Source organism: Artibeus jamaicensis, unplaced genomic scaffold, assembly GCF_021234435.1.
Source record: "Artibeus jamaicensis isolate MK-2021 breed Jamaican fruit bat unplaced genomic scaffold, CSHL_Jam_final contig_233, whole genome shotgun sequence".
Classification (NCBI taxonomy): Eukaryota; Metazoa; Chordata; class Mammalia; order Chiroptera; family Phyllostomidae; genus Artibeus; species Artibeus jamaicensis.
In genome coordinates, this window is record NW_026521486.1 from 49,753,460 (window position 1) to 49,881,662 (window position 128,203).

The window sequence follows — 128,203 nt, forward strand, 5'->3', positions numbered from 1 at the left end:
AGCGGAGGGGTTAATAGTTGTTCACTGGCTTCAATAACTGGAGCCACTTACCTGCACCCTCTCCCTACACTGTTTGGAACGTCAAGGGGGCCTCTCACACAGAGGCAAGGAATAATGCGTCCTCCGGCTAGGGACTGAAGGAGATTGCCCTTACCTTCAGTCTGGCTTTGTCCTCAACTCTGCAGGTCCTTAAATTTGATTTTACTAGCTCACCCTGAAACAAGCTCAAGACAAACTACTCCAAAACAATGAATAATGAGAGATCGATCTGTATTCCAGAAATTGGGTGCCCACCTTTGCTTAGAAGCCCTTCTGGAAGCCTTCCAGGCCTCGCAGGTGTGCGCTAGTAGAGCCCAAGGTCCCAGCCAGTCCCTCGCAGCCCTACTCTGCTCTGTTAGCACAAGGACCAGAGCAGCTCAAGCGCCCCCTGGGCCGGCCCAGGGCGGGACACTCCGCATACGTCTGTCCCGCAAGCGCTCACCACCTAGAACGCCTTTGGGAGGCCCAGCTCCTCCGGGCCACCCCCTGCGCCTCCCCCACCCGCACCTGCTTTCCCTCCACCCCCACCCCGACCCCCGACCCCCGACCCCCGGCCCCTGACCCCCGGCAGCACGGAGCCAGCCCCATGGCCTGGCCCCCCGGCCTGGGCCGGCAGGGTGGGCGGCGCGCGTGGCAGGGCGGCCGCCATCTTGCCCCACAGGAACCTCACCATGGCGCCCGGGCTCCTGAGCGCGGCGCTGCTGTTCGTGGGGGGCGCTGTCCTGTACACAGAGCAGCCCTCGTTCTCAGAAAGGGAGCCCTCACGGGCGCAGGCTGCAGATGCCGGGTGGCTGGAGGCCAGGCGTGGGGGGCTCAGGCCGCAGCGGGGGCACTCCGTGCAGGAGCAGAAGAGGCCGGACGCAAAGGGCAGTATCCGTTCATTCCTTTCCTCGGACCACAGCCTCCCCTGCCTGTCCCCCGCTTCTAGATGTCTGATGCTGAGTCCCTCCTTTTCCGTTGTTCCAACTGCCTTTAAAAATTTACAGACCTAAGCAGTCCAGTTATAACGATGGCAGTAGCAGTACCAACAGTAAAAATGCCACACATTTGTGTAGTGCATCTAAATATGCGCCTCAAGACCCGCTGGGGCCTGTAATTCCCATTTTACAAACTAATAGTTCACTGGACTTCAGAGTTGAACTAGGGCTATGGGAGACCTTTTTCTACTGCAGTGGAGAAAAATTAACCCAGCAAGTTAAATGGCGAGTATTGAAACTTGTAGCTCTTGATTCACCAGTTCCAGGTTCTTAAATTGCCATTTCACATGGGAAAGAACATAAAACCCGGCCAGAGAAACATTTCATTTTTATACTTCTGGGGAATAGTTTTAAAATTAATGAATTACACTGATGTATTTCTATTTGCAAGCAAGCAATGAAGGCATGTTTATCTTAACTCTCTTTTTTCCTCTCTCAAAATAGCGGCGTGCCGTAAGTATCCGTTTTTAAAATAGGAATTTAAAAGACTATATTAATGTATTAACATTAGGAAGTAATACACATTATCAGATGTTCCGTCTAAATAACATATGTTTTGTTTTTAGATTGCGGAAGGGCACCACTTGCGGATATGTTGAAAGGGTCTCGGATTATCGGGGGCACGGACGCGCAGGTTGGCGCGTGGCCGTGGGTAGTCAGCCTGCAGATTCAGTCGGGGAGAATCCTTACTCATGTGTGTGGGGGGAGCCTAGTGAAAGACGGTTGGGTCCTCACGGCTGCCCACTGCACCAGGGACACTAGGTTTGTATTCAGAACCCGACTACTGTATTCTCTCAAGGCGTATTTTAAAGTGCTGGCGAAACATCTGTCTTTCGTCATGTTCGTTGTGCTGTATGTTTGTAAGGGCCCATTATGCCTTATATGTGCTACACTTAATATCTTTTTAAAATGAATCCTTTTAAGTCAGAGGTCAACAAACACTTTCTGTGAAGACATTTTATGTAAATATCCTAGGCCTCGTGGACCGTGTGGTCTCTGCCACAAGCGGTCAGCGCTGCGACTATGGAACCAAAGTGGTCACAGACAATACATAATTAAATGAGTGTGCTGTGATCCAATAAAACTTTATTTATGAACACTGAAATTTGAACAAAATACTATTTTGTCACAAAATACCATTTACAAGTGCAAAACAACATTCTTTATTAGCTGTGTGAGGCACAGCGCTAATAGTGGGAGGCAGGCCAGATTTGCCTGTGGCTTGAAGTTTGTTGGACTTGGCTTTAAATGATGAAACTTTCTTATAGCTTTTAGAGTTATTGTATTGTAACCATGTCTTTGTCTTTCTCGCCATTAGATCATGAGTTATTTGAAGACAAGGACTATATGTTTTATTTTGTATTCCTGACACTAATATAGGACTTGGCCTACTTTATAGGAGACAATAAATGTTGATTGAAGTACAGATGACATTGATCTTGGGGTAACAGGACTTACCGCAGTTAGACTAGAACTTCACGACCCTCCTAACCGTTTAATATGAAGCGCTAACATAAATCCTCTGGAAACCACGGTACCTATCGTACAGTCTCCCTTCAGTCTTTAATTTTTAAGACAACAGCTGTCTTAGAGAAGAATGAAAAATCTAAGAGGAACTCACAACTTCAAAATTCAGTTGAGGGCAACTGGCCTGATTGCGTAGGTTTTGATAGGTTTACTCTATTTTTAAAACATTGATTTCAGTTCAATTGGTCTTTGGGGAGCAGAGATTAGAAAAATAAGCAGATACTAAAGTATAAATCAAGGGTACAGAAAGAGGTGTAGAAAAAAGTTTCATAGTTAGGAATCAATTCTTTCAGGTGTGGGTGTTTTACAATTGTTTTCTAACATGCTGTCTTTAAAAACTGCTTTTCTCCAGCTTTCAAACCTTAAACCAAGGGGGAAAGGCCTGCTTGGTATGGTTTGAAAATTCCTGGAAAAGCTCTTCTTGCTTAGAGTCCTCACGTTGTGCCGCATGGCAGCGAGGTCTGTATCCTAGTCCTCTGACACTGTGTGGCCCAGTGACTTTAAGATTCCAAAACTTATTAGATGTAGGACCTTGGTCAAATGATACAGCTTTGTTATATTGTCAGAGAATCCTAGAGTTCAAAGGGCCATTTTAATATAGAGTTTTTTCCTCTGTCCTATAAAGAAATCCTTCTTACAATACTAAAGTAAAGGGTTCTCCAGTCTGACATAATCACCACCTCGCCCCTGCTCAGTGTGGCTCAGTTGGTTGGAGCGTCATCCAGTAGCCAAAAGGTTGTGGGTTCAACTCCTGGCCAGAGCACGTGTTTGGGTTGCAGGTTCAGTCTCCCGTCCAGGCACATATGATCCCCAGTACAGGTGCACCAGAGCCAGGGGGCGCAACCGATCGATGCTTTTCTCTCAAATTGATGTTTCTCTCTCTCCCTTCCTCTCTCTAAAAGCAATGAAAAATTGTCCTCGGGTGAGGATAAAAAAAAATGATTGCTTCAATGTACTGAGCCGGGCATTTTCTCATACGTAATTTCCACTAATCTTTACAGCCACTCTTTGCTTGTAGGGAGACCCAGAGACTAAATGCCTTGCTCATGGTTCCAGGGCTGGAAAGCAACAAAATCAGGGATCAAATCTGGGTGTGTCACAGTGAAAACCCACCCACATCACCACAACCACACAGTTGCTCTCTGCCTGACACACTCCTGTGCCGAGGGACAGTGGGAGGCTCTCATTTCAATCCCCGACAGCTGCAATTCCTAGAAAGCTTTTCCTTATGTTGGACTAGTGGTTTTCTGTCTTCTGAAACCTCATTCCTCCTCCAAGCATCTGAAGATAACATTCATATTCCACTTAATATGTCCAAAGACTCAATCTTGATGTTTTTACCCCTTTACTCAACAAACATTTACTGAATATAATAGGAACTGGGCCAGGTTCTAAGAAAGTAGACATTACTGAGCACAGCCCTGCTTTTCCAGTTTCTTCCCATCTCAGAGGACTAATGACACCCCCTTCTGTTCCTCATTTCCCTTATTTCCTGAACCCCATGCCACTAATTACCCCTTATTCCCTCTTAGAACAACCACTTACCAAAGACCTGCTTTGACATTAGATACTGTCTAAGGACATTACATATGATTCGGTATTTAAAATCCCTTGCACTGATCCTCTGAGATAGCCATTAATATCTCCACTTTATACTTAAGGAATCCAGAAATCAGAGAGTTGGTACCTTGTCCAAGATCACGCTGCTGTTAAGTGGCAGCCCATGGATTTAAACCCAGGTCTCAGAAACTGTACTGTTTCATTGTATCTCATTGTCTCTGAAGTATTTTTCAATTTCTTCCTGTTTATTCCTACAGCCTTCAGACATGCTTGGGTCACCTCACTGTTATTTATAAACAAACAACAAAACGCACCTGTTTCTGTCCTTCCCTTCACTCTTAGACTCCTCGAAAGAGAGGTGCCCTTCTGCTTCATCTGCGCTGACTCATAAAATCCCAACTGCAGTCTGGTTCTGTGTCTAAAACACAGTCTGCCTTAACATCCGCCTCCATGCCAAACCCAACGACCTGCTCAGTCCCCCCCCCACTCCCATTTGGTCTCTGACACTCAACAGAGTTAATTGCTGCTCTCACAACTATCTTTCCTCTCAGTCCCTAAGACACCACTATACCTTTCTTTCCTTTTCTCCACTTCCTTAGTAAGTCTTTCTCATCCTTTAAACAGCAATACTATTTTCTAGAGTCCCACCTTCTGTCCCCTGGCCTTACGAGAGATCTCATCCACTTCCGTTTCTGCCATCACCAGGCACGGCAGTTCCCAGGTCTCCCCAGCTGAGTCGTACTTCCGGCTGCCCACCACATGTCTACATCTGAGTCGCACTCTCGGCAGGTCCAAAAATTTAAGAATTTTTAAGTTTTCATTTTTTTAATTTATTGGGGAGACATTAATAAACCTACATAGGTTTCAAGTGCACGCTTCTACGGTACATGCTCTGTGTATAGCATCGAGTGCCCTCCGCCCAAAGTCAAACACCTGCCTGTCGCCACATGTTAGCATCTGACCCCCACCCTTTCCTGCCCACCCACCCCCTTCCCTCCGGTAACTGCCACGGTGGTCTGTGTCTGCGTTTTTGTTTCATTTTTCTTGTTTGTTCATTAGTTGCCAAAAATGAATTTTTAAATCTTTTAATCCTGTTCCTCCTCTCTCTCTCAGCTAACAGCATTACCCACAGCCCCACGGTCCAGAGTTAGCCGACTCTCTCTGTGCAGTGGTGCGAATTTGTTTCTTCTGTCCTCTGTACTGCCCACGGATTAGAAGTGGGTCGGAATGTCAGTCTCCTTTTCCGTGGTTCATCACTTGCACTGCTTCCACTCACCCCACTGCTGTAACTGCCCTAACTGTGTCTCCTTACGGTTTCGTTTTGCATTTCTCTAATCACTAGTGATTTAAACATCCTTCTACGTGCTTAATGTCCATTTGTAAATCATCTTTGGAGAAATGTCTTTTCAAGTCCTTTGCTCATTATTTAATTGGGCTGTTTGGTTTTTTTGTTGTTGTTGTTAGGTTGTAGGAGTGTTTTATATATTCTGGCCATTAATCCCTTATCGCATATATGTTTTCCAGATAGTTTCTCTTATTCTGTGGGTTGTTTTGTCACACTCTTGATAGTGTCCTTTGATGCACAAAAGTTTTAAATGTTTTTAAAAATTGATGTATAAATAACACACAATATTCTGTTACTTTCAGTTGTATATCATAGCAATTGATATTTGTATACATTAAAAAATGATCCCCAAAATAAATCTAGTTACCATCTATCACCAAAGTTATCACAATATCATTACTGTATTTCTTGTCTTGTACAGTATATCCCCATGATTTATTTTATAACTAGAAGTTTGTACTTCTTACTTTTTTTTTTATCCTCATCTGAGGACATTTTTTCATTGCTTTTAGAGAGAGGGGAAGGAAGAGAAACATTGATGTGAGAGAAAAGCATCAGTTGTTGCGTCCTGTGCGCATCGGGATCTGGGATCGAACCCACAACCTAGGTATGTGCCCTGACTGGGAATTGAACTCATGACCTTTTAGCATGGGACAATGCTCCAACCAACTGAGCCACACTGGCCAGGGCAAAATTTGAACCTCTTAATCCTCGTCACCTATCCTTCCCACACTCCCAACCCTCCCCACTTTGGTAACCACCAGTTTGTTTCCTGTATCTGTAAGTCTGTTTCTGTTTCGTTTTGTTTATAAGTTTTTAATTTTTTGTTTCTGTGATTTTAGTGTCATATCCAAGAAATCACTGCCAGATTCAACATCATAAAGGTTTTCTCCTGTTTTCTTCTAAGAGTTTTTATCATTTTACTCTTATATTTAGGCCATTATCTATTTTGAGTTCATTTTTGCATGTGGTATAAAGTAAGGGTCCAACTTCATCCTTTTGAACGTAGATATCCAGTTTTCTTGGCACAATTTATTGAAAGCCTGCCCATTCCTCCACTGAACTGTCTTAACACTCTTGTGGAAAATCAGTTGACCACATGTGCAAAGATGCATTTCTGGGCTCTCTGTTCTGTTCCTTTGGGGTTTATACCTGACCTGTGTCAGCACCACACTGTTCAGATTACTATAGCTTTGCGCTGAGTTTTGAAGCCAGGAAATGTGTGTCCTCCAACTTCGTTCTTCTTTTTCAAGATTATTTTGGCTACTAGGGGGTCTCTTGATATTCTAGATAAATTTTAGGGTAGGTTTTTCTACTTCTGCAAAGAACGGCACTGGGATTTTTCCTAGGGATGACACTGAGTCTGTACAGAGTGCTTTGGGTAGCACAGTCATCCTAACAACAGCAAGTCTTTTGAACCATGAATGTGAGGTGTCTCTGCTTGTATTAATGCAGTCTTTAGTCCCTTTCAGCAATATTTTGTAGTTTCCAGTGTATACGATCTTTTTTTAATCTTACGGTCTGAATATAAATTGAAGTAAATAATATAAATTAAGCTTGGAAAAGAAAAGAAACATCATTATTTCAAAGTAGCTTAAAGCAGAGTCAAACACAACGCAGCCTCTCTAGGCTTCCGAAGCGCACTGCCGGGCACACATCTGTCTGTGCTGTCCACAGCGCACCTGGGTGACTGTGATTCTCTGGCTCCTGCCGGTGCTGAGCGTGATCATCACACATGCACACTTGCATGCACATGCGCACACACACACATGGCCCATCTGAAGGATGGAGAGGAATTCCGTCATTTGTAAACAACTATGTAAGAAATAAAAGTGCTTCCTTCCCAACCCAATGGCAGGTGTAACAACTATAAAATGTTTGAGTTTTAATGGTTGATTTTTGACTCAATATCTTTAATTGTTGATTTTGACTTACAGAATATCTTTTGGCTTGATTTTTGGGTCCTTTTTCCCTTTTTGCCTGTTTTTAGGGTTTTTTTGAGACTGTCAAGATCCATTATATATATTTTTTAACTGACTTTAGAGAGAGTGAGAGAAAGGGAGGAAGGAAGAGAGGGGAAGAAGGAGAAGGGGAGAGGGGGAGAGGGGAGAGGGGGAGAGAGATTTGCTGTTCCACTTATTTGTGCATTCATTGGTTGGTACTTGTGCCCTGACCAGGGATCAAACCCACAAACCCGGTGCACTCGGACAGCACTCTAACCAACTGAGCTACCTGGCCAGGGCTCCCATTAGTTGCTTCTTGTTTTTATCTTTAGTGTCATGTTTTATGAATCCTTTCTCATGTTGATGTTATGTGTGTACCTATATTTTCTGATTTCATTTTTATAATTTTCACACTTAATTAAATATCCAAATGTTTCATTCCAAAATTTCAAAACTTTACCCAAGTAAAAGGAATAGTTTAGTGAACCCCCATATGCCAGTCACCCAGTTTCAAGTTATCAACTCATGCCTGATGCTTCATCCTCATCCTCACCAGCTCCCCCTCCAATTATTTTGAAGCAAATCTCAGACATACCACAATGTACCTCTAAAAGTAAGGACGTTTTATCTAAAATATTTGTGCTTATATATTTAATCCATTTTGAGTTTATTTTAGTGTTGAGTGTTTTTCAAATATTTATTTAACTTCTTGAACTAGTTAGTTAGGTAGTTATCCCAGTACCACTTACTGAGTAATTCATGCCATCCATGTCCATTGGTAAGAAACTCGGTCATATAAATTCTCTGATTCTGTTGTCGGAATTTTTGTTCCACAGATCTTTTTCTCTTTCCCTACATCTTGATATTTAGGTTTTCATTTGATGTGACTTTATGTCATGTAAAAGTCAGATTAAAGTTTTTGTTATTAATTAACACAAGAAAAAAAGTAGTGGGAGATTAAGAATATTTACTTAAATAAAAATATTTATTATAAAAACATTTATTTTCTTTTAGAGATCCTTTACTGTGGAGAGTTGTGCTTGGAACTAACAATATAGCTGGGCGTCATCCACACACCAAGATTTTAAAAGTTAAAGCAATCATCATCCATCCAAACTTCGATGTGCAAACTTACATAAATGATATTGCACTCTTTCATTTAAAAAAAGAAGTGAGGTATAATAACTATATTCAGCCTATCTGTCTACCTTTTGATGTCTTCCAAAACCTGGATCAAAACACAAAGTGTTTTATAAGTGGCTGGGGAAGAACACAAGAAGAAGGTAATTATAGTGTGAATTTTATTGATACAATTTTTTTCTGGTTAGTGGAGAGGGTGAATCCTTTTATACATTTCTTTATCTCTTTGTAGTATGAGTTTGGACAGTAGACCTTTATAAGCCAGTGAAAACAAAGTCTTTTTTTTACTTTTTTAAAAATTGAACTTACTGAGATGACATTGGTTAATAAAATTGTGTGGGTTTCAGGTATACAGTTCTACAATACATCATCTGTATATTGTACTGTGTGTTCACCACCCAAGTCAAGTCTCCTTCCATCACCATTTATCCTCTTTTACCTCCTACCTCTCCCCACTTCCTTACCTCTGGCAATCACCACACTGTTGTCTGTGTCCATGAGTCTTTTTTTTTCTGTGCTTAATCCCTTCAACATTCTCACACAGCCCCCAACTCCTTCCCCTCTGACAGCTATCTGTCTATTTTCTGTGTTCATGAGTCTGTCTCCACTTTGTTAGTTGATTTTTTTATTAGATTCCACATGAGTGAAATCATATTGTACTTGTCTTTCTCTGACTGACTTATTTCACTTAGAATAATGCTCTTCAGGTACATCTATGCTGTTGCAAAAGGTAAGATTTCCTTCTTTTTTATAGCTGAGTAGTATTCCATTGTGTAAATGTACCACAGCTTTTTTATCCACTTATTTACTAATGGGCACTTGTGCTGCTTCCAAATCTTGGCTATCGTAAATAATGCTCCGCTGAACATAGGGGTGCTTTCAAATTAGTGTTTTCAGGTTCTTCGGATATATTCCCAGAAGTGGAACTGCTAGGTCATAAGGCAGTGCCATTTTTAATTTTTTGAGGCAACTCCATATTACACTCCACAGTGGCTGTACCAGTCTACATTCCCACCAACAGTGCACAAGGGTTCTTTTTTCTCATATACTTGTCAACACCTGTTGGTGGTTGATTTATTAATGATAGCCATTCTGACAGGTGTGAAGTAATATCTCATTGTGGTTTTATTTTGTATTGCTCTGATGATTAGTGACAATGAACACCCTTTCATATGTCTTATTGGCCATCTGTATGTCCTCTCTGGAAAAGTATGTATTCAGGTCTTTTGCCCATTTCTTAATTGGACTGTTTGGTTTTTTGGTATTGAGTTTTGTAAGTTCCTTATACACTGTAGATATTAAGATCTTATCACATATTTTGGTGAATGTGTTCTCCCATTTCTGTAGGTTGTCTTTTCATTTTGTTGATGGTTTCCTTTGCTGTGCAAAACTTTTTAGTTTGATGTAGTCCATTTGGGGTTTTTTTGTTTCCTTTGCCCAAGGCAATGTATCAGAAAAAGTTCTGCTACAAGAAATGTTCAAGATTTTACTGCCTGTGTTTTATCTAGGATTTTTATGGTTTCAATTCTGATATTTAAGTATTTAATCCATTTTTAGTTTATTCTTGGGTATAGTATAATAGGTGGTCTAGTTTCAATTTTTTGCACATATCTGTCAAATTTTCCCAACATCATTTATTGAATAGACTGTCTTTACCCCATTGTATGTTCTTGCCTCCTCTGTCAAATATTAATTTACTAAAAAGGCATGGGCTTATTTTGGGGCCCTCTGTTTCATTGAGCTTGTCTGTATATTTTTCGTCCTTGTGGGAGAGAGAAACTTATCTTCCAAAGCAGAAACGGAGAACTTTCTGTGGTTGTACATGCCCAAATACCTGAACCTTTCTACATTCTCAGAGAGAATGATGGACCTAAGTGTTTCTGTCATTGCTGAGACTCACAGGTGACAGAGCCACCCATGTGACAGAATTGCTTATCTTAACTTGTAAGATTCTGGGCTTAAGGAATCAAGTAGGCGTCCTTTTCAATTTAATGCCCTACTTAGTATCAAACAGTTTGATTGCCATGCATTTTCTTTAACACAAAGGGGCACTAATTGTTGATTGGCTGAACTAATGGGAGAAATTTTTTAAAATGTAGAAAACAGTCTCTGACTTTGGTAATAACAACAGCTATTATTTGGGAGCATCAACCGCATCTCAGGCTCTGTTCTAAACAGATATTAGCCAAAGAATATATGCCCACATGTACATAGGCCATGGACACAGACAGCAACGCGGGATGGAAGGTGGGGTGAAGGGGGACAGAAGGGAAGAAGGTGGGGGACCTCTGTAATAGTGTCAGCAGTAGTAAATAAATAAATAGCTTTATTGTTCTTATCCTCTCAATATTCCTATTAGGGAATTAATATTATTATCCCCTTTTAATAGATCAAGAACTGTGGATCTTAAAGGTTGAGAAGCTGGGACTCACATCCAGGTGTTTTTGATTCTAAAGCTGGAATATTTAAGTACGGCATTAGGTACAAACTGCTCTTGAGGTACTGAACGCCTAGTCAGCAGTATATGAGATCAAGTACTGAGGCTTTTTCCTGACCCTCACAGAAACCAGCCATTTCAATATTAGTGGGTTATTTAGACAGGACAGAGATAAATGTATGAAAGAGTATGTATTATCGGTTCTTTCCCTCTGTTAATATTGTACTTTCCTTGGAAAGTAGAGAAAACAACATGGTATAGGGAAAAGAGCACTGGCTTTAGAATCACAAACCTAAGTCTGAATCTCAGCCCTGCTATGTACTAACCGAATGGCCACTGGCAATCACTGAATCTTTAACAATGAAAAATGATGGGAGCAATTACTGTTTATCCTGGACAAGCATTTTAATGCATTTCTTTTTTAAAGATTTTATTTATTATTTTTATTATTAGAAAGGAAGAGAAGGAGAAAGAGAGGGAGAAAAACATCAGTGTGTGGTTGCCTCTTGTGCACCCCTTACTGGGGGCCTGGTTTGCTATCTAGGCTTGTGCCCTGACTGGGAATCAAACCGGCGACCCTTTGGTTTGCAGGCCAGCACTCAATCCACTGAGCCATACCAGCCAGTGATGCATTTCCCATTTAACACCCATAACAATACTGTGAGAAATACAATAACATGGATGAATAAACTGAGGTTTAACAAGGTTAACATGGGGGGCACAGACATCTAGGAGCCCACAGGTCCCAAGGCACTGTGGCTGTGCACGTGGCTCAGCTGTGGTTGTGCAGTTGTAGGTCAGACCCCAAACCGAGGACCCATCTGGAAGCAGCTCCCCCACGCAGCCCAGTCAAGAACCATACAGACTTTTGATGAGTGTTTAGTACCTTGTTGGAAGGAAAAACTGGCATTGTCATTGAAAATGATCAATTAGTCAAAATCATGATATGTTAACTGCCGACTTTTCTGTAACCAACTATAATCAAACAGATAAAATCCCTGTATTGACAATACGAGATAGTTCTAAGTATGGTCACCTTGTTAATGAGGATAAATGAAGAATGACCTTTCCCAAACTTTGAAGATAGGATAGAGTTACTTTTGGACTGTTTGAAAGTAAATTCAGAGTGGAGTATGCTCCTTTGGTGTCATGCGCTTCTTATTTAGATGTCTCTGGGAAAACCTCTTTAAATCAAGCCCTAATGCAAGTTGGAGGACTTAACCATAAACAATTGGACAGAAGAATGTACTCACCTTGTCATTGTATCAGTTAAAGCTACCATTAAAACATTAACCTGTGGATATCCAGTTGTAAAGGCAGAATATTTTACTGAATTTCTTAACACACTCTGTCCAAGAAACAGCTTCCACAAATTGGAAGTTTTACCCACCTATGGATGAACCAGCTATTGGAAGTAAAAATGCTGATATGTCAGGGTGACAGGAAAGAAAACATCTTCAAAAGGAAAACATCTGTATTTCTGAATGCCAAGCCCCATAAAAAATTAAGTGGTTGGTTTTGAAGGAGGAAATGCAAGGTTGATAACAGAAGAAAAAGATGATGATAGTTTCTTATCAGCTCCTGAAAATTATGTTGATGTAGGAATAACCAATGCATAGACTTTAATTTCTGACTCTCAGAGAAAACTGATGCACTCAATTATGGATATGCTCCAAAGGCAGGATCTCAGACCTATTTCAAAAGCAGATGTCGGATTGGCAGTTTTTTTCACATAGAAAGAGTTACTGTGATCGTCAGGGCCAGCCCCATGTAGGACGATAAATCTAGCACCAAACCTTTCCATGGTCATCAGTCAGAGAAGCTCATACCAAGTGCCCCAGTGAGCACTACAGCATGTGGCCAATACAGTCCAAGCAAGCAGACACATGTGTGAGTTTGAGTGAAAGACCAAAAGAAATAAAAATCTCAGAACGGAATATTAAGAATGCCTTCACTGGAAACATCCATTGTGAAGGAAATGCCCAAATTAAGCTCTGAATATAATACTATAATATCAAATATTCTGATTAGGATGAAAATTCCAAACTATCAGCTTTCGCCAGCTAAGCTCCCAGGAATAAGTAGGGGTACATAGAGATCAAGCCTCTCAGCAGCTGCAAACTCCATCAGAAACCTGTTTCCTCTGGGACACATGCATATAGTCTATGCAAGGCATTCAACTCAGCAAGTATTCCAATGGCCTGAATTTGTTAAATAAAATGCACAAAACTAAAAAAAAAAAAAAGTTAATATAATAAACTGCCCAAAGTTACACAGCACACTCAGTAAAGAGTCAAAATTCAGGACATCTGCCAAGATGGAGGCATAGGTAGAAACACTGTACCTTCTCGCACAACCAAGTTTAAAGACAACAAAGTTTTAGTAACAAAAATGTAGCCAAAACACAGAAAATTGACCTATACGGAAATACGACACAACGAACCAGTTCAGCCAGACCGGTAAGAGGGGCGGAGCCAGCAGTAGAGCGGGTTCAGGTGGGAAAGATCCTCCGACCCAGGTGCAGGCAGCAGTTGGTGGATCCTAGCGTGGGGCAGCAACAGGTGCACCCAGTGAGTGCGCAAGGCGGCAGGCTGACCGCGGTCAAACATTCACGCACAGATAAACCAGCAAAGGATTGAGCAGTGAGACAGACCTAGCAGGCCCCAGCGGCGGGAAGCAGCAGAGGGGACCACTGTTGCCCCTCTTTGACCCCGCCCCCACATACAGTGTCACAACTCAGTGACCTGGGTGGCCCTGCCCTGGTGAACACCTAAGGCTCCACTCCTCATACGTAACATGCAGGAACAGAGCAAAACATTATGGCTCAAGAAGAACTCAAAGCCCCAGAGCCCATAACTCTAAGCGACCAAGAAATAGCCAAACTTTCAGATGCACAGTTCAAAACACTGGTGATCAGAATGCTCACAGAACTGGTTAATTATAGTCACAAATTAGAGGAACAAATGAAGGCTAAACTAATTGAAATGAAGGGAAATGCACAGGAAACCAACAGTGATGGAAACAAATCTGGGACTAAAATCAATGTAGTGAACCAGAAGGAAGAAAAAAATGGCCAAACAGAAAAGGATGAAGAAACAAGAATTCAAAAAAAGGAGGAGAGGCTTAGGAACCTCCAGGACACCTTTAAACGCTCCAACATCCAAATTATAGGGGTGCCAGAAGGGGAAGAGGAAGAGCCACGAGTGGAAAGCTTATTTGAACAAATAATAAAGGAGAACTTCCCCATTCTGGCAAAGGAAATAGACTTCCAGGAAATCCAGGAAGCTCAGAGAGTCCCAAAGAACTTGGGCCCAAGGAGGAACACACCAAGGCATAATTACAATAGCCAAGATTAAAATGAAGGAGAGAATCCTAGAAGCAGCAAGAGCTAAGGGGAGTGTCACCTACAAAGGAGTTCCCATCAGACTGTCAGCAGATTTCTCAAAAGAGACCTTACAGGCAAGAAGGGGCTGGAAAGAAGTATTCCAAGTCATGAAATCCAAAGACCTACAACCAAGATTGATCTATCCAGCAAAGCTTTTCATTTAGAATGGAAGGACAGATAAAGTGCTTCTCAGATAAGATCAAGTTCAAGGAATTCATCATCACCAAGCCCTTATTATATGAAATGTTAAAGGGACTTATCTAAGAAAAAGAAGATAAAAAAGATGAACAGTGAAAGGAAAGCAACTCACAGTTATTAACAACCACACCTAAAACAAAAGCAAACTAAGAGGATAGCTAGATCAGGAGCAGAACCATAGAAATGAAGATCACATGGAGGGTTAGCAACAAGGGAGTGGGAGGAGGAGAAGGGGAGAAGGTACAGAGAATATGTAGCATAGACGGTAGGTAGCAAATGGGGGGAGGGCAAGAATAGTATGGGAAATATAGAATCTAAAGAACTTGAGACACGTGATCATAAACTAAAGGGGGGAATGGTGGGGGAGGTGTGTGCAGGGTGGAGGGGAATGAAGGGGGGAACAGAACAACTGTAATGGCATAATCAATATATATATATATATATATATATTTTTTTAAAGGTTAATATAATAAACTGCCCAAGTTACACAGAACAGTCAGTAAAGAGTCAAAATTCAAGCCCAGGTCAGCCTGCCTCAGAACTTGTTTCTACTTTATATCACCTCTCAGTGCCACACATTTTCATGATCTGTAAGGTGAGAGTCATGACGCCCACCAGAGAGTTGTTTGGAGGGTTAAGCTGACTCTCCAGCAACACAGTGGATTCCTTCTACACACTAACCTTCCCACTAAAAATTATTTAAAGGGTAAAATACATAGTCCAAGGACAGAGTGTGAAGATAAACTCAGATAACCACAGATGGCATTCATCTTGAGGATTTTTACCAAACCGATAAAGTTGAGTATTCATTTCTTGGATTTATGGGCCTGGAGAGGGCCGAAGAACAAAGCCCACTGAAGTGAGTGTGGAGACTCGCATAAAGCTGGAGCTACTGCTGCATTCTGAGTCATGATCCAGCATATAGTTCATAAATAAATAGTTCACTTCAAATATGACAGAGGTATGTTCAAAGCAAATGGACAGGAAAAGCATTAATCAACATTAATCAAAAGAAGGCAGAATGAACTTCTGGTCATGTAAAGGAACTAGAAAAAGAAGAGCAGCCCTTACCAGTGTGGCTCAGTTGGCTGGAGCATCATCTTGTAGACTGAAAGGTCATGGGTTTGATTCCCAGTCAGGGCACATACACAGGTTGCAGGTTCAACCTGGTTGGGGTGTATAGGAGAGGGCAACCAACTGATGTCTCTCTGTCACATCATTTCTTTCTCTCAACAATGAAAAGAATGTCCTCAGGTAAGCATAAGAAAAATAAATAAAAAAGAACAAAGAAAGCCCAAAATGAGTAGAAGGAAATAATAAAAAGCAGAATGGAAATAAAAGAATCTAAAAAAAAATAGAAAACCAATGAAACCAAAAGCAAACTCCTTAAAAAAATAAACAAAAATGATAAAACTTTAACCAGACTTATGAGAGAGAGACCAAATGAATAAATACAGAAATGAAAGAGGAGTGACAGCTGATACCACAGAAATGCAATTATAAGGAAATACTGTGAACAATTAAATGCCAACAATTTGGACAACCTGGGAGAAATAGACAAATTCCTAGAAGCATATAGCCTTCAAAGACTGAATCAGAAAGAAACAGAAAATCTGAACAGACCAATAGCTACTACCAAAATCAAGTCGGTGATCACAAACCCTCAACCATCAAAAGTTCTGGACCATCTGGTTTCACAGGTGAATTTTACCATTCAAAGAAGGATTAACACCTGTCCTTCTCAAACTATTCCAAAAACTGAAGCAGAAGGAAGGCCCCCAAGCTTATTTTATGAAGCCAGCATTACCCTGATTCCAAATAGACCCAGATAATTACAAAAAAAGGGGGGAATTATAGGTCAGTATGACTGATGAACATAGATGCAAAAATCCTCAACAAAATATTAGCAAATCAACTTCAGCAATGCATTAAAAACATCATACATCATGATCAGGGGGGCTTATTCCTGGGATACAAGGTTGATTTAGTATCCACAAATCTCTTAACATGATACACTACCTAAACAAAATGAAGGATGAAATTCATATGATCCTATCAAAAGATGCAGAAAAAGCATTTGACAAAATCTAGCATCCGTTTATGATAAAAACTCAGCAAAGTGAGAACAGGGGAAGCATACCTCAACATAATAAAGCACATATGACAAAACCACAGATAACAACATACTCAGTGGGAAAAAACTAAAAATGTTTTCCTTAAAATCAGGAAAAAGAAAGGGATATCCACTTTCACCACTTCTATTACACATAGTACTAGAAGCCCTAGAACAGCCAAGAAAAAGAAAGAAAAGACATCTAAGTTGGAAAATAGAAGTAAAATTATTATTTGTAGATGAAATGATATTATATAGAGAAAACACTAAAGATTTCACAAAAATTATAACTAATAAATGAGTTAAGCAAAGTAGCAAGATACAAATTTAGTAATCAGAAACGTGTTGCATTTTATATATCAATAACAAGCTATCAGAAAGAGAAATTAAGAAAACAATCACATTTTATATTAGCATCAAAAAAGTAAAATACCTAGGAATAAATTTACCCCAGGAGATAAAAGACCTATGCTCAGAAAATTAAAGAAGGAAACTGAGAAGATACAAATAAATGGAAGTATATACTTTGCTCATGGATAGGAAGAACTAACATTTAAAACATCCATACTCCCCAAGGAAATCTACAGATTCAAACCAATCCTTATCAAAATACCAATGACATTTTGGACAGAACTAGAATAAATAGTCCTAAAATTAATATGGAACCACAAAAGACCCTGAGTAACCAAAGCAGACAGGAAAAGGAAAAACAAAGTTGGAGGTATCATCCTACCTGATATCAAACTATTCTACAAAACTATGGTTATCAAAATGGCATGGTATTGGCATAAAAACAGATAAATCAATGAAACAGAAGAGAGCCCAGAAATAAACACATGCCTATTTTGTGGCCAATTAACATATGATAAAAGAGGTAAGACTGCATAACAAGGTAACCACAGTAGTCTCTTCAATAAATGGTGTTGGGCAAACTGGACAGATAGATGCAAAAAATGAAACTGGACCACTTTGTTACATCATATGCAATGATAAACTCAAAATGGATTGAACACTTACCTCAACTGGTTTGGTTCAATTGGTTGAGCATTATCCTGCAAAGTGATGAAGAGTTGTTGGTTTGATTCCTAGTCGGGGCACATGCCTAGGTTGTGGGCCCAGTCCCCAGTTGGGGGTGTGCAAAAAACAACTGATTGCTGTTTCTCTCACACATTGATGTCTCTCCCTCTCTTTCTCATTCCTTTCTCCTCTCTCTGAAAATAAATAAAAATTTTTCAAAAAAAGGATTAAACACTTAAGGGTAAACCTGGAAACTATAAAACTCCTAAGAAAAAAACATAGGCACTAAATGCCAACACTACTCTAATAAACTTTTTATATGTCTCGAGGAAGGGAAACAAAAGAAAGATAAACAGAGACTTCCAGCCAAGATGGAGGCTTAGGTAGACACACTATGCCTCCTCGCACAACCAAAATAAAGACAACAAATTTTTAGAAACAAAATAATGACCAGAACTTACAGAAAATTAAACTGTATGGAAGTTAGACAGCCAAGAAGCTGAAATAGACACATTTATCCAGACCAGCAGGCCGGGCAGAGTCGGGCAGCCAAGCGGAGAGGGGTCGCAGCACAAGAAGCGGTAACACCTGGTGCGCAAGGCACCCCAGGCACGCAAGATGGCAGTGGGCAGAACCTGGGTGCCCACGTAGCAGTTAGAAGACCCCGGGTGCAGGGTAGCAATGGGCAGACCCAGCGAGGAGGCGAGTGTGAAGTGAAGCACTGCATGCAAGGCAGCTGGCTGACTGAGCGGTCCCACATTCATGTGCAGATAAACCAGGTGAAACTGAGGAGAGAGACAGACCACACAACCCAGGGCTCCAGTGCCAGGAAATAAAGCCTCAAAACACTGATTGAAAACACCTGTGGGGGTTGATGCACAGGGAGAGACTCCCAGCCTCACAGGAGTTTGCTGGAGAGACCCACAGGGTCCTAGAATAAACACAGTCCCACCCACACAGGAACCAGCATCAGAAGGGCCCAGTTTGCTTGCAGGAAGTGGTGGAAGGGACTGAAATCCGACACAGAGAAGAGCAAGTGCCATTGTTCCCTCTCAGATGCCGCCCCCACATACAGCATCACAAACCAGCAACTGGGTTGCCCCACACTGGTGAACACCTAAGGCTCCACCCTTCAGTATGTAACAGGTGCAACAAGACCAAAAATGGCCCAAGCAGAAGAACAGATCAAAGCTCCAGAGCAAATACAACTAAAGACAAAGAGATGGCCAACCTATCAGATGCATAGTTCAAAGCACTGGTGATTAGGATGCTCACAGAATTGGTTGAATTTGGTTGCAAATTAGATGAAAAAAATGAAGGCTAAACTAAGTGAAAGGAAGGAAAATACACAGGGAACCAATAGTGATGGGAAGGAAACTGGGACTCAAATCAATGGAGTGGACCAGAAGGAAGAAAGAAACAAACAAGCAGAAAAGAAGGAAGAAACAGGAATTCACAAAAATGAGAAGAGGCTTAGGAACCTCCAGGACATCTTTAAAACATTCCAACATCCAAATTATAGGGGTACCAGAAGGGGAAGAGGAACAGCAATAAGTGGAAAACTTACTTGAACAAATAATACAAGAGAACTTCCCCAATCTGCAAAAGAAATAGACTGCCAGGAAGTCCAGGAAGCTCAGAGAGTCCCAAAGAAGGTGGACTCGAGGAGGAACACAGCAAGGCACATCATCATTACATCACCCAAGATGAAAATGAAGGAGGACTTCCGCCAAGATGGAGGCATAGGTGGATATCCGTGCCTTCTCACACAACCAAGTTTAGAGACAACTAAATATTAGCAACAGAAAACACAGCCAGAACACGGGAAATTGAACTTTTCAGAACTCCGTTAACAACAAATTCTTCAGCCTGACCGGTAAGGGGCGAAACCAGCGGCTGGGGAAGCAGGATTGCACAGGAGGTCTCGGTCAGCCGGACTCAGGCGCGGAATCCAGACTCGCGGAATCCAGGCGCAGGGTTGGACCTAGTGAGCGACCCAGCGAGCCACCAGGCGAGCGACTGCGGGGGAGACAGCGGGGGAGCGGTGCTGCGTGTTGACTGTGGTCGCGCATTTGTGCGTGGGCGGACAGGCGAGGGAGTGGGCGGTTGGACCGGCCCGGTGGGTCCCCACAGCACGCGGCAGTGGAGGGCGCCGCCATTTCCCTGCTCTGACCCCACCTCCACATACAGCGTCATAACCCAGCGACTCTGAGTGGCCTGGCCCAGGTGAACCACCTAAGACGCTAATCCTCACCCAGCTGTGAGAAACAGCAGAGGGTGTCGCCATTTCCCCACTCTGACCACGCCCCCACATACAGCGTCACAACCCAGCGACCTGGGAGTCCAAGGCACCACTTCTCACACTTAAAGGGCCAGAACAGACCAAAAATGTTGCAAGATCTCAAAGCCCCAGAGCCCATAGATCTAAGCGATGAAGAAATAGCAAAACTCTCAGACGCACAGTTTAAAACACTGGTCATCAGGATCCTCACAGAACTGGTTGATTATAGCCACAAATTAGACAAATATATAAAGGTGAAACTAATTGAAATGAATGGAATTGCACAGGACACCAATAGCAATGAAAAGGAAACTGGGACTCAAATCAATGGAGTGGACCAGAAGAAAGCAAATAATGGCCAAACAGAAAAGAGTCAAGAAGCAAGAATTCAAAGAAATGAGGAGAGTCTTAGGAACCTCCAGGACATCTTTAAACGCTCCAACATCCGAATTATAGGGGTACCAGAAGGGGGAAAGGCACAGCCACCAGTGGAAAACTTATTTGAACAAATAATAAAGGAGAATTTCCTCAATCTGGCAAAGGAAATAGACTTCCAGGAAATCCAGGAAGCTCAGAGAGTCCCAAAGAAGTTGGACCCAAGAAGAAACACACCAAGGCACATAATCATTACATTAGCCAAGATTAAAATGAAGGAGAGAATCCTAGAAGCAGCAAGAGCTAAGAGGACAGTCACCTACAAAGGAGTCCCCATCAGACTGTCAGCAGATTTCTCAAAAGAGACCTTACAGGCAAGAAGGGGCTGGAAAGAGGTATTCCAAGTCATGAAATCCAAAGACCTACAACCAAGATTGCTCTATCCAGCAAAACTTTCATTTAGAATGGAAGGACAGATAAGGTGCTTCTCAGATAAGATCAAATTCAAGGAGTTCATCATCACCAAGCCCTTATTATATGAAATGTTAAAGGGACTTATCTAAGAAAAAGAAGTTAAAGAAACATGAACAGTGAAAGGACAACAAACTCAGTTATTAACAACCACACCTAAAACGAAAGCAAACTAAAAGGACAGCTAGAGTCAGGAGTGGAAACATAGAAATGAAGATCTCAAGGAGGGTTAGCAACAGGGGAGTGGGAGGAGGAGAAGGGGGGAGAAGGTACAGAAAATAAGTAGCATAGACAGTAGATAGAAAATAGATGGGGGGGGCAAGAATAGCATGGAAAATATAAAATCTAAAGGAATTGAGACACATGGTCATAAACTAAAGGGGGGGTAATGGTGGGGATGGGGGGTAGGGTGGAGGGGAATGAAGGGGGGAATAGAACTGTAACAGCATAATCAATAAAAAAAATTTAAAAAAAAAAAAAAGAAAATGAAGGAGAGAATTCTAGAAGCAGCAAGAGCTAAGGGGACAGTCACCTACAAAGGAGTGCCCATCAGACTGTCAGCTGATTTCTCAAAAGAGACCTTGTAGGCAAGAAGGGGCTGGAAAGAAGTATTCCAAGTCATTAAATCCAAAGACCTATATCCAAGATTGCTCTATCCAGCAAAGCTTTCACTTAGAATGGAAGGGCAGATAAAGAGCTTCTCAGATAAGGTCAAGTTCAAAGAGTTCATTATCACCAAGCCCTTATTATATGAAATGTTAAAGGGACTTACCTAAGAAAAAGAAGATAAAAAACATGTATAGTGAAATGACAGCAAACTCAAATTATTAACAACCACACCTAAAACAAAAATGAAAACAAACTAAGCAAACCACTAGAGCAGGAACAGAACCACAGAAATGGAGATCACATGGAGAATTAGCAACAGGGGAGTGGGAGGAAGAGGGGGGAAAAGGTACAGAGAATAAGTAGCATAGATGGTGGGGAGAAAATAGACAGAGGCTCGGGCAAGAGTAGTATTGGAAATGTAGAAGCTAAAGAACTTATGACACATGGACATGAACTAAAGAGGGGGAATGTAGGTGGGAGGGGTGTGCAGGGTGGAGGAGAATGAAGGAGGGGAATGAGACAACTGTAATTAGCATAATCAATAAAATATATTTTAAAAAGAAATATAAATTGAACTATATAAATGAAAATGAAAGCAAAGAAAACCACTGAAAATGAAAAAACCTATTGAATAGGAGGAAATATTCACCAATTATACATACTATAAAGGGTCTATTTTCAAAATATTTAAGGAACTCATACAACTTAACCCTAAGAAGGCAAGCAATCTGATTTAAAAATCAGCAGAGAATATGAATAGTTATTTCTTCAAAGAGGACCAATAGACATGTGAAAAGATGCTCAATGTCACTAATCATCAGAGAGATGCAAATCAAAACCACAGTGAGGTATCACCGCACACCTGTCAGAGTGGCTGTCATCAATAAATCAACAAACAACAAGTGCTGGAGAGGATGTGGAGAAAAGGACACCCTTGTGCACTGTTGGTGGGAATGTACGACTGGTACAACCACTGTGGAAAACTGTATGGAATTTTTTCAAAAAATCTAAAAATGGAACTGCCTTTTGACCCAGCAATGCCACTTCTGGTTATATATCTCTGAAGGAATTCAAAACACTAATTTGAAAGAATATATGTACCCCTATATTCATTGCAGTGTTATTTACAACAGCCAAGATATGGGAGTCACCCAAGTACTCATGGATGGAGATTACTATGCTAAGTAAAATAAGTCAGAGAAAGACAAACACTACATAATTTCACTTATATGTGGAATTTAAAGAACAATATAAACAAATAACAGAGAGACTCATCGATACAGAGAACAGACTGATGGTCACAAGGGGGGCAGGGCAGGGGGCTGGGTGAAAAAGGTGAAGGGACTGAGAAATACAGACTGGAAGTCACAAAACAGTCAAGGGATGTAAAGTGCAGCATGGGAGTCTAGTCAGTGGTATCACAGTCACCATGCACAGTGCTCGCTGGGTACCAGAAACATCAGCATGAACACTTCGTAAAACATATGATTGGCTAACCACTACGCTGCACAGCCAAAAACTAATACAAAATAATACTGCTGTAAACTGTAAGAAAAAATTTTAAATAAAAAAACATTTTTTAAAGATTAAAGGAAATAAACCACTAATTACATGATTAAAAACATCAGAACTCAGAACAATTACCCTAATTACCAGAGACAGATAAATCTATTTTTTAAAGATTTTATTTATTTTTATGAAAGGGGAAAGGAGGGAGAAAGAAAGGGAGAGAAACATCCATGTGTGGTTGTCTCTCGTGCACCCCTCCTGGGGACCTGGCCAGCAACCCAGGCATATGGCCTGACTGGGAATCAAACCAGCGACCCTTTGCTTCGCAGTTGGGCACTCAATTCAATGAGCCACACCAGCCAGGGCAGAGACAGGAAAATCTTATAAATATTTCCACAGAAACCAAAAGGATGGAACACATCCCAAAATTATATGTGAGGATAATAATAATCACACAATAATCATCACAACAACAATCGTTTTCTTATATGATGACCAAGTCAGGTAAGTACATTACAAGAAAAGCCAGTATTATAAATGCAAACACATTCTAAACAAATTATTAGCACACTGAATCTATCAAGAATAGAATTTGACATAACCGAGATGAGTCAGGGTTTTTTTTTAAAGATTTTATTTATTTTTAGAGAGAGGGTAATGGAGGGAGAAAGAGAGGGAGAGAAACATCGATTGGCTGCCTCTTGCACACCCCCAGCTGAAAACCTGACCTGCACTCCAAGCATGTGCCCTGACCTGGAATCAAACCGGCGACCTTTCACTTTGCAGACCAATTGAGCCACGCCAGTGAGGGCCCAAAATGAGTTTTCTAAGGAATTCAATTCTTCTAAGATTAGAAGTCCCTTAATGTAATTCACCATATTAACTGATTAAAGGACTGAAAAAAATGATTATTTCAATATGTGTAGAAGAAGCACTATTAAAAACCTAACAGTTTAGACATAAAAGAGAACTTCCTGTTATCCAATACCTCCTTACTGCAGCAAACATCATATTACAGAAAAACATACCTGTAAAATCCAGAATGATTTTTACCACCATTATCATTTTTATTCTATGTTGCAGATATAGACAAGCCTATGAAAGAAAAACATGTTGGAGAAGTTGCTACCCAAAAATCAAAGTTTATTCTAAAGCTATAATAACTACTGTTAGATTTGCGCAAGGAAATTCTAAGTGACCAGTGGAACAGAACAGAGCATTCAGATGTGTGATTGTGGCCCCTCTTCTACTGACTCTGAAAATTTCTGGTGTTTTAACTATCACAGCACCAACACCACACTGGTGTCTGTATTGCTCAGGTTCATAAACTGGGTGGTGGGTTCACAGGTGTTCATTTCATTACTGAATTCTATAACTTAATGTTACATATATTCTTTTATATGCAGCCAGTATTTCTGTAAATTAATTATTTTTATATTTAAATTTTTTTCTAAGATTTTATTCATTTATCTTTAGAGGGAAAGGGAAAGAGCGAGGGAAAGAAACATCAGTGTATGGTCACCTCCTGTGCGTCCCCCGCTGCGAACTGGCCCGCAATCCAGGCACGTGCCCTGACTGGGAATCGAACCACGATCCCCTAGTTTGCAGGCCCGAGCTCAATCCACTGAGCCACAACCAGCCAGGGCTAAATTAATTATTATCAAATAAATGGCAGAAGAATGGTTAGGCTCTAGGAAGCCTTGATCCAGGAATTGAATGATGCTGGCACACATTTTATTTCTACTTCCTACTCCTACTCTCTCCGTATGTTGACTTTATTTTCTCAGGCTGCCTGTCCTGGAAAGGCTGGAACAAGGGTAAAAAGTGCTTCTGCGGCAGCCCTGGTTGAAAAAGAATGCTGGAGCAGTATTCCAATTGGTTACACTTACACAAAACAGAGTCCTGTCTAAACCAATCAGTGTCACCAAGAGGATGGAACTCTGAATGGAACGGTTGGATCATCCGCCCACCTGCAGTCAAGGGGACAATGTCTGTTACTGGAAGAGCTGGAGCAGTATGCGGCCACACAAAACATTCAGCCACGGCATGTGACGGCTGCAACTCTGAGACAGGCTGCTAGGATCAGATGCTGCTGTTTCAGCAGCTTCGCTATAGATAAAGATTACTGTGGCCCAGCCTCTAGTGGCTCCTGAAGTGCTCTTTTATATTTTCTTGTTTTTCTGCAGCAAAGAACCACTTTGTGTTCAGGAATTAGCAGAGAAGTTTGGGGATTACATAGATTAAAATGTGTTTTATCTTTCTGTGTACCATCCTTCCAGACTTAGCATCATTATAAAATTAAATTATTCACAACTTACAACATAATAAAGATTGATGAGAAAGACTTTACCTCTTTAGTCCTTGACAATAGCTTATTGTTGATAGACCCTATTGTGAGACCTTCAAGAGTACAAAGACAGCAAAAATAACCTGGGAGTCCTATTACCCAGAGATACCTGTCACCAACACTTTGGTAAATGCTCTTCCACAATCATCCTAGGCGTGCCTACACACATATATGGATATAATTTTATATAATTGTTGCATCAGTCACTTTGGAAAGAAAACCTATTAAACATAAATATTCAATATGCACTGTCAAATGCCTGCTCTCCAAAATAATTTACTGTATTTTTTGTTAATAGGTAATGCTACAAGTACGTTGCAGGAAGCACAAGTGCATTATATTTCTCGAAATGTTTGTAGTTCTGAGATGGGTTACGGGTCTGTAATCCCTGTAACTTCATTCTGTGCAGGTGACAAAGATGGAGTCTTCGATACTTGCAGGGTAAGACCAGATATTTTCTGAAGCAGGAGGGGACCTGACCAGGGCCTTTGATCACTTTCTGGTGAAGTAGTGATTACCAAGTCTTAAAAAAGTACTAAATTATTTTTTCTCATTTTTAACTTTACCAACAATCCAGATCCTCCTGCTTTCCTGATTTGCATCGACTCTTTCTTCCTTTTCTTCATCACCACCTTTACTGAGACATAATTTACCTGTATGGGATTCACCCATTAAAAGTGTACAACTCAATGGCTTTCTGGTACATTTACAGAGCAGTGCAACCATCACCATAATCTAATTTTAGAACTTTTGTTGCCCTCTAAAGAAACCTCTACCCAGTGTGATCTCTCCCCATTCTCCTCCCACCCATCTCCATCCTTAGGCAACCACTAATTTTCATAGATTTGCCTATTCTGGAAATTCCATATGAATGGCATCATTCCATATGTGGTCTTTTGTGACTTCTTTCACTGAGCATGACCTTTTCAGGGCCTGCCCACATTGTAACAAGTATCAGTTCTTTATTCACTTTGTTTCTAAGTAATATACCATTGTTGAATAGGCCACATTTATTTATCCATTCATTAGTTCATGGATATTTGAGCTATTACCACTTTGTGGCTATGACAAATAATGTTTCTATAAACATTTGTATATATGTTTTTATGTGTTGGTATGGTTTTTTCCTGGAAATTTCACCTAGGGGTGGAACTGCTGAGTCAATGTTTAACATTTTTTTAATATATTTTATTGATTTTGCTATTACAGTTGTCCCATTCCCCCCCTCATTCCCCTCCATTCTGCACACCCCCTCCCATCCACATTCCCCCTCTTTAATTCATGTCCATGTGTCATAAGTTCTTTAGCTTCTACAATTCCAATACTACTCTTGCCCTCCCTCTGTCTATTTTCTCCCCACCATCTATGCTACTTATTCTCTGTACCTTTTCCCCTTCTCCTCCTCCCACTCCCCTGTTGCTAACCCTCCACGTGATCTCCATTTCTGTGGTTCTGTTCCTGTTCTAGTGGTTTGCTTAGTTTTTGTTTTTGTTTTTGTTTTTGTTTTAGGTGTGGTTGTTAATAATTTGAGTTTGCTGTCATTTCACTATACATGTTTTTTATCTTCTTTTTCTTAGATAAGTCCCTTTAACATCTCATATAATAAGGGCTTAGTGATGATGAACTCCTTGAATTTGATCTTATCTGAGAAGCACTTTATCTGTCCTTCCATTCTAAATGAAAGCTCTGCTGGATAGATCAATCTTGGATGTAGGTCTTTGGATTTCATGACTTGGAATACTTCTTTCCAGCCCCTTCTTGCCTACAAGGTCTCTTTTGAGAAATCAGCTGACAGTCTGATGGGCACTCCTTTGTAGGTGACTGTCCCCTTATCTCTTGCTGCTTCTAGAATTCTCTCCTTCATTTTCATCTTGGGTGATGTAATTATGATGTGCCTTGCTGTGTTCCTCCTCGAGTCCACCTTCTTTGGGACTCTCTGAGCTTCCTGGATTTCCTGGCAGTCTATTCTTTTGCAGATTGGGGAAGTTCTCTTGTATTATTTGTTCAAGTAAGTTTTCCACTTATTGCTGTTCCTCTTCCCCTTCTGGTACCCCTATAATTCGGATTCTGGAATGTTTAAAGATGTCCTGGAGGTTCCTAAGCCTCTTCTCATTTTTGTGAATTCTTGTTTCTTCCTTCTTTTCTGCTTGTTTGTTTCTTTCTTCCTCTGGTCCACTCCATTGATTTGAGTCCCAGTTTCCTTCCCATCACTATTGGTTCCCTGTGTATTTTCCTTCCTTTCACTTAGTTTAACCTTCATTTTTTTTCATCTAATTTGCAACCAAATTCAACCAGTTCTGTGAGCATCCTAATCACCAGTGCTTTGAACTATGCATCTGATAGGTTGGCTATCTCTTTGTCTTTAGTTGTATTTGCTCTGGAGCTTTGATCTGTTCTTCTGCTTGGGCCATTTTTGGTCTTGTTGCACCTGTTACATACTGAAGGGTGGAGCCTTAGGTGTTCACCAGTGTGGGGCAACCCAGTTGCTGGTTTGTGATGCTGTATGTGGGGGCGGCATCTGAGAGGGAACAATGGCACTTGCTCTTCTCTGTGTCGGATTTCAGTCCCTTCCACCACTTCCTGCAAGCAAACTGGGCCCTTCTGATGCTGGTTCCTGTGTGGGTGGGACTGTGTTTATTCTAGAACCCTGTGGGTCTCTCCAGCAAACTCCTGTGAGGCTGGGAGTCTCTCCCTGTGCATCAACCCCACAGGTGTTTTCAATCAGTGTTTTGAGGCTTTATTTCCTGGCACTGGAGCCCTGGGTTGTGTGGTCTGTCTCTCTCCCCAGTTTCACCTGGTTTATCTGCACATGAATGTGGGACCGCCCAGTCAGCCAGCTGCCCTGTGCACTGGGGCCTCCTTCACAATTGCCATCTCACTGGGTCTTCCTGTTGCCACCCCACATGCAGGGTCTGCCAGCCACCGCCTATGTGCCCAGGGTCCGCCCACTGCCAACTTGCATGACCAGGGTTTGTCAGCTGCTGCCTTGCGTGCCCAGTGCCATTGCTTTTTTTGCTGCGACCCCTCTCTGCCTGGCCGCCTGACTCCGCCCCTCCTACAGGTCTGGATGAATGTGTCTATTTTAACTCCTTGGTTGTTGGACTTCTATACAATTAAATTTTCTGTCAGTTCTCATTGTTATTTTGTTTCTAAATTGATGTTGTCCTTACTTTGGTTGTGCGAGGAGGCACAGTATGTCTACCTACACCTCCATCTCAGTTGGAAGTCTCAATATTTAACATTTTGAGGAAGCACCAAACTGTATTTCCAAAGTGTCTGCACCATTTTACATTCTCATCAGTTATGCATGAGGGTTCCAATTTCTCCACATTATTTCAGCACTTACTGTTTTTAAAAGATTTTATTTATTTTATTTAGAGAGGGGGAAGAGAGGGAGAAAGAGAAGGAGAGAAACATCTATGTGTGGTTGCCTCCCACATGCCCCCTGTTGGGGACCTGGCCTGCAACCCAGGCACGTGCCCTGACTGGGAATCGACCCAGCAACCCTTTGGTTCACAGGCCCGTGCTCAATCCACTGAGCCACACTAGCCAGGTTGTACACTTATTGTCTGTCCATTTTATTACAGCCATCCTTGTGTGAAGTGTTCATCTCATTGTGGTTTTAATTTGTATTGTCTTGATGTCTAATAATGTTGAGCATCTTTTTATGTGCTTATTAGCCATTTGTATATCTTCTTTGAATAAATGTTCATTCAGATCATTTGCCCATTTAAAAATTGAGTTACCTTTTTATTATCAAGTCATAAGCATCCTTTATAAACTATGGCTCCAGTTTTTTCCCATTCTGTGGACTGTCTTTTCATTTCCCTGGTTATCCTTTGTAGCACAAAAGTTTGGATTTTTTAATGAAGTCCCATTTATCTACTCTTTGTTTTGAATCTTTTTTTATTCCTCTTTTCTTCAATACTTCTAAATCCATCAGCACTGAACTCCTAAGCAGTACCTCATGCTCTGACCTTTTCCTATTCATTCTGATTTCTAGAAATCCAGAGTTTATCTTTCCTGTCTTCTTTTCCTTAAAAACCTTGCTGGACAAAATAGTAAAGAATCCAATCTAACTGAACTGCATTCATAAGCAAATCATTCTCATTGTCACAAAAATAATCATTGAAGGCCTACCATACAGAGAGAATTTGAAAACATCTTAGAAACAGTCTTTAATTTTCAGGCACTGTAACAGGTAGCTCAGTGTCCTCACTTTCTCGAGTGATTTAACATCCTTGGTATCGTGTTCCAGTGAATATGCTGACAGTCTGGTATAAGCCACCACGGGGATTTGTTACTCGCAATGCTGTTGAGAGGGTCAGCCATTTGTTCCGAATATCCTGCACCAGTCAAGGTCGACACTTAGAAAGATGTTATTTCTTGCAAGATTCAGTTTACTCCTCTTCTCTAGCTAGCAAACCACACAGACCTAAAAGACTCCTTCAAAGTCGCACCTTTCACAAACCGCATCAATAGAAGTATTCTAATAAACAGTGCTTACAATATTTGCATGTCCCATATTATATTTCTCCTAATTGTACTAAAGAACCTGAACGATTTCATTTCTAGTATTTTGGTTCACAACTGTGCAGACGGCTCATTTGCCCAGAAGCCGTGTGGCTCCTGTAAACACCAGGCCACACTGGCTGTAACCGAGTTCCTGGCAGAGATGGAATATGAAACCGAAAATCTGTCACCTTAATAACTTAGAAGTATACTGAAATGTGTGTTTATATAAATGTTTGTTTAATGTAATTAATGTACCCCAACTTTACTATTACATAAAGACTATTAAAAGTAACTGCCACTGTTTCGGGACTTTTTTACAGGGCGACAGTGGTGGACCACTAATGTGCTACCTTCCAGAGCAGAGTCGGTTTTTTGTGATGGGAGTTACCAGTTACGGGTATGGCTGTGGCCGGAAGAATTTCCCTGGTGTCTATAGTGGGCCGTCCTTCTTCAAAACGTGGCTGACAGGTCACTTCGACAAGACAATCAGTAAAGGCGTATTTAATATAAATAGTCCACTTGGACATGTCCTCATTGCCTTCTGTTCTGTTATTTTACTAGCAACTCTGTAAAAAAATTCTGAAGAACTTTTATTTTTCATCATGTCCCTTTCCACGTTCTACATAATGAAAGTAATTTATTCTTTGGGCAAGTTATTGCTCACTTTGAGTTCTCGGGTGCACATTTTGGGGGGAATGAAAGACTGACGTTTGAGATGCGGATTATAAGTTTGGCACTGAATCACACACGGCCGTGATGTATCCTGATTGCTTTACTTATAATCAGTACTTCTCCTAGAGTTCATATGAAATATTCGGTTTAAATATATATACTTCATGTATGCACATGCCAGACAATAAAGAGTTGGTAATTAAGACGGAAGCTGTTCTTACACGCACCACCCACGGGTGTGAACTCCGTGGGGGTACTCCGGAGGGAAAAGGGGGTACCGGGCGGAGGGGAGCAAAGGAAAAAAAATTGGGGAAACTGTAACAGCATAGTCAATAAAATATACTTTAAAAAGAAAAATGGAAATTGTTCTTTTATTAAATTAATCAAAACTCCTTTCTTTAAAATTTAGATTTTTAGGAGTACTTTCTCAATATCTTGAGGCTTTCCTTCCCAGCAACAGTCATCAGTTAGGCTCAAATAAACTCATAAAAGAGAAAAAAGAGGCCCTGGCCAGTGTGACTCAGTTGGTTGGAGTATCACTCCATAAACCAAAAGATCGCCAGTTCAATTCCTGTTCAGGGCACATGCCTAGTTTGTGGGTTCGGTCCCCGATAGGGGCTCATAAGAAAGGCAACCAGTCCATGTTTCTCTCCCTCTCTCCCTTTCTTCCCCTCTAAGATCAATAAGCATGTCCTTGGGTGAGGATAAAAAATAAATAAATAAGAAAAAAAGACTAAAAGTTAGATTTTATTAAAAAAATGTATGATATATTTTTTTTATTATTATCTGGTTCTCAAAAATATTTGAAGAAGTACCTATTATTTAAACTCTAACTAAAATTGTTTAGTATTAATATTTGCCAAAGACCTTACATGTACAACCCATGGACATGAACTGGGGTGGGGGAAATGCAGGAGGGTAGGAGGGCACAGGGCAGAGGGGGACAAAGGGGAGAAAAAAATTGAGAAAACTGTTAATAGCATAATCAATAAAATATACTTAAAAAATAAGATGGTAAGTTATGTCTTACATGTATTTTGCCACAATTTAAAATATAAAAATAATTTAAGCAGTTATTACCAGAGTAGGTAAAGAAAAGCAAAGACCCACTGCATGATGTCTACAAGATAGATTTTAAATATAAAGATAAAAGTAGGTTGAAATTTAAAATTTGGAAAAATTAAGCATAAGAAGCATAAGGAGTGGCTAAATGCATGTCAAACAATATAAACATCAGAACAAAAAGAAAAACTAAAAACAAAGAGGGACATTTCATAATGACAAAAGCAAAAATATATCAGGCAGCTCCAGCTATTATAAATATATTTATGTCTAATAATAGAGCCCCAAAGTACATGAAGCAAAAACTGAAATAACTAAAGGGAGAAAAAAGTTCACAATCATAATTGTAGGTGTAAAACATCTCTCTAAATAATTGATAAAGCATCTAAATAACAAGGAATCAGAAGATCTGAATGACATTTTAAACTACATTAACCTGCCCTGGCTGGTACGGCTCAGTGGCCTGAGTGCCAGCTGGCAAAGCAGGGGGTCACTGGTTTGATTCCCAGGCTCCCAGTCAGGGCACATGCTTGGGTTGCGGGCCAGGTCTCCAGTAGGGCACACCCAAGAGTCAACCACACATTGAAGATTCTTGCCCTCTTTCTCCCTTCCCCTCTGAAAATTAAAAAACAAAAAACTACATTAACCTGACATTTATAGAACATTACATCTTACAACTTCAGGATATATATATATTTTTTTAATTTTTAATTGTAGTGTTTCCATTACCATTTATTCCCCTTATAGCCAACACCCCATCCCCCGCCATCACCACACTGCTCTCCATGTGAGATACATATTCTTGTCAATGAACATGGTCTGTTTCCCAAGAAAAAATATATTCTGAGCCACAAAACAAATTTCAATACATTTAAAAAGACTGAAATCTCACATTTCCTCTGAGCACAACAGAATTAAACTAGAAGTCAATGTCAGCAGATAACCATGAAAGGCCCAAATAACTTCTAAATAACCCATGGGGTCAAATAAACAAATCACAAGTTAGTTATAAAATATTTTAATATTCAATGAAAATGAAAACACTGCACATCAAACTTTGCATATCCACTTAAAACAACACTGTAAGAAAAAACAGCTTCCAATTCTCAAATTAAGAAGAGAAGGAAGCAAGACTTCTGGCCAAGATGGAGGCATAGGTGGAAACATTGTGCCTCCTTGCACAACCAAGTTTGAAGACAATAAAGTTTTAGTAACAAAAATGCAACCAAAACACAGAAAATCGAACTGTACGGAAGCCCGACAATAACAAACTATTCCTCCAGACCAGTAAGAGGGGCGGTTGTCAGCAGCTGGTGGAGCAGGGCAGACCCAGTGGGGGCGCAAGGCGGCTGGCTGACCACGGTCACACATTTGCGAGCAGATAAACTAGGCAAGGGAGCGAGCGGTGAGACAGACCGCGGAGGCCAGGGCCCCAGCGACAGGAATTAAAGCCTAAAAGCACCAATTGGAAAAACTTTTGGGGTCGAAGTGCCAGGAGAAGCTCCCAGGCTCAGAGAGAGTTTGTTGGAGAGACCCACAGGGTCCTGGAGGGTGCATAGGTCCACACACCCAGGAACCAGCACCAGGGGCACCCAGTTTGCTTGCTTTCAGGAAGCAGCAGAGGGGACCAAAATCCGAGAGAGAGCAGAACAAATGCCTTTACCCCTCTCTGACTCCACCCTCACATACAGCGTTATAACCCAGCAAGTCAGTGGGCCTGCCCTAGTGAACACCTCAGGCTCTGCCCTTCAGTATGTAACAGGCATGACCTAACCAAAACATTATGGCTCCAGAAGAACAGCTCGAAGCCCCACAGCCAACACTTCTAAGCGACCAAGAGATAACCAACCTATCAGATGCACAGTTGAAAACACTGGTGATCAGTATGCTCACAGAACTGGCTGATTTTAGTCACAAATCAGAGGAACAAATGAAGGCTACACTAATTGAAATGAAGGGAAGTACACAGGAAACCAAAAGTGATGGAAAAGAAACTGGGACTCAAATCAAGGGAGTGGACCGGAAGGAAGAAAAAAATGACCAAACAGAAAAATATGAAGAAACAAGAATTCAAAAAAATGAGGAGAGGCTTAGGAACCTCCAGGACACCTTTAAACATTCCAACATCCGAATTATAGGGGTGCCAGAAGGGGAAGAGGAAGAGCCACGAGTGGAAAGCTTATTTGAGCAAATGATAAAGGAGAACTTCCCCATTCTGGCAAAGGAAATAGACTTCCAGGAAGTCCAGGAAGCTCAGAGAGTCCCAAAGAAGGTGGACTCAAGGAGGAACACACCAAGGCACATCATAATTACATCATCCAGGATGAAAATGAAGGAGAGAATTCTAGAAGCAGCAAGAGATAAGGGGACAGTCACCTACAAAGGAGTGCCCATCAGACTGTCAGCAGATTTCTCAAAAGAGACCTTACAGGCAAGAAGGGGCTGGAAAGAAGTATTCCAAGTCATGAAATCCAAAGACCTACATCCAAGATTGATCTATCCAGCAGAGCTTTCATTTAGAATGGAAGGACAGATAAAGTGCTTCTCAGATAAGATCAAATTCAAGGAGTTCATCATCACTAAGCCCTTATTATATGAGATGTTAAAGGATCTTACCTAAGAAAAAGAAGATAAAAAAGATGAACAGTGAAAGGAGAGCAAACTCACAGTTATTAACAACCACACCTAAAACAAAAGCAAACTAAGAGGACAGCTAGATCAGGAGCAGAACCATAGAAATGAAGATCACATGGAGGGTTAGCAACAGGGGAGTGGGAGGAGGAGAAGGTACAGAGAATAAGTAGCATAGATGGTGGGGAGAAAATAGATAGTGGGGAGGGCAAGAATAGTTTGGGAAATATAGAATCTAAAGAACTTGAGACATGTGGTCATAAACTAAAGGGGGGGAATGGTGGGGGAGGAGGTATGCAGGGTGGATGGGAATGAGGGGGGGATATAGGACAACTGTAATAACATAATCAATAAAATATATTTAAAAAAAGAAAAAAAAACAAACACTAGGGCCCTGGCTGGTGTAGCTCAGTGGACTGAGAGCAGGCTGCGAACCCAAGGGTCGCCAGTTTGATTCCCAGTCAGGGTACACACCTGGGTTTTGGTGAAGGTCCCCAGAGGGGACCACATGAGAGTCAACCACACATTGATGTTTCTCTCCCTCTCTTTCTTCCTACCTTCTCCTCTCTTTAAAAATAAATAAATAAAAGTAAAATTAAACAAAAAAAAGAAAACGAACACTAGGAAAAGAATCAACAATACCAAAAGCTAATTTTACATCAAGAAAAGTGACAACCCTCTAGTTGAACTGACCAAAAAAAGAGGAGAGACACAAACTGTCAACATCAGTAATGAAGAGCGGACACTTCTACTGATTCTGCAGATATTAAAAGGACAGTAAGAGAATACTGTGCTTAATTCTATGCCAATAAATCCAACAACTTACATTTTAATAGGCAGCAAATTTCTGAAATAAAAATTACCAAAACAGACACAAGAAGAACTAGAATCTTTTCCAATATTTACTAAATATATCAATATTTACTAAAGAAATTAAATTTGTAATTAAAAACATAAAATATTTCTATTTTATGTGTTAATATAAATTAAAGTTGTATAAATTTTGTATAAAAACACAAAGAACCTAGAATAGTCAAAGTAATTTTGAGAAGTCACAGTAATTTCAGAAGACTTAACCTATCTGACTTCAAGATTCACTATGAAGCTACAGTAATAAGAGTGTGGTACCATATGGATGGACATATAGATCAATAAAACAGAAAAGAATTCCCAGAAGTAGACCCACACGTTTATGACCAACTGCTTTCCAACAAAGGTGCCGCGGTAACTCAATGAGGAAAGGACAGTCCTTCCAAAACTGTGCTGGAGTAACTAGCTGTCTCTATGGAAAGAAATAGGAGACCCTCCCCTCATGTGATGGTGGCCAGACTTGTGAACTGGACGTGGGCGGAAGCGGACATCGCCTCTCTGTAAGTGCCCTCAGAACCAGCACTGCAGCCTCCCCCCGCTGCATGCTGATTCCTGGACAGGTCTTTGCACACAGGGGCAGGAATGCCAGGCACCTTCCCCTACCTGCGGTGGGTCACGCCCTAGCACCCCTATCCATCTTGCTATGTTCTATATAACTTTTTAGCAATTGCCAAGCTGCACAAAGGATATCCACCTGTCTTGCCACAGCCTAAGATATGCCTTATATTCAAACTTCCCTTAATAAACTCTGTTGCTTTTCCCCCGGGTCTGAGGGTCGTAAGGGTCATGCACCCTATACTTAACACCTACACTGGACTGTGTCAATTACACCCACACGGGCACTCTATGTCAATTACATCTCAATGAAAGCAGAAAAAATATTAATCTTGCTCTTTGCTTCACATCCTATATAAAAAAATAAATAAAACGAATCATAGTCCTAAACATAAATCAAAGCCAAAAACATAAAACATGTAGAAAGAATATAAAAGAGAAGCTTTTTGCAACCATGGAATAGGCAAGAATTACTAAAGCAAAAAACAAAACAAAAAATTCATGGACTGTAAGAAAAAATGTATAAGTGGACTTCATAAAAATAAAAGACACACCTAAGAAAATGAAAAGGCAAGTCAGTCCCGGACTGGGAGCGAACAGCTGACACACACACACGTGCTCTCTTCTATGTGTGTTCTGTATGCATCTGTGTTCTGGTCCTCGGTCAGGTAACAAAGGACGTGGCTGCTTTTCTAAGTGAGTGACAGCTAACAAGCTAATATTACAAATCCTTTACAGTCACAAATACAGTTTAAATGTGGAGATTTTAAGGTAAAGCATACTTGCTCCTCATAATTACCTTCAGATATAATTGAGACCACACTACTACACATAATTTGGTATGCTGCTATGTCTAATCAATTCCAGTTACCATATTTTACACTTACTGGTCATCAGCAATGCTTTGTATGTATGGGTCATTAAGCGCCTAAAGAAATATCAATCCAACAAACTGGATGCATTTAATATTCTTTAAAGACAAATAAGCTGACGGAAGTAGTAGCCTCTCTTGATATCTTACTCCCCAATTACTGATAGAACTTTACCAGAGAAATAATTACACATTTTGTCAAACATTAAAAAAACCCACAAATCATTTCCAAGATAATACATTCCTTATTCAATATCCAAAAATAAATAAAGGCTTTCTAACTGAAAGCACTTATATTCCCAAACTAAGTAAACATTAAAAACACAAAGCTTAAGGGAAAAAGTCTCACTAAATAGTCCACTGAGTTACATTAAGTATTTTCTACCTAACACTTTCTCAAATTCAAAAGATATGTATTTCCTCAGAACATGTCAACAAGAGTTCATTTCAAACTGTTTAGCCTGTGTTATGTCAACAGAGCAAGATTCCTTGGCTACCATAAGTCACATTAGTTGACTATGAAATTTCTCAATCTTCGTACCATCTTGAGCTTGGTGGATCTTACATTAATACACAGACTCCTTTACGAACACCTATATTTGAGAAACACATGTACTTTCAGAGTCAGCAAGGTACAGGGTGGCTGCGTGGCTGGGACTGCGGCATTGCGGGCCAGCACGGACAGAAAGCGGGAAAGGCTGTGAGGCCAGAGGCGGTAAACCCAACCCACCGATGTGCCTCTCACAACCTCCGACAAACTCAGTGGAGAAAAGACCGATTAAAAAATGAATGATGTTGGGTCAAATAAGTAGCCAGTTAAGAAAAAGGAAAAACCTATAATTCCTATTTGTTCCAAGGATAAATTCTAAACTGGGATCAAGGATTTAAATGCAAAAAAATAAAATCACAGCCCTGGTGAGGTGGCTGAGTTGGCTGGAGCACCATCCCACACACAAAAGGCTGTGGGTTCAATCGCTGGTCAGGGCACATGCCTGGGTTGCGGGTTTGATCCAGGGCTGGGGCACCTGCAGGGGGCAACCAATTGATGTTGCTCTTACATCAATGTTGTTCTCTCTCTCATCTCTAAATAAAATCTGATTTAAAAATGGGCAGAGAGGACATAAAACATGAAGTAACAAACAAACAAATCAAACAAACAAAAATCCTGATAGATACCTGAAACAGACAGACAGAACCATATGATCCTAGCACATACACAAGCCCACCCACCATGAAATCAGCACCAGAAGGGCCCAGTTTGCTTGGGGAAAGTGGTGGAAGGGACTGAAATCTGACACAGAGCGAAGCAAGTGCCACTGTTCCCTCTCAAACCCTGCCCCCAGATATAGTGTCTCAACCCAGCAACTGGGTTGCCCAACACTGGTGAACACCAAAGGCTCCACCCCTCATACATAACAGATGTGACAAGACCAAAAAAAAAAAAAAACAGGCCCAAATAGAAGAACAGATCAAAGCCCCAGAGCAAATACAACTAAAGACAAAGAGATAGCCAACCTATCACATGCACAGTTCAAAGCACTGGTGATCAGGATGCTCACAGAATTGGTTAAATTTGGTCACAAATTAGATGAGCAAATGAAGGCTACACTAAGTGAAATGAAGCACAATGCACAGGGAACCAATAGTGATGGGAAGAAAACTGGGACTCAAATCAATGGAGTGGACCAGAAGGAAGAAACAACCAAACAGAAAAGAAGAAACAAGAATTCAAAAAAATGAGGAGAGGCTTAGGAACCTCCAGGACATCTTTAAACATTCCAACATCCAAATTATAGGGGTACCAGAAGGGGAAGAGGAACAGCAACAAGTGGAAAACTTATCTGAACAACTAATAAAGGAGAACTTCTCCAATCTGGCGAAGAAAATAGACTGCCAGGAAGTCCAGGAAGCTCAGAGAGTCCCAAAGAAGGTGGACCCAAGAAGGAACACACCAAGGCACACCATCATTACATCACCCAAGATGAAAATGAAGGAGAGAATTCTAGAAGCAACCAGAGATAAGGGGACAGTCACCTACAAAGGAGTGCCCATTAGACTGTCAGCTGATTTCTCAAAAGAGACCTTGTAGGCAAGAAGGGGCTGGAAAGAAGTATTCCAAGTCATGAAATCCAAAGACCTACATCCAAGATTGCTCTATCCTGCAAAGCTTTCATTTAGAATGGAAGGGCAGATAAAGTGCTTCTCAGATAAGGTCAAGTTCAAGGAGTTCATCATCACCAAGCCCTATTCCCTTATTATATGAGATGTTAAAGGGACTTACCTAAGAAAAAGAAGATAAACATGTATAGTGAAATGACAGCAAACTCAAATTACTAACAACCATACCTAAAACAAAAATAAACTAAGCAAACAACTAGAACAGGAACAGAACCACAGAAATGAAGATCACATGGAGGGTTAGCAACAGGGGAATGGGAGGAGGAGAAGGGGGGAGAAGGTACAGAGAATAAGTAGCATAGATGGTAGGTAGAAAATAGATTGGGGGAAGGGCAAGAATAGTATGGGAAATGCAGAAGCTAAAGAACTTATGACACACGGACATGAACTAAAGGGGGGGAATGTGGGTGGGAGAGGGTGTGCAGGATGGAGGAGAATAAAGGGGAAGATGGGACAACTGTAACAGCATAATTAATAAAATATATTTTTAAAATAAAAAGTAAACAATCATTATTTTTGAAAATTTCCATATTCCCCTACCAGTCTAAAAGTCAGGTTTTCCTATTAAAAATGGATGTCAAACTATTTCTTGAATGCTTGTGATTCTCAAACGTGAATATTCTGGAGAACTACTTTTAATCTAAATTAGCGGAATAATGCGGTAGTGCATAACTTTAAGTTCAAACTTGCCCTTGACCCCTGACCAGTGTGCGTCCTGTAGCATGGCTCCAGCAAAGCAAAAGGTCACCAGTTGGATTCCTGGTCAGGGCACTTTCCTGTGTTGTGGGTTCAGTCTCTGTGAAAAGCAACCAATCGATTTTCTCTCCCTCTTTCCCTTCCCTTCCCCTCTCTCTAAGAAATAATAAATAAGAAAGGAACAAATGAACTCGTCATTTAAAAATGAGCAGCCTAAAACAGTGACTTAAAAATAATTTTGTCGAGTTAGGGTCTGGAAGTCTCAGCACAGATAGCGAAAGGGAAACAATTCTTGACAACTGTAGCCAGAGGGCACGTCTTGATTTCCTTTTCAAAAAACACTGGGGGAAGGGGAGGACGAGGGGGCGGGGAGAAGGGCAGAGCGGGAACAGGAGGAGGGGGGTGTCCAGGCTGCCTTCTTCCGGTACAGTTTAACCAGGCTCCGCCCACGGGCTCTGCTTTCTTTGTAGAGGCATTGGAAGACCTGGATAAGGAGTAAGCACACTGTGCATAGAAAACTGCGGTACCTTCCAAGCCCAGAGAAGGGGGGAGCAGGAACAGATTTGGAAAAAGGGATTATAATCACCTTTCCATCTAAGGAAAAGCTAGGAACCTCATTTTGCTTCAAGAAAACAAAGCTGTGAGCCAGCTTTTGCCAAAGGTCTATTAAGTGGGTGAAATGGGCCTTTTGCTCCTGATCCGACCTCTGCCGCAGCTTTCTCTTGTAGCACAGCCAGTTTCCTCTGAAGCCAATAGGCTCTGGACTGGGGCCAAACCGTGCCTCCTGCAGTTAAAGGAGTCCGGTGGACAAACGGGCTGTTTTTTCTCTTCCCAGTGATGACACTGACCATTTTTATCCTCCGGCTGGCCGTCAGCGTCCTGCTACTTCCCCTGTTCTTGCTCAACTTTCTGGGCTTGTGGACCTGGATCTGCAAAAAATGGTTCCCCTACTTCTTGGTGTCGTTCAGTGAGACATACAACAAACAGATGGCCAGCAAGAAGCGCGAGCTCTTCAGCAACCTGCTGGACTACGCAGGCCCCTCCGGGAAGCTCTCCCTGCTGGAGTTGGGCTGTGGAACCGGGACCAACTTCAGGTTCTATCCGCCTGGATGCAGAGTGACCTGTGTTGACCCCAACCCCAACTTTGAGAAGTTCTTGATCAAGAGCATTGCTGAGAATCGACACCTGCAGTTCGAGCGCTTCATGGTGGCCTCCGGGGAGAACATGCACCTGCTGCCCGATGGTTCCATGGACGCCGTGGTCTGCACCCTGGTCCTGTGCTCCGTGGAGAGCCAGGAGCAGACCCTCCAGGAGGTGTGCAGAGTGCTGAGGCCGGTGAGTGAGGGGGGCGTGAGGAGGGCTGGTTAGTAATAAACACCATCACCAAAGGCAGTCCTGTCAATTTCAGCTAAATTCAACAGTCTACGGTAAAAAGGAAACTAGAGAAGACGCTATTGAATTTTTTTTAAATCTTAGAGTGGGAAAGAAGCTGTAAAGGGGAAGGCCGATAAATCTGAATACATAAAATTCTAAAACTGCAGGAAAAAAACTACTACAAGTAAAGTTAAAGTAGAAGTATCTGCCAGGGATGATAGACAAAGGGTTTAATTTCCTTCATAGTGAAAGACATTACAAGTCAAAGGTCAATAGGATTTTTTAAATCAATAAGAAAAATACGAGACAGACAGTTGGCGATTCCAGTGGCCACCGCGGGAGAGGAGAGCCCGGCGGAGATAGAGGCCCAAAGCCCCACGCTCGCTGCCACCCCCCGGGGTGCGGTGCGGATTCCCCCCACTCCGCCCTCCGAGCCGCCGTCCCACCCACTGCCTGCCTGCCGCTGGCGGAGGCGCAAGGCCTGAGGGGCGGGAGCCCGCTGGGCCCTGCGTCTGCTCCCGCTGCTTCCACTGCTGTGGGCTCGGCCAGGATCCCGGCTGTCCGACCAAGACCTTAGCCCCCTGAACAAGGTACAGCCGCAGCCCGTGGCCATAACCGTGGAGGGCCTCAGCCGGCCCTGGCCGGGGTGTGGCGTTCTTTACAAATTCGAGGCAAGACCCCCCCACCAGCAGAAACAAGTTATGACTTGTTTTATTGAGGTGGCCTGGAACTGAACCCATAATGTGCCCGAGAAAGGACTCACACCAGCTGTCCCCGTTCATGGCAATAAAGAAGTTCTAGATATGGGAACTAGTTTGGGGTTTGGCTAAGCACTGGGGCTGCCATTTCAGTTACCGCTGTAGGTGAACTGGGTGATGAGCGTTTTCGGTAGCTGCCTGTGGCACGCGCTCTGACCATTTGACAGTGCTGGCTGGTGCTGTGCTGGTCTCGGGCTTGATGACCTGCTATTGGTTTTGTTTGGCTGTGACGCCTCCGTCACCCCTAGGGTCTACACCTACTATGTTTCCAGTGCATCATTTGCCATGTTTGGCTTGGGAAGGCTTATAGATGGGTCCACAAGAAGGTCAAAAGAAACGGAAAGAAGTTCAAGCAGAATTAAAGAAAAAATGGCGAAGAATTTCAATGAGCCAAACTCTGAAATGGACTGGATGTTGAAATGGGTACAAGCACGGCACCTCATAAAAAGTGGCCGCACTCGAGTTCACCCTTCTTTGTTCGGGCTCTTACATTAGCATTCTAAGCGGAGCGGGGTGATCGCTGTCCACTAACTACGGTTGTTCGGTTGTTTGGGCGGCGAGAGCGCCCCCTGCGGCGGAGCAGCGGGAGGGACAGGAGATCAGCTCCGACCGGAGGAAGGAGAAGAGCACGAAACTGTCCGAACTGGCCGATCAGAGGAGGCGGCGCATTTCTGGCATTTGCTGCGTTACTTGTAAGTCTTGATTCTAGTTTTGAATAAACTCTTGAAACATCTGTATTTAGTTTAAGATGGGTAACTCTTGTGTTTATGTACGTGTACATTGAAACTAAAAGTGATGAAAATATTGTAAAAAAAGAAAGAAAAACAATAATAGGCAAAGAGCAGGAACCAAAATACAAATAAAAATAGCCAATTATGTCACAAAAATGCTCAACCTTACAATTAAAGGACAGATTAAAACAAGATACCATTCTCACCTATTATACTGTCAGAGACTTTTAAGGTCGGTATGGCATTAGGGTGCGTTTGGGAGACTGGACACCCTCATACACATTGGAGAAAGTGCCCTCTTTGGAGGGCAATTTAATATCAGATTATCTTATTAAATTTATTGCAGTGACATTGTTTAATAAAATTAACAGGTTTCAGCTGCATTTCCACAATACGTCATGTGTGTTGCACAGTGTGCCCACCGCCCAAAGTCGACTCTCCTGTCACCACACATTTGACCCTCTTGACCCTTTGCCACCTCCCCACTCCCTTCCCCTCGGGAAACCTGTTGTCTGTGTCTGAGTTTCTGCTCATTTTGTTTGTTCATTCATTGTTGCCAGTTCTATATCCTACGTGAGTGAGACCATACGGTCCTTTACTTCTTCTGAATGACTTATTTCACTTAGCATGACATTCTGAAGGCCCACCCGTGTTGTCACACATGGCGGCGTTCCATCTTTCCTTACGGCTGGGTAGCATTCTGCTGTGTATACGCCTGCCGCCTTCTTTACCCGGTCCCCTGTGAGGGACACTCGGTTGCTTCCACAGCCTGGCCGCCATGAATAATGCTGCAGTGACGCAGGGGCACATCTGTCTTTACAAGTAACTGTTGTCTAATTTTTCGGTAGATACCCAGGAGAGAGGTGGCTGGATCACATGGTAACTCTATTCTTAACTTTTTGAGAATTTTCTACACTGCATTCCACAGTAGCCATCCCAGTTTACATTCCCACTAGCAGTGGGTCAGGGCTCCTTTTCCTCCACAGCCTCCCCAGCAGAGAAGAGACCATACACACTGAACTTTAGGACCTTGATCATAGGGAGGATTGTATAAATTTGACCCCAACAGCAAGGGAAGCAAAAGCAAAAATATCAAAATCTAAGGGGCACATCCTCCTTTACCCAGTATGAATTTATCCCACAGCTCTACTGCACAAATGTGAAAAAACCCACAGGCAAAAATATCCGTGACAGTTTGTGTAATAGTACAAATTGAAAATAACCTAGAAGTCCATCCATAGGAAGCTATTCAAGTAAATTGCCACATAGTGTAAAGGACTTCTGTGCAGCTGTTAAAAATAATAAGGAACAGTTATCTATGTTGATATGAAAGAGCCCCCAAGAGGTAATGTTAAATGAGAAAATCAAAGTGTAGAAAGTGATGTATAAGCCTATTTGTGTGTGTGGGGTGGGGTGGGGAGAATATACCTGGATATGTATCTATGTTACTGGGAATGACAGACAAGAAACTGTTATTAGTGGTGCCTCTCGGGAATGGGACGGTGGCAGGGGAAGAATGCCTTTCTGCACAGTTTGAAATTCTCAATACTTTTGTGTAATTTCTACCTATTACCTTTATCATTTGTTTAAAAACTAGTTTAAGATAGCTTTATTCCAAATATACTTGAATGTAAATAAAGTATGGATATCTTAACATTTGAATTTCCTTTTCTAGGAGAAAAGGGCATTCTGCAATCACGCCTTCTATTTTCTAATAGCGGAAGTGCCTCAGAAATAAAAGGACATGAAGAGAGGATGTACAGGCAATTACATAATTTTGTCTTTGGCTCAAGGATAGGCCCACATCAAAGTAATAAATGAAAAAGGTCTGATTCTTATGCCCAAAAGTTGGGTTCCTGTGTCCTAAGCCTGGACACAAACTGGGCGTAGTTAGTAGTGTTAATAATCTCACAAACCCCCTACAGAGCAATTAATTAACCTCTGTTTTACAGCACTGATAATGCTCTGAAGGAGCTCATGTACTTGGTAGACCTCCACTGTTCCTGTGAAGCATCCACTCTCTGCTGAATAAAACCAGCTTTATTACATTCTCATTAACACAACAGTCCTGTAAAGTAGATTTTGCCTTCATGTTGAGTTGAGGAAACAGAGAGGTTAAGAAACTTGCTCAAAGTCACACAGCTAGTAAGTGTTGCTTTAATGCAAACATTCTTACTGCTGCTCCACATGGTCACTTGAGCTTCTTCTCTGACTTCCACATTTCTGCCACCTTTGCTGTTCATCCTCCACCCATACTAAACACTGCAGTTTTCCTTTGACTCTCATTTCACTCATACACCCGCCTGGGCAATCTCAGTCACCCCCAGATGTCTCAATTACCAGGTATGCATAGATATTTCTGAATCGAACGATGTATCTAGACCAGCCCTGCATGTCCAGCTGTCTGCCTGACAGTCCCCTACGTTATTCAGGGGGCAATGTCAACCTCCCAGACCTGGCTCTTCTTTCTCTCCTGTCCTGTTCTATGGTTGGTTGGTTGATTTTTATCGGGAAATTTCAAGTTTTCCATTGATGAACACAGATCTTAGACTCACTCAGAGAATTTGGGGGAACTCTGTCTCTCAACTTTCTGCCTTGGAGAGCCAAGACTAGGGTAACTAGACGAGACTAAGAACAGGGGGGCAAGTCACTGCGGGTTTTGGAGGTGACTGTCGGGCCCCGTTCTCCCTACTCACCTCAGAGATGGGCAGAAAACGTCTGAGGACCTCCTAGTAACATGGAAGCCTTATTTGTCTAGACTCGACTTACATTTATAGGACTGTCCTAGATAAAGCAGCACGTTCAAATCTCTGCTGACAAAATGTCGGCATGGACTCAGTAACACTTTTAGATGAATCACTGTTGCAGTCAGTCACACTCACATTCTTGCGACAACGTTACCAAAGTATAGGACATAGCTATTCAGTCTCGGGAGGCACTTGGTGTGGATTCAGACCGTCCCCCAGGTTTGCAAAGCAGAGCCTGAGAACAATTTTCACATGAATTAAAGGATTTTTAAAAAATAAAGAAGTAGAGATTTTTAAAAATATTTTACTTATTTATTTTTAGAGAGGGAGAAAGGAGGGAGAGAGAGAGGGAAACATCAATGTGTGGCTGCCTCTCACATGTCCCCTATTGGGGACCTGGCCTGCAACCCAAGCATGTGCCTTAACTGGGAATTGAACCAGCGGCCCTTTGGTTCACAGGCCGGAGTTCAATCTACTGAGCCACACCAGCCAGGGCAGAAGGAGAGATTTTTTTTTTAAGAGTAATTAAAATGCAATTAACAAACTGAGGAAAACATTTGTAGTATAGCCTTATTATACTACTAAAAGTCCTTAGTAATTAGTAAGAAAAAAACCCAACACTATGAGAAAAATGATAAAGGATATCAACAAGCAAATTAGAAAGGAAAAAATCCAAATAATAAGGGTTAGTAAAAGATGTTATAGCTATTAAGAATATTAAAGACATGCATAGTATTGAAAATGAAATACTGTTTTACCCATCAAATTAACAAAGGTACAGGGGGAAAATACTAATGAGAGTTCATTGGCAATGGGCATTCACATCCATTGCCAGTATGAATATAAATTTGCTACAACTTTTCCAAAGGGCAGTTGAACACCTTGTACCGACTGCTTTTAAAAGGCACAGACTTTTGACTCAACAAGTTCACTTTTTAGCGAGTTACTTATTTGGAAAGAATGAGAGATGGTGACAAAGATTTATGGATAAGGGTAAACATGAATAACCAATTTATAATAATAGAGAAAAATTGGAAATAACCTAAATGAGAATAGTTAAATAACAGATGGTAGCTTCAGTGGTATGAAATAATGCGCATGATTTTTTAAATTATGATTTAGAATACTGTTTGGACATGTAAATAAAATTAAGCAGGTTACAAGATAGAACATATATTCCAATCCTAGTTTTAGGAGAAAAATACATCTTCATAATATGAAAGTACACACAAAACCTTAACAGTAGTTATCACAAGGTGATGGCCTGGTAGTTGATTTTTTAAAATCTTTTCTGTATTTTCTAAATTTACAAAGAAGTTATTAAAATCAACATACTGGTAGCAGTGCTGCCAGCCTCCGGAGCCTCCCCACGGAGGCTCCAAACCTCATTCCGACCTTTACCAGCTGGTTAGTGAGGCCGGGTGCTCGCTTTCCGTGTGCCTACTTTCTCGGTTCCCTCGTCGATAAAAACAGGAATAACTATAATGCTTACTAAATAAATGTAGCGTGGGGATCGAGTTCCCGGCTGATGGGCATTAAGGATATAGCACCTCGCACGCGGTAACTGCTTTAACTTACGTGCTCGCTCTCATTGCGGAGGTATTATGTATCGCTTTACAACCAGAAAACAGAAGTGAGAATGACTATTTCAGACTGGCCGCTCTGTGTACAGTTCGACAGAAGAGGAAACTGTTGACCAAAATGATGTCTTAGTAAGTTTGAACTGATCCATATCTTCTCATGAAGTTGACCTTTGGGGCCACTGAAATCTGATGCTTCAGTCATCTTATGAGTCTGTTTTCCCCAAACTAAAACCCTTGAAATGTGTTTCCTTTTCTCTTTTTCAGGGAGGGGCTTTTTATTTCATGGAGCACGTAGCAGCTGAGCGTTCGACCTGGAATTACTTCTGGCAACAGGTCCTGTGCCCGGCCTGGTACCTTTTGTTTGACGGGTGCAACCTGACCAGAGAGAGCTGGAAGGCCGTGGAGAAGGCCGGCTTCTCCAGGCTGCAGCTGCAGCACCTGCAGGCCCCGCTGACCTGGGAGCTGGTGCGCCCCCACATCTACGGATATGCTGTGAAATAGCGCGAGAAATAGCGCGAGCAGGGAGTGAAGAGCTGAATGAACCGCTCGAGTGATTTAAGGCTTCAGTTTTACACTTACAATGCTAATTGGGAGAAGAGAAACCCTTTTTCAGATAAAGTTGAATTTCAGCCCCAAAAGTTCACATTTAGCCATTTACATTTACCCTATTTAGCCATTTTCTATTACCTCCCAAAAAAATCAAAAACAAAACAGCTCTGAACTTTCCCTTAAAAGGAAATCGTGAGGTTTGTCCATTGAAGTCTACCATTATCTCCAAACCTTGGTTTATTCAGTAACTTCAGAATGTTTCCAAATGTCTTATTTAAGTTGTACCCAGCAGATTTGAATTTCACCTCCTCTTTGAGAGCATGGTAAAATAAGCAGTTAAATCATGCAAAAGAAGACTTGGAAAAAGGAGAAATAAAAAGATCTTGCCCTGGCTGGTGTAGCTCAGTGGATTGAGTGCAGGCTGTGAACCAAAGGGTCGCTGATTCGATTCCCTGTCAAGGCACACGCCTGGACTGTGGGCCAGGTCCCCAGTGGGAGGTGGGCAATAGGCAACCACACAATGAAGTTTCTCTCCCTCTTTCTCCCTTCCCCTCGCTCTAAAAATAAATAAAATCTTTAAAAAAGAGATAGAGATCTTAATGACTCACAAGCTGAATAGATACACACTAGCTGAAAATCCAAATCTAAACAGCACAGATTTGTTAAATCTGAATCTCTTTGTTCTTAAGTGTCACTGGGCTGGCCCTAGTTCTGCCACCCCCGTCACACCTTTTGTTCCTCTGTCCACCCCAGTGTGTCTGCGTTCCAGTCTTCGGTCCTTAAGATGCAACTGTCAGAATTCTGTCTGACACTTCAGTATATCCATGAAACTACCTGAGACAGTTAAGGTTCTTGGGTTCATTTTCCTTATACTCTTGCATATACTTTGCCGAATGCAGTAAACCATAGGCAAGGAAGAGACCCAACTGTAATCAGGAAATATTTTTTCCTAATTAGGTATACCTAATTAGGTATAATTAGGTACACTTTGTAAGAGTCCCTAAAAACCAGCAATCTGTGAGCCTGTAAATAGACAGGTATTTTTTGGATTATTTGAATGAAACTGCCACCCCTCTCCCAAGATGATGTCTTTGTGTCTAGCAACCAAGTGCTTTCAAAACAAGTGTTGAGTTGATCAGACAGAAGGTTTAAGAGTAGGATCTTCAGCAATAATTTACATGTATTCTCATAAATTTAGTAAATTTTCTGGGATGATTTTGCAAAGGGACTACTTTAAATATCAAATCAATAAATTCATATGCGTTTTAGGAATGAAAATAAAATAAGTGGTTTATATATGTGCTGGCTTGGTTTCATTTTTCTTAATGTCTCTGGGAGGGCCTTCCTCTTGGAAAAGTTAAGCTCTTTGAACATACAGATTTTTCTTTCTCCAGCCAAGTAGCTATAAACACAGCTAGAAGATTTTAGAAAAACCAATTTTGGAAGCACCAGAACGCATTTTGAAAGGTTCAAGTCCAAAGGCCCCACTTGTGTGATCCATAGAGCTGAAGGGAGGAAGCTCACTGTTCTCTTTTGAACCTGAAAACTGCGATCATTGCAGCGAGGTCGGGACACTCACCTAAGGCCTCCTGGACACTAGAACATGAATCTCCTGTCTCTAGAGTCTCCCCAAAGTAGGAATCTCCTTAACCTTCCCACCTCACTAATATTTAGGTCAGTCTAGTGACAGAAATATGTAAAGCCACAGGTTGAGCGCTGAACCATGTGGCTCAGCTGGGCGTCATCCTGCAAACCAAAAGGCTCAGTTCCTGGCCAGGGCCCATGCCTCGGCTGTAGGTTCAGTCGGCACTGGGGCACATCTGGGAGGCAAGCAACTGATCTTTCTCTCACACTGATGTTTCTCTCCTCCTCTTTCTCCCTCCCTTCCCCTCTCTCCACACCTCCATGTCTTCCCCACCCATCTTCCTGCTCATAACTTCCAGAAGTTTGTTTATTTATTTATTGTTGTTCAGTTACAGTTGTCCCAATTTTTCCCCCATTGCTCTCCCTTGCCCTGCTCACCCCCTTATTTTTTTTTAATTAATGAATGGATTTAGACACAGAGAGAAACATGGATTTGTTGTTCCATTTAGTTATGCACTCATTGGTTCACTGTTGTCTGTGCCCTCACTGGGGATCAAACTCACAGCCTTGGTGTTCTGAGCAAACGAACTAGCCAGCCAGAGCCCTGGACACTTTAATTTGGCCATTCCCTCAACTGGAAATCATGAAGGTGTCTACTCAACATAATGCCGAGTGTAAGCTGCTCAGCTCTGCATTCAGGATCATCTGTCAACTGACACCTCAACCCTTTTGCCCTCTTTGTAGTCCAGTGGGAAAAGCATGGGGTTTGGAGTCGAAATATTCTAATCCACATCTTCTCAGGCATCTTACTAATACTGGATTTCACTTAGTATATGAGGGTAACACCTGTGTCTCCTAGGGCTCTTGTGACGATAGGATAAGATGAATACAAAAGGTGCTTTGTGAACTGTGTCATTGTGAGCATGAGCACTGGCACTTCTCACGGTACCTGCTCACGCAGCTCAAAGGCCCCGCCGCCTCAAACATTTATGAGAGTAACAGAACGAAGTGTGTTTTTCTATCAGAAAAGATTTTTCACTCCAGTAAATGTAGCCTTGAAATTTCATTTGACTGGATTATTAGGCATTATACTGTTTTCTGAGGGTTCAATATAAAGAAATCTCCCATAAAAGGTAACTGGGCAATGCTCTCTCATTTTTGCACCTAACAATAAAAAGCCCGACCCCACGGGAGATGCACTTGCTCCTGCCACTGCAAGTGACTTCCACGCCAAGTGCTGTGGATACAACATGATTTTCTGCATCCCTCCCATCTTGGCTCCCATTTTATCCGTCAAGCTGAGCAGGTACTACTCGGGCTGTTAAAAACGTAGCACTCAGTTCAAATTCTATCTCACTTCTGAGGTTATGAGAACAGATTATTAACTGTGATGCCAGAGAAAGTTTTTTCAAATGCTTTTGTCCACCAAAGCTTAGCAACAAAGAAATCTAAAAAGTTTTTTTTTAAAGCAAAGGAGGCCTTAAAATACGTATTTATTTATAAATATAAATGATGCCATCTACCACATTGCTTGCCAATGCACACAACTCCATTTGCCCGGATGTCACAGGAAATGTTGGAGAATGGGGACACTATTAATACATTGTTAACCCGTCAGCCCACATTTTTGCTATTGTGCTTTTATTTTCTTCCCTTCACCTGGGCAAGGAGCCCTTCTGGGATCCTGAGTAAAACTGTGTAAAGAAACATTGGCCTTATGCTCACAGAGCACCTGGATGACACGCAGGTCTGAAAATGTGAGGATTAGGTACCAATGCTGCGACTAAACACCAATTCTTAGTTCTTACGGGGCCACAAAAGACTCCTTAGAAGAGGTACAGAGCCTGTCACTAGAAAAGGTATACAAATAAACATACCATTCGAGAGGAAAACAGGCATACTGTCCAGGGCACCTGTCCAGGCATACTGTCATTACCTCCAAAGTGCCACATGTGGAACCGTAACTTCTGGAGTCCCATTCCTGAAACACGGCCTTCCAGCCCGTTACCCACCCGTCCAGCTCACAGACCTCCAACGCCTCCATCCTGGCTCAGTCCCTCTCAGGCTACCGGCGGACACCATCTCGGGGTCGGCTGGTTAGCATCCGCAAATCCACCTGCAGCCTTAACTTCCCTTTGCCTGTAGCATAACACACTCGGCAGGTGTTGGGAGTTAGGATGTGGGCATATCTGGGAATTGGGCGAGGAGCCATTTTTCTGCCTACTACGTCAGCTAGACCAGAAGAGAAAGAAAAGGTTAAAGTATGTCAATGATAATGGGACCCCTGGTGAGGAACAAAACCCATCTAAAATAACACAGACCAAAGTGAGAACAGTGTGGAATGACAAAATAGTTCTGGGAAGAATTGTATGAGGAATACCAAGGACCAAAGTCTAGGTTTCCGAAAGGAAATTAGGCTGCATTTTATAGGATGGTTCACGGTTGTCCCTAAAAGTCTCCCCATGCTAAAATTACAGTTCCAATTCCTGGAGCCTCCCCACGATTCCCTGGAGTCAGAATCCTTCCATGAATCTGGGGATAACTTCCTACCCTCCCCAAACTCTTCACAACTTTAAAATAATAAAACCTAACACGTAGTTTTTAAAGGATTTTCTCATGTATTTATCTTTAGAGAGAGGGGAAGGGAAGGAGAGAAATATCGATGTGCAAGAAATACATTGATAAGTTGCCTCATGCACACCCCTAACCGGGGACCTGGCCCACAATCTGGGCATGTGCCCTGACTGGGAATCAAACCAGCGACCCTTTGGTTTGCAGGCCAGCACTCAATCCACTGAGCCACACCAGCCAGGGCCATACTTTTTTAAAATATGCAAAAATGGTCCTAAACATAAAGATGTGTTCAATTTCACTCACAATACAAGAAGTGTTAATTAAAACTAATTAACATTTAGTTAATGTTAATTCGCTAAATTAACGTTTAGTTAGAGACTAAGTTTTCACATATCAGAGAGGCAAAGACTTCGAAAGCCTGACAACACATTGGTTGGGCAGGCCATGGAGACACAGACACTTCTGTACATTGCTGGTGGGAACGCAAACTCATGCAGTTCATGTGGAATCTGGCAATAGCTAACAAAACTACCTTTGACCCCACAATCTCAATTCCAGGAATTTACCCTGAAGCTGTTGGCAGCGTCGCCATGCTGGCCGCTCGGGCACACTGACTTCTGCCCAGCGCCCTGGGCCTGCGAAGCAGATGAGGAAGTGCTCCAGGAAGAGCTCAGATCTAATCTCAAGGATCAATTGAGTAAACAAAAGCTACGCTGCCAAAATTAGCTACAGTGTGGTACCTTCTCTGTAAAACAAAAGAAGGGTGAATAAGAAAACACATAGGTACCTGTTTGTTTTTGCAAATAGATACTTAGGAAGAATAAGCCAGAAACTAGTAAGAAGCAGGTAGGTAGGAGAAGAGCAGAAATAAAGGGGAGAGACGGCTGACATGTTTTCAAATATACCCTGTGTTGAGTTTTGATTTTTGGAACCATGTTTATGTTTTACACAAAATACAGCAAAGAATGTCTTACATAAAATAAAATGTAAAAAGGGGGGACCCTAAATTGGAAAAATAAAAAACATCTAACTGTATTCTAAATGAATAAGCACATTGACCCAGAAGGTGATGCAATCAACCCAAGTAGCTTTTTTCCAAGTAGTTTTATTGAGCTATAATTCACATATCATAAAACTTACCTGCAGTATACAATTCAGTAGTTTTTAGTATATTCAGAGTTTTATAACCATCACCTAAATCTATTTTTAACACATTTTTCACCACCCGCCCTTGAAAGACTCCATACCCATCAGCAGTCACTTCCTGTTTTCCTCACTGCCTCACGGCCCTCGGCAAACAGTAATCTACTGGGTCAGGCAAAAAAGCCATTTTTTTTTCTGTAAAATAAAAGATACATGTGTCTTTTTCATCAGTAATTTATGGATTTGGGTATTTCGAGTATGTTGGTTATCTCCCACATGGTATAAAATGTTGACTGTTCTCAATTAATGTCTCACTTTGATTGCTATCAAGTTCAACTGGTCCACCCAATCATGGAGCATCGTCCAGTGAGAAATCTCCAGCACGAAACTTTGCCAAGCACTTCTGACATGTTCAATCAATCACAGCACCTTCTCCATAACCACACTAATTTTTTGTGTGTGTTTTGGTTGCATTTTTACCTTTCCTGAAATAATAAAGCATAACATGCTGAAACAATGTGTATTTTCTTCCATCTTCAATATTAAAATGGCTACGCAAAAATTCACCAATTTTGGTAAGTTTTTTAATGCACAACGTTATGACAGCTGTCACAACAAAATCTAACAAAATTGTTTCAAATGAAGTTATAGATACCTAAGCGATACTAGAGCCACCTTATGGAAAAACCATATGAACTTTTTGGCCAACCCCGTACTTTCTGTCTCTATAGATTTGCCTATTGTGGACATTTCATATCAATGGAATCACACAATTCGTGTTCTTTTGTGACAGGCTTCTTTCACTTAGCATGGTTTTCAACACTCATCTAGGGTGCAGCATGTATCAGTACTTCATTTCTTTTTTGGCCAAATAATATTCCATCATATGGATCCATCATAATTACTTCACCATTTACACACAATAAATGTTTGGGTTGTTTCCACTTATTGGCAGTTGTGAATAGTGATGCTACAATATTTGTATACAAGTCTTTCTGCAGACATATGTTTTCATTTCAAGTGATTTTTGAAGACAGCATTTTGATTGTACTTCTGCTGACAAAAAGATATAAAACTATTTAATAGGTTTGTTTTTCACAGAGGTACGGGTTAGAAATTCTGAAACTACTTTTATGTGCACTCTGCAGCTGAGCAAACACAGTCATGTGCCACTTCACAGCGGGGATACTTTCTGAGAAACGCACCATTAGGCGATTCTGTCACTGTGAGAGCATCACAGAGCTCGCTCCCACAAACCCGGATGGTACAGCCTATCGCTCCTGGACTACAAGCTGGTACAGCATGTTACTGTACAAACAATGTGATACCAAATCAAGCACAAGAGAAAATTATGCAGTTGGTACACACGGCTGTCACCAGAGTACTGCAGCGCACTGTTTTACAGGAAACTTTTTTTGTGAGTGGAGAGTACACTCTCAAAGAACGTTAAAATGTATGGCACAGTAAATACATAAACCAGTGACACAGTTTTCATTATCAAGCATTATGTACTACACATAATTGTATGAGCTACGCTTTTTTATATGACTGACAACACAGGGTGTTTTTATACCAGCATCACCACAAACGTGTGAGTAATGCATTGCACTGTGACCTAGGATGGTTATGATGCCACAGGTAATAGGAATTTTCCAGCTCCATTTTCATCTTATGGGACCACTGTTATATGTGTGGTCTGTCACTGACCAAATGTCACCCTGCAACACATGATTGTAAATAAATATACTGAGGATAGTGGGAGTCAGGTCTCTCACCATCAGAAAAAGGAATTACAAATATGACAAGGAGAAGATGAGAACCCTGTGGAGTTGGAATGAAACTGGAGATACTACTATGAACTCATGGTTTAAATTTAGATAGTTATTTAGGAATAGAAATAGATACAGACACAGATATAAATCCTAACTGTGTCTGCTGAGAAGGCCTGCAAGTAATGATACTCCAGTAACAATGAGCACCTCTAGTGCCCAGAATTTGGTTTCTAAACACTATTCTACACTAAAATGAATCACGACTCCTTGAAGAAATAACTGGTTCCAGGGTTGGGGGAGGAAAAGTACAAGTTCAGCCAGCGGTAATGTGTTATGCTAGGATATAAAGTGTTTGGCCTTGGCTGATGTGGCTCAGTAGATTGAGCACCACTTTGTGAACCAAACGATCGCTGGTTTGATTCCCAGTCAGGGCACATGCCTGGGTTGCAGGCCAGGTCCCCAGTTGGGGGTGTGAGAGAGGCAACTGATTGATGTTTCTCTCCCTCTCTCCTTCCCTTCCCCTCTCTCTAAAAAATAAATAAAATCCTTTTTTTAAAAAGACGTATTCAAAGAATGGTGGCATCACATCGATAACAGCCAGCTGGAAGGAACTCACACTAGCCAAATCTGGGGCAATTTGACCATCAGAATAAATAATTATAGTAACAGATAAATTACTGAGTAAAATAGAAACGCATAAGTCCAAATTGATATATATAAATGTGAAATAAGGGAAAGCAATTCCTTATAGTAGGATGTCAATGAAATATATAAAGGAAATTATGGGACTTCTGGTCAAAATGTAGGTGTAGGTAGACACACTGTGCCTCCTCGCACAACCCAAATAAGGACAATAACAATTTAGAAACAAAATAACAACAGAACTGACAGAAAACTGAACCTTAAGGAAGTCTGACAACCAAAGAGTTAAAATAGACACATTCATCCAGACAGGTAGGAGAGGCGGAGCCAAGCGGTTGGGTGGACAAAGGTCATGGCAAAAAAAGCCCTGGCACCCAGCACGTAAGGCAGCAGCTGACAAACCCCGGGTGTGCAAGACAGCAGCGGGCAGACCCTGGGTGTGCGGTGGCAATGGGAAGGCCCAGTGATTGCAAAGCAGGGCACGGCAAGCAAGACAGCTGACCAAGTGGTCCCACATTCTCATGCAGATAAACCAGGTAAAACTGGGGAGCGAAACAAACCACACAACCCAGGGCTCCAGTGCCAGGAAATAAAGCCTCAAAACACCAACTGAAAACACCTGTGGGGGTTGAGGTGCCTGGAGAGACTCCCAGCCTCACTGGAGAGTTTGCTGGAGAGACCCACAGGATCCTAGAATGTTCATAAGCCCACCCACCTGGCAATCAGCACCAGAAAGGCCCAGTTTGCTTGTGGGAAGCAGAATAAGGGACTGAAATCTGACAGAGTGGAGCAAGCACCATTGTTCCCTCTCTGACCCCGCCCCCACATCACAACCCAGCAACTGGGTTGCCCCACCCTGATGAACACTTAAGGCTCTGCCCCTCACTACGTAACAGGTGAGTCAAGACAAAAAATGGTCCAAACAAAAGAATATATCAAAGCTCCATAGCAAATACAACTAAGCAATGAAGAGATAGCCAACCTATCATATGCACAGTTCAAAGCACTGGTGATCAGGATGTTCACAGAATTGGTTGAATTTGGTCGCAAATTAGATGAAAAAATGAAGGCTACACTAAGTGAAATGAAGCACAATGCACAGGGAACCAGTAGTGATGATAAGAAAACTGGGACTCAAATCAATGGAGGAAGGAAGAAAGAACCAAACAGAAAAGAAGGAAGAAACAAGAATTCAGAAAAATGAGGAGAGGCTTAGGAACCTTCAAGACATCTTTAAACGCTCCAACATCCAAATTATAGGGGTGCCAGAAGGGGAAGAGGAAGAGCAAAGGGAAAATTTATTTGAACAAATAATAAAGGAGAACTTCCCCAATCTGGCGAAGAAAATAGACTGCCAGGAAATCCAGGAAGCTCAGAGAGTCCCAAAGAAGGTGGACTCAAGGAGGAACACACCAAGGCACATCATAATTACATTAGCCAAGATTAAAATGAAGGAGAGAATTCTAGAAGCAGCAAGAGATAAGGGGACAGTCACCTACAAAGGAGCTCCCATCAGACTGTCAGCTGATTTCTCAACAGAGACCTTACAGGCAAGAAGGGGCTGGAAAGAAGTATTCCAAGTCATGAAATCCAAAGACCTACATTCAAGATTGCTCTATCCAGCAAAGCTTTCATTTAGACTGGAAGGGCAGATAAAGTGCTTTTCAGATAAGGTCAAGTTCAAGGAATTCATCATCACCAAGCCCTTATTATATGAAATGTTAAAGGGACTTACCTAAGAAAAAGAAGATAAAAAAACATGTATAGTAAAATGACCACAAACTCACAATTATTACCAACCATACCTAAAACAAAAACAAACTAAGCAAACAACTAGAACAGAAACAGAACCACAGAAATGGAGATCACATGGAGGGTTAGTAACAGGGGAGTGGAAGGAGGAGAGGGGGAAAAGGTAATAAATAGCATAGATGGTAGGTAGGAAATAGACAGGGGGGAGGGCAAGAATAGTAGGGGAAATGTAGAAGCTAAAGATCTTATGATACATGGACATGAACTAAAGGGGGGAATGTGGGTGGGAGAGGGTGTGCAGGGTGGAGGGGAGTGAAGGGGGGAAATAGGACAACTTTAATAGCATAATTAATAAAATATATTTTTAAAAGAAATTATGGCTTTAGGCAATTACCATTTGGCAAATGTAACATTAATTGATTGAGGCAAGGGAGCATCTATGGATGCTAATATTAATGGGTAAAAAGTCTGACAAATATCCTTACAACAGGATGTTTGTATAACATTAAAGTATCTCCTCACAAAATACTTAATAACTTTAAAGGGGGAAACAGTAACTTTACTAAAAATCTGCACACCCGACCTCCATCCCAGTGGCGAAAGCGGCGGGGCAGTAGACAGGGCCTACTCGCAGCCACTCGGAAGAGACGCGCCTGTTCCCAGTTCTGTGTTCAGTGACCACACAACCTGATGGGCGCATCTGCACCGCGGAAATCTGCGAATGTTAAAATTCACGGCTTTTTACCCATGGAAAGCCAACTGTTAAGTCATTTATGACGGTAACACTGGATCAAAGTCACTACCACCAAACAAGCCGACTTCACGTGCTTCGTGATATTACACACCAAGGACGACACCACATCACTCCAGTGGTCTTCTGCCAGAGCTGAAAACTTCATTCTAATGATAAGAAAGCATCAGAAATAACCTGCATTGAGAGACACTCTACAAAATAGCTGAATGGAAGGGAGAAATCGCATTTAGAGAAAAATTATAAAGCAAATGTAACTAAATGTTAACTGAGGACAATGTGCGTGCCAGACATGCAGTTACGTCTTTGTACTGTTCTGGAAACTCTTCTGTAAGTCTGAAATCATTTAAATACTAAAAGTTTGTAAGAAAAAAAACAGGAACACTCCCCGGTCTTCGGCCCTACCTGCGGTCCTTGCGGCTGCAGTTGGGAGGAGCCAGTGAACCAGGACTTTGAGGCCTGAGGGTGCCCAGAGGTGCCTGGTCACAACAGGAGCAAAGCAGCGACCCCAGCCGCAGGCCCCGGGCTGCACTATCAGGGCCGCCCGCACTGGCGCAGGCGCAGGGCTGCGGCTCTCGTGCACCCTGCCGCCCCGCCCACCCGGCCTCGGATTGGCCTGGGGCTCAGGGACAGCACGTCCTCCTCGGAGGGGAGCACGTGCATCTCGAAGTTCTGCGCGGGCAGCAGGTGTGAGGTCCCTGCAGCCCGAGGACTCAGGACGAGCTCGTGGTGCGGCCATGGAGCGCTGCCCGTGCGGCAAGAGCATATTCCTGAAAGACACAGGTCTTAACCCTCAGATAATTAACGCCACGCCAACCCGCAAGCCCAGTGTTGCAACCCCGTGCCCACTTTCCTCTTGGTTTTGAGCCCTGGAGCTGGGTAATAGCAGTCCCAGCCACAGAGGGAAGTAGGGATCTCCCTTGTGAAGGCAGAATTAAGTAATGGCATCTTCTTCAAAAACCTTAATGTTTTCTTGATGTCTTCAAAAGCCTAATGTTTGTGGTCCAGGTGCTGCTGTTTCGCAGTGAGAGCTGTTACAACCTTGGCCAGTACCAGTCGGCCACTCCCCCTGCGGGGGCGGTGTTTATGGCTTTTCCCATTATCTCTCAATTAGCTGGAAATGGAGCGAAATGTGTCCGGGCCTCAGCAAAACCTGTTCTGATCTACTGCTCTCCACTCAAGGAGCACCAGGAGACAGACAGTAGGCGGTCGGGGACGGCCAAGGTAGGGTGCTTCTGCCATTTATGGGTCTTATTTTCTGATGTAAGATGATTCATAGGATGAAGCCCTCATATTTGAATTTTGAGGTGAAAATAGTAACTTGCATGGGTAACAGACTGAGTGCTGTTAAACTACGTTGATGGGGTTTATAGTTGCTTTTCCAGGTTTCTTCACTCATCCCGAGTGGACAAGGGAGATTATTTCCATTGTCTAGCATAGCACTTGGCAGGTGTTTGATGAATATCAGTGACTTTGCAATACCCTGCACGTTCTGCAGAACTGAAGTGCTCATTCTCCCATCACCTGTACATCTGAATGTATTTTTTTGCCTACGATGGCACTGACATCATTCCTTAAAACAATATTTTGTAAAATGAAACTCTGTGTTCTTACTGTTTCTGGAAGAAATTCTGAGGTTCCCAAAGATCTCAAGTGCTGAGCAAAGAGACTAAAAAACGTGATTATGATCTGTTTCACTCTGTGTCTTTCATGGACTCTGATTATGTTTACCTCTCTTTATATATTTTTCTTCCCCCCACCAAACAAAATGAAAGGATCTGATAATAAAAAGGGCAAAGGAAAGATGACTTTATTTCAGTTGAGCAGACAGGCATACCAAGCAAATGAACACAGAACACATCATCAAAAATATACTGGGGGAGGGCGAATGGATTCTTTTTTAATGATTCACAGCAACCGCATTTATCTTCTACTGTTACTAAAGAGAAAAATGTCTTCGGATAACCAGTGGTCAGCAGATGAGGATGAAGGCCAGTTATCTCGACTGATCAGGAAATCTAGAGATTCCCCTTTTGTGCCTGTAGGTAAGTACAAGCCTTGACTAGATACTGGAAAACTGTTTGTAATAGTACGGTAATGCTTTAACCCAGTATATTTGAGGATTGAAATGTTGTACATAATGGATTTTTTTCAGATAATTGAAGCCAGTGCCCCTGAGCATGAGTTAAAGTTTCAAAATAGTTTCTAGTATGTGGCAAATCCCTAATAACTGTTAGCTATTAATATGGAGCATCGGATTTTATTCTATTTAATCCATCTTCATTACAGGTCTGGCTAAACATTATTAGTTCCCACCCAATGTAAAAGGAATTGATTGGATGGATTTGAACTTTCTGTGATGACTCAGGGTCAGCAGCAACAAACCGAAAGTCTCTCAGGGACTGTGGAGATGGACATGTCTCTTTGTCCTCTAAGAAACTCCAGCCTTTAAATTCTCGTGTCTGATATTTACAGATTTTTCTATTTCTTCCGTATTGTTGGATATCATTAAAAACTTCTGCTTTAATCACCCTAAATGATGTTTTCTGGCCCTAGAGGCTAGAAACCCAAGCATAAAAAAAACGGAGTCAAATCAGAGTAAATAAGCTCTAAGTAAGAGCCTGGGCCTCCCTGTACACGGGAGACACGAACTCTGTGCGGTTCATGCTCAGTGGCCCTCTTTCCTGGCCTCCCCACCAGATGTTGACATTGATAGTTAAGTAATCTATCTCCCGATAAAGAAGTGGTATTATAATTATGCCTGGAGTCTTGACCTCTTTCTCCTTTCCCAATACATATCTACTATGTTCATATTTGCAGCAAATACTAGATGTACGTGGGCTGTTTAAAAAAAAAAAACCTGCAAAATCTAAGCACCAATGTCGTTTTTACAATCTAGGCTTCCTCTTTCTTTTCTTTCGAGTGGCTCAGCTGCCCTAAGCATGGCCGTTATATACGGCAGCTGTGACTCTTTACGTTAATTTTGTCTGGAAACTGTTGAAATAACCTATTTAAATCAGACTTACATAATTCCGTTGATAAAGTCCATACAATCTTCCAAATAGGTATAAGTCATATGTTTCCATTAAGTGTCCCTGTAACTCTAGCAACTTCGTGTCATTCTCATGTCATCAAGAATCAAAATGTTACTTTATAGTGATATTCTGCGCTTAGAGGTTTCATTTAAATTGACTAAGACTTGTAATAGCACCCACAACAAGTTGAAGCAAATTATTTTGTAGTGCTTTATTCGCTTTCCTTAGCATTTTTACCTGGAGAGACAATTCAAGAACCCAGTGTCTCTTGTCCAGATCACTGTAATGAAGAGATTAATCACTGTGCCTGTTGTAAATTACATTATTTTTCCAGAGACATTTAGGGTGATTAAAGTAGAAAGATAAAAGTGTTTCCAGCTAAATTCAATTACAGACAACAGAGACACTGTATGTATGGAAAACAGTAAAGGTTCTGACTTTAATCTCTGAAAGAAACAAAACCAATTTACGTAAGAACAGAACCTTGATTCGATAAGGGAAGACAATCAAGTTTTTGCTAGACAAATAAATAAATGATGATAAAACTTGGGTATGTATTATTGAGCAGTCTGTTTAGCTATTGTGATTTTCACAGTATCTGTGTAGTGCCTGCTACAGAATGGAGTGTTCTGGGCAGATAGTTTACAAAGCATTGTCTCTTTATCTTCAACAGCTTCCATCACTACAATGTATTTATATTGTTTAGAATTGTCCTGTGATCACTGTTAAGACTTGTGCATACATTATATGCATTTAAACTGTGCACTGATAGATAGTTTTTGCTTCTTTCACTTAATGTTTCATATGTACATTTCTGGGTATTAGTACTTCCTATACTTATAATTTTTTTATAGCTGTGGCAGGTTTTCCTCTGTTTAGCCATTTGGGTAGTTTAGTTTTTCCTCACACGCAGTATAGTCATAAACATCTTTGTGTAAACTTCTTGAATTTTCTTTTGCTTATTTCCTTGGAGTATGTGCCCAACGTAGAATTTCCTGGGCAGGAAGCATGTTCAGTTTAATATCACTAATTATATATTTCCAGAGTTCTTTCCAGAAAGATTTAGCCAAACTTACAGAGCTTTCAGTATTGTACCTGTCTTTCAATGTGCCTATCATCATCATTTTATTGTTTTTTTAAAAATCCTCACCAGAGAATATTTAGTGATTTTTAGAGAGAGAGGAAGGGAGGAAGAGAAAAAAAATGTCAATGAGAGAGGAACAACAATCAGTTGCCTCCTGAATGCACCCTGATGGGGGATCAAACCCACAAACTAGGCATGTGCCCTGACCAGGGATCAAACCCACAACCTCTTAGTCTACAGGACAATGTTCCAACCAACTGGGCCATTTGGCCTGGCAGTGTTATTTGTTTTTATATATATTTTTTCATTTTCATTTCAATTTCACTTATTGCTAATGTCTATAAAATATACATGTTTTGCCATGGTTGGTATGGCTCAGTGAAAATAGTGCCAGCCTGTGAACCAAAGGGTCGCCAGTTTGATTCCCAGTCAGGGCACATGCCTGGGTTGCGGGCCACATACCCAGTAGCGGGTGTGCGAGAGGCAACCACAGATCAATGTTTCTCTCCCTGACTCCCTCCCTTTCCCTCTCTCTAAAAAAATTAAATGAATAAAATATTTAAACAAATACATAAGTAACAACAAAATATACATGTTTTCATTTACTCTGATTCTTATTTCCACTTGTTAAGTGGATCCTAAAAGAATAAATATAACTTCACTCACCTATAGAGACACACATGTGCCAACACAGTTCATCAAAACTTGCTGTCCTATAAAAATACCATTTGAATTCCTGGTGCTAAGAACAAACACATGGAAACGGAAATTAAAAACCTAATATCCTTCCTGAAAGTAGAAGAAATGACATTTTTAAAGTACATAATTTGTGAATTTGCCCATTTTTCCCCTTAGGCAGCACTTTTTATTTAGCTTTTCTGTTCAGTTACAGTTGTTCACCTACCCACTCCCACTGCCCATGGATCTTTTATGTATGTTTCTTGACTTGATTCCTCTCCTTTCCCCTGTACCCCGCCTCCCTCCACTCTTCTGGTCACTGTCAGTTTGTTCTTTATTTCCAATTTTTCCATGTAACTAGTATCATATAGTAAAAGTGGTATTGGAAATAATTTTGTGAAATATAGGCCACTTGGGAATATTTGAGCAATGTTGGAAAAAAAAACTACCTCATAATACCACTTGCAGTCACTCGAAAGTTGCTTAAGTATGAGCTTAAGAAAACATGTACCATATCTGTATGCTGAAAATTACAAAAGCTCACAGAAAAATTAAGGAAGTCTTAAATAAATGTAGAGACAGTTGCGTTCATGGATTGAAAGACTGAATATAAAGATGTCAACTCTCCCCAGACTGATCTACAGGTTTAGAGTAATTCCTATCAGGATTCCAGCCAGGTTTTTAGTAAACCCAGACAAACACCCTAAAATCCCTATGGAAAGGCACAGGTCCTAGAGAGGTTAAAACGGTGCTGAGGCTTACTGCAGTAGTGGAGACAGTGTGGTATGTGGGGAGGGGCAGATGCGCAGATCAGTAGGATAAAGGAGCGAACTCAAAATACAGACCCGCACTTTTATTATGCAAGTTTCCTTTATTCTTATGTCAAAATATAGCATCTATCCTTGTCATTTTAAGTCTACCTTACCCTCTTTTAGCTATTGTAAACATGCTATTCTATTTTTTTCTAGTTTTTGTTGATTTTTTAAAAAAGATTTTATTTATTCGTTTTTAGAGAGAGGGGAAAGGAGGGAGAAAGGGAGAATATACCAGTGTGTGACTGCCTCTCCCATGCCCCTACTGGGGGTCTGGCCCACAGCTGCAGACATGTGCCCTGACCAGGAATCGAACTGGCAACCCTTTGGTTCATAGGCCAGCACTCAGTCCACTGAGCCACACCAGCCAGGGCATGATATTTTTATTTTTACATTTAATTCTAACTCACCCAGAGGTTTGGTGTTTTTGTTTGTTTGTTTGTTTGTTTTTTTGGTAGGGTCTAGTGCGAGATAGAGGTCTAAGTTCTCTATACCAATAAATCATACTAATAATATTTACTAAACAAGTATTCCTTTAACTGTTATTTGGTTATTTTGACTTGTCACACATTATCAGTGTTTAAATCTCTTCCCAGTATCTTTACTATTCGGTTGATCAATTTTCTGTTTTACAGCCACTTATATGGGACCTTAGTTGTCACAGCAGTAGTTTCATTCTTAACATTTGTAGGGAGTACAGAAATATTTGTATGGGTTTCTCGAATTTTCTAGAATCATGGTTCTTCCTGGAATCACATACTTCCTGTGTACTTCTTCCTAAAGCTTAATGTCCCATTTTTAAAGAAGACTCAAGCTTTTATCACTTTACTTGATCTACTCCTTTTCTGATGACAAGTAGAAAGGAGTAACGCCACACACTGAACACCTGTGGATGCTGGGGTGCCTGGTGGGTTTACTCACTGAGTGACTCACCCAGATCAAAGCCCCGCACGTGCACGATTCGAATCCATGCCTCCGGAAAACCAGGAACTGCTAAGCAAATTACTACAGTGTTCAGGTTAGGTTTTCTGGGAAAAGGCTAAGCTGCAAATATTGGATCCATGCATGTTATGGATCCTTTTTAAAACCTGGAGGATCAAATCCAGCATGGTGCTTTTTCAAGTGTTCTTCCGTGTCTTGCCTGCTTGTCTTCCAAGTACTAACCCTTTGCACAGGACTTCATCCAACTCCCTGAGCTCATGGGGAGTCTAGCCTGCTGGTTATGGAGCCCTCCTTTTCAATCCCCAGGGATAGCAGGCTTCGTGGCTGTGGTGTCCTACGGTCTTTACACGCTGAAGTCCAGAAGAGACCAGAAGATGTCCATCCACCTGATTCACATGCGAGTCGCTGCCCAAGGGTTCGTTGTGGGAGCTGTGACTCTGGGTGAGCTGCTTGTACTGTGCCTGGTGTTCAGCTGTCTTTTAGTATCGTCATTCATTTTACTCATGCCTCTCAGAAGATGAATGTTGGGTCACAATGATACAATGATGGAGGTCTGGTAGGAAAAACGGTGTTCCTCAATTGGCGGATGGTGCTGCCCTGTTACAAGCTTAACTTCTTAAAATTTTAAGCATGGGGAAAAAGCACAGGAGGCTGAAGGTATATACATTTCCAGCTATAAAATAAGTCGTGGCATATAACAGCATGGCAACTATGGTTAATAATCCCACGGTGCATATTTTGAAAGTTGCTAAGAGGGCACATCTTAAAAGAGCTCATCAGAAGGGGAAAAAGTCTAACTGTATGGTGATGATGTGAAGTGATTATTGTGGTGGTCATCTCATAATATACACAAATACCAAACCATCTGTTGTACACCTGAAATTAATATAATGCTGTGTGTCAATTAAAAAGAAAAAATAGTGGAAGCCCTGGCTGGATGCTCGATTGGTTATAGAATCATCCCAATACACCAAGGTTACAGGTTTGATCCCTGGTCAGAGCACACCCAAGAATCAACCAATGAGTGCATAAATGAGTGGAACAACAAATCGATGTCTCTCTCTTCCTCCCTCCTTCCCTCCCTCCCCCTTCCTCTCTCTCTCAAATCAATTTAAAAGTTAAGAAGAAATTTTAAGAGGAAAAAAATGATTAGAGATGACTTGCAAAGGAGGGGAGAAAATAAAGACAGAGAAGTTAGATGGTGGCTTGGCTGTGAATTCAGGCAGTGGTAGTGGAAATAGAGAAGATGGATTCTAGAAATATTGAGGACTCAGCAACCAAGTGACTGGAAAAAGTAAGGACACAGGAATCAAGGATGACTCTTAGGGTCTCTGGTTTGGGCGACTAGATGTAAGGGCTGCCTTTCGCCAATATAAAGAGCAAAGAAGAAAGAGCACGTTTGGTGGGAGGGTGAGTGCATACCAGACAAGACACCAGTACCCGGCACTTAACGAGTGCTTATGATGTGCAGGTCACTCTACTGCTTTGTATATCTCCTCATGTAATCTAATACTTATTTTGACACCGCCTGGTATGCTGCAATACAATTCACTACTGATGCTAACCAGCTGGAGCTCACATCAGACGCAAAAGGTTTAGGGACATAGTTCCCCAAAAGACTGCCCTTACTTCAGACACCAGCCTTGGGGGTCTCCAGGACATCTGCACTTCTGATGGAATGGCTATAAATTCAGGGGTTCCTAAGATCCCCTCAGATTTGATTATTTCACTAGAACAGCTATGGAACTCGGGGAAGCAGTATACCTACCATCACAGCTTTGCTATGAAGTATACAAACAAGGACCAGCCAGACAGGATAAGGTCTGGGGGCTCAAAAGCTCAAAGCTTCTGTGCCCTCCCCCTATGGAATCAAGGTGTGTCGCCCTCCCTGAGTATCAGTGTGTTTACCAATTGAGAAATCCCGCTGAAGTTCAGAGTCCAGAGCTTATACTGGGGCTTCATTATGTGGGCATGGCTGACTGAAGCACTGGCCGCAGGACTGACCCGTCTCCAGTCCTACTCCCCTCCCTGGAGACCCAAGAACCCTCCAGTCCATGGCTGGTCTTTCTGGCTGACCAGCCACATCTGGAAGCTATGTAGCAGCCGCCATGATGAGTCACTCATCAGCGTTAAGTCAGGCATGATCCAAGGAGCTCATGAGGAACAAACACACTCCTGTTGGTTGGGAAATTCCAAACATTTTGGATCTACAGCAGAAACCCTGAATAAGGACCAAGGTCTCTATTAAACAATATCTTGTGAGGTAGGTACTGTTATTATCCCATTTTACAGATAAGGACACTGAAGCTTAGAGGGGGTGACTTACTTGTTCACAGTCACAGGGGCAATCTGCTCCAGAGCCTGAACTTTTTTTTTTTTAATTTGAGAGAGAGAGACAGAAACACTGATTTGTTGTTCCACTTATTTATACATCCACTGGTTGTTTCTTGTATGCACCCTGACCGGGGATTGAACCTGGAACCTTGCTATGGTGGCACAATGCTCTAACCAACTGAGCCAGCCAGCCAGGGCCAGAGCCTGAACTCTTAATTTTATATTATGCTGACAGAGATGCCCATGGCAGATGTTTCCAAATTGGAGCACTCATACCCTCGTTGATATATAAGGAGACCCATGGGGATATGGGAAAAAATATTTTTATCTTAAAAAACAAAAGCTTCCCTAATATATAGACTGACCACAGGACACTTATACTGTCTATAAATCAATGTGCATCTCAAGGAGCATGCTCAACCTACTTAGGCACAATTCAGGTCTGGAGACCGCCTTCCTATGGGCTGTGGAAATGCCACATACGGTACCTGAATATATGAGTCACGTGCACCACATGAGGATCTCACTCTAGGAGATCCAGCTTGCTTACCAGTGAAGCCGCAGGTGCGATGCGGTGAGAAAAGTTGAGATCAGAACTCCAGGGACCACCACCACCATTGAAGAGGTAGGCAAGAGGTAAGAGTTCTCTGCCTAGAAAGCACAGGGAACAAACGGAGAGAGAGAACGCCAAGTGGTGACGGAGGCAGGGACTGAAATGATGCAGCAACAAGCCAGGGAACGCCAGGGACTGCAGCAGCGGTCAGAAGCCAGGAAAGAGGCTTGGGGCAGACCCTCCCTCTCGACCTGCAGAGAGTACCAAGTCTGCTGACACTGAAACCGGGAAAGGTGGCGTTGGGGCTGCCTGTCACTACCAATCAGGAGAAACAGGACCGAATCCTTATGGGTGCTTTATTCAGGTGCTGGTGATCTGAGAAGACGGCAAGATGTGTCCTCCAAAACCATCTTCACATTTCATCTCAAGCTGACATAAGAAGGGGGGGTAGTTAAGAATCTGGAAAAAAGGGTTAATGGGCCAAGAGTGGCAGTTTTCCTACTACTTCTTTATCTGTTGATCAACAACTCTTTATCTCCCTGGAACAGAAGGGCTCAGATACCACTCCTTCTTTTCGGACCCCCTGGGGCACAAAGACGGGATTGCTTGTGACCTGGAGTCACAAAGGTCGTGCATTCCAGTTCCTGGAACAACAGCTTTCCACACGCATTAATCACTTAAGCCTGTGAACTGTAGCTAAGGCTAAAATTTAAACTCTTGAGTTCCCCTGTCAGTACCTTGACTTCAGACTTACTAGTCTCCAGAACTGTGAGACAATACACTTATTTTAAGCCAAGAAGAAAAAGCAGCAGCAGCAGCAGCACAGGAAAACGAGTCCTACAATTCTCTCTGAATCTGAATCTGAGAATGTTATTATTCCCATTGATACCACAATGATTCAAGTTAAATTTTTTTGTCTTGAATCTTATTCATCTGTGATAGCAATCACATAATTCATTAGAAAATTATGTAGACATCTCCTCCACTGTTGAGATCAGAGCAACCAACTTACTGACCCTTCATCCTCTGTGTGCTCTTGGAAAATATTATTAGCAAGCAGAGTCAGAAAACGAGCAGAAGGAAGCTGGGGGATTTCGTTTAGACGATCGGCTACAGCCGGTGTCTGGAAAATTGATACGAGGGGGGATGAGCTGTAGTTCAAACCTGTGACTCCTTAACTGGTTTTGGGTATAAACATCTGCCGACACCCCGCCATGCACTGAAGCAGCAACTCTGCTCCTACCTCAGCCTCTCTTCCCGGTCCTGGGACCTCATCTTGTCCTGTCTCGTCTGCCTCAACCCACAGCCACTTTGCCCGGTGGGACTGTAAATCCCTAGAAGCCAAAATCAAGTCTGTTCACCTCTGTTTTCTTTGGGACACTGAGCCCAAGTCAACACTGAATAGATGTTTGCTAAGTTGAGGTGCCTGTTATTTTTATCTTAATATCTAGCCAAATATTTCCACTTTTCTCACTTTTTCACCAATATTTCAAACTCAGACGTTAGGGTGGCATCACATCAAATTCAGGTTTATACTGATCTTAAATGGCTTAGTTGTTGTTTTTTCTGGAGTCGCCTGTTAATCGAAGCCAAAAATCAGTAAGACGGAAGGTGTTTGTTTGCTTTAAAATTGTGGGCTCGTTTTGGGAAAATGCAAGTGGAAGAAATTCAGCGTTTGTTTCCCGTGGACGCTCCGCTGATACACGTCTTCCCATTTCTAGGTGTTCTCTGTTCTATGTACAAGGATTACATCAGACCTCGGTTCTCCGATGTGTCCAAAAAATGAAGCTACATACAATAAAGACGAGAAGCCTTCTGGAAACTATTATGAAGAGTGAATTTTCAACATGTAGCCAGATATACAGCAGAAGTACTAGGGAGAATTTTCATAGCATCGTATAGTAAGTCTCAATTATTTAAGTGGTTTCCCCGGCAGTAGTCATATTCAACTCAAAAATATCCTTATTTTGTAGTTAGTGACAGAAGATAATCTGTGTTAGAACAAACCAATCATAAAATTAGGAGTCGACTCTACCCAGTGGCTACAGAAATCTTGTCTATATCCACATTAAATGTGACAGTCTGTTCACCGCCTCATTCACCCCACATAGGGCAGGGTAACTAAAGCTTTCGTAAACTCAGTTTTAGCATGGGCAACAATTATATCAAAGAATGGTCCTATTGTTATTTAAATTTAGTTCACCACTGTGCACCTCACTCTTACATAGAAACTTGACTATACAACCACAAACATAAATGATCACCATTTAAATAGCTGTGTATTCACTTTTTTTATTTCTTTAAAGCATTTCTAGGAGTATGAAGGTAAATTGCTACCAGGAAAATCCCCTTCCCCGCAGATAGCAGTATAGTGGGGGTGAAATGATCTAGTCCAGCTCTGCTATGGCTAATCTCACACCGCGGTACAGAAAACACAATGTGGAACCCAAGCCAACGTCACATGTTACACGTGCCTCTGGCCTCAGGCTCCTCTGTGACCACCCTAGGGCTCTAAAAACACTAGACTTTGTTGACCAAGTAACTGTCCTGGCTCAGACATACTCCCTAAGACTCCAAGCCTGAAAAACAAAACAAGAAAACAAAAAAAGATTCACTGAAATAAAATCAAGAATGCACGGCAAGACAATCTGTGGTGGTGGTTTCTTCCCTGCTGTTTCCTGTGTTGTACAGGGTTATTTTGACAGGAAGGTGAGTCCCATATTTCAGAAAGTAAAAGATGCAGGAATATTTGAAAGTAGGTCTGCAATCCAGGTTAACCCACTGTTCTGTGTTTTATGCGCACCTTTCCCCACTGGCACAAGTCATTATTTCAAAAGCTGTTATTTGTATCTATCACGAGGCTCTTCTAATGCCACCAACAAAAACACAAATTTGGGTCAACACTGTCCTCTTTGGAAAATGGGCAAGGAAAGAATCCAACTACTTTATTCCATTGGAGAAAATATTCCAGCAGCTGGATCTAATACGTTTGTGAAGGCCAGGAGACTTGAGGACAGCTGGCACAGAACGCCATCCTACAAAGACCCTCTTAAAAAAAAAAAAAAAGGAAAGAAATGTTATCCTTGATGCCGATTACACCAGGAAATGATCAGCTACTGGAAAGATTCCACCCTCTCAAATTCTCAGCATTAAAGCAGATTACCTGAAGTGTTTAAGTGGAAACAGCTTTTCTTACAAAACCCAATAGGTTCCAGAATTTTCTATTCTTACTAAGAACTAAAGTAATATGTGCATTGCTTGAAATAAGCCATGCAAAGTATTTATTTATTAGAGCAGCCATGCATTAGAACCCACAAGTCATTAACATCTTCTCCCCTTTGTGGAAGAGTACGCAGGCAGCTCATTCACCACACCGGCTTAGGCAACGAGGGAGGGCCAGTGCAGGGAGACCCGTGAACAGCCAACACGCAGTGCCTGAATCTGAACAGTACTTCTGGGGCAAAGCTCTGGTGGCTTAATATCATAATGTTTGAAGTGCAGGAGGCTATTTTCAGCAGCTACTATAACCCTCACTTGCTAGTTAAACTATTTCACATGCCTGGATATGCTGTGAGTGCCTTTTATATTAGGAGACACACAGTTAAGTAGCAGTGGGTGCTCAGTAACAACGATTTAATGGCATTTTTCTGACACTCTGGGTATACAGTGCCAGGGTGTGCATTTACAAACTGACTCTCTTGTGTTAATAAACCCCAGGGACTGAGTGAGTGTATGCATACATGCTACTCTGAAAATTGAATACATTGATACCTATATAATCACGTAATACAGAAATCCAGATTTTTATATTATAAATTACAGAATGATTAAATTTTTAAAAATATATATTTTATTGCCCTGGCTGGTGTTGCTCAGTGGATTGAGCACAGGGCTACGAACGACACGATCGAGGTTCCATTCCCAGTCAGGGCACATGCCTGGGATGCAGGCCAGTTCCCAGCAGGGGACTCACGAGAGGCAACCATACATTCATATTTCTCTCCTTCTTCCCTTCCCCTCTAAAAATAAATAAAATCTTTAAATATATATATATATTTTATTGATTATGCCATTACATGCTATTTTCCCCCTTCATTCCCCTCCACCCCGCACACCCCTCCCCCACCATTCCCCCCTTTAGTTTATGTTCATGTGTCACAAGTTCTTTAGATTTTGTATTTCCCCTACTATTCTTGCCCTCCCCTCTATTTTCTACCTACCGTCTATGCTACTTACTCTCTGTGCCTTCTCCCCCCTTCTCTTCCTCCCACTCTCCTGTTGCTAACCCTCCATGTGATCTCCATTTCTATGGTTCCACTTCTGATCTAGCTGTCTTCTTAGATTGCTTTTGTTTTAGGTGTGGTTGTTAATAATCATGAGTTTGCTGTCCTTTCACTGTTCATCTTTTTTATCTTCTTTTTCTTAGGTAAGTCCCTTTAACATTTCATATAATAAGGGCTTCGTGATGATGAACTCCTTGAATTTGACCTTATCAGAGAAGCACTTTATCTGTCCTTCCATTCTAAATGAAAGCTTTGCTGGATAGAGCAATCTTGGATGTAGGTCTTTGGATTTCATAACTTGGAATACTTCTTTCCAGCCCCTCCTTCTTGCCTACAAGGTCTCTGTTGAGAAATCAGCTGACAGTCTGATGGGAACTCCTTTGTAGGTGGCTGTCCCCTTACCTCTTGCTGCTTCTAGGATTCTCTCCTTCATTTTAATCTTGGCTAATGTAATTATGATGTGCCTTGGTGTGTTCCTCCATGGGTCCAACTCCTTTGGGACTTTCGGAGCTTTCTGGATTTCCTGGAAGTCTATTTCCTTTGCCAGATTGGGGAAGTTCTCTCTTTATTATTTGTTCAAGTAAGTTTTCCACTTGTTGCTCTTCCTCTTCCCCTTCTGGTACCCCTATAATTTGGATGTTGGAGCATTTAAAGATGTCCTTGAGGTTCCTAAGCCTCTCCTCATTTTTTTGAATTCTTATTTCTTCATTCTTTTCTGTTTGGTCATTTTTTTCTTCCTTCTAGTCCATTCCCTTGATTTGAGTCCCAGTTTCCTTTCCATCACTATTGGTTTCCTATGCATTTCCCTTCATTTCAATTAGTTTAGCCTTCATTTGTTCCTCCAATTTGTGACTAAAATCAACCAGTTCTGTGAGCATCCTGATCACCAGTGTTTTGAACTGTGCATCTGATAGGTTGGCTATTTCTTGGTTGCTTAGAATTATAGACTCTGAGGCTTTGAGCTGTTCTTCAGCCATAATGTTTTGGTCAGGTTGCGCCTGTTACATATGAGGGGTGAAGCCATAGGTGTTCACCAGGGTGGGGTGACCCAGTTGCTGGGTTGTGATGCTGTATGTGGGGGCAGGGTCAAAGAGGGGTAATGGCATTTGTTTTGCTCTCTCTCGGATTTCGGTCCCCTCTGCTGCTTCCCACAAGCAAACAGGCCCCCCTGGTGCTGGCTTCCAGGTGTGTGGGCCTGCGCACCCACCAGGACCCTGTGGGTCTCTCCAACAAACTCTCTGTGAGCCTGGGAGCTTCTCTCCAGCACCTGGACCCCGAAAGTCTTTCCAATTGGTCCTTTCAGGCTCTAATTCCCATCGCTGGAGCCCTAGCCTAAGCGGTCTCACTGCTCGCTCCTCCACTTGGTTTATCTGCACACGAATGTGTGACCACGGTCAGCCAGCTGCCCTGTGCCCTCACTGGGCCCACCCGTTGCCACCCCACACCTGGGATCTGCCAACCGTGCCTGCGCTCCTGGGTCAGTCCAGCCATTCTCTCCTGCCCGACCCCGCTCCACTGCGGACTCTGCCCCTCTTACCGGTCTGGCTGAATAGTTCATTGTTGTCAGATTTCTGTACAGTTCAACTTTCTGTTTTGGCTGCACTTTTGTTACTAAAACTTTGTTATCTTTAAACTTGGTTGTGCGAGGAGGCACAGTGTTTCCACCTATGCCTCCATCTTGGCCAGAAGTCCCTAAATGTTTTTAACTTAGCAAAAAAGTTTACCCAAGACTCACTCTCTAGACATCAGGCTGTTCAACTGGTTTTAGCATGATTCAATTTGTTTATTAACAAATTTTCTGATTGCAGGAGTTGTATGACCTAAAGGGTATGCTTATACATTTTTGTAAACTTTCGTCTGTTTCTAACAACTTACAGTTAAAGGATGAAGCCCTGGCTGGTGTTGCTCAGTGGGTTGAGTGTCAGCCTGTAAACTGAACAGTCACCAGGTGGATTCCCAGTCCAGGCACATGCCTGGGCTGCAGACCAGGTCCTTGGCTGGGGGGGTGTAAGAGGCAACCAGTTGATGTTTCTCTTGCACATCGATGCTTCTCTCCCTCTCTTTCTCCCTCCTTCCCCCTCTCTCTAAAAAATAAATAAAATCTTTTAAAAAAAAGTTGCTGTAGGTGTATAAAGAAACCAAAACACTGAAACTCATTTTAAAAGTCTCTTCCAAGTGAAAGCTAATTGATGTTAACTCAGTTTTATTTTTAAAAATCAGAAGGATTCTACCCTTAGTTGCCAAGTGCTGCTGCTCTTTGTCAGAGGTAGAAATGGAGGAAGTAGAAATGAAGGGATTTTGAAGTACTGTCTCAGGAATATCCCTGCCACCTAGATGGCCTCGTCACAGAAATGAAAAGAGGCAATTTTCTGGGTCTTTGAAAAGTCTTGTTGAAATATAGCAAGTTTTAAAATAAGGCAGACAGGTCAGATACTTCATTTTTATGCTGAAAGAAGAAAATGATGCTCCGAGCCACACAAACTCCATGGCTCTGGAGCGGTGAGGAGAGTGGAGGGGAGCATCCACCCTGAAGTTTGCTCCACGAAAAACGGATGGCTGCCATCGCCCTGGCCGAACACCCTTCCACGCGAGAACGCTGACACAGGGCTGACAGTCTTCTCACTTTTCAGGTAGTCATGCAACAATTCTCTGTTTTTAAATATTAAATTTTTATTGTAAAAATGTGTAGAAAAACAATCCTGGGTAGGCAGGGCTCAAAAAACCTATAACCCACCTGGAGGCAGGCAGTTGGTGACAGGTGGGCTAATCTTCCAAGTGCTGGTCTCATTCTAATCTCATACTACTACTTGGCGTAAGTATCTTGAAATAAAATGCTTAGCATTCTCTAGGAGATTGAACATTAGAAATATAACCACTCCTAGAAATATGCTGTGAACCTAGAAATGATGCTGGACTGCTAATGAGAAAAGTAGGAAGAAAAGAAAACTGTTGGGGCTTACACAGTTAAATACTAGACGTTCCTTCTTTTTACACCTGACCCCCGAACGCTAGAATGGGCTGCATCGCCCGATGAAGCATGGGAAACTGATCGTTGCTTATGGTTTCTGGATCTTGTTACCAGGTATTAAGCTCTTTGGAAAATACCATCATATCTCAAAAAAATTTCAAGAAAAGTGATGGAGGATAATAATTATACGGCACACTGGTAACTAGGATTAGCTATGATTGCTAAATGTAAGACATGTTTTCTGTAGAAATGATGTGCCAGTACCAGTAGTTACTCAGGGTCTGGGTAAAACTGAATGAAATGTAACTGGCCGTGGTCCAGCTCCACTTTAAAGGCTAAGTCAGTTTGACCAGTTCACTCTGAAGAAGCAGAGCGTTAGTCCCTTTCTTTTATCACTTGTCATCCAGACAAAACAAATATCTGATTTGTCTGAGCGAGATGCTGTTTAAAAATACGAAAGATCTATCCATTATTATCATGGTAAATCTCTACCCAAACTGATACGTTCAGGATTACATCAATACATACACATATATGTTTCTTAAATTCCAGCCGTTGAGACACGAGCCCATGGGGTGTGTGGCCCTCGCAGGCCAATCAACTAACTCTGGATGTTGCAGGGTGGCTGTGAGTGAGCGGGTCTCTGACCTACACTGAACAGCTGTTAGCTTTTAACACCCTTCCCATGAGGAAGTCTTTGCCTTTTGTTCAGAACGTCGAACAAGACTCACCTCTGAACTAACAGAGATATGTTAACAGGGCCCTGGGCACAAACGGACTAAGAGGAAATGGTTCGCACACAGTCTCTCAGGCCGCCTGTCATCTGGACACGAGTGAGTCGGCGTCCATGGTGTTCAGAAGGTAGAGTTCGGGCTGAGCTGCCAGTCCCAGGTGGCACTGCGGACGAGAAGGTGGAGAAGATTAGACTGATTCGTAAGCACTTAGATGTTTAAATTGGCACCTAAGTATCTATAAACTGTGTATTGCTAGAGGCCTTTGTTCAGTACTGCTGCACCGATTTTCCTTTCAGAGAAAAAATGGCTCACGGACACACAGTGCACAGCACTTAGAGTAGCCAGGAGCTGCAGGAGCTCAGGGCTGAGACGGCACTGGTGCCCTTGGCACGATTGGCACCTTGACTGTTCTCCTGGCACACACTGCCTCGGATGGGTAACCTGATCTGGACATTAAGGGCGAGTGCAAGGACTGCTTAGTTCTTTAGTGCTGTGTGTGTTGGAATCACATTTCAGATGATCCGAGTCCTGAGCCCCATCACCCTTTGGCACCTGAGCAAAGTCCTTCATTAAAAGAAAGAAAGAAAAAGTCCTGACTGGTGTGATTCAGTGGATGGGGCGTCGCCCTGCAAACCCAAAGGTTCAATTCCTGTTCAGGGCACACGCCTGGCTTACAGGCTAGGACCCTGGCTGGGGGCATGCAAGAGGCAACCAATGTTTTTCTCTCTGCCTTCCCTTCTCTCTAAAAATAAACAAATAAAATCTTAAAAAAAATAAAATGGCATGTGGGAAGAGAGGGAGATGATGACCCCTGGGTCCCGAATGTCTGTCAGTCTGTGTGAGAATCGCCTCAGCTGCTTTTCAGACACACAGCAGACCCTGCTCCTGGAAACCGGAACCCGGACAGTTGATGTTGGGGTCCGTGAGGCTGTACTGAGCTCTCTTTCTCTCCTCTGCATACACTCAGTGGGACGATCACTGAGTCTCATTTCAGCCCTACCGTCATCACCCAGGGCTTTGGACACGTCGTCGCCCCTTGGCACCAGCAATCTGGGAATGAACTCAGAGTACAGACTGAGTTCACAGGAGGAACACGCCCTTGTTACAGAGCCGTTGGAAAGGCACTGGAGCTGGGTTCAAGCTCCCTCTCAGCCACTTTGCACGACCTCCAGCAGGTCTGTGTCCTTTTGGAGCCCTACCCTACTTGTTTGTCAAGTGGAAGTAAATGCTGTCCTTGCGAACTCCAAGCACGTGCTCTCTCATGTTAGTGCTCAATAAACACAATTTCTAGCACATTACAGATTGTCTTGCACCCCTCCCAGGCTTGTGACAGCTGCGTGAAGATGAGTCCAGATGGGGCCCAACACAGAACCATTCCCAGCCGATGGGCTTGGAAATACAAGTCCCCCTGGCCTCAGCGCAGAAAGACAGCTCTTTACACTTCAGCTTGCTTATTCACTTCAGGGTTTCCTTACCCAGGGCCATTGCCAGGTATACTGACAATTCACTGCAGTCTTTTCCCACGTGAGCCAAGGTGGCGGGCTTCCTCATTATGTGGTGAGCAAGGGCTGCACAGTTAGTCCCGTGATCCCCAGAGCGTATCACTGAGGTGACTTAATAGACAGAACCCCTCCACTGGAGAAGTGCATCCCATTGCTCTGAGACATCAAGAAATGGTACCCAGCGGCACGGACAGAGGCTAAAACCCTTTCCAGGGCAGGCAGGTGATGCAAATGAGTAAACTTACTATTGGTTCTCAGCTATTTCTGAGGCAGGATCACAGAGGGCTCTGCCTATTTTCTACGACTGCCAAAAAAGCATTTTTTTTTTTAAATTTAGTGCAGGCCAAAAAAAAAAATGGCCTACCAGTTGGCAACCTGAGCTGAAACATATTCTAATACTAATCAGAATATCCAGCTAGTGCTTCTGTGCGTTCATGTTTCTGGGGCTGCTGAACACCAAAGCTTGGTACCTGCAACATGAAGTGTGAACTACATATTACGTAGAATGGCTTGCATAATGCTGACGTGGGCCCTGCAGTTAAGCTATTCAGGTCCAAATGCCAGTTGCCCATTAGCGATATAATTTGGGAGTTATTTTTGGCCTTTCAGTTGCCTCATCTGTACCAGAGTTGATCCTTCTGTTGTAAGAATTAAATGAGATCATGAGTGCTTAGACTAGGACTGGCACATGGTAATGTGTGAGCTGCTTTAAACATTCAGAAGGTGTCAAAAGAAGCTGAACCCAGCTTCTTTTGATTTTGATTTTGATATTTTGATTCACTGGTCCTATCCAATGAAGGAGCAGAAAGAGTTCCAGAGGGCGGAGCTAAAGGGAGTATTTCAAATGGGGATCTTCTAATTACTTTGCACTCTATTTTAGTTCTGGAATTAAAACCACATTAAGAAGAGATAGGCCTGGCCAGCGCGGCTCTGTAGGTTGAGTGTCATCCTGCAAAGAGAAAGGTTGCCTGTTCGATTCCCCATCAGGGCACTTGCCTGGGTTGTGGGCCAGGTCCTGGGTTGGGGACATGTAAAAGGCAACCAGTCAGTGTTTCTCTCACACCGATATTTCTCTTTCTCCCTACCTTTTCCCTTTCTCTAAATAAATAAAATCTTTAAAAAAAGGAAGAAGAGAGAATTATGGAGGTTGGACAGAGAGAACAAAGCCCCGTGACTTCTGTGGTGGCACGTGGGCACTCAGCTCTTGTACGACAGAAGCTTTGCAAAGAAAAAGGGCAAACGGAGTTCTAGTGACACTCTCGGGACAAATGAAGTGCTTGACTTAGACTTTCCCATCATGCACCTGGCGACAGGGCCTGGTCAACGTGCCTGAACTTCTCTGTTTTTACTATGTGGTACCAGTACAATTCCCATCTCAATGGTGAAATAAGACTACGGGGAGAAAAATGTTCAGTTTAGAGCAGAGAAGGCAGGGAAACACTTTTTTTCAAGTTTAAACATGGTGATGCTGTGACCATTACTAATAGCAATACCATTTGACTAAGTGGGTGCGTGGAACTAAATGGTATCTGCACGCCATCACACTTGCAAGGGCTGAAGCTACTCATCCCACTGTGCCTCCTAACAAGGGGACACGCCGGTGTGGGCTTGGCGCGCCACTCCAGCTGGCGGTTGATGTGTTGGTATTTCAAAATCGTTGGGACCCTCATTAATAAAGTATTTTTAAAGTTAAAAAATACCCAGGAAGCCAAACTGGAAAAAGAAAAATGTTTTTAATTACAAACCAAGCTTACATATTGTGCACCAGTCACTAAAGTCTAAGCTGTAACCACTCCTAAAACCACCAGCACGACTGGTGCCATCCCTGTGAACTCACGCGCTGTGGCAACACAGTTACTTCATATCACATTTCTGGAGAGCAAGGGCCAATGAGTGTGAAGTCCAACTGTGTGTCCTTTCACGTCCCACACAAAGCCACAGACAACACACACCGCACATGCGGCACTGGGAGACTCTAGAGGTCTGAACGCCACTCGCTGCGGCTGGAGTGCTGGCTACAATACCCAGCTGAGAGGGCCACGCGGAATCCGGTTCGGGAGGGTTTAACACTGTGAAATACTACGCACCCGGTATTATGAAATGCCACTGAATTGGGAAGAAATTTTCCATCACTCCAAGTCATAAATACAACTTTTAAAAGGAAATTGGCAGGTTTTACCTGGGCTGCTAAATATTTGTGACTTTGAGACTGCCTGGGCCCACCCAGACTTGGGGCGAAAGTAAATGTTTCAGTACCGTTTTTACAAAGAATGTTTGGGTCAGACTGGCCTTCACCTTGTAGCCAGACCTTGCAGCTTAAGGTGTCACTCTCCAAAATCTTCACCAGGGAAAGGGGGGGACACAAGGAGGAGCGGTTAGGGAAATTTGTCTTTCAAGACCCTGTGCTACATTACTTGAGTGGCTAACATACAGGTATGTGTGTCAGTGAAACAGTAGTTGACCCTTAATGACTTACAGAAGACAGTCTAACCACTCTGCATTTTTGACTGTGTGCAAAATATCCACAATAATGCCTTTTGGTGCTCAAACGAACAGAGAACATCAACCCACCAGGACTCCAGAAGAAAGCCCACCCCAAATGAGAAGTCATTCAACACCATTGCCATTACTGTCCTCACCGAGTCAACAGCTATACAAGACTTGATTATTTATCTCCATCAGACAAATGCGATTTGATCTGAGATAATCACATAGTCTCTGGCTCCACGTGTAAAAATGTTGCAAGCAGCTGAAGAGCAGAAGCTTCAGGCTGAAGGCACCCATTTCCTCTGACTCCAGAGCTCCACCATCTGGTCTCAGAGTTTCTCCCTCCGAGGGGAATGGCTGAGGAGAGGCAGCCCAGCGCAACCTTGCTGAGAGACCTTTGCACCCATTAGGTCCAGAGCTCCTGAGTCTGCCTTGCAAGTCGTCCTGGGCACACTTCAGGAAACGTGACGGTTCTGGCAGGAGGTGGCTCTTCTTCTCCTTTCAGGTCTTTTCTCCTTACCCCAGAGTCTCGAGAACGTCAGCTTATACATGCTACCTCTTTTTCTACCACCCTCCTGGAGGAGGAAGGTGAGGTTTTGCAACTATATATGCTTGAGACCAAGTATCAGGAAAGGGCTGTGTGCAGACATAGAAGTTACTAAAACTGGTACTGCCCAGAAAATCCTGGTAAGCGTTCAATCTCGGAGGATTTTGTGAGTGATTTTGTGATCTGTTAAGTGATTTTCGAGGTGACTGGTGGCCCCCACCTACAGGTGAGTTTTGCTATTTGTCCATTTATCACCTTTATGCTTTATTACTCCTCTTAACTTCCACTGAGAAAGGTGAAGGATTCTGAACGTTATAGAGGTAGATGTCTCATCATTTTATATTTAGTATGGATAAAACCACTTTAGTGGAGATTTAACTTCTTTATAATTAAAATAATTGAAAGGGCATGCGTAAGTATTTTCTCAGCCTTTTACAATCCATTATCTTTAATAAACAAATCTGCCTACCCACTCTGCACTTTCATTATGAAATGCATTGCATTTTCCAAATTCTTTTTTTAGTGTACAGCCTAGTTAGGAATCAGAGGTTTCATTCTCAAAGGGGTAAAATAAGCTGGCCCTTCAGCAGCTCCTGAAGAGTTTAGTGTTAGAACGACAGCAGCAAATCACCAGCTTTTCAAAGATCCCATCCAATCCAGTCCCCAGGCGAGAAGGTCAGTTAGAAAAAAAATTCCATCTTTCAAACACATGTGAAATAACGTCTTCCACAACCAACAGCTGAGTCCTAAACTTGGTCTGTGCAACAGCACATACTTTTGGCTATGTTCACACAGTAAACCATAGAAACACACTGGCTCTGATGGCTACGAGGATCAGACGGGGCCCAGCCAGTGTTTACTTAGTATAGTCACCGGTGGCTTCTTCGGTCAGGACTTTAGAAATGCTTACCGTGCGTCCGCAGTCCAGGAAGGACATGCCCAGTGCAATCAAACATTGCCAAATCTGAAAGATAAAACACAGCCGTCACCCCGGGGCCCACGGTGGCCGCGCACGCCATGCCGCTCTGGCCTGCTCCTTGGACGTCCAGCTCTGCCTAGCGTGTCACCAAGTCTCTCCCAACCCCACAACTGCTTCAGACCACCCTAGGTCCTGCCTTCCTCAACACAGCATTTCTGGACTGGTTACAACACTGCGCTCCCTCTGCTCCAACTGCTTTGAGTTTGCAGTTTGTTTATTTCATTGAACTTGGAGTTGCCTGAAGCCCACTGTTCTGTAGTCCTACCTCCTTCCTCACGAAGAGGGGAAGGGGTGACAGATTAATACAACTGAACATTCTCCTAAGCTGCTCTGCAAGTATGTTTTGGAGCTAAACAACAGTAACCGCCTCTAGAATCAACCCTCAGCTTTAAAAATGCTCTTCAACGACATGAGGACAACTCGGAACCTCCGTCACCAATTTGCACGAAGGGAGGATTCCCTTAACTTCCACGGTGAATTTTAAAAACAATTCCTGTCAAGGACATCATTCAGTTACTTGGGTTTCCCGGGAGATTATAGGGTCGGCACAATCCTAGTGTCCCCAGGGCCTCCTGGGGAGCAGAAGGGGTGTATCAGCACAGGGCAGAGCTTCACGACACCCACCGACGCAGTTTCCTCGCCACACGGCCGACCTGCAGCAGGCACTGCCACGGGACCAGTGGGTGTTGCGAGGTCAGCGGTGGGTTTCCGGCCCCCACCCCCCACCGCTCTCGTCAGCAGACGTGGTATAAATTCCGCTGTCCCTACTCCTCACCCTTGTGTTTTCCAGAGAAACCTGTCTAGAACAGGAAGGTGGACTTCCTGTTACTACAGCCACTTTTCATTCATATAAAGAATATTACAGAGGACTTGGAAAATAAAATAGAATCCGTCACCCTACCATCTTAAGACAAGGACTATTACCATTTTTATATAATTACTCAGAATTTTGAAACTTTTTTGATTACCTGGGTATACCTAAGTCTGCATTCCTTTTCTATGTGGTTGTATAACTGTCATTTTTTAAAGATAATTCTAAAATAATTCAGTGTGAGACTACCACTTTTACTTCTCTCCTCACTGGACAGCTGTTCAGTGGCAGAGTGAGAAGGGCTGAGAACCTACAGGGGCCACAGCAAGGCTCTGGGACCCGCCGCGCACCCACCACCACCCCCCCCTGCCTGCGTGGCTCCTCTTCCTTTAGTTCCTACACTCTCTTTTAGGAAAAGACAGAAGTGACAGAAATAGAAGGATGATAGCTCTTAGGAAGCAAATTTTATGGTTAAAAATACTGTTTAACCCTACATAGATACATGGTTTAGCCACAGCTGATTTAACAAGTCCCTGTAAATTACCTCAGTGACCTAGAGACGGATTGTCACGTGCTCTTTTGGGTGCTTTCTGCGTGTCGGCCCCATCTCTGCCGCCCCTGATGCCTAACGCCCCTGCCCCCTCCCAACTGGACTTACCAAGTAAAACACAAAGCTCAGATAGGCCACACTGACCACGGCCGCCACCACATACAGTAGCATGTGCCCTAGATCCTGGACGTAAATCACGACAAAGTACATGTTGATGGAACAGACGATCAGGACCAAGATCCCGCCTGCAATCCTCCAGCCTCTGTAAAAGAAGCAGCACAGTCGCTGGTGGAACAGCCTAACCTGTCCACAAAACAAAGGACACTACACCTCGTGGGGCACACAGCACAGGAGTAAGAAGCATTCCCATCCCTGGCTGGGTGTGGCTCAGTGATTGAGTGCCAGCCCGCAAACCGCTGGTTCAATTCCCAGATAAGGGCACATGCCCGGGTTGCAGGCCAGGTCCCCAGTAGGGGGTGCACAAGAGGCAACCACACATTGATGTTTTTCTCCCTCTTTCTCCCTCCTTTTCCCTCCCTAAAAAACCAACCAACCAACAAATAAATAAATAATTTTCAAAAGAAGCCTTTCCAGATAGGCATGCTCCGCTTCCTGGGAACATGCCCATGCCTTTCCCTTCCCCCTCCTCTTCCCCCTCAGGTGTGCATCTGCTAAAATCTCAGGTGTGCATCTGCTAAAATCTGAGCGACCCCATGAGACTTGCAACCACAGAGCCATGGGAAGCAGCTCCTCCTGGGCCAACCTCCTGGAACCTCTCTCCAGGGCCACCTTTTCTCTGCCTTCCCAGTGAGCTAAGGCAGCCCCACCGGGCCCTCTCCTGTTGCTTCTTCTGTGCTAAGCCCTTCCTTGTTTCACTGTCCCCAGCTTTAATAAATGTAGTTTCAAAATAAAGAATAAAAAGAACTGAAAAATGGTTCTTAACATGTCCCAGGTGTGGTTAAATGAGTCAAAATTAGACACTGATACGGACAAAGGGAAAAATGCTATCAAATAACTCCTTTTACTTAAGTCCCTAGAGACGCAACCTAAAAATAGAATAAGTAATGAGTCTCTAGAGATGCACAAAGTCATTTCAACTACCCTCATACCCTTTAAAGATGTATATAAAAGGCATAAGCTTAAACCTTTCTCTTCAGATCATTAACATGGAATTAAGATGCTTTACACTTTCACAGCCGCACTAAAGAGTTAAAGACCTAAAAGCCACTTTCTCCCCCAGCAAATAAGAACGTCCTTGTCTTCCCTTAGTACATTCACAGTCTCCATTTTCTAAGCCAGAGATTGAGGGGGCAGCACAAGCAACCACCTCTCAAACCCCCACGTGTCTCTCTCTTTACTGGCCTATTTGACAAAGTTCCCCCGCCCCTCAGAGCTTTGGGGAACTGAGAGGTGTTCACTCACATTCCGTTGGCAAAGTCACTCATCACTGGCCGCAAGCTCGTAAAGGTGAGGATGGGTATGAGAGCAAAGGGAAGCTGGAAAAAAAACAAAACAAAACTAAGATCAGATGGAGCTACTGGGGGGCCTTGTATCACCCCAGAGAGCAGCACTGTTAGTAAAAGGGAAACACAGACCTTGCCTCATCTACTCCATGAGAAAATATACTGTCATCCCAAATGTTCAAGCATTACATTGAAATCTGTACAGCTATCATTAACCTAGCGTCAATTATGATCATAAGCGTTTCTACAAACATTTGTACCTGCCTTGTCTTATCCTGCTTAGGATTTAGGAATGTCCTACATGTCATTTAATATTTGCCTGGCTTGCCCTGACTGGTGTGGCTCAGTGGACTGAGTGCCAGCCTGCATACCAAAGGGTTTCTGGTTTGATTCCCAGTCAGGGCACACGCCTGGGTTGTGAGCCAGGTCCCCAGATAGGGGTGTTTGAGAGGCAACTGATCGATATCTCTCTCACACATTGATATTTCTCTCCCTTTCTTCCCCTCTCTCTAAAAGTAAATAAATAAAATCTTTAAACAAGGTATTTGTTTGGCTTGAACAATAATTTTGTGTTCTACATATAATTATAGCTGATGATTCCCATTCCACTGGCTTTAAAAAAAACCCCAAGACATTTCAGACACCAGAGACTTCACGTATTGTACATCTACTGCAGACTGAGGCCATGCTTCTTCCTCTAAATTTTCCCGAGCACTTGGCACGAGGCACAGAGCCTAAGGGCAATACATAGTGCGGCCTGACTAAATGCGACGTGAGTTTCCCCTGCTCCCTCCTCACCTGCAAGCTCTGCAGGACGTTGAGGAAGTCATTCATCCCTGTGAGATGTTGCACATCTTGGAAAATAGCAACAAGCAGAGTGGGGATAATGGCAATGGAGCGGGTCAGAATCACTCGGGCAAAGCGTGACCATCTCAGGTTCAGGAATCCCTGGGAGAAAACACAGAGGCAGGATGAATGTCTGGAACAGGACACGAAAAGGGTTTGGAGAGGCTCAGGCAGACCTTACAGCATGGGATTCATAAGGAACAAAAGGACAATTTCCTCTGGTCTTTACCAGTCAAAACAGCACATACCTCCATGACGAACTGGCCTGAATAGGTTCCTGTCATGGTAGAGCTCTGTCCCGCAGCCAGGATCCCCACCGCCCAGATGTAGAGGGCAGCAGGCCCGAAGAAGCACCCCAGAACGACACCCTGGGAGGGCGAGGGAGAGTGTGTGTCAGCGAGCTGCTCAGACGACACCCAGCGCCGCACTTCTCCCTGCTCTGCTGTGCTCCCAGCTCCCACGTGCAGCGCCCTGTCCCAGAAGCTCAACTCGAGTCCTGCCCTCGTCGGAAAAGCTTTCACCCTGAACTTTGTTGGATGGTTCTTCACTCCTCAGCCCAGTCCTTGTTTTTTAAGGTTTTATTTATTTATTTTAGAGAGAGGGGAAGGGAAGGACAAAGAGAGGGAGAGAAGCTCAACACGTGGTTGCCTCCTGCACACACCCCACTGAGGACCTGGCCCACAACCCAGGCATGTGCCCTGACTGGAAATCGAACCAGCGACCCTTTGGTTTGCAGGCCTGCGCTCAATCCACTGAGCCACACCAGCCAGGGCAGCCTAGTCCTTTTTTTACTTCAGGCTCTTAAAGCCTTCATCTTCAACCTATAGCCTAACTATATATTTTTTTAAAAGTCTACACTACATTTCCCAAATTATATTGCTTAACACACACACTATTTTAAAAGATAACAGGAGCCCCGATCAGTGCGGCTTGGTGGGCTGGGTGTCATCCCACGCAGCCAAAGGTCGCCAGTTGATTCCCAGTCGGGGCTTGTGGATTCCCACAATCCTGGGCTGCGGGTTCATCCCAGGTCAGAGCTCAGATGAATGGCATGCAGTTGAGCTTTCTCTCCCTCTCTTTCTCCCTCCCCTCCCCTCTCTCTAAAAATAAATAAATAAACCTTTAAAAAAGAAAATACCAGGGGTGAAAAGGTCAGATAATTTTGGGAAATGCTACATATAATTGACTGTTAGAGGTTCAGAATGTAAGGGAGGCCCCAATAAAGAGAACTTTACCAGGTATGCTTTCTGTGGTCACCCCAATTACCATCCTGTAAGACACTGTACTGTCAACACAACTTTGGGAAATGCTGAAACAATTCATTTGTTCAGCTGATCCTCTATTCCTTCTATGTAGTCCAAAATGCTTGTCTAGCATCTAGAACTCTGACATAAATGACACCCCAAAGAAGACAGGCTCAACTCGGAAGTGAACCCACAGAAAAGACCAGACACTACATGAAGAATGTCAACCCAGGGCGAAGAATACCAGTCCGAACAGGCTCACCCCTTTGTAGATGTCCACGGCCAGTGTCGAGTTGTCGTTAGGGAAGAGGTCGGTGTGGGGACTGCTGCTATTTCTGCAGGCTTCAATCTGGAAAAGAAAGCCATTTTGAGCAACTTTTATTTTCGAGGCAAAGACCAGGAAAGAGGTCTCCTACATATCACTCACAAGTCATCCATGAGACTCGGCCTGCATGCAAGACACTGGATACAGGTTGTGATGGGCAAAGATGGGCAGCAGGTACCACTCGCACTCCCCCTCCATAATCTTTCTGTATCCCCATGTCATCAAAGTTATTTACCACGCTAGTGCGCACTGTTGGGTCATTTCAAATGCTGACAGAAGAGAGAGCCCTTAGTAAGGCTCTGAGTACGAGAGGACACCAGAATAGGGAGTCCTTAGTCAAAGCAGAGCCAGGAGTCTGAGGCACTATCAGTGGGAAGCAAAGTGGAGATGGAGACTAGATAGGCCCTGGCCAGGTAGCTCCACTGGTTACAGCGTCATCCTGATACACCAAGGCTGAGAGTTTGATCCCTGGTCTGGGTACATATAAGAATCAACCAATGGCCCTGGCTGGTGTAGCTCAGTGGATTGAGCTCGGGCCTGCGAACCAAAGGATCAAGGTTCAATTCCCAGTCAGGGTACATGCCTGGGTTGCAGGCCAGTTCCCAGCAGGGGCCACACGAGAGGCAACCATACATTGATATTTCTCTCCCTCTCTCCTTCCCTTCCCCTCTAAAGATAAAGAAAATCTTTTAAAAAATAAGGTAGGAAGAAAGAAAAAAAGAAAGAAGAAAGAAAGTATCAACAATTAATGCATGAATAAGTGGGACAACAAATCAATGTTCCTCTCCCTCTGTCAAATCAATTTTTAAAAAATTAAAAAAAGAAAAACAAACTAGATAGGCAATCAGGAACTAGGAAGACAGACAAGTAAAAAACAACACAGTTTGTCCCAGCAACAGTTTCTGTTTTGTTGACTCCCAACCTGCCCTCATCACCAATCAGCAGGAATGGCAAGCTAGCAGTGGGTAAACAGGAAACAAAGGGCCAAGCAGGCACGAAGCCGCAGGAGGCAATCTTCAGTCTGAGTGATCTCCCTCATCAGCCAAAAGCAGGGTCTCGGCTTGGTCGGCCCCAGACTGCTGACCCTGCCCAGTGCGGTGACGGAGGGGACAGCGCGGAGGCCCCAATCTCTCTCCCCTGCGCCCCACGTCCCAGTCGCACTTCCCAGCCCATTCCAGCCGTCACAGTACGCTCTCGTTCACGGCTACTGGGGCCCAGGCTTACTCACCACCTGCTGGTTGGTTTTCCAATAAAATGCTTCGGCAAAGACCGAGACGACAAAGACGTTGATGATGAAGGAAACAAAGAGAGCGATGCAGGACTCAATGAAGAAGTACTTATTGGCCTCTCGGACCTCCTCCTTTTTGGCTCGGTTTACCTGTCTGGACTGCAGAGATAATAGTTGTAGTCATTTCTTTTTACTTTTTGGAACAAGTTTCCTGGTAATATTTCATGAGTTTAGAGACAGTGAAAGACTCAGAGGGCAAGCACTGGACCAGATGAAACGTGAGAGAAACTGCTTACATCCTCGTTCACTGAGTCGTGACCCTGGATGGCATTACACATTCCTCAAGTGGGCAGGAGCAATTACGTGACTGCTGAGCTCTCAGGTATTGTGGCTGGAAGAACCACAAAACCTGCCCTAGAAAACGTATACCCTTAAGTGTAAAGGTCTTTGAAATCTCCAAGCAAATAACGGTGTGAGGCTGACTGGTGAAAGGTTGGTCGGGCTCTTCATTCCTGACCTCCTGGAGCCACTCAGGGTTTGAGATTAAAACACAAGAGACCTGGTGCACTTTCAGGCCTTTTATAAAGAACTTTAGTCCCAGTTTCTCCCCAGGGGGTTAGTTATCTCTGGTCATAAACCAGAGTCCAAGTGTGCGGAGTTTATAAATGTCCAACCACGGAAAGACACCTTGCTCCTCTGGGGCTCTAACGGTTGTAAATGTACTAAGTTATGTGTCCCTTACAACTAAAGGAGAACATCCCATGACCTCCCCAGGAGGGCACTGAGATCGAGGCCTTGCTCACCTTGACTAAGGCAGAATGCAGGTACATGTTGTGTGGCATGATGACAGCTCCCACGATGCCCACGGCCTGCTGCACCTGTGGGGTGCCGCAGCCCGAACAGGACGGCACGAACATGCCCTTGAGAACGTCGCTCTGGTTGGGCCTCACTGTAATATACTACACACCAACGTAACAACCGTTAGCCTTTCTGGAACCCGACACTAGGGAATAACAGTGAAAGGACACACTCGGCATCCTTTGCTGCTTTCCCTACAACCCCATGTTCTTCAACAACTTCCAACAACAACGAGGAACAAGGAACCACTGAAAACCACACAGCAGGAGGAGCTCACTGCCAAGACCAGAGAATTCAACACTGGGGCACCTGGCTATTTTATATCATCTTTCAGATACACAAAATAGATATAGAGAGAATGTAATTAATATCCTAAAGATATAAAATGGCTGCTAAGGGCCTTACCCATATTAATTTCACAGTAACTCCTATGAGACAGACCCCAAGACTAGAGTCAGTTCTTAACTATCCACACTTACACTCCTGCTCACCTACATTCATCTAAATATCACCTCTAGCACAGGCTGACTCATTCAGAAACACCTTTCCCTGGTTCAGCATTTCTCTTGAAAGCCTTAGACCAAACTGCATAAACTACCCTATAATCTAATCTGTATCTATTATAATCTATTCTATAGATTTGATACATTTGTAAAAGTCTAGCCAGGCCTATAAACAGAGTCAGTTAAACTGGACACAGAAAGGTGCTATGACCACACACAATGATGCTGATTCCCGGGAGTGTGGGTGAGGGCACGAGCAGGAAGCAGCCACTACACCCTCTAGAGTTCCAACACAGGGAAGGTTCGGGCAGCAGCTGGGACACACCAGGATGCGCAACCACAGACCCCTCCAAGTTAACAGCCAAGAACCACCCTGTAACGCCCTCTCTAACCCTCTCCAAAGCTGATCTCTTGCCGAGATGGCCAATGTTGAACCAGGGGGTTGTCTGGAAGGTCCTAGAAAGCCTGGTCATTTTCGACACAGAAGTCCCTGCAGATCTTCCTGGATTCTATGCTAGTCTTTGATATAGATAATATTCCTTCAAAACTGGCCCAAAGCTTAATTGGCTTTTTCTTTCTTTTCTTCACCCCCACGCCCCCGCTTTTACTTTTACTAACATTTTTTATTTTATGCTGATTCTACTTCCGGGCCCTAAGTTTTTATTTCTTCAGTTTCTTCCAGGATATCTTATGCTTCTATGCAACCTGCTCTTCTGGTTTTGGAACAGCCTGCTTTTTCAGCAGGACCCTCCCAGCGTGGCAGGGAGAGCTCCTGTGTGGGTGAGTCCGCTCACGGGCTCTGCAGGTTTTAGGCTGCATCTTGGGAGCTTTGTTTACCTGGATGTGCTCAGCAACCAGAGACTCTACACCTAAACACTTAAACTCTGCATTACTCTGAGGTTTTTAGCACGTGCAGCAAGAAGCCAGCACTCTTTTGGGGCCACTGACCCAAAAGAACGGCATACATCACCTCTGTAAAGTGACAGCCTTCAGACATTCGATGGCTTTTCTGATCTGCAAACCCCAATGGCCAGGGCAGCTTCACAGGTGTTCTTAAAATGAACACAAAGATCTGAACCTCTTTCTCTGCATGATTTTGCATGGTTCTGGGTCAAGTGAATGGTGACCTGTTTTCAGAGGTCACCTCAGGCCGCTAACAAGGAGAAGAAGCAATGGGCATTTTCTCAGCACATGCAGTACAATTAAACCATCCTAGCATTATTCTCTTTTTATAATAAAGGCAAAAATTTTTTTTGTTGTTTTACAAAGTTAATGAATACCCTGGAACACTTGCCTCATATCCAAATGTGAAGGCCATCACAGTAATGAGAAAGCCAAAAAATGCTTCCAGCTTCCGCAAGCCTGAAGGAGAAATGCAGCAGTGAGTCTGCAGGACACAGGCTTCCCCGTCAGCCACAGGGCAGGGAAGGAGCTTCTTGGCTTAACCCCTCCATTCCCGCTCTACTTACCGTATTTGTCCAAAAAGAGAAATACAAAGGTATCTGCAATGGTGATGAGTACTCCACCCCACAGGGGAACCCTGGGTTGGAGATAAAAAATGGACATTAGAGGAAAGAAAGGAAACACCGAGAAGTACTTTCTTCCCCACAGCCCTCCATACAAGCAACACGGGGAGGAGCAAGGACCTGTGGGAAAGGAGACAGTGCGGGAGGCCAGGCCTTGGCGAGTTTAGGCTCGCAGCAGCGACTGGGTAATATTCAAACCTGGCTGTCTACTACATCAGACATTTAGGGTGCAAAGCTGAAAAGAATGGGTCTTACCCCTCAAGGAGCTCACTGTCTAGTGGGGTAACCTGACGTGAAATTAAATAACTGTAACACACAAATAAAACACACACCGCACAGCAGAATCACATACAATCCACCACAAGAACGTGGGGACGCAGAGCCTGCGTCTGCCAGGAGAGGGAAGGCGGTCCCAGACTGGGTCCACCAGAAATATCATGAACTTGAATCTTGAAAACTGAAAACGAGTTGGGTTTTTGTTCTTACATTTGCTTTAAAATCTAACAAAACACTGATTACTTTGTACAGGGAAGCCCCCTCACCTTCCTACAGACAGGAGATTGATGGCAATGGCCGAGCCAATGACTTCTTGCATGTCCGAGCCAATGATAGCCAGCTCCACCATCAGCCACAGGATGATTCGTGGGACCTGCACATCAAGCAGAAGAACGTGGTTCTGATGGATCATTTCTAAGAACCTCCCCCATGTTTGGAAGTCACATTTTGGAATGGACCCATATAAAGCCCTCTCTAAGCCTTCGGTCCACAGATTAAGTGCCAGCTGGGCTCCACCTGCCCTGGCCCTGCGGGCCCTGGCCAGACAGGCAAGGCTGTTTTCACGTGGCCGTGCTTATGCGTCAAGGGCTGGGTGGCCACTGACCCTGGTTTCTTCTCTTTTCTTTCCATTCAAGAGAGGAAAAGAATTTCCATTCATGAATTTCTACTTAAGTCCCCCCCTAAACACAATCCTGAAAGTCTGAAGGGGAAATCACCCTGGCTGGTGTGGCTCAGTGGATGGAGCGCCACCTGTGAACCGAAAGGGCACCGTGCCTGGGTTGCGGGCCAGGCCCCCACTCAGGGGCGTGCGAGAAGCAACCACTGGATGTACCTCTCACCCACTGCTGTTTCTCTCCCTCTCTTTCTGCCTCCCTTCCCCTCTCTCTAAAAGTAAGTAAATAATGAAACCTTAATTTTAGAAAAAAGGATGCTAATATGGTCAAACTATTGTTCAGGAGAGAATAGAGAATGACTACAGAAGAAAATATCCATCCTGACTTCAGCTGAAGAGACAAAACAAATGGGAAAAGACCAGGGCTATTCTTTTTTTTTTCTTGATTGATTTTTAGAGAGAGGAAGGCAGAAGGGATGGTGGTGGAGGGGAGACTTCTTGTTCCACTTATTTATGCATTTATTGGTTGACTCTCATATGTGCCCTGACCTGAGACTGAACTCACAACCTAGGTATATCGATGCTCTAACCAACTGAGCTACCTGGCCAGGGTTACAGTCCGACCTCATGTAACAGGAAAACAAGTGAAAAAGGGCAGATATGCAAAGGGACTCAGGGCAAAGTGGTTGGAATTGGTGCTGTATAGCAAGATAGTAAACTAATCTGGTCAAACAACACAGCTGACAGACAAATTTAGTTCATGCTGGCTCATGGAGGCCAGAACAGGAACATCGCCAGGTATCTACCACCCAAAAATTTGTCACAAAAAACAACAGCTTAAGATAAAGAAAGAGAAACTAAAAGGAATTATAAGTTACCAAGGTTCTCTTCCGAGAAGCATATAAGAAACAAAAAAATAAGGATACTTTCTTATAGCCAGGAAAGGAGATTAAACATTTAGGCAAAACCAGAGCAGCTCGGCCGGACGTCACCCAAAGGCGAAGCTCTGCTGGAGCTGCCTTCCAGACGCGGGCTCCTTGCCTGCCCGAGCGGCAGGGCGAAGGGCACCGAGTGTCCAGGAGGCGGCTGCACAGGACGGTGTGACATCGGGGTCAGGGTAAATCGAAAAGTAATTACTAATAAATCCAAAGATCCAGCCACAAATAGTTTGCTATAAGGAAGAAACTTTTTTCAAACTGATGGTGAAGCCAAACTAAAAGAAAATACACATAATGCAAAGTGACAGACTGAGCAAACGTGCCCAGCAGGCAGCCCACCCACCTCCCCCCCCACTGGGCAAAAAGATGCCAGACGGCAGAGTGAATGGTTATGTTCATTCAACAGAACTTATCTAAGGAAATTTTCTGGAAAAAAGTGAATCTCAAGTTAGATTTTTAAGGAGTGTAGAAATGTGGCTAGGCAGCAAGAAGGGGCTAGAGAACATCCCTTGGGACCCCCAGTCTTTGGGGCCTCGGACCCCCAGGCCCTCACCGATTCAGTGCACAGCAGTGGGGCCAGCGCACACTGCCAGGCACACAGGTTCCCGTCACGTGAGTGACAGACAAGCAGGACAGTACACTGCTTACCTTGGGATACTGACGGTGACACACTTCGGCAAGGTGCATCCCAGTGACCACTCCCAGCCTCGCTGCCAGGCGCTGCAGCAGGAGCCCCACGATGGTGGCCAGCAGAAGAACCCAGAGCAACTAGAGAAGAACAAACCCCGGCACAGCACTCATTAGACAGCCGAGGGGCTGCCTGGGTGTTTGGCGATGTGAATGGGAAACACTGCATTCAGGGAAGAGCCCAGGTCAGGACCAAATGACCTGAGTTCTGTGTCAGGGGCTGCACACAGCCTGGTACGTCTCCTTGTACCTCTCCGAGCCTTGGTTTCTCCCATCTGCAGTTTCTCTTTTATTCAAGGAAATTATGTGGGTGAAATAAAATAAAAAAAAACAAGTGGGAAAGTGCTTTTCACCTAAGTGTCCCTGACAATGAAGTCTCTGCACGTAGGTCTAGAGGTTGATATCCGCAGGCAGAGAAGAGGAAAGTGTGCCGTGTGTGTTTCAAAGGGACACAGGTAGGACCAGGGGTTTACCTTAAACCCAGCCACTGCTCCGGACTGCAGGTCAGATTCGATGTTTCCTGGATCCAGGTAGGCAATGCTCATAAGAAAGCCTGGTCCCGTGAAAGCCCAGAGTTTACGAAAGCTAAAGCACGAGTACTACGGGAGAGGGAGAGGGAGAGCTGATGATCACTTCCCACTAATTGTCTTATCACATAGAAACCCAAAAACATCAGCCTCACAAGAACAAAGGATTTAGGGTGTTGGAAGGTGGGTATGCCCGAGTTTCACTTCATCTCACCCACTTCTTGTCAGTGAGCTGGCCCCTTCCCTGCCCTGCTCTTTTCTACCAGCCTGACACACAACACCAGTACCTCAGGGCCCAACCACGACCCAAGTGGGACAAAAGCCATCATAAAAAAGGAACATAAAAGTCAAACTTCCTTGATCCAAGAGTGCTAAGACAACTTGGCAACTGCTTTCAAGGCCCTCATTTTCCTTAACAGTTTCTAGTTATTCTCGTGACAAATATTCAAATACTCAGTCTTCAGAGCCGGCTTGCCAAAATTGATGGCAATGGCCGCTGATCTTGGGCTGTGCGGCAGACCTTCCACTCACGGATTCCCTACACAGTGACTTTTTCCTCCGAGGACCGGCCCCTAACCTCCTCCTCAGGAACGGCAATCTTCTCATCAAAATAGGTGGTGAAGGGCTCGTCGGAGCTCCCGGTGGACTGCGGGAGGGAGGAGTCGCTGTAGGCAGGGTTGATGGCACCGAGGTGGGCCGAGTCCCCATGGTCCTCAGCAGCATCATCTAATGAACAGATGGGAAAAGAATTTCTTTTTTAAATGAACAAAATACACTAACTTTATTTTCAGTAAAACTAAAATGAAATCTTTCTAATACCCTAAAGGAACAAGGCCGACCCGACTGTACCTCAACTTATTCCTAATACTTCAGTTTTATTTATATTTTAATAAACTAATTTTTCACTAAGCTATACATTCGCATGATTGAAAGTCTGAGAAATACAGAAGAGCTTATGGTAAAAAAAGCTCCTCTCACTCCCTCTCATCACCCCCCCACCCCGTCAGTGTTACCACCAATCTCAGTGGTTTGCCTGCTTTCATACTCCTATTCCCACTTGGCAATTTTAGAGCCATTTCATCCTCCTCTAAAAAAAACTAATGTCTAGGGCTCAAAATATAACATCTCCAGACTAGCCTCACTGCTAGCCTAAAATCCCAACTTTTAAAAGAAAGAAACCAGGTCAGTCTAGTGACTGCCCCTCCCAATACTTGGTAGGACTCATGCAAAGAAACATCCCTGGACATTACACTCCCTTTAGGCTCCTCAAAAAATGTGGAAGTTGCAAAACCCTGCCACACTTCAGGCTAAAATCTGAAGCTGCAGGGAAAACCACGGAGCAGGAACTCCTCTGCCGCCTGACTAAGGCCTGCAGTGCGGAGCTTTGGGTCACAGGGTGACCCTCGTGATAGGAGGACTCATCTGAGACTGATACATCAGTGTTTCCCTGAGCCTGGCATTTTGTGGTTAATACTAAATGCAGGGAAGGGAAGGGGGAAGGGACTGGAAGAAAAGGGCTAATCTGCCAGGAAGATACAATATCAGGTTTGCTGTAGCCATCAAATGGCTATTTCAAGCCACAAAGCTCTCATCTCAGTTTTTCCAAGAAATCCTTACAACCTCCAATTACAAAAAAAAAGCAGGAGCTAAGCCTCTTCATCTTAAGTGGCCCTGAACTGATTTTTTAAAATTATAAAAAAGGAGTGGAAATCCTAAAGGGGAAGTTGAGATTAGGAAGGATGGGTCAAAGCAGCCGAGGAGCTTTAACTGAAAACACAGTACAAGGGGCGCTTGGAACTGTGCTGCTCCACGCGATTCTGAAACGCCATCAGCAACCACAGCAGGTTTTCTAGAGGCTTTTGTGACAGGTCTGTGAACAGCACTGCCTTTGCAAGCATTGCTGCTACAGAAACCAAACTTGCACCTAATCCTGGCCCATCTCGGAACTGGAAACAAAATGAAGCAGGCTTCTGTGGTTACAAAGCCATTTTTATTTACAGCCTAAGGCACCAGATGGTGACTTCTGTACGGAGCAGGTCTCCATAAAGCTTCCGCTGGCTGGGGAAGAGGAAATGGGGACAATTTTTGTTGGACTAGACAATGAGAAGGGAAATATGGTAAATTTCTGTTACTGACTTCAGCCTAATCCCAAATAAAAATTAGAGAATAATACAAAAACTATAAATTACCATCTGGTATCTTCTGTCCAGGACCCAGCACCATGGTGTTCTTAGAATAGGATTCTGGAAAGTCGAAAGGGGAGGGAGAGGAATTAACAAGAACAAGCTAACAAGTTCAAAAACAGCATTTTGTACTCTGTACAACCTTACCCCTATTATATGAAAGGAATTATTCTTCTACTGAGTTAGATAACCTTGAAAATGACTACAGTTTTCCTAGTGTAAAGGATATTTAATAAAAAATGTAAGTCTTAATCATGTTTTTGCTGGCAAGACTTCAAAACCAAACTGAAGCAAACAGGATTTCAGGAAAGCAAGCAAATGCCTCTTCCTTTAGAACCAGGCGTCTGTGAATGATTTCACACCAGGTTCCCCACCACCAAGCACAGCACAGCCCCCTTTCTGGCCATGCCCAATTTCCCAGAACTAGGACTCTGCACCAAACCGGTCCCGATGTGCAAGGCAGATGCTTTTTAAAAAATATATTTTATTTACTTATTTTTTTTAGAGAGAGAGGGGAAGAGGGGGAGAGAAACATCAATGTGCAAGAGATACATCTCAGTTGCTTCTTGCACACCCCCTACTGGGGACCTGGCCTGCAACCCAGGTGTGTGCCATGACCAGGAATCAAAGTGCAACCTTTCGGTTTGCAAGCCCCGGCTCACCCCACTGAGCCGCACCAGCCAGGGCAAGGCAAATGCTTTTTAATAAGCTCCCACACAGAGGCTGCTAGTCTCTGCTGGGCCTGCAGATTAACTCAAATTTAACACCAGGTTGATTTCTCCCCATTTTTATGAGTCTTTTTGTTTTTATTTCTTTATTGATTTTAGAGAGAAAGAGGAATGGAAGGGGGAAGTGTGTGGGAGGAGAGGGAGAGAGACAGACAGACAGGCATGGATTTGTTGTTGCACCCATTCATGCACTCGCTGGTGGATTCCTGCATGTGCCCTGAGCCGGGATTCAACCCCGTAGCGTATCCCTGGTGTATGTATGAGAGGACTCTATTCAACTGAGCTCCCTGACCAGGGCTAGGAGTTTTTAAGGGCAAAGATCTAGAACTCTCTTTGACCTAACAATTTAAGCTTGAGAAATAGAGTGAAGATATAAAAAGGAGTCAGAGGATCAAAGGGTCAAGCTGCTAAATTATTAACTCCAAGTAGGCTGAGACATCAAAAAAAAAATTATTCCTGTTTTAACTGACTCCGGGAACTCAACCTTTTAGAGTTTCCAGCCCTACCTAAACACAGTGTGCACTGTACCTTTCATGCCTCCAGCTAGCCACCTGAATGACCTCGAACAGAAAACGCCCCACCATCTAAACCACTGGACACCTGAAGATGACCATCTTGAACCAAGGTGGGGGCTAAGAATGCAGAACTGATTCTTCTCAAGAATGTGCTTTTTACTATAAAACTCTCAAGACTTTTCCTTCTGCTTGGGAGCACTCTTGGTACTGCGTGGTAGTGGGGAGGCTTTGACTAGAAATGAATGACAAAGATTTGTGCAAGGGTCTCAGGCTTTGATTTCTGGAAAGGGGGGGCGAGCACCTCAACAGCATACTGGTAGTAGAGGGCCGCAGCTCCCCAGCCTCACATTCCCCAAGGCAACGACTCCAGGCATGATGTTTCGGGTCTCATCCCCAGCCCTTCCACAACTGGGAGAGGAAACCAAGCATAGCCCTCCCCTCCAGGGCGTGAAGGGAGAGCTAGGCACGGTCTGCAAGGTGCCAGCGCTTCTCTTAGCCCTGCAGTATGCAACCTGTGGGGATGAGGCGGGTCTGGAAGGTCCCTCTTTCTGTTGGAATAAATTCGGCTGTGGGAGGAGGGGTTTAACAAGCCCATTTGGCCACAGATCTATAGTATATTCTCCAGTCAACCCCACCAACAAGGCTTATTTAAAATTTGATCTACTGATTAAGGAATCTACCTCTCAGTCAATTCCCAGTTCAGATGGGGAAAGATGAGGTAATATTTCTTGTTAATGCCCCCACTTAAATCCCAATAATTACTATCCTACTGAGAAAGGTATAAAGCCTTAGCTATCTTTTACTGCTTAAATGGCCTTTTTCCACTCTTGTCCCTTTGTTCTTTCTAACTGAACAGTCCTCCGCTTCGTTTTGGGAAATCTATCCGAATATTCTGTACTATACTGATTACAGAATTACAGAATTCGGACTTAAAGGGAGTTTGAGGTTTCATCTATTTTCTGAGATGTAAAACATATGACCACTTGCTAACCTGGAAAACACTTTTTATCTCTGCACTAACCAATACCCAGTATTCTGTTACGATGTACAACCAGCCACACCCCACCTACCCGGCTCTGGGCCCCCAGACGACTGAACAGCAGCCAACAGACCCCAGTGACTCTGACTCGCTGATCGACTCACCCTTTCTGATCAGCTACAACAGCTCCTACCCAACTGGGATTTTTACGCATCTGCTGACTCAGCTGCAGTAGCTGCTCAGCTTCCAATTGCAGTACAGCCCCTTGGCCTGACTCAGAGCCTCTGAACTTTTATTTTACACATAATTCTAAGAAGCCAGGTACTCAGGTTATGCGACTGACAATAAATTAGGAACAACAAATCAGACCTAGGACTAAGGGTCCTCGAGGAAAAGGTCTCGGGCCGATTGGTATGAGGCAAAGAGGCATTCCTTACACATGATTATTAAAAGAATAACCTGAGTTATTATTAAGAATAATTCAAGTTTCTTAACTGTGGCCTACTCACCAAGAACTGATTAAATTAAACTACTTTGTAGTGATGATATCCTATTTAAGAAGACACAGAAGTGCCTTTTGCATCTGAGGGAGATTCCAACCAAAACAGGCTACTGAACAGACTTAACAAGCAAACAAATGCCATAGTAGTGTGTCTTCCCCAAGCCCGTAGTCAGTAAGAGTGACAGTTAAACACTGGGTGGGCCAAAAGGTCCATTTAGCTTTGTCCACGCCATGGCTCTAGTGATGCTTCGTTGTCTTGAACTTCATTCTAAACAATTTTGTTAGATTGTATTTTGACACCCATTATATCGGTGTGCAGTTAAAAAAAAATTTGTCAAAATTGGTGATTTTTTTGTGCAGCCATTTTAATATTGAGGATGGAAGAAAATACAGTTTCGGCATATTACACTATTATTTCAAGAAAGGTAAAAATGCAACTGAAAGGCAAAAAAAAGATTTGTGCAGTGTACAGAGAAGGTGCTGTGACTGACTGAATGTGTCAGAAGTGGTTTGCAAAGTTTCTTGTTACTACTGACATTTTGGCCAAATAACTCTTTGCTGTGGGGCTGTCGTATGCATTGGGAGATATTTAGCAGCACCCTGGTCTCTACCTACTAGAAGCCAATAGTGGGAGAGAGCCAACGTACTCAAAATATCCAAATCAATAAAGTTATTGGTGAAAATGAAAAATATGTCTTTTATAGAAAAAAAAAAACAGACTCTTTGGCCAACCCAATAATAACTTTAGAGAGAAATATTTCTTTTAATTTTTTTATTGATCTTTTTAGAGAGAGAGGAAGGGGGAAGAGAGTGAGAGAGACAGACAGACAGACAGACATTGATTTGCTGTCCCACTTATTTATGCATTCATTATATGTGCCCCTGACTGGGGATCAAATCTGCAACTTGGGTGTCTGGGGACAACGCTCTCGGCAAATGAGCCACCTGGCCAGGGCCAGAAATATTTCATGATAAAAATTTTATTAATTAGCCCTGCCTGGGGTGGCTTCATTGGATGGGCATCATCACACAAACCAAAAGGTCGCTGGTTCAATCCCCAGTCCCTGGGGCACATGCCTGGGTTTCGGGCCCAGTCCCTGTCATGGGGTGTGTGGGGGCAACAGACCAATGTTTCTCTCTCACATCAATGTTTCGCTCCCTCTCTTTCTCCCTCCCTCCCCCCAGTCTCTAGAATCAATTTTCAAAAATATTCATTTATTATTGTTAGTGTTCTGATTATTCCTATACTCATTACATATAGAGCCAATAATACAAAGTCTGTTCTCTCTGAAACCTCAGGAATGTATTATTCCAAGACAAAAAAATGGATTCTAGGTTCCAACTTTCTCATCAAAACTCTTCATCAACAAACAAGCTCCGCTGCCTGCTGTGTACACAGAACATACCTGGGGCAGCGAGCATCCAGCGTCGGTTATGCCTGCTGTGCTTACTGCACAGTATTTAAGTCTCCGTGAAAATGTAAGACACAAATGGAAGCAGTAAGTTAGACATTTTTAAGAGAAAGTTTATTTAGAAAGTTGCAGAGGTAGTAGAGGTGAGCCCACTGGGCTGCACAGGCTCAGGAAATAAGTTAGAGGCAGAAGAAGGGCCCTTGGAGCTTAGGAGAGAGAGAGGGGAGAAGGTAATGCTCCTGGGGGAAGGAGGGGAGGGGTGCGGCGTGCTCCCGAGGCAGAGAGCACCTCGGTTAATATTAACACAGTTTTGCTCTCTGCGGCCGGACGCCAGGCCATTAAGGAAAAAGTGAAGCTGAGATATAAGCAACCAGAACCAACTCAGCAGTGCCTTGACGAGATCGTGACTAACCCTGCTTTGACGTTCCAGGTCACCCCCAACCCTAGAGTACCGCCTTCTCTCTCACAGCCAGTAAGTCTCATACCACCAACAGCAATCAACAGAGAAAACGGCACTCGTGGTTACACGTGAAATAACTATTTTATCCCATTCCTTATCACAAGTTGTAAGAGTGTTTTACAGTAAAACATCTAATAAAATTGCATTTTCTATCTAAAATGTCAAAAAGCTACATGTCCTTTGACTCAGCAGTTCCGCTTCTAAGACTGCATCCTAAGGAAACACTCACATGAGGAAGTACGTGCAAGGATGTGTCTGTAGCACGGAAAGACCGGAGCACCAAAGACAACCCAGAAACCAGGAGGGGGCTGCTAAACTGTGGGTATTCATAGGCTGGAATGCCATGCAGCTATTATAAATAAGGCAGACCTACAGATATTAATAAGACATAGTATCCAAGATATGTTGTCAAGTAAAAAACCCAATTTATAAAACAGTATGCTAACATTTATGTAGAAAAAAACAAAAATATACACAAGTACGCATTATCTCCGAAGGACGATGAATTAGTAGAGAGCACAAATGAGGTCAGTAAAATGAAGACCTCTCACTGAATATACCCCACAAACCATGTTGTTCTTTAAAAAATTGTTTTTACTATGTGCATTTTTTTAATATAAAGAGACGATATGGATTGCCTTCTTTTTTATCCAATTACTCTCAATATTATTTTGTACTGATTTCAAGTGTACAGCATAGTGGTTAGACAATCATATACTTCACAAAGTGGCCCGGTACTTCCAATATCCACCTGGCACTGTACACAGGTATTGCAATAATATTGGAAAATTATTGACCATATTCCCTACGCTGTACTTTATATCCTTGACTGTTTTGTAACTACCGATTTTTATTTCTTTACTCTCTCACCTCTCCCACCCAGCCCCAGCCCCCCTCCCCTCTGACAGCTGTCTCTGTTCTCAGTGTCTGTGAGTTTGCTTCAGTTTTGTTGATTTTGTTCTTTAGATTCCACATATAAGTGAAATCATATGGTATTTGTCTTTCTCTGACTTATTTCACTGAGCAAAACACCCTCTAGGTCCACCCATGCTGCCGCAAATGGTTGGATTTGCCTCTTTTAAGTTTTTTTACAGGTAGAAGTAACAAATTATTATTACTTTTGTAAAAGATTTTATTTATTTATCTTTAGAGGGGAAGGGAAGGAGAGAACTATCAATGTATGGTTGCCTCTCGTGGGTCCCCTGCTGGGAACTGGCCTGCAACCCAGGCATGTGTCCCGACTGGGAGTCGAACCGTGATCATGTGGTTCACAGGCCCGCACTCAATCCACTGAGCTACACCAGCCAGGACACAAATTATTTTTAATTAGCAAAAAACATGTATAAAACACTTTGAACTTGTATAAATGAATGAGTAACAGAAAACCATAAAACCATAATTTCAAGAGTTTCTCTAATAATGTAGTCCTAAGAGAAACACGTTGTAAGGAAAAAATTAATAAACTAAAGAATTCTAGGAAAACAAAGACTAAACATTTAAAAACTGAGAGTTCTGACCTGGCTGGTGTGGCTCAGTGGATTGAGTGCCGGCCTGCAAACCAAAGGGTTGTGGGTTCAATTCCCAGTCAGGGAATGGGGGTTGCGGGCTAGGCCCCCAGTGAGAGGCGTGTGAGAGGCGACCACACACTGTTACTTCGCTCTCTTCTCTGTCTCCCTCCCTTCCCCTCGGTGTAAAAATAAATAAATAAAATCTTTTTAAAAAAACTGAGAGCCCCCCAGCACCCTGATTGCACACGCCTTCCCTGAGACGTGAAGAGTTCAGTACACACCCTCACCTCAGCAGCGAGATTCAAACGGCCCAGCCCGACCCCCACTCTCTCCAGTCTGAGACTTGAATGGAATAATCGTCTGTTTGCTCCCAAGGAGGGTAAAGAGGAAAACTGTGGCTTTAGAATCATACTTGCTAAGTTAAGTGACTTCAAATACCTCACTTAACTTCTCTGGGTCCTGAATTCCCCCTTTCTTCAAATTCCTACCTTATTTTCATTCTCGTGTGTCATGATCTCCGGGGGCAGGTCTGCACTGCCAGTGCTGAATCTGGGTCCACTCAAGTACTTGGTCCCGATGCTCTCACCCACCCACTGCTCTCTGGGCTCACTTGTGAACAAAACCATCCACTGCTCTCTGGATTCGCTTTTTAACAAACACCAGGGACTCTCGCTGATGAAGCTTCTGTATTGGACAATCGGAGACCTGCAGCCTTCCCCTGGCAAGCATATACTGCCCTAAGCTTAACTTACTACCACTCTGCCTTAGTGCCCAAATAGCCATCCTGTCAAGTTATGATTTGGGAGTTTCATCTGAATGCAAAGAACTAGAAGCTAAACCCTCAGGAAAGCATTTCCTGACTCACTCTTAATTTGGGCTAAATGGACTTCCTCCATGTTCTCCCAAGGCTCCAGTGGCTTACCACTCTGACACTGTAATCTCCAAATCATTTATTCCCCGATACTATTGACAGCAAGGCACTTGAAACTATTTCACTGGTTTTAGAGCTGTATTCAATGTTGCAAAGGTGTCCCTAAAATAGTAAGGTTTACAGAGGAATGTCTTTACAGTTCTCTAGTTCTTTCCTTCTTTTTTCCTCCCTTTCTCTATGTAAACAGTCAAAGATGGTGTTACATAGGACAGTGATTTTCAACTGCTGTGCCACAGGAATTTTAAAAACATCCAATATCTGAGTATTTAGTCAGGGGCACTGGCCTCTTTTACCTTAGATTGTCAAAGAAAATAATGACAACAGCCAACACAATAGCCATTTGGTGTGAATGAACCAAAATTATACCTATTCTTTTTGTCAGATTGGCAAACAGTGTATTTTTTGGTGTGCCACAGTATTTTAGGAATTAGTTTATGTGGCCATGAGAGGAACAAGGTTGAAAATTGCTGATGTAGGAAAAGAACTTTGCAGAAGCGAACAGAAAGGTGTCTGCACGCAGACACAGAAAGGTGATTAAATAAATGTCAACAGGAATGTTTGAAGTTCACTCTCTCTTGACGCCTCCCTCAGACAATGCTCAGGGCCAGCCACCTGGCAAGGTAGAAACTGCCAGAAGCGCAGATCGAGGTGTCCAAAAGTGACACCGAGTGCTTTAGAGAGTTACAAGGAGTTACATTTTAACATTCACACTGTGTCCTCAAGAAAATGTAAAGATTTTCAGATACTTCTAAAATTCCCCTCTTCATAAAGGTCTACTTTACGGTGATGGCACTTGCCATCCTAGAAAACCAGGACCGTCAATCTAACACCTGTGCTGCACGAGGTGCTCTTCAGGAAGGCAGGCTTCCACCCCTCGGTGACTGGGAGTCGACAAAACTGAAATAACAGTGGTTCACACAGAGCTCGCTGGGCTCTGAACCCTCTGTGTTTTAATAAGGAAGATTACTAGCCACTTTTTAAAAGATGACAGATTGGCCCTCGCCGCATGGTTCAGCTGGTTGGGGCGTGATCCCATACACCAAAAAAGGGTGCAGGTTCAATCCCTGGTCAGGGCATGCTCAGGAGGCAACTAATCAGTTTTCTCTCTTTCTCTCTCAAATAAATATATCCTCAGGTGAAGATTTTTTAAAAAGATTATTCCTGTTTTTCCATTCCAGGTCAATAAAAATGCACCATTTTCTGAGTCTCTTCCATCTAGGACAACCATCTACCTAATTAGCTCCCACAAAAATACGCCCCCATGAGGGGGTGAGAGGAAACAGTGGAGAAAAGCCATGTGAATTTCTAAATTATTCTTGAGATGTGGAGTTTGGAATTTCTTTTTTTTTTTTTATACTTCAGAATTGTCCTATTGTTATTGATAGAAAACTCACAGTAATTTTTTTTGCAATAATTGAAACTAACAGTGTTATAATTCTACAAACGGGTTAAATCAGAGACATCTGTATTTTGGAATCCCAGTATTAACTGCCTACAAATAAATACTAGCCCACATCTATTATCAGTGACCCAGATGTTTCTTTCTAATGAATTGACCATTACATTTTCTAAGCTCTGAAATGGCCAACAGACCATAGAAAGACATTGCTTTAGGCTCCTGCTTGAAACCAGCAGCTTCAGCCAACTGCTGGCCTTGATTCAGGGCCAATGGAATTCCTTTTTAATTTGGATAAGTATATCCTATTTTTCTCTTATGAAAATCAATATAAAATTTTAAGACAGGTTGAAGACTGATTACATCTACTCCCTGACGGAAAGAACAAGCAAAAAGCCCCTCTGGTGTCAGCATAAGAAAAAGGCCTAGAGACCCTCTTCCTCCGCCCAGTGAGTCACAGCAGAACGCCTTCAGCAGAAAGCCAAACAAGCACACGCCCCGTTCACCACGTACAAACAGTGCTGCTATTGTACAATGTGCTCAATACCCATCTGGGCATTGGAATGCAGTCAGTCTCTCTCTCTCAGGCACAACGGCCCTTGAAACACCCGCTGAGACTGTTCTTCCTATTACTGACTGTGTGTGCCATCGGGATAATCTTGCTTAGTCCACCAGAGACCCACAATTCCAACCCAACATCCAGTTTGCTGTTTCTCACCCACATGGGACTTCTAAGACTCTGGTTTATAGTTGAAAGAAATACCTAACACTGAGAACATCTAATGAGGAATAAAGAAAAGAGAAAATTAGTTAGCAAAAGGAAAGAGGGAGCAAGACATGGGGGGAAAGAGTGCCGTTGATAATAAAACCAGCTGCTTGGGTGTGAACAACGATAACAGTTGGGAGAAATGTGGGCAGGCTGTCCAGAAGTACAGATCTTTCACCCCAAAATACCACACACTCATCAACCAGACTTGAGACTCAGAGGGCCAGGTATCTCCTAAGTAGAACTCTTCACTTTCTCTGCTCAGTGCTGGGGCTTAACCAGCTTCCAAGCCTTTACTGCTCATTAAAGTCTTACTCCTAGAGACTACAGTTTGGTCTTTGTTCCTCCCAAATCGCCCAGCGTGAGCGCCCTGACTCCCTCCTGACCAGAAATTCACAGCAGTGCCTCGCCCTGCCCTTCGGCAGGCCGGCTTGGCCCCCCCCGCCTGACACGCCTGTCCTGGAGCACAGCTCCTACTCTGCGAACAATTCCAGAGACCCCTTTAGAGAGAAATAAAAAAGTCCATCCATCAGTCTGTAACTATTTCTGGCCTCAGAAAAAAAATGTTTTGCCCTCATACCTGGTTAAGGTATAAGGTATTTTTGCTCTGGTAAAGATGAAAAATGATTATCAGTAGATTATATATATTCAACTTATTTATTCTAATGACAGTATTGGCCCCCCAATGTAGACTAGCCTTAACAATTTTAAGTACATATTTACCTCAACGTTTCTTTTCTTAAAGCAAACAAATTACACATAAAGACAGGCAATACATACTGCAAGATTCTTCAACCTCATTTGTGCCTCCTTCCGCTCATTTTAACTTGTTGCCTTCTCCTTTCATTACCATGGAAGTTTAACAGACACTTGATTATTAGCAGTAAGTGGGACCAAAACAAACAAAAATAACCCATACAAGATGATCTACTAGCCAACAGTCACAAACACTGAAACTCTAACTTCCCAATTTAAATCTTCACTGGAAACTGGTTCTTACACTAAAATATGTAAGTTACTCTAACCATAAATTAAAAGTGCAAGACCAACCCTGGCTGGAGTGGCTCAGAGGACTGAGTGCCAGCCTGTGAACCAAAGGTTCGCTGGTTTGTTTCCCAGTCAGGGCACGTGCCTGGGTTGTGAACCGGGTCCCCAGTAGGGGGTGTGCAAGAGACAACCGCACATTGATATTTCTATCTCTCTTTCTCCTTCCCTTCCCCTCTCTCTAAAAATAAAATCTTTTTAAACAAATAAAGTGAAAATGGAAGGGCAATTAGCCAATAAATTCGCTTTTACCATTCCTGGCCAAGTCTTTTATAGTCTATTCTGATTTTATTAAAATATAGCTTATAATAAATATATGTTGTTTTAGTTTATTAATGATATTCCTGATGGTACCTGTAGAGCTCTTCTTTCGGTCTCCAGGGGTCAAAAAAATTTAACTGTTCGCCCTGGCTGGTGTGGCTCAGTGGACTGAGTGCCGGCCTGCAAACTTAACAGGTTGCTGATTGATTCCCAGTCAGGGCACCTGCTTGGCTTGTGGGCCAGGTCTCCAGTTGGAGGCACGCAAGAGACAACCAACTGATGTATCTCTTGCACATTGATATTTTTCTCTGCCTTTCTCCCTCCCTTCCCTTCTCTCTAAAAGTAAATGAATAAAATATTTTTTTTAAAAAGTTACTCGTTCAATATATTTATGTTAAATTATCAAAAGAACAAATAGCATTCATTGAGTGAGACAAGGGTCTAGGTATTCTAACTCCTGATATTATACATTCAACAGCTGCCAGCCTTCTTTTCCAAAATATTTTATTCAAACCACAGAGACTGATATGATAAAAATGACAATACTAGGGGAACAGGCTCCCCTTTCTACCTCAACACATTTTTTAAAGATTTTATTTATTTATTCTTAGGGCGGGGGGAGAGAAACATCAATCAGTTGCCTCTTGTATGTGCACGGACCAGGGACTGAACCTGCAACCCAGGCATGTGCCCTGACCTGGAATCGAACCAACAACCCTTCACTTTGCTTCCCCTTGCTTTGTTTTGTGGAACAGTGCCCAACCAACTGAGCCACACCAGTCAGGGCAAACACTCAACTCTTTAAAGATGTCACTCCTGCCCTGGCCAGTGTGGCTCAGTGGTGAGCTACGAACTGAAAGGTCACCAGTTCAATCCCCCAGTCAGGGCACATGACTGGGTTGCAGGCCAGGTCCCCAGTTGGGGGCATGCGAGAAGCAACCAACAGATGTATCTCTCACACACTGATGTTTCTCTCCCACTCTTTATGCCTCCCTTTCCCCCTCTCTAAAAATAAATAAAATCTTTTAAAAAAAAAAGACGTCACTCCTTTTCCTCCTTTTTCAAGTACAAATAAAGAGGGTTCACAAAAACACTGTCCTCCACACTCAGCACACCAACATCTCATTTTCCGCCTTATAGGCGTAGTGAAGTTGTCTTATTGCGAAGCTAAAAAACTAGTTATCCCATCTGCATTTCAGCCACATCAGGCCAGCACACTGCTGGAGTAAGCAATGTTCTGCTTTTCAAATTTTCAAAAAAATTTTTTCCTCTCCAGAGGACGTTTTTTCAGTGTTTTTAGAAAGAGAGGAAGGAAAAGAGAGAAACATCATGTGAGAAACATGGATCAGCTGCCTCCCAAACACACCTGGACCAGGGGTCCACAGTGGGATGGAAACTGCAACCCAGGCATGTGCCCTGACGTGAAATTGAACCCACAGCCTTTCAGTTACAGGAAGGCACTTGAACCGAGCCAGGCTGGCCAGGGCAAATATCCTTTTTTGTAAATTCAAAGTTTCTCATTTTGCTACATGTATAAATAGCAGCTTCCTTGAAGGAAAACTAGAAGACATGACAGTCTTCCATTAGAGCCTTCCAGAGAGAACTTGAGAGGGACTTTGAAACTCATAGAAAGGTCATGAATCTGTCATCACACATTTGTATTTAGGCACACGGTGAGGAGGCAGGGACTAAAGATGTCTTTGATTCCACAGTACCCACCGAAGCTTTTAGCACTAAAAGTCAAACAGACAAATTATTACTTCCTGGATACCATTCTCTAACCTCTAACCTTCACTTCACTGAGTCAACACTGAACCAAAACTGACTGGTAGCTCTGTAGAGTAATCCAAGGACCATCGCTGATTTTCTAACAGCAGAATAAGATTAGATTCACACCAAGCTTCCCCATTCTTTAACAAGAAGTGCTGCCAGGCTGCCAAGAAATTCCCCTCCCCAGTCCCAACTTGGCCATTTCGGAAACATGAGAAATCAAGTATGTTGTAATCGTGGCCTTTTTGATATTGGATCTGAGTCCAAAATAAACTGTGTCTAGGCCCCAAGGCTGTAAATGCTGTATTTTCCAATGAAAAATTAAACAGCTAAGGAAGTTGTCAGGTTTCCTGTACCCAAAACAGGCACCACAGGCAGACCCAGTATAGTGATAGTTTCCAACCTTATTTAATGACAACAATAAACACCCAGCAGGAAGCTTCTAGTCATGGGTAATTTATACTATACACTGAGATCAATGTTAATGACAACAGGCTAACAGGATTCTGATGGAAGGTTAAGTTTAGAATCTTTAAAGGGAAAGAAGGCACATGTAGGGAATAGTAAAGGAAAGGGGGGAAAAAACCCTCCCACATGCTAGCAACAGTTCTAAGCACTTCGTGTGTATTTCCTAATTTAATACTCACCCACAACACTATACAATTGATATTACTAACAATCCCCATCTCAAGTATTTGCAAACAAAGAGGCTAAGCAACTTAGGCAAAAGTTTACACAGCCAAACACGTGGTACAAACTTGTAGCGTTTCAGATTCCACAAGAGTCCAGACAAACACAGTGTCCCCCTGGTTTCACCCATAATCACTAAAATTAGGAAAGCAAAAGTTTCTGGAAACCCTTGACTCTCCTTCCATATAATTTTTGCTTTTACTTTCCACTTTAAAGAGATGTCACATTCCTTTAACTTCCTAACACTCTTTGAAAGCAGTGGACAATATGAGAATATCTTCATTTCACACACAGGAAACTCAAGCCCAGATTCCTCAACTTCTCCCCTAGTGATGCACTTTTAAATAGTCTGATACATGAGGTGGGGTATTTGGGAAAAACAAAGTGGAAAAGGAATCCAAAGGTGACATAATAAAAAGTAAGCGACAGCTTTAAAATTAGGTATATATGAAACCAAACAAACGAAGAGCATCCACCCTATTTACATACCATTCCATACCACACTCGACAACTGCACAAGCAGGCCTAAAACCAATCTACACACGAGTACGCAGCTGCCCGCCCCGGCCCTTCGCGGGAAGTCGCTCTATTTGCTGCTCAAAAATGAACTTTTTGTTGAAGTGGGGAGCCCAGGGAGCGGACGAGGCCCCGGAGCTCCGTAGATAAGAAGGCCGCGAGGACCCTGCCATGTGTGCCCGTCGGCCTATTCCGCGGCGTGAAGCGGGTCACCCACCCCACCCTGGATCACGGGTGCCCGCGCGGCAGCAGGTCCAGTCAGGGGTTGGCCACTTCCCCTAGGCCGCAGAAATAAGGGGTGAGGGCACGGGAACTTCAGCGTTCGTTCTCCACCCACCCCCACACCCCACTCCCCGCGCCCTTTTCTCCCTTCAAATAACGCAGCTCCATCTGGACCCAGCGCCTCTGGCCCTCCCCGCCCGCACCGCGTCCCCCGGCGCCTTGTCCCAGGCAGACAGACCCACGAGCCGCCCCACGCCCTCCCGGCCAGACAGGGAAAAACAGAGCGTTCGCTTTACCCCTGACCTCGCTTGCCTTTGCCTTACCAGCTCCGCAGTCACCAGACAAGCTGTCCCCGCGCCAGAGGCTCCATAGTCCGGGACCCGGCGCCAAGCCATCCAACCCCTACCTGCCCCGCCATTGGCCGGCAGCACGGCAGCCGCGCATACCTATTGGCTGGATTCCCTGAATTCCCGGCAGCTGCCAGGGAGCGTGGCAACACTACCGCAAGTCAGGAGGCTCCGCCCACCCCAGAGATCTGGCTGGGGGCGAGGCCTCAGCGGCCTGGGCGGAGCTGCATCGCACAAAACAGGTGCTTACGCTGATTCAGTCCACGGAGTGTGAATTTGGAAGGCTCGCACCCCAAATAAGTTTCGTGCAATATTTCTTCTCGGCCTCACGTTAGCTGGTGGCAGTCTACCTTGTTTCTTCTGGAGACGTGGCTCGCTGAAGTACAGCTCCACCCTGCGAACCCTTTCCTCTCGCCCTTAGAGCCACATCATAGTATCTGTGCCGCACCAAGAACACCCCACACTTGAGAGGAACTGCGAAACATCAGTTACTGCAGCCAGCTCGATCACATCAGATGCCCTACTCCCAAGCCTTGGTAATTAATCATTTTCCTCCATCCTACCCATCAGTCTCACTTCTTCCCCCCGGCTTTATCTCCACTTACCCCAAAGTAATCCCACTCTATCCCCAGCCTCAATCTCACATCCTAGAGTCTTTTTCTGAAGATGGCAGCTAGACTAATGGTGCTATAGAGGAGAGAAAACAAATGGTCTAACAAACCACCCTAATTTTCTACAATGTCGTTTAGAGCTATAGAAACATTTCTAGACATACACCCCCACACACACACTTATAATAAAGATAGCCAAGCTTATTTAACCGAGTCGCATAAGCCTAGAGAGGAAAATCATAAACCCTTCCAACTTCTTTCTTCATGTAAGAACTGCTAAAAGAAAACTTCCCTAGTTGGTAAAAGAGTCCAAGGGATGAGAAAAGGAGAGTAAATTGCAAAAAGGAAAATCCAAATAAAATACAAAGTAAAAAACTTGGGGACCCCAAAACTGGGCTGAAAGCATCATTAACTCGTACAGGCTGATTTGCATACAGACTTTCTCCTGGAGAGAAAAGAAAATGCACAAATTAGTTCTGAGAATCTCTCTATAATACATCCGGGGAGTTTGAGAAATTCCCTCCAGACCAGAACCTTACCGGGGAGTTTGGGAAACTCGTCCCAGCTGGGCAACTTCCCTGGGCTGTTCCATACTTGCTAGTTACTTACTTAGCTCACAGTGTGGTGCCGCCTCCATCTTATGCTGCTTCTTCATTGTGCAGAACGGGTTTGTCTTCTCCCAGTGCTTGCTCCTGTCTCTATATATGCAGACAAGTGCGCCTCCCTCGGTTAAATAAGGGCACTTTAGGCTGCTCTGGGCAACAGAACACTGATAAAGATACAGCACGGAATTATAAGAGGCAAACTACATCCTTCAAAGCATAATCAAATTTCATCTTTGACCTGCCATGAAAAGGGAAGCAGCGTATATCTGCCACTCCTGGATATTAAACGAACAATTAATTGAGTTTGAAAACTTGTAATCTTAAGATTTCATCTGTTCCATTTGGAAGGAGCTGGAGGCGGTGTATGAAAGGGTGGAGTTAAAGGAATTGCTTTCCTTCATGACACCACTCCTCGTGGGTGAAGCTGGTTCGGGCACTCGTACCAGGGCTGCATGTGCAATAGGACTCTGCTCCCCTAAGATGTAAACTGAAACCAATTAACCCCAAGCCTGACAGTTCACAAGTATTTTCCACATAGGTACGTGAGCATCGATGCAATTATGAGGAGTCTCAGGGTGTGGGTAAAAAGGCCACCTGGCCTATCCCTTGGGATCTTAAGGACACGCTGGCACAAGCCCTGTCAATCAGTGATCCACAGGCAGAGAACACAGCTGCACAAACCCAGGACAAAGGGCCTGATAGCAAAGAAAACAAACAAACAAACAAACAAACAAAAAAACAAACCTTGAGACCGAAGAAAAAAACAACAAATCTGGAGCAAGCCCAGAATTTCTCAATCTGGGAGAAGTGGAACTAAAAGAATGAGGAAAATTTGCCTCCAGCAAATAAACAGCTTAGTAGGCCAGCTGGAGGCCAAGCTGGAATGAAGAAGCACTGGAGTGGGGTGGGCTACTGGAGAGAAGGAGGTGCTGCTTTCAGAAAGCCTTCTGGTGGTTTTAAAGAAAATCTCCGTAGGCGTGGAGGATAGATAGAGGAGCCCAGAGCAGCCCCAGTGTGTAAGGCCACATGCAGGCAGCCAGTGGTGTGGCAAAAGTCCCGGAGTTCAGCCATGTCCTGGTTTTTAGTAACTTGCTGTGGTAACCTGTACTTTAATAATGGTAATGGGAGAGTCGTGTACTTAAGCGGCAAGGGCTTCATTATGGAATGTAGCCCGATTTCCAGGTGGGATAGGTTTCTCTTTTGCAGGCTTGTTTTCTCAAGCATCTGGTCTGAAGCTTCTGAGGGCAGACTTCCAAGGTCTAGATGAATGGTTGATGGCAAGTTTTATGGTTTTTGTTTTTTAACCAATTTGAGGAAAACGAATGAATTTGACACAGAATTAAGGTAAGGTTTGTAATCAGTTTTTACTTTTAGCCAGGGGTACTGAAGCATTTTAGTTTGGTGAATAGATGTGAATGTCAATCTCAAAGGCCAATGACTCAAGGTAACAGAAGGAAGCCCAGTCTTGGGATAATCAGAACACCACAGGTTCACAGTTTCCAGGGACAACAGCACAAGTAGTTCTCCACTGAGAAAGTACCAGACAAGGACTTTGAGGTCCATTGGAGAAATGTCTGGTACTTACTATTTTTTCCACCCCTTAGTCAGATTTTTGAAGTATGTAACCCCTTAACTTTACCTGAAGCATTTTGGGGTGGTCTTAACAGGAAAGAGGGTATCTGCTTAGTACCATAAAAATATATGCAAATAAATGTGATAGAAGTAAATACCTTAGAATGAAAAAGAAAAGGAATAATTAACTCACATTAATGAAGGTTGGCTTCCAGCCAGAGACTCCGGTTCCTACACAAAACAGCCATGGAGTCAGGAGAAGAAACTAGGCTGGGATCGTCTGCCCAGGACCCCAGATTCAGGTCTCTAGTCAAGGGTTTCCAAAAGCACTAAAGTCCTCATTACACTTGAGCTTGTCTTTTTGTCCTTTCTCAGACAAGTGCTCTGAGGCAAAACTGGATTGGCCACCAATTTGTCCTTCTTTACAGGAAAGAAGTTAAATAAAATGACCAACTGAAGTGTTGGAGGGAAAAGCCCTATTTTACTTTAGGAATTCCAAAAAAGGAACGCATTCGACAATGAGACTCTACCATAGCCCACTGTTTCCTTTACTCAGCAGCCGCTCTCGCCTTCTACGCCCTTAGTTATCACATAGTAATGTTACCATACTTAAATGCCAGGTTCTTGAGATTTGATGCCATAGAAACAAGCAGTGAACTCAGTACAAGTCAAGTAGATAGTTTGTTGCAAAGAGCTTGTGCACGAGGGAGTCGACCAGGAAAGAGAAGTCAGTCTCCCACAGGGTGCTTGTGGATGGCTTTTACAGGGGTCTCAGGGTGGGCGTAGGGCTTGGGAATGAGGATGAAGTCAGTTGTCTCACGATTGACATCTGGTGGCAGTTGATCCTGGGGTAGTCACAAGATGTTTTCCGTGGTCAGTGGACCACCCAAAGGGCCTATAAAATAATGTTTGTGCAAACATTCTAGTTACCATGAATTGATGAAACAACTATTTTGCAGAAACTGGCATTAAGAAAGATGTTATCGTCATACATCTTTTCCTTTAAGGATGTGTTTAGGTTAATTTTAACCACAGAATTTGACTGAAAGCAAGGAGTCATAGGCCTCTAAGATGAAGATCTTTTCGTCAAGTCAGAATATAGATATTACCCCTTTACTGTCTCAGTGTTTCTCCTGCTAATCTGTCTTCCGTTAGTTCGATTCTTAGTCCAGCCAGAAGAACCTTGAACAGTAGAGGATAATTTTTCCTCCCCAACAGTATTTAATGTGTCATAAACATGAATTAATCCTCACAATAGGCCCTGGCCAGATAGCTCAGGTGGTTACAGCATTGTTGAGCTAGACCAAGGTCGCAGATTTGATTCCTGGTCAGGGCACATACAAGGATCAACCAAAGAACCCATCAATAAGTGGGACAGAAAATCAACACTTCTCTCTGTCTCCCCCACCCCACCCCCAAGGATTAAAAAAATCCTCACAATGAATGTGGGAGGCAGGAACTATAATCTTTGTTTTGCAAATTAAGAACCTGAATCTTAGGGAAGTTAAGTAATTCATCCAAGGACACGCAGCTAGTTAGTGATAGTGAGACAAGATAGTGAGAAAATAGAAAAATTCCTTGGCAAGTGGAATAGGGAAACTGAGACAGATGGCTGAACAATTTACAGTTGGGAGCAGATGGTCACCAGGGCAGAAGGCCCCTAGTGCCTGGCAGGGGGCAAAACTGGGAAAACAAGGACCTCACCCCCAGGGTAACCTCCTCCCCTGGCCTTTCCTCCCTGGAGATAACATCTAGGGCTCAGTTGTATTTCAGCTCCAGGCCCTGAAAAGTAGCAAAACCAGGTAGGCAAAGACCAGAACCAACTGCCGGGACAAAAGACCCCCTGTCACTGACCAATCAGTGGAGACCATGACCCTGAAAGGGCACACCTGGAGAAGTGATGAATATTCTGCTGAGACCCTCCCCTGAGACCTCCCCTAAGATTCAGGCCTGGAAAAAAAAAGAGATAAAAGGCTCAAGACAAAGGACCCAGCCCAGGCCATCTCCTTAAGGAAGCACCCAGTGCCGTTCCTTTCTCCCCCACTTCTCTCTTACCATACATTGCAGAAACTGTAGGGCAATGGGCAGCGGGCTGATCCCCTGAACCAGTCCCAAAGCCCCCTTTTCTCCGACTTCCCAGTGAGCTGAGGCAGCCCCGCCCAGGCTCTCCTGTTGCTTCTATGATAAGCCCTTCCTTCTTTCATTGTCCCAGCTGTAATAAATGCATCCTTGTAGTCACCTGGACTCGAGTTTGAAATCTTTCCTACGTGACAGCAAGAACCCACACACCACAGCTGCCCACAGGCAGACCTGCTCAGGGCCTGGCCCCTGGTAACAATAGAGCCAGGCTTTTGTAAGGGAGGATGAATCTTTCCCTCTACTCTCAAGTTCTTTCAGGTGGTCTAATGATCAAACAGTCATGAGACAGATTAACAAGAGGAAATAACCTAATTTAATATGTACATATGCGTGGGAACCCCACATGTATGAGAGATTCAGAGACCCCACACACACAAACGATTCACAGACAGCTGGAGAAATTCAGCAGACACCATGTCCTGAGCCGGGGATGAGGCAGTGCAGCTCACTCACAGCTTCAGAGGCCATTGCAGGGGAGCGCATGTTCAGTAACCACTTTGTCCTGCCACAGAGGCAGTAAAAAGGCAGTTCTGTTTTTAACTCTTACTGTGGACCAGGCTCCTGGTTTAAATTCTTCTAGATAGTTAAGGAGGCCAGGGAAGCAGAAGTTTCTCTTGAGCCTGCAGGATCTTGGTTGCCTGTAGATCAAAATAACCCCCATACCACTAAGGTACATCTTGGGGTGGCTCCATTCGAACCCCTGTACTTTGAACATAAATCTATTAGACCTGAGAACCTGCATTCAACTACCATATCAAACTGCCTCAATCCTGTCCACCTAAAACAATAATATCCTTCCATTCAAGTCTAGCTGGAAAATTCTCTCCTCATAAAATCCTATTAATGCAAGTTCATTCACTGAACATTCCACATTACCACAAAAAACAACTCTTCTGTACAGATATTAATATGTATCTGTATCATATGTGCCCCTTATTTAAACAGATTTCTCCTTTCCTGCTTACCTTCCACTCACTCTCCAAGTACTCTTTTTCATGCTTTTGTTTTCCTTGACACAACTGCCTGGGGTTGACTGCTACCACCCCTCCCGCTTCGTACCTGGAAAACTGCTCCTCTGTGACACTTCCCAGAATCCCGCAGGCAGCACTGGGCCCATGGTCTGTCTGCTCCCCCGGCATTTCTCACCCTACACTAGCACTAACGCATTCTGTGTATATTTATTGACAACCTACTGTGTACCAGGCACGGGCTGGGTGGTACAGATACACAATAAGGAAAGCACAGCTCCTTTCAGCAGCGATTGCTGCAAAAACTTTTACAACATGCAATACCTGGCTATTTAGTCAGGAGCACTGACCTTTCCCCTTACATTGTCAAGTTAAAAATGACAACAACCAACACTACAATAGCTGTCTGGTGTGAATGCCCTGTCTTGAACCATAAATATGTAGCTCAAATAATTTGTGTTTTATTGCTCACAGGGTGTAATAAGTTTGCGTCTGATTGGTTAATTCTTGGTACCAGAAATTCTTCTATACAAAACAGTCCCCTGATACTTTATTTTTATTTTTTTAAGATTTTATTTATTTATTTTTAGCGAGAGGAGAAGAGAGGGAGAAAGAGAGAAAAACCTCAATGTGGCAGAGAAACATCAATCAGTTGCCTCTTACACACTCCCAGATGGGGACCCGGCCCACAACCCAGGCCTGTGTCCTGACCAGGAATCCAACTGGTTACCTTTTGGTTCACAGGCTGGCACTCAACCCACTGAGCCTCACCAGCAGGGCAGATTACCTTATATTTATACAGCTGGTATTAACAAAGGCCAGACACATAGGTGTTCCATAAGTGTATTATTCCATTTTTTAAATTTTTTAATTGATTTGTAGAGAGAGAGAAAAACATCAACTTGTTGTTCCATTTATTTATGCACTCATTGGTTGAGTCTTGTATGTGCCCTGACCAGGGGTTGAACCCACAACCTTAGTGTATCAGGATGATGCTGTAACCAATTTGACTACCTGACCAGGGCTGTATTAACCCATCCTTTCAAATATTATGGCTGTCATCAATAAAGAATGATAATTAAGATGCATTCATGTATCTGGTTCCAAAGTTCACCTGTCCTAAAAACCACCCTCCCTTTACCCTGCTCGCCTTCCCAGCCATTCCTGTGAGGAGGCCGCAGTGCACAGGCAGGACCCCCTTAAAGTGCGGGACTGATTGCCCCCGCTGTTTGGTGGGCACAGGCTGCTGGCAGCTGTCACATCATCCCCTTTTCTCAGGCAGCCCACCCTGAAGGACCGGCCGATCTGTGTGAGTGTGTGGAGATTCCTCCGTCTCACCCCAACCAGGGACAGGTCTGAAGGTTGGCTGAGCCTTTGTCCTGTGTCGCACCTTGACTCCTCCTGCGCAAACTTGCTTGCTTCCCTTCCCTTAGTGTTCATCCAAGACCACTTCCCGATACACCTACCTGCCTCATCTCAGAGTCAGCTTCCCTTCTTTGTCCTGTAACCTGAAACCAACGTCTCTGAAAAAAGTGCTCTGTGCTCCCTCTACTTCCTCAACACTCATTTAATTTTCTACCCTTTCCGATCCACCCTGAAAGTTCTTGTGAGCCGAATGAGGTCATCATTGGCCATCTACAGTCAGAACCCTCTAACTTCATGTTTCTCCACCTTTAAAGTACTGCGTTACTCCTCTTCCAATTCCTTTTCTTTGGCTTCCATCATACTGGGCTCTCTGGGTGGTTCTGTTTGAATTGCTCTCTCTCTAGTTGCTTTGGGGGGGGTTGTTGTTGTTTTAAGATTTTATTTATTTATGTTTAGAGGGGAAGGGAAGGAGAGAGGGAGAGAAATATCAATGTAGGGTTGCTTCTCGTGGGTCCCCTGACTGGGAACTGGCCTGCAACCCAGGCATGTGCCCCGACTGGGAATTGAACTGCGGTTGTTTGGTTTGCAGGCCCGAGCTCAATCCACTGAGCCACACCATCCAGGGCCTCTCTGGTTGCTTTGATTGCTACTTCTCTTCCTCCTACACCCTTTTCTCTTTTATTTTGAGAGTATATTTATTAAAGCTGAGGAGAGTGAAACAAAGGAAGGGCTTAAGTGAAAAGAAGCAGCAGGAGAGAGCCTCGGTGGTGCTGCTTTGGTTCCCTGGAAACGTAGGAAAGAAGTGAGCCACACAGGGCTGCAGGGACCCACCTGAGAAGTAAAAATCACAGTGACAGAAGTAGGCCAGTGCATGCCCTGGCTGGTATAGCTCACTGGATTGAGCACCAGCCTGAGAACCAAAGTGTTGCAGGTTCAGTTCCTAGTCAGGACACATGCCTGGGTTGTGGGGTGGGTCCCCAGTGGAGGGTCCATGAGAGGCAACCACCCATTGATGTTTTTCCTCCCTCTCTTTCTCCTCCCTTCCACTCTCTCTAAAAGTAAATAAATAAAATATTTTTTAAAAGAAGTGGGCCAAGGCAGAATTGCTATAGATGTAGTCCTGTGACAGACTATACTCCACTCACCGTATCCTTCCCGTTCCTGTAGCACTACCCCGCTGAATTGCTTTGGCTGTTTATCTGTTTGTGTCTCTGCTTGAGGGCCAGGACTTTGTCCTGTTCACTACTGTACCCTTAGGGAGGCCTCTAAGGCTGGTAAAATCCCTTCATAGCTATTTCACCTTCTTGACAATGATTCCCAAAGTCCACTCTCTGAGACTCTTTCCCCGAGCTGTATTGCCCATTGGACTTTCTCCCTGGGTGTCCAGGAAGAAAGTCAGCATTACTATATCCCAAACTATCCACTTCTCTACTCAAGAAAGTCTGCATGGTTTCCTTACCCTCCCTCACATCAAGCAATGCCAGTTGCTGCAGCCTACCTGCACAAGGTCAGTTGTCTGCTTCTTTGTATTTCAGCTGCCACCTTCCTGCTCAGGCTTCCACTGCTCCAACCCCAACATCCCCCTGATCAATCTGATCATTTCTCTTCCCCACTTAGAAACTCTCACCGGCTCCCAATTGCCTAGAGAGTAAAGGAGAAGGAAGGGGAAGGGAGCTCACATTCACTGAGTGCCCACTTCACGCCACAAGGGGAATGTTTTACATACATCATCGCCACATAAGCCCTTCATTCCAGTCGAATTTCATTTTCTCTCTTTCCTGAACATCCCCTGGGCTTACCTGGCCCCATGTCTGGGCTCCTGCTGTTACTTCCACACATAATTCTAGTATTGAAATCCTGTCCATTTTTTTTCAATTCTTGCCTGAGGATATGTTTGTTAATCTTGAGAGAGAGAGAAAAGGAGGGAGAGAGAAAAAGAGAAACATTGATGAGTTCCCTCGAACAAGTGCCCAGACCAGGGATCAAACCCACCACCACATTTTTGGTGTGTAGAACGACACTCCAGCCAGCTCAGCCACCTGGCAGGGCATGTCCTGTCTGTTCGTCGAGACCTAACTCAAATGCCACCTGCTCTATGGAGCCTTTCTGATTCTCACAGGATGTCACCTCTCTGCCCCTAAATCTCTGTGCTTTTTTTGATTCATATTTTTCCTTTCATTAATTATTTTATTCTCCAATTTCTGCCACTAGATTGTGGGCTTCATAAAGATAGCTATACGTTATTTGCATATCATTCACTGAATCTAGCAATATACATAGGACATCATTAGCACTCAGTAAAACAGTTGTGGTCTGAACTATAGCCTGGATTTGACTTTATATATGTGTGACCTGTAACAGTGCTTTTTAGAATGGGACCCAGCACATTATTTTAGTATGACATCAATTTAGTGGGTTAAAATCAGAAGCTTAAAAAAATGGAATAGGAGCCCTAGTTGGCGTGGCTCAGTGGATTGAGCGTGGACCTTTGAACTGAAAGGTCACTGGTTCCATTCCCAATCAGGGCACATGCCTGGGTTGTGGGCCAGGTCCCCAGTAGAGGGCTCACAAGAGGGAAACACATACTGATGTTTCTCTCCCTTTCTTTTTCCCTCCCTCCCTCCCTTAAACATAAATAAAATCTTTTTTAAAAAGAGAAAAAACAATAAACTCATGAAGAAATTCTACAAGTATTAAGAAAACAGCTGAAGAGCCATCGAATAGTCCTTGGATTTAGAGCCAGAGGAACTACATTGGAGTTCTCTCTTTGCTATTTATTGGCTGTGTGACATTGGATAAATTACTTGATTTCTCTGAGCTTCAGTTTAACCAAAAGAATATCCTGCCTCATATAATTATGTTAAAATTAAGTGGTACATATATTCAAGATTATTTCATAAACTACAAAAAGATTGAAAAGTTTTAGGTAAAAACATACATGTTTGCCCTGGTTGGTGTGGCTCAGTGGATTGAGCACTGGTCTGCAAACCAAAAGGTCACTGGTTCATTTCTTGGTCAGGGCACATGCCTGGGCTGCGGGGCAGCCAGGTCCCAGTTCGGGGGTGTGTGAAAGGCAACTGAGCAATGTTTCTCTGCCTCTCTTTCTCCATCCATTCCACTCTCTCTAAAAACAAATAAATAAAATCTTTTTAAAAATTACATGTTCATTCAGTTAATAAAGTGAAAATTAATGTAGTACAAATTATACAGCTAAATGTACATTAGACATGATTTTTTTTTATTGTCAGTGATAGAAACCCAACTCAGACTGGCTATGTTCAAGGAGAATTGAATCACTCATGTACTGGGGAACCCAATGGTATAGCTAGTTCGGGCAGTGCTGGGTCTGGGGACTCAGATAATATCATCAAGACGCTGTCCACCTGTCTCTTTCTTTCTAACTCTCTCACTCCGGGCTCTGCTTCAGTACCAGAGAGGTTTAATTCTCAGACAGGTGTTCCCTGCATGGTGGGTGAGGGCCGCCACCTGCTCTGGGGTGATGTGATCCTCCCAGCTAGCACATGGAGTATCTCCTTATCGTTCCAGCAAAACCCCCAAGGAGGACTCTGATACCTAGCTTGGGTCATGAGCCAAGCCCCAAACCAAAAACAGTGGTCACGCGTGCCTAGGGCCACAGCTGAGCCTTGGAGCTAGGGGTGCAGTCAGCCCTACCTGAGATGCCTACACTGAAAAGGAGTTTGGGGAGGAGTCTTCTCCAGGGGAGGAGTCGGAGATTCAGAATAACCAAGTTAATAAAGCTGAATATGATTAGTTTAGGAAGACATCTTGGTCTCGTCTATTTAACTTCCCCATACAACATTACATAATACACACACAAACACATATATTCTATTTCATTTGGTTCATTCACTAAACACAGCATTGAGAATCCACTATGTGCCAGGTTCTGTTCTAGGCACCGGAATGTAGCAATGGTCAAAGACATACAAATTCCTGCTCTTGGAGAACTTACATTCTACTGGGGAGACAAATAATAAAGAGGTCAATTAGTATATGTCAGACAGTGATCAATTTTACATAAAAATAAATTTAAAAAGTAAGGTAAGGAACAGCAAGAGCCAGAGATGAGAGATAAACACTATTTTAGGAGGGAAGGTTAGGAAAGGCCTCTCTTGGTGACATTGAAGCACAAATCTGACCAAAGTCAAAGAGAAAGTCAGGTGAATCGTATTTGGGGAAGAACTTCAAGGCAGAGAGAAAAGCAAGTGCAAAGACCCTGAGACATGGCCCTGGCAGGGAGTTCAGTGGTTTAGAGCGTCATCTCGAAACACCAAGTTTGCAGGTCAGATCCTTGGTCGGGGCACATACAAGAATCACCCCAGTGAACGCATAAGCAAGTGGAACAACAAATCCAATGTTTCTCTCTGTCCCCCTTCCTCTTTATACATTAATTAATAAACTAAAAAAAACAAAACAAAACCCTGAGATAGGGCCAGTAACTCCCCCCTGGAGCAATACATCTACATTAGAAACGTATTTGCATGTGTGTGTGAACATATTAATCCTTGGTTCTACGTGAAAACATGACAATGATGTGAAGACAGTGATATTGTTGTGGGAGGCTCAGTTCTTCCTGCTGGCGCGTTAAAGACCCGTAAATTGGTTAGAAAGTGAGCAGGGCTTTATCAGTAATACGTTGTCCAAGAGGAGAATGGCCCGGCCGAAGTGGGTGGGAAAGGCACAGGCGCTCGGTCTGTTTGCCCTGAGGACTCACATAATGTATTTGTGGGTGGGGTGAGGGAGCTACATCTTGGTTTGGTGGGTGAAAGTGGTGCATACTCTTCCAAGGGGGGAGTGACCTGAGCACAGGTGGGGCTGGAGGTCATCAGAGTTTTCTCTTGCTCCAGACCACTTCTCGTAGGCAGGTAATCAAGTTATTCACGGACTTTTTCTGAAAGCACTATGGACTCCCTCCCACACCTCCTCCTTTTCTTAAACTTCTACCTAAAAATAATAAACTGCAGTATCCTTTAAAAATTTACTTACTGATTTTAGAGAGAGAGAGGAAGGGAGAGAAAGACACCAATTTTTTGTTCCGCTTATTTATACATTCATTGGTTGATTTTTGTATGCACCCTGACTGGGAATCAAACCCACAAACTTAGTGTATCAGGGTGACACTCTAACTAATTGAGCTATCCACCCAGGGCAAACTGCAAAATCCTTGAAGTCTTTCTAATACTGATTCAGCTAGGTAAGACATTTATGAATATTGCTGAATGTGCAAACATGCCTAAAAGTTCAGTAAGTAGTGCTGGCTGGACGGTGAGCCACGCACCATGGTGAACATCAAGACCTACGGCAGAGATCCTGGGTGACCCCACGAAGCTGGGTGGGGAAAGTTCCTCTCCAGGACTTTCCTTACCTCTGTCCTTTTGCTCTAATTGCTGTGGACGTGCCAGACAGCACAAAATGGCTCTTGAGGGTGGTTCCTGCTGATGCTGGGTAAAGGTCTCCTTCGGCAGAGCTGAAGACAACTGTGAAGTAAAAATTCCTCTGATCTCAAGGCTTAGCAAGGGTTGTTACGTGGAAGAGTAAAAGCCTGGGGTGGGGCATGTGTGTGGACGGTGGAAAGGAGTAGAAAAAGTCAGAAAGCAGGAGACCCGCCCTCCGTAATCAGTTTCCCTGAACTTGGAACCCCTATAACCAATCCCTGTTAGACACTGCTCTGCACACACTGATGCCCTTATCTTTGAATTGCACTGACTTCTGACTTGTTTGATGTTGATTCTTTACTGTCCACAGTAGCTAGATTGGTCTTGAAATTGGAGGGCAACCAAGTCCAGGGCTGGTGCTGCCTATCACCACTCAGCCAGAAATCAGAGACAGGGACTGGATTATAATTGTGCATTTATTAGTATCAGTGGCCAGCAGTCTGAGAAGGCGGCAGGTTAGAACCCTGACATCCTGAGCTTTCAAAAGCAGGTTTATAAGGGGAAACTAGGAATTTGGGAGCAGGAGCTGAAAGGGAAGTCCACAGCTTCTTCTCAGGCTGACTCCTTTGTTTCGGTGTTTTCCCTCTGTGTTAGAATCCCCCTTCTCCCCCCTGGAGCCTGTGATCGGGCTGGGAGGTTTTGTAAGCTCTGGTTGGGGAGGAGAGGTATAAACCATCTACTCTCAAAGAGTTCTTGGTTAGGGGGGATGAGGTCTTGTGATTCCCTAGCTGGCTGTGAATTGTTCAAACTGTTTGGCCTTCTTGGTTAATTTTCTTGTCTCAGTTTCCCCATTCTATTTGCCCAGGAATTTTCCTAGCTTCTTGCTCATGCTGCCTGTCTCAGTCTACTATTTTTTATTGTCATATGGATATTTCCTTATCAGTTCATATTAATTTTTATAGACTGTAAACTCTTAGACCATGTTCACGAATAATGCATTCTAAATTTAGTCCAGTGTCTACCTTGATTGCCATGGCTGCTGGCAGGCACTGATGAAAGCTTTCTCGGGATGACTATGTCTGCGATGATCACATTAAAATCAAAGGCTATTTATTGTCCTTAGAATATTGCTCCTCTGAAGATAGCCTTCTTCCGTCTTATAGGTCTTTTCTCAAACTGGCTTCAGCTGGCCTCGCCTGAACCCTGTCAGTGTGATGGTCAGGAGACCTGGGTGCTCATTAAGGTTTACCAACTTCTGTACGACTCTATACACCTCAGTTTTGCAGTCTTCTAGTAAAATTCAGAAGAAGCTCACAGGGCTTGCAGGTAGGACAGAGAAGTAAAATAAAACAGTAGATGTGGAAGGGCTTTAAAAGTAGGACATAAAAATCCTGTCAGAGGTCAAAAAACAAAACAATATAAAAATGCCCGGCTGGTGTGGCTCAGTGGATTGAGTGCAGGCTGTGGAGCAAACGGTTGCCAGTTGGATTCCTGGTGTAGGGCACATGCCTGCGTTGCAGGCCAGGTCCCCAGTAGGGGGTGCGAAAGAAGCAACCACACAACGTTTCTTTCCCCTTCCCTTCCCGCTCTCTAAAATAAATAAATAAATAAATAAAACCTCTTTTTTAAAAAGTCCTGTTAGAAGTTTATACTTCTTTCCTTCCTGGGCCAGCCCTCTGAGGCACTCTTTTTTTCTCCATACGAGGATATGTTCTTCCAGATCCTCGGGTTCCAGTTGTGAAGGACGAGGGAGCACTCGTGTGTGTCGGTGTGTGCTGAGGTTCTTCCCAGTGACTCCCTCTACCTCATCTTCGCTGCTTCTCTGAGCCTGGGCCTTGTCTATATTCCCATTCTGTTGTTTCTAAGGAAAAGACTTAGAGGGAGGATGTGAGATACCTAAAATGCCAGAACTAACCCCCAGAGAAAGAAATGTGGTGAAAAGTCAAATAGGGAACCCAGAAATTCAGAAGACAGAAAAGGAACAGGCAAAAGTCTACTCCATATGAATTAAAGACCTAAAGTTATACAACAAAACAACTTCAAAATTATCTGAAAAAATATAGAATATCCTTATATTCTTAAGGCAGCCTGTCTTCAAGCAAATTATGAAAAAGCAGAAGTCATAACGAACAATTCTGACAAAACTTACTATAACAAATGAAAAAATTCCACATGAAAGACACCTTAAACAGGGTTAAATTATAAGCGGAAGATGGGGAGACAGGAAGCAGGTATCTTCAACAAACGTGTATATCAGAAAAAGATTGGGACTGACTACCTGTAAAGGACTCCTACAGACCAATGACAATAAAGAAGATAAACATCCCCATAGAAAAATGGGCAAAATGTAGGACTTGCCAGAAGAAATTCAAATAACCAATAACACATATAAAAATCAACTCTATACAGTCATCAGAGAAATACAAAGTAAACCGGCAATGAGCTTCATTATACATCTGCTAGATTAGCAATAATTTAAAAGTCTGACCATTTTAAGCATCGGTGACATTCACACAAGAAATGCCCAAATCTGAGTATTTGAGGCAAACCGACCACAATTGTCGGGAAGCAAGATCTCCAGTGATCCGGAGAATGCCAGTTTGCTGTTTCTTCACTGCATTTGGCATTAAGGAGGGATCTTCAGGAAGATTGCAGGAAGGGGAGAGAAAGCCAAGCGCAGGACAGTTAACAAGATTATGTGCTCCCTTGAGAGTACTTTTGCCTTGCCGGGGTCTGGAAAAGATGATTACTTTGGACTTTTCAAAGACGTGTTAACCTAGATGCACAAGAACAGTGGGCAGGACTTGCTTAAAACCCTTTCAACTAAAGAAGTTATAGGCCTGAGGCGAGAGGACTCACCAAGACCTGCCCAGCTGGGAACTTGTGGTCAGATGGCCCTGTGAAGCTACTTTTGGTTAGATTTATTACAGCGCCCCCTTTCTTCCATAGTGAGGATGTGGGAAAACTAGGAGGATTCCCGTATCCTGTAAAACCCGATACAACTGCTTTGGAAAGCAGAACAACTTGATGCCATTGCGCAAGTTGAAAATGCATATATCCTTTGCTCCAAACTCTATTGCCTTAGAGCAGTGGTGCTTTTCCACCTACTAGTGGCTCATGAACTCAGTCTAATGGGTCATGTCCAGCATTTTGCCTGTTACAACACCTATCATATGATAGCATAATTATTTTTTTCCTTTTAAAATCTTCTTAAATTAGTTGCTAACCTTTACAAACTTGAATTTCTGGCTTTACCTGAAAATTTGGAGGCTCTGACACAATGTGACGAAGTGCCCAGAGTGTCTTCCTCGGGGGGCACGTTCTCTAATTCAATGTGCCCTCAGCACACCCCGTTGTTTTGCTGGTATCTCATCTGCTTTGTGTGTGCTGGCCCTTCTAGGTATTTGAGTCCTAAACCTAGGACTAAATACATAATTAAATAAATAAACCCAGGACTGGTATCATTGATTGTGTGGCTCAAACAACTGACATTTATTTTCTCAGTTCAGGATGCAGGAAGTCTGCCGAGATCAGGAAGCCACCAGGGCTGGTTTCTGTTCATGGCCCTCTTTCTGGCTTGCTGCCTTCTCACAGTGCCCTCATCTGGTGGAGAGAGTAAGAGAGAGAGAGAGAGACACAATTATTTTCTAATTTTAACTTATCAATTGATTTTAGAGAAAGGGGGAGAAAGAGAGAGAGAGAGACATCGATTTGTTGTTCTACTCACTTATGCATCTATTGGTTGATTCTTGTATGTGCCCTGACTGAGGATCCAACTCAAAACCTTGGTGTGTTGAGACAACGTTCTAAGGAGCTGAGCCACCCCAACCAGGGCTGAAGCATGTCAATCTTCTCTACTAAACATCTGAGCTTTTGGAGCAAAAGGCCCTGACATTTTCCTGGAACCTACCAGAAGGGCTACAGAGCAGGCCCTCAAATGTCCGCTAAATGAACAACAGCAAGTGCTGACAACCAGTTGAATGACATATGGGATTGGGGAGCTCAAATCAGGTTCCCACTGAACGCAGCACAAATCTGGAACCACTTAAAGATGTTCACCACTTGGAGGCAGTCTGGTGGTTCCTCACTATCTCTTATCCAGATCTTTATAAAATAACTTGATATCCTGAACCTTCGGTCTCTTCCCACTCTAATCTGTGTTAACTCCAGAGTAATTTTTCCAAAACATCACCTTCATTTTGTCATTTCCTTGGGCAAAATGCATTATAATTCCCTAGTACCTTTCAAATCAAATCCCTATCTTTAACCTTTACACCTGAGGTCCACAAGCAAATCTAATCTTCACATGAGGTCCTGAAAAGTACTGCCTCACTTTAGTATTTCAAACAGTCTCTCAAACGTTTTATAATGTAAACTATCCTAATTAGGCCTGTGGGAGATGGTCAATAACTGTGAAATTAGTGAATTAATTAACTATTTATTAGTGAATGAAAGAACACAAAATATAAAACAATGTCCTTTCTAAGGAATTATTTTGAGAGGAAAAACATTATCTTATACTCCGATATATAAGATATTTATTCAATTAGTAGACACTTAATAACCTGGCACCTCTTGTGCCAGGGACTGTGCTACAGACCAGAAATACAGTGAGCTTAGAATCAAATAGGGAACACAGTCATTAAATGTATAATGCCACTGTTAATTATGATAATTTTAAATACCGTGAAGGATAAGTATAGCTAGCTACAGGACAAGTTACAGGGAAACCTGACTCTGCGGGCTGAAGAGTTTCCGGTGAGAGTGCTGTTTACACACAAGCAGCAGTAATTCACATGCCCAGTCTGTCTGGTTCCAACTGCTGACTCAGGTCTTTTCTTTTCTTTTCTTTTTGTAGGATTATTTTTAGAGAAGGGGGATAGAGGGAGAAACATCCATGTTCAAGAGAAACATCAATCAGCTGTCTCTCCTATGTGCCCAGACCAGGGACCTGGCCCACAGCCTCGGCACGTGCCCCTACTGGGAATTGAACCAGCAATGTTTGAACCAGTCCTTAAGCCAGCGCTCAATCCACTGAGCCGCACCACACAGGGGCAGATCTTGAGTAGGTTACTTATAACCTCCCTTTCCTCACTTAGAAAGTGGAGCTACCTCATGAAGTAAGGACTAAACGATTTAATATATGTTCTTAATACACTAAGAACAATGAAGGCACATAGTATCTGCTCAATAATGCTAGCTATTATTACCATTTCTAGCTGGAAGGCATGCTAGAAAGAAGGCAAGTAGAAAGAAAGAAACTCCAAGCAAAGAGCAACATGTGCAAAAGCCCAAGGGCATAAAGTTGCCTGGCCTTGGTAGAACTTAAAGGCCAGGATTTCTTAGCATAGAAAGCTGAAGAGAAAGGGATACCATGAGACATGAGGTGAGGCTGGGAAGGGAGGTCAGGTTAACGAGCCCGAAGTTTATCCTTGGAGTCAGAGGAAACATGAAAGGTTTTATAAAGGAAAGCGAGAAGTTAAGATTTGCAATTTTAAGAGCATTCTCTGGCTACAGTATGGAGAACTTGTTGGAGAAAAGCCAAAACAGATGACAGGAAACTACTCTAGTAATCGAGATCGGTGGCACAGGAGAGAGAAGGAAAGTGGATGACTGAAGAAACAGAAAACAGAACCAACGAGACCCAGTGTGTGTGTACTGGGCTGAGGGGCACTACACCAGAAATATTTGAGGCATCTCCCCACACTGTTTCACTGTATGAAATGCCTTTCCTCTGTCCTCCTGCACAGTTCCTTCCCTTCCCATTTCCTTCACAAAATTCTGATCCTACCCACTTCTTTCCAGGGGTGTTCTAGAATTTTAGAACTGAACATTCTTTTTATTTAGAGAGAGGAGAAGGAATGGAGAGAGAGGGGGAAACATCAATATGTGGTTGCCTCTCCTGCGCCCCCTACTGGGGACCTGGCCTGCACCCCACGCATGTACCCTCATGGGGAATTGAACCCATGATCCCTTGCTTTGCAGGAGCATGCTCAATCCACTGAGCCACACCGACCAGGGCATAGAACTGAACCTTCCTGAGAGATAAAGAGCAGTTAAGAGGAGTTGGAAATTGCCAGAAGGCAGAGATCATTTTTTAGTCAACTCTGTATCTCGCCCACTTAGCACTTGCAGACAGCCGCCCACGCACAGAACTTTTCCTCTGACTACAGGAGTGGTACAGTCCTGCGCAGCCCACGCTGACAGAAAGCTCTGTGACCCAGAAAGCCTCCTACAGCCGTGGGAACTTTGGCAACCATTTTCCTCTTGGACTTTCACAGAACTTTTGTAAGTCAGGTACTATTTATTATAAAGGAAACAAACTCAGAGCTAGAGTGACACGTCCGAAGTTACACATATATTTAAGGAAGTAGCAGTGCTGAGATTTGAACCAAGATCTCCTCCTTCCAAATGGGTGCTTGTCAGAATGGTCGAGTGGTCTAAAGCACCAGACTCCAGCCTCTGCTTTCAAATGGAATGCTCTATTATCCTTCATGGGAAGTAAATACAGGGCAGCACTAAAGTATGTTTATAGTTGTGTGTGACAGTGTATTATTGCAGTATTATTTATTTTCCATACAAACCGCTGTAACTCTGCTTTTGCCCCATCCTGTATTCATGTGTACTCAAGAAGACTTAACTCTTGGAGGCAGCTAAGTGCCACTTCTGGGAATCTTTTCCAGTTTCAGTTATTAATTAAT

The 128,203-nt window shown here is 43.3% G+C and overlaps 3 protein-coding genes, 1 long non-coding RNA gene and 1 other non-coding gene across 12 annotated transcripts; 3 read left to right on the top strand and 2 right to left on the bottom strand.

Moving 5' to 3' along the window:
- The first annotated feature begins 710 nt into the window (after positions 1-710).
- On the top strand, positions 711-30,718 carry TMPRSS12 (transmembrane serine protease 12). The gene is made up of 5 exons (XM_053661435.1): positions 711-1,029; positions 1,583-1,778; positions 8,406-8,674; positions 25,572-25,714; positions 30,109-30,718. Exons 1-5 carry the CDS (start codon positions 711-713, stop codon positions 30,358-30,360), a joined length of 1,179 nt encoding a protein of 392 aa, XP_053517410.1. The 3' UTR covers positions 30,361-30,718.
- A 9,060-nt stretch (positions 30,719-39,778) lies between these two features.
- LOC119042957 (HIG1 domain family member 1C) lies at positions 39,779-69,457 on the top strand. 4 transcript variants are annotated; one of them, XM_037136791.2, is made up of 5 exons: positions 55,198-55,316; positions 58,398-58,507; positions 59,229-59,328; positions 64,141-64,275; positions 68,443-69,457. In XM_037136791.2, the coding sequence occupies exons 3-5, from the start codon at positions 59,235-59,237 to the stop codon at positions 68,505-68,507; spliced, it is 294 nt and encodes a 97-aa protein (XP_036992686.2). In that variant the 5' UTR covers positions 55,198-55,316; positions 58,398-58,507; positions 59,229-59,234; the 3' UTR covers positions 68,508-69,457. The 4 variants fall into 4 exon arrangements, with proteins under 4 accessions (XP_036992697.2, XP_036992671.2, XP_036992677.2 ...); XM_037136802.2 differs by lacking the exons at positions 55,198-55,316; positions 58,398-58,507 and adding an exon at positions 39,779-40,658 and having other exon boundaries at positions 68,443-69,359; XM_037136776.2 differs by lacking the exons at positions 55,198-55,316; positions 58,398-58,507; positions 59,229-59,328; positions 64,141-64,275; positions 68,443-69,457 and adding exons at positions 39,784-40,658; positions 42,019-42,147; positions 46,781-48,363.
- Positions 69,458-72,785: 3,328 nt separating this feature from the next.
- On the bottom strand, positions 72,786-110,086 carry SLC11A2 (solute carrier family 11 member 2). 5 transcript variants are annotated; one of them, XM_037136860.2, is made up of 17 exons: positions 110,067-110,086; positions 94,806-94,859; positions 93,194-93,342; positions 92,563-92,688; positions 92,051-92,170; positions 90,118-90,224; positions 89,519-89,589; positions 89,344-89,411; positions 87,492-87,647; positions 86,689-86,847; positions 85,398-85,484; positions 84,140-84,259; positions 83,844-83,993; positions 83,005-83,078; positions 81,691-81,844; positions 80,153-80,206; positions 72,786-74,869 (listed from the first exon to the last, which is right to left on the bottom strand). In XM_037136860.2, exons 2-17 carry the CDS (start codon positions 94,837-94,839, stop codon positions 74,792-74,794), a joined length of 1,707 nt encoding a protein of 568 aa, XP_036992755.2. In that variant the 5' UTR covers positions 94,840-94,859; positions 110,067-110,086; the 3' UTR covers positions 72,786-74,791. The 5 variants fall into 5 exon arrangements, with proteins under 5 accessions (XP_036992755.2, XP_053517688.1, XP_053517687.1 ...); XM_053661713.1 differs by lacking the exon at positions 110,067-110,086 and adding an exon at positions 108,946-109,017; XM_053661712.1 differs by lacking the exon at positions 110,067-110,086 and adding an exon at positions 108,823-108,939.
- On the top strand, positions 96,005-103,006 carry LOC119043012 (uncharacterized). The gene is made up of 3 exons (XR_005081338.2): positions 96,005-96,152; positions 98,823-99,002; positions 99,366-103,006. It is a non-coding gene; the product is annotated as an uncharacterized LOC119043012 (long non-coding RNA).
- Positions 103,367-103,503, bottom strand: LOC119043556 (small nucleolar RNA SNORA2/SNORA34 family). Its single transcript, XR_005081443.2, has one exon. It is a non-coding gene; the product is annotated as a small nucleolar RNA SNORA2/SNORA34 family (small nucleolar RNA).
- Positions 110,087-128,203: the final 18,117 nt, after the last annotated feature.

Coding starts and splice junctions, on each gene's coding strand:
- TMPRSS12 (XM_053661435.1), top strand. CDS start 711: ATGGCGCCCGGGCTCCTGAGCGCGGCGCTGCTGTTCGTGGGGGGCGCT. Junction 1,030..1,582: donor CTTTAAAAATTTACAGACCT/AAGCAGTCCAGT, acceptor TTTTGTTTTTAG/ATTGCGGAAGGGCACCACTT. Junction 8,675..25,571: donor GGGAAGAACACAAGAAGAAG/GTAATTATAGTG, acceptor TTTTGTTAATAG/GTAATGCTACAAGTACGTTG.
- LOC119042957 (XM_037136776.2), top strand. CDS start 40,161: ATGACACTGACCATTTTTATCCTCCGGCTGGCCGTCAGCGTCCTGCTA. Junction 40,659..42,018: donor TGTGCAGAGTGCTGAGGCCG/GTGAGTGAGGGG, acceptor GGGCGGCGAGAG/CGCCCCCTGCGGCGGAGCAG. Junction 42,148..46,780: donor TGGCATTTGCTGCGTTACTT/GTAAGTCTTGAT, acceptor TCTCTTTTTCAG/GGAGGGGCTTTTTATTTCAT.
- SLC11A2 (XM_053661711.1), bottom strand. Junction 90,225..92,050: donor GTCACCGTCAGTATCCCAAG/GTAAGCAGTGTA, acceptor CTTGATGTGCAG/GTCCCACGAATCATCCTGTG. Junction 85,485..86,688: donor GGAAAACCAACCAGCAGGTG/GTGAGTAAGCCT, acceptor TTTCTTTTCCAG/ATTGAAGCCTGCAGAAATAG.